This window comes from Mixophyes fleayi, chromosome 2 (assembly GCF_038048845.1).
Source record: "Mixophyes fleayi isolate aMixFle1 chromosome 2, aMixFle1.hap1, whole genome shotgun sequence".
NCBI classification, from domain to species: Eukaryota; Metazoa; Chordata; class Amphibia; order Anura; family Limnodynastidae; genus Mixophyes; species Mixophyes fleayi.
In genome coordinates, this window is record NC_134403.1 from 188,646,513 (window position 1) to 188,785,347 (window position 138,835).

At 40.7% G+C, this 138,835-nt stretch overlaps 4 protein-coding genes across 6 annotated transcripts; 2 read left to right on the top strand and 2 right to left on the bottom strand.

Annotated features, from left to right (window-relative positions):
• Positions 1 to 7,403: 7,403 nt before the first annotated feature.
• Positions 7,404 to 51,079, bottom strand: LOC142138445 (N-acyl-aromatic-L-amino acid amidohydrolase (carboxylate-forming)-like). Of its 2 annotated transcripts, XM_075195129.1 has the most exons (8): positions 50,921 to 51,079; positions 44,649 to 44,944; positions 34,510 to 34,747; positions 31,486 to 31,675; positions 30,439 to 30,538; positions 15,979 to 16,086; positions 10,991 to 11,100; positions 7,404 to 7,738 (listed from the first exon to the last, which is right to left on the bottom strand). In XM_075195129.1, exons 3-8 carry the CDS (start codon positions 34,740 to 34,742, stop codon positions 7,517 to 7,519), a joined length of 963 nt encoding a protein of 320 aa, XP_075051230.1. In that variant the 5' UTR covers positions 34,743 to 34,747; positions 44,649 to 44,944; positions 50,921 to 51,079; the 3' UTR covers positions 7,404 to 7,516. The 2 variants fall into 2 exon arrangements, with proteins under 2 accessions (XP_075051230.1, XP_075051229.1); XM_075195128.1 differs by lacking the exon at positions 44,649 to 44,944 and having other exon boundaries at positions 50,921 to 51,078.
• Positions 51,080 to 65,336: 14,257 nt separating this feature from the next.
• On the bottom strand, positions 65,337 to 76,017 carry MDH2 (malate dehydrogenase 2). Its single transcript, XM_075195130.1, has 9 exons — positions 75,879 to 76,017; positions 74,533 to 74,701; positions 73,169 to 73,252; positions 72,948 to 73,057; positions 72,559 to 72,684; positions 72,062 to 72,139; positions 67,051 to 67,150; positions 66,011 to 66,162; positions 65,337 to 65,739 (listed from the first exon to the last, which is right to left on the bottom strand). Exons 1-9 carry the CDS (start codon positions 75,942 to 75,944, stop codon positions 65,608 to 65,610), a joined length of 1,017 nt encoding a protein of 338 aa, XP_075051231.1. The 5' UTR covers positions 75,945 to 76,017; the 3' UTR covers positions 65,337 to 65,607.
• STYXL1 (serine/threonine/tyrosine interacting like 1) lies at positions 75,985 to 101,771 on the top strand. 2 transcript variants are annotated; one of them, XM_075195131.1, is made up of 9 exons: positions 75,985 to 76,106; positions 77,517 to 77,623; positions 82,586 to 82,647; positions 95,621 to 95,720; positions 95,801 to 95,934; positions 97,201 to 97,346; positions 98,323 to 98,417; positions 100,326 to 100,438; positions 101,401 to 101,771. In XM_075195131.1, exons 1-9 carry the CDS (start codon positions 76,093 to 76,095, stop codon positions 101,530 to 101,532), a joined length of 903 nt encoding a protein of 300 aa, XP_075051232.1. In that variant the 5' UTR covers positions 75,985 to 76,092; the 3' UTR covers positions 101,533 to 101,771. The 2 variants fall into 2 exon arrangements, with proteins under 2 accessions (XP_075051232.1, XP_075051233.1); XM_075195132.1 differs by lacking the exon at positions 75,985 to 76,106 and adding an exon at positions 76,137 to 76,651.
• A 4,028-nt stretch (positions 101,772 to 105,799) lies between these two features.
• TMEM120A (transmembrane protein 120A) lies at positions 105,800 to 126,059 on the top strand. Its single transcript, XM_075195133.1, has 12 exons — positions 105,800 to 105,961; positions 113,661 to 113,779; positions 114,574 to 114,687; positions 115,433 to 115,492; positions 115,970 to 116,065; positions 118,867 to 118,956; positions 119,402 to 119,467; positions 120,788 to 120,849; positions 120,947 to 121,039; positions 123,465 to 123,529; positions 124,199 to 124,267; positions 125,329 to 126,059. The coding sequence occupies exons 1-12, from the start codon at positions 105,890 to 105,892 to the stop codon at positions 125,440 to 125,442; spliced, it is 1,020 nt and encodes a 339-aa protein (XP_075051234.1). The 5' UTR covers positions 105,800 to 105,889; the 3' UTR covers positions 125,443 to 126,059.
• Positions 126,060 to 138,835: the final 12,776 nt, after the last annotated feature.

A 138,835-nucleotide genomic window follows, 5' to 3' on the forward strand; every position in this document is an offset into this window, starting at 1 on the left:
GTGTGCTGGGCCGCATGTGGCCCGTGGGCCGTGGGTTGGACAACCCTGATATAGAGCGTAGTAGCCTCAGTTTCTGGTAGTGAAAGGGAATAGAACCGTCCACGTGGAAGAATTTTCCCGGGAAGGAGATCGATGGGGCAATCTCAGGGTCAGTGGGGTGGTGGACGTTCAGAGGAGGCTTTAGAGAAAACGTCTGAAAATGAAGAATACTGGGGAGGTAAGTTAACTGAAATGGTTCCAGAGGAATTTGAGTAGAGCAGATAGGTTTAACAGGCGTCAAGCACTTGTGGGAGCATGCAGGGCCCCATGCAATTATTTGTGAAGAAGGCCAATCCAGGTGGGGTGAGTGAAGATGTAGCCAGGGTAGTCTGAGGATGATGGGGCTGATTGTCAGCGGCAGAACAAGGAAGGAATTTTTTTCCCAGTGGAGTACCCCAACTTGCATGGAGATGGGTCTGGTCCGTTTATGAATGCTGCCATTAGGGAGTCGGGAACCATCAATGCCGGTAGTAACCACAGGCTTCTTCAGTGGAACAGTAGGTAAGGCGAGCTGGGTTACTAGAGATTGGGAGATAAAATTCCCGGCTGCTCCTGAGTCCAACAATGCCATGGATGGAATGGATCCAGAAGGCAAACTTAAAGTAATGGGAAAGGAACATGTAGGGTCTGTAAAAGTTGGAGAGGATGGAAAAGTCCCTAGCCTGACCTCTCCAGAGCAGGCTAAGGTCTGTCGTTTCCCGAGCCTCCTAGGAGGCTAGGAGATGGCTAGAATCCCCACAATATAAACATAATTTATTCTTCATCCTTCTGTCCCTTTCTTCAGGAGTTAGCCAGGAGCGTCCCAGCTGCATTGGCACATCCGCAGGAGTGGGCGATGGAAATCGGGGACCTTGACGAAAGATAGGGCATCTGGGGAAATCCTTCTCGGATGATCTCTCCCGGAAGCGAAGATCCACCTGGTTACAGAAGGAAATTAGAGCGTCCAAGGTGGGTGGTAACTTGCGAGGAAAGGACGTCTTTGACTTTATCCGATAGCCCTTGCCAAAAGGCTGCAACTAGAGCCTCCTCATTCCATTGGAGTTCGGAGGATAGGGTCCGAAACTTAATAACATATTGTGCCACCGAGCGGGAACCTTGGCGTAGTCTCAGGATACTAGAAGCCGCGGAGGTCACCCGTCCCGGTTCATCGAAAATCCTCCGGAATTCTGAGGTAAAGGCTGAAATATCATTGAGGAGGCCGTCATTACGCTCCCAGAGAGGAGAGGCCCATGCCAGGGCTTGACCAGTTAGGAGGGAGACCATTATAGGCCACTTTTGACCTGGAAGTGGGGAAATTCTGTGGTAAGAGTTCAAACTAAATGGAGCACTGATTCAAGAATCCGCGGCAAGACTTTGGGTCTCCATCGAATTTGGCAGGGGAAGGTAAACGCAAAGAGGAAGCAGCAGCCTGAGGAATCTCGGCGACTTGTGGTTGAGGTTGAGCAACTGGGGGAGGCGGAGGCACCTGTAGTGCATCCAGGCGGGTTGTCAGCGTTTGTATACACTGTAGTAATTGCATCTGGACGGCATCTTGACGCTCCACCCCTCCAACCAAGTGTTGAAGCATGTCCTTGGCGGAAGGTTCTCTGTCAGGATCAGACATGGCTGGTTCTTAATGTCACGGTTCCAACGAGGGACAACTGGATCCTGGTAGTTCACTGGAATTGACGTGACTTCAGCTAGGGGCTAACAAGTGAAAGGTGTTCACCAGTGATTCCCGCAAGGGAATATGGACTTTGCGGCTTCCACTTGCTAGGAAGTTCCCAGCGAACCACGAGAGAGAGAGAGAGCGTAGACAGATGTTAGGTAGTATTCGTTGCTACTGGCAACTGGCGAGAAGATGAGCCAAGGGATGTTGCTAGGAGCGAATCTACCGGATGGCCTGTCGTGTTGCCACTGGAGGTGGTAGCGTTGATGATGCAATATAGGCACCAGGAATAGATAGCGGAATATACTGTGGCGTAGGAGCCCGGAGGTGCCGGAACTCGGAAATGCTGAGTAGGGAACTTGAGACGACACAGGAGCTGTATTCAATACGGGTGTCAGAGACTGACTGAAAGAACCAGCACAGGTTTCAGGTCAGAAGGCATTTTATAGTGTAGTTCCAATTAGGCAGCCAATAGAGGGCAGTAGAAACACAGAAAAAGGGTTAGGACGATCTGCGCATGCGCAGAACCAGCAATTGCCGAACAAGGAAGCAGAGAGGCAGCGCTGGACGACTGCAGCAGCGAGGAACAGGTAAGTGAAGAAAACCGAGAGATCAGGCGGGGGAGCAGCGGGAGACAGCGGGTACACACGCCGGCTTCCGCGAGGGGACAACGGGAGTGCGGCGTGTGACAATAACATTCTCTGGGCTCACTAGAGCTGAATGTACAAGAGTCAGGACTGCGCCAGAGTCTAACAACCCATTTGCGACTTAGTGTCCTACCATAAGCGCTTGCAGATTGTCTCTGGGGTGTTCTTGGGGTCCTCCTGCACACAGGACAGCTGGCACTGAGTTTCCTGCTGGGCACCCCACAGTAGAAGGAGTTGTTTTCTTCTTTTTGGGGCAATTGAAACTGATGTTTCCCACTTCATCACATGTAAAACACTTGCGGGCAGTTGCCAAAACAGGCTTTTCCGCGGCCCGCCCCCCCAAAAAAAGGTGCAGCAATAGCTGGATTGGTTGATGGGGAACTCATGGTGATCCTCCAGGTTGCCTCTCTTTCCATGTAGTTTGCCCTGGCGCTTCCCAACTCTTCTCCGTTACAGGAGCCCTGGTAAATGTGTACTTGTCTGCCAGGCTAGCAGATGCTTGCGCTGTCTTAGGGTCATGATCCACAAGCCATTCCCTCAACTCAGCTGGGCACAGTGTGAGAAACTGATAAGATCCTTTAGGTTATCATAGTCCAGTACCTGCAATCCCTCAATCCATTGAGGCATTGTGGATGATAATTGAGTTAACAGTCCAGCATAGATATCAGAGGGACTGCGCCTTGAGTCTCGGAATTTCCGCCGGTAATCCTCAGGAGTTATGCTGAAACGAAGTAAGAAAGCTTTCTTAATTGCGATATAACTGCCAGAGATGTATAAAATCAAGCACCTAACCATGCAGTCTCCATTTGTAAACATTTGTGATACAAAGTGGGTCGTTTGAAGAGCTCAGTGACTTCAAGCGTGTTACTGTGATAGGAGGCCACCTTTGCAATACGACAGTTCGTGAAATTTCTTCCTTGCTGGATACCCTATGGTCCACTATAAGTGATATTATTTGAAAGTGTAACTGCAGCAACTCAGCCACAAAGCAGAAAACCACGTAAAAGAACAGAGCGGGGTCAATGACTACTAAGGCGCATGGTGCATAAAAGTCGGCAACGCTCTGTAGATTCCATAGCTGAAGAGTTCCGAACTTCCACTGGCATTAATGTAAGCACAAAAACTGAGCAGCGGGAGCTTAATGGAATGGGTTTCCATGGCCGAGCAGCTGCATGCATCACCAAGACCAATGCCAAGCGTCAGATGGAGTGGTATAAAGCACACTGACGCTGGACTGTGGAGCAGTGGAAATGTGTTCTGTGGAGTGGCAAATCATGCTTCTCTGTTTGGCAGTAAGATGGGCGAGTCTGGGTTTGGCGGATGCCGGGAGAACGTTACTTACCTAATTGCATTATGCCAACTGTGAAGTTTGGTGGAGGAGGGATAATGGCATGGGACAGTTTTTCAGAGTTTGGGCTTGGCCACTTATCTCCAGTGAAGGGCAATCTTAATGTTTCAGCATACAAAGTCATTTTGGACAATGTTATGCTTTCAACTTTGTGGCAACAGTTTGGGGAAGGCCCTTTTTCTAGTCAAACATGACTGTTCCCCAGTGCACAAAGCAAAGACTACAAAGACATAGTTTGATAAGTCAGGTGTGGAAGAACTTGACTGGCCCGCATAGAGCCCTGACCTCAACTCTATCAAACACCTTTGGGATGAACTGGAATGGAGATCGCAAGCCAGGCACTCTCCAACATCAGTGCCTGACCTCATAAATGCTCTACAGAATGAATGGACACAAATTCCCACAGAAACACTCCAACATCCTGTGAAAAGCCTTACAGAAAGTATGGAAGCTGTTGTCGTTGCTAAAGGGCGACCAATATATTAAAGTATATGTAGTTGAATACAATGTCATTACAGTCCCTGTTGATGTAATGTTCAATCCTCGAAATACTTTTGTCCATATAGAGTGTGTGTGTGTGTGTCTAGGGAAAACAGTACATACAATATATATATATATATATATATATATATATATATATATATAGATCTACAAGGTAGGCAAAATCAATGCAGACATGAAAATAAAGGTTATAGAATGTAAACTCTGCTCATTAGAGAGTTTTACATTCTAAGTGGAGGTGGGCACAGCTGAAATAAGAGGAGAAAATGTGTCTCAGAGTGAAGATTGGGACAGTTGTGAGGGTGTATTGGTGTGAATAGTATTATCAGGGATACAGTCATCCCTAAAAAAAAGATGGGTTTTCAAAAAGCGTCTAAAGATTTGAAGGCTGTGGGATAGTCTGATTGAGCATGGTAGAGAATTCCATACTTGGGGAGCAGCACGAGAGAAATCTTGTAGGCAGGAGTGAGAGGTGTATCTGCTCCTGAGGAAGTCCCACGGTGTTGGGACGAAACGCGTTGAGCTATTTGATTCTACTGTTACTCTACTGGCATCATTTCTGTACCTCATGTGAGTTCATATTGCTTTTTTATTAAAGTGTTATTTTTTACTCTGACATGGCAATCTTGTTTTTGTCTGTCTGCCTATGATATCTGTCTGATCGACTATACTATGATGGACTGTTGATCTTGAGCACATATACGCTACCTATATTACAGGATTTCTGGTACGCAGATTTTTTGTTTTTATTTGGAGGTGTATATCTAACATTAAGCCATTTTGGTTATTGGGCTTCCACTATTGATAGTGGTGGAGGATTCATCACAATTGGTGTTACATAACACAACTATACTACACTATATGTGCTTTTATATCCACATTGTCATTATCCTGTGGGCGAGGGGGAGGTATTACCTCTGAAGAGGAACTCCTACCATACCACCTGATTCTGGAATCCTTACGGTACGCAGTTTATTATATCGTCCCCATTTCTATCTGATATTACACATTGGGCGCCCTACTTGTTTTCTCTATCAACAGTTACCTCAATTCTTCCGGATTAACCATCTGGACACAAGTCATCAAGTCATCTGCGGCTGCCGCTCTTCAATTGAGCTATATGTGTTTTGTATTACGGGACTGATCATTTGGTACATCTTTATACCAATTATACAAATTGGTGGTTACAGTGTGGTTGCTAGCGCCTTATTATATTGATCTTATGCTTTTATATATATATATATAGATCTACAAGGTAGGCAAAATCAATGCAGACATGAAAATAAAGGTTATAGAATGTAAACTCTGCTCATTAGAGAGTTTACATTCTAAGTGGAGGTGGGCACAGCTGAAATAAGAGGAGAAAATGTGTCTCAGAGTGAAGATTGGGACAGTTGTGAGGGTGTATTAGTGTGAATAGTATTATCAGGGATACAGTCATCCCTAAAAAAAAGATGGGTTTTCAAAGAGCGTCTAAAGATTTGAAGGCTGTGGGATAGTCTGATTGAGCATGGTAGAGAATTCCATACTTGGGGAGCAGCACGAGAGAAATCTTGTAGGCAGGAGTGAGAGGTGGTTACCAGAGACAAGATAGATAGATATATATATATATATATATATATATATATATATATATATATATATGAGAGAGAGATATATAAAAAACACTGACGACATTTGTATGTACAGAGATCCTCAACTATACCACAGAACAGATATTAACCAGATCAGAGTTACCTATCCCTATAAGGCATTACATCAGTGAGTAAAGAAAAAAAAAATTACTTACGGCTATTTGTCATGATATACAATTAAAAATTATCAATTATATGTCGTCAGAATGTATATAGAATTAATAAAAGTTCCAGTAGCGATCTATTCTGAATGTATGGCTTGGAGCAGTTGATCAATACTAAAAGTCACTATTGGGAACCTCATGACATAAATAACAAAAAAATGTGTATATACTTCTATTCCCTTAATGACTAGATGGCTCCAAACTAGCGAACCCCTGATCATGTGATAGTGGTGGCCAATCAAATATCTAGAATCTCATAATGTAGTTTTCGATAGATATAAAACCAAAAATAGATAATCAACACACGAATGGGTGAATGCAGATGAATCGCTTATAGCTTTTTCAAATTAAGCCAATCCACTACAAAACTTCACGCAATCCGATTTCAAATTAAAGCCATAAAAATGCAGAAATATCTAGACATATCTGGTATATAATAGTGATGTTTCAGTATGCGATTACATTCAATTTAGGATAATGAAATTTTAATAAACCTCCGAGGTCAAGTCCATATGCAAGTGATGTAGAGGTGTATGTATTTCATCAGTGCCAAGGTCAAGTCCATATGCAAGTGGTGTAGAGATGTATGTATTTGATCAATGCCAAGGTCAAGTCCATATGCAAGTGATGTAAAGGTGTATGTATTTGATCAGTGCCAAGGTCAAGTCCATATGCAAGTGATGTATAGATGTATGTATTTGATCAATGCCAAGGTCAAGTCTATATGCAAGTGATGTAGAGGTGTATGTATTTGATTAATGGTGGAGTAATGCTTCATGTGTGATTAATTTAATGTTTATCGTTGAAACGTATTCTCCACTTATATTGCTCCAAGACTGTTCCGCCATTGTTTACAAGCAATCAGGCAGAAAAGTTTCATTATCCCTGTTGGCCACCAGCTTCTGCATCCAGATACATCAATGTAACTTTTCAAAGAGCACAGTTGTGAGTGATAACCAGTAGAGCCCGGACTACAAACTGTGGGAAAATTCTCTGATAAATATCTCAGTCCGGTCACTGCTCCCACTGAAATCTTGCCCATCAGCCCTATAAAATGACACCAAAGTCTCTTGCTCCCATTTCATTTGACTAATTAAACTTTATCAAAGATTTATAGTTAAAATAATTGTACTAATTAAAATAATTTAACTAATTAAACTTTATCAAAGTCATTAATCATATTAAAGACACATTGGATTAATACCCAGTTCCAGAAACATTAGAAACCCTGATGCAATTATTTATCAAAAATGTAGATGCGTGCGACTCTGCATGCGGACTCTTGTGTGGCCATGGGCAGAGTGATAACACACAATTTACATTATGCAAATGTATACGTTCAACTCTGCATGAGGCCCACTCTGCTGCAAAGTGATGAGTGATAAATAGTAATAAATAACAAGAATCTTATTCTATCTGATAAAAAGTTAAAGCTTTTAATATTTCCTTTTGGGTGGAATAGAAATATGTATGTACTTGAATCTGTAATATTACATGAATATTGCAGTGAAGGCACTTCAGGAAAACATTGGCACTTATTTTGGAGTTCCAAGATGACCTGCCTGATGTTCCAATTTCAATGCAGGGACGTTACAATGGATTTTTTCTGTCAATATGAATGCTACTTTTTTTTCATAGTATGCCGCCTCATCGATGAACGTTGGATAGACAATTGTCTCTCCTTCATAGAACATATCTTCTCCGCTAAAAGTCTTGAAAATTGGATCTCCAGGCTTCAAAGGAACATAATCTTTGTTCTAATAAATAATAAAATCATATTAAAAATATTAATGTTTAGGTTTTTTATTATTCTTAATTTACTTTCCTGATATTATTATTATGTTGCTAATGTACAAATCTTCACACAAAATTCTTTAAGAACTAAATAAACCACTAAGCTACAAAAGTGAAATTTTTAGATACATTGAACAATGTTAACCTGACATTTCCCTGCAGCTCTGTTAAAAGGTAAAGTTAGAAGTCCCCACTTCAGAGCATGGCCAGTGATAGGAGTGTTGGGGAAGTGAGATATACAGGCTGGGGATAAGGAGATAAGGTAAGAACCTCATTGTTACTGCTGCTCGCAGCAGGTATGACCCTGGCTATAATGCTATATAGTGAAACCGTCATAAATTCCCTTTATATTCATGCAATTATTTTCTTGTTTAGAGCATTAATAAAGCTGTAATCACACAGTCTCAATAAAGATGCACCTGTTTAGCATGAACACATTTCTAGGATGTCCTCCTATAACTCTTCTCATTAAAAAAAATATTTGGAGTAGGCATATGGCTGCAAAGTGTCTCAACTAGAACACAACTGTGTTTCAGAAATCAAGCTTGATCCTGAGGGAAGGGCCACTTGAGTCAGAGCCCTCCCTCCATGTATAGGATAACAGAGGAAAGTGGTGGGTGGGGAGATTTCACTGTGGACGAAAGATGTACTAAAGCCTCTCTGCTTACTACATCTTATGTCATGTGGATGAAAAAGTGTGAAGGGCTTGAAGACAATTTGTGCCATCAAGTGGGTGGAGCAGGTACATCAAGCCCCACCTACCTCAATAGACAGTGAGTGCCAAGAGTGTGGCGATACAATTCACGTCATCACGCTCCTGTCACTGGTTGTTTGCTGAGATGGGCAGAGCTTGATGATGCATCATGTCCCCACCAATGTAAATGCTCTCAAGGAGAATTTCCTGCTTTCTCAAGAGGTCTACCCCTAATTCAGACATTGGGGGTTGCCACTAAAAATCATTAAGAGAAGACAGCTCAGTAGAAATCTTTTAGCTCACATTTGAGCGCAATTACTTAGTTGGCACACTCAAGGTGGATAATTCTGCAACAACAGTTTCTCATTGCACCTTCTGCCATGCACTAACGCCTGTAATGCAAAGCCGACTTTCCCATTTAGATTTCACTCCTCATTAAATTTAACTTTCCCAGATTTCTTCCAATTAAATAATTGCTTGTTTTAACGGAACAACAGAGCTGCCTTTTATATAAAGTGTTATATTTGTTTGTAATATTAAAAAAATTTAGTTGCCACTTACTGCTGACCAGAAGCATCTTGTGTCACTAGAATGTGCAAACTGCTTCCCAACTAAAAATAGTTGTTTACAACATCATTATTAGTTTTGCACAGTGCAGGTGTTATGCTACCATGAAAGTAGGGTATTTCATCAAGTTGGCCATACCATTTTAACATCAAACACTGATACAAAAGCTTCTCACAAAAGATGTGTCTCTCAGTAGTAAATGACCCCAAACATGCTTCAGTCTATCAAAACACAAACCTGTCTTGTCTGTCACATACTAAAGATTAAAATAATTGCAAATGAAATGCTTCACATTGCTTTGTTACAGTCATCACCAGCTGCATGTCAGGCGCCGTCCCCGCTGATTCCCCGTCGGTCGGGGAACGGACGCCTTTCTTCTTCCGGGCCGCAGCGGTCTGTTGCTAGGCAACAAACGCGCTGCGGCTTCCGCTCCAGGCTCCCCGTCGGGTGCATGAGCCTTCTAGGCAACGGGACGCTACCTATTCTGCGGGAAACCCGCCTCCTTGCTCCTCCAATCATTGGCTGACCTCTCCTATTTGAACTTGGCTCTGGCGCCATTAGGGTGCCAGAGTAACAGGTTATACCTAGAATCCAGGTTACCCTGCTCCATTGTTTCTTCTGTGCTACCACTGTTTCCCGTTCTTCGTTGTGACCTGGCTTGGCGACCATCCTAGTATCTGTGTGACCCCATCTGTACTGCGACCTCGGCCTGTTGACTACCCTTTTGGATTCTCCCTGGTACCGTTCATTCCCAATTGGCTCGACCCGGACAGTCTGACCCTTCTAAGCTACACCGGCAACTGACTAGTAGGACCGCGACCTGCGTGCCCTGTGCAGCGAAGTCCAAACCTCCTTGCGGGGGTCCCTGGCAAACACCAGGGGTACGTTAGACTCCGCACCTGCTAGTTCAGTGGCGCTAATACCGGTTAGTGTTTGCTCTGCTATATTCCTCAGAAGGCCTTCGGCCTGACACTGCAGCACTAAACGCATTTAGAACTTTTTTCAAGTTATAAAAAAACAGCTCTAAAAGGAGGTGAAACTTCATGACTTGGGTGGCACAGCTTCTGGACATCACTGTACCATCCTGCCCTAACTCCTTGCTCTTTCTAACCCTTTGTTTCTCCGAGTAAACAGTCAGTCCTTACTCATAAGCCTGCTCTCTGGAGTTGTTCAGTCAAATTCTCAGTCACTGGGAAAAAAGAGTTCAGTGGCACTATAAGACTGTTATGAGGAGAAAGGAAAGAACTTGGCCAATTACTGTAATTGTTTTCTTGCAAAGGTGTAATGCACAGGAAAGAGTCTTCAAGAACTAGTTTGCTCTTTTGTACACAATATGTGTTTTATATTACTGTCTTCAGATTTCACTTAAGTGGCAGTTTTAGTGGTCTTTTTTTTTAAAAAAAACTACTACAATTAATGTTGAATCAGTCTCCTCTATCTCCCCTGCATATATGTCACTGGCACTAAGTAGGGGTTCTCTGTAGAGGAAATGTGAAGAAAGCATCCCTAAATGTAAACATTTCTAGAATAAATGACCAACATATATTTTGGATCTATTTATCTTAAAATGTCTTACATTCTATTGTATAAATGTTTTAGGGGGTTGTACCATTCCGTCGTATTTCCTGGGACTCCCCCAATTTTGCAATACAGAATAAACAAATCAATTCCGTTTGCCAATTTAAAATGGCCAGAAACCTCAATCTTTAGATTATGGCTAGTTATTGGTCCTCCCGCTCACCCCGGTGTTTGGTCGGGCTGTGAGAAAAAGGAAGAGTATGTATCAGTCCCCAAATCTCTGGCTAGGGTTTGAAATATTTTAATTATGCTGCAGATTATCAGGGGAAAAGAAAGTTCACCATGAAGAAGGGGAGAACCAGTGAAAATAAATCACATTATGACTACTGGAAAGTTATAGCAGCATTTATCCGTTTATTTACACTATGGACTTTACCTGTAGGTCAGGGTGGATGACAGCTCTTATATCTCCTGTAGAATCTTGCGGATACAACACTCTAGACAATACTCTGTATACATCCATTTCAAAACTAGGAAACTCCTTCCCTATTGGAATCAAAATGACAGAAAAACAACATACAGAGATTATATTATAATTTGCAAGACGAATTGTGATAAAGACAAAATACTTTTACGCCACAGTGTCTAAACAAGTTTTTTTATGCGGTCATCCTTTATATGAAGCAATAAGTCTTAAATGACTGTTATGCACTTCACTGTTGAAGTTAGTAACGCATTCGGGCAAGGTCTTTTACTTGAGTACATGATAATTTAAGAGGGATTCACCGAGTCTCTTCTTTTGGCAAAAGACATGTAAAAATGAAAAAGAACATTATGTCAAAGATTAGCATTGACTGACCCTCCAACTTGGATAATCATGAGCTTGGGAGGTGTGTTCTGAGTCTTCTTTGCATAGCCTTCAGAGAGAAAGGAACTTTGCCAACCTGTCCTGGTTCAGGCATAATCGCAGGATAAATAAATAAAAAAATGAAATATAGAACGATGTACTGACCCAAATATAAATAGGTAAACTTTGCCAGCAATATCATCCCCCCTCTTTCAAATGGGATAGCTAGGATAAATTTACATCAAAGGCTTTGAAAAATATTTGAAGAGAACATTTATAAAATTGCGGTTTGGTAAAACCTCAATTGACTGAGTTGGGTTTTTTTTGCCAATTTTGAAACCGCATGATTTATCAAAGCACATACTGCTAGAAAACCACAGGAAAAGTTCTGTTTTCAAACTCAGAGTCCTAGTTTCTTGTATATTAAAAACACAAAGAACAAAAATCTATCAATGTATGCTTCGTCTAACCGCAGGAAATAGGACAAAAAAAGTTTGCCGGAAAAAATAGTTGCTTGTGAGAGGCAAAAGAAGATGTTAAAAAAAAACATGTTCCATGGTGACCAACAGTTAAGTGGACACTTTAGGATGTAAAGAACTGTGCTCTGAAGCAAGCCTGCCCAGGTGCTGCCCTGGACTTTACTACTCTATCAAGGGGACATGTGTCCCTTCAGCCCTACAAGCATTAACTACCTTAATACATTCAGTAAATCATTTGGAAATTCAAATTGCTGGAAACCATGTTTATTTATTCTGTACATATATTAACCCCATTTCTTAGGTGGGTGCTTCAAGTGTTAAATAGCGCAAAGGATTGTAGTAATGAATTCCATGACTCAAATCATCTACGCAGGCAGACTTGTACATTCTTTTAATATAATTATTGTCCCCACTTGGAAGAACATACTAGTGTGCAACCAGTATTCAGATGTTAAGTGCTGGATAACTGAGCATCAGCAATTTTAGTAACTATTCCAAAGTAATGTTCAAATGATAGCTACAGTTTAAATCACAAAATACATATTGCTCTCACAGGAGATGCTGGGTCAGTAGTAAGACTTAACTAACTTACAGATAATACACCCTTTTACCTGAACAACACTTATTTTCCAAAAAGATTTAGCAACAAAAGAAGGAGGTATGAAATGTACTCGTATTTTGTGCTTCTTTATTTCCTTTTCTCATCACTAAATATTACGGGACAACAGATTAAATGGAGGAAGTACTAGTGTGAACTGCAGAAGTAGGACTTCATTCCCTGTGTTTCTTGCTACCTGAGCTGCAGCTAGAACACAGGGAGGACTGTCATTACTTGCAAAGCTTGTTGTAGTACGGCTGTGGAGATGATAGAAACTTGTCCCACCATACCTGCAACAGTACCAGAGCCGGGTCATCCATTGCACAACCTAGGCTCCCACCTAGGGTCCTAGTGAGCCCTCTAATCTGTTTTTAATGTGTTTTTATTTTATTTTTAAAAGTAGTATTTTGCTTAGGGCCCTATGGAGTCTTAGTTGACTCTCAACAGTTCCAATATTCACAGCATGATCCACATTTTTGGTGTAGCCTACTTAGTGTGACTTCATCTAATCAGGAATGTTAGCTTAATGTGTCCCCATTTTCGAAACAGAAATGTTGGTAGGTATGCCGATGGATAGGCAACTTGGGCAGACACCTATGTTGCCTGAATTACATTCTTGCCCTGGTAGCTAATACCATGAAATCTGTTATTCTGGGTGCGTCATAAGTTTTATGAAATTGATATTGCCAGTAATAAAAAGATCTTCAGTTCTCAAAATTGAGACACTGGGGAACACTGTATGTGAAATTACTATTTGTGCATATACTTTTGTGAAATGACTTTATTGTTAAAGAAATGTTTGCCGTGCTTTGCTATGTTTGCCTGAGTACATTGTACTGCAGGCATAATTAGTATCAATAAGACACAGACACAGAGGAACAGCACTCATTGTCCGTGTTCTGTGTTTGTGATGTCACAGAGGGCTGTCAATCTGCTGTAGCACCTTTGCCAAACAACTAGTATTGTATCTGCTCTAAGTCCCATATTTGGTAAAATTTTTATCAATTATTTGGCAATCATTTATTTTTTAGTTCTATCCACTGTTTGGATGAAGGAATGGCAGTTGATCTCTAATTTTTGCTAGAGTGATTCCTGCACATAGAAGAGTGAACTGAATAAAAACTTTAGTGTGTCTAGTTAAACTTAAGTCCTCCAACAGGCAAGGATTAAATGGTAAATCTGTTTCCAGAATCCTTTTCAGTTTGTTCCATATATCAGGACCTATGAGTGTGTATGCACTCCCATACATTGTGGGAGATGGTGCCCTTCTTGTTTTAAACTATCTTTGGGTTGTGTAGTAAACCCCAATGTTATCCCCATCATAAATAATTATTGCCCCCATTGAAAATCAAATCAAATATAATTATATATTTCTATCGCCCCATTATATAATACAATAATATTGTTCCCTTCATATAATAGAATACAAAAAGTGCTCCCATAGGTTAATTATAAATTAATTGTGTGCCCATAATAAATAAATAATGACTGCCATAGTAATTCATAATTTAATGGTGCCTCCTCTTAAATATGAATGGCAAGATATCTCAACCAGCATGTTTGAGCTAATTAACGTATCAGAAGCATTTATTTAAAAAGCTGTCTCTTTTCTGGCAGTTTTGTTGCGGTTTTGACTTAGCCACTCATCTCAAGCAGTTTTAGATTCAAGCCTCATACCGCCCTATAGTAAATACGGTGGTTGTGCGCTTTCAACTGCCACAAATGTTGATGGGTGGGAGTGCAAATTGTCTTCAAGCTCGATGTTTAGTAAATCTAACCTTTGGTGTTCTCCCAGACTAGATGGTGGCTTGTTTTTAAACCCAGCACTGTATGAATTAGAGTAGTACAATTCAAGTGTCAAGGATTTTTTTAATAGAAGGGTTGCTTAATCTCACTAACTGTGCTTCCAAGGTCATTGGGAGTGGTTGTGAACAGCGGTAAGCATGCGAGATTTGTGCTGCTAGGAAGTAGACGTTATACAACATATTTCTACGTATTCTACATACAGGGCCTGATTCTTCTTTGAATACAATGTGAACACAACTTGTGTTAAAAAAAAAACCACACTGAACTTGTACACACGTATGCCCATATTCACATACAAGTGGATCACAAGAAACAGTTCCATTTGAATTTGGGTATAAGTACTCCCTGGGTATACGTTACCTTCTGCATGCAGACAGACAGACACAGGGCAGGACAAGCACATACATAACCCCATCAGAAGGCATGCATGCAAAAAAAATTAAAATAAATATTTTATAAAACTAATTTACAATTCTTAATACTATAATTATTAATAAAAATATGTTTTTAAACATTTTTTTTTTAAATACATAATTCAGGATGTCCTTAATGCATACTGTACATAAAATGCATTTTTATAGTTTTTATTACTTGCGAACACATGTTCTGGCATGCACATGTGTCAGTCATCACCATCAGTCAACAGTTACACATGTAGCTTGTGCAAGTGATACGGCTAAAATCACGATTCACAGAGATGCCCAGAGCCTGAAGCAGATGGATGTGCGTTCAACCTTGGCACGCTCTTACTGTACATTGTCTAAGTTAGTCCACCCCTTTCCACCCCCGTTATGCCCTTCAAGTCTTGAGTCGGAAGTGTCATTGGCATGCGGACATAAATTGCATTCACTGGTTAAGTCCCGTTCTGGTGCATGACTGTGTGGAGTTTGTATGTTCTCCCCGTGTTTGCGTGGGTTTCCTCTGGGTGCTCCGGTTTCCTCCCACACTCCAAAAACATACTAGTAGGTTAATTGGCTGCTATCAAAATTGACCTCAGTCTGTGTCTGTCTGTCTGCCTGTGTGTGTGTATATGTTAGGGAATTTAGACTGTAAGCTCCAATGGGGCAGTGACTGATGTGAGTTCTCTGTACAGCGCTGCAGAATCAGTGGCGCTATATAAATAAGTGGTGATGATGCTGATGACTAGAGATATCTCATGCAAGATACAGCACGCAAATGGACTTGCATTCGAAGATGAATCAGGTCTACCGTGAAGTGTGGACCATTAAATGTTACACGTGTCCCAACAATGCACATGTTCTAGCAGCAAATGATATAACACGTTGTATCTGGTACATTCTGTAAATATCTTTTTTGAATAAAGATCAAATGAACAGTATCATTTCTATTGGTAGATAATGTTACAGATGTTAGCCTTGTGTTTGGTGCCACCTTGTGGTGCAATGATATAGTTTATTATATTTGCTTGCACCTTTAACCTGTATGTGTTTTGGGCTTTGTTCTCTTTTAACATTTTTACTGTCAACTATCAATCTGTGTCTGTCCTTATTACATGCATCTGAAACATGCCAAAACTTTCAATAAAAAATACATTAAATTATATATCTGTTTATCTTTAGGAGTTTGATGCATAATGTTTCGAGCTACATGTAGTACAGCAAGCAGATTTCTACCAGTTTAATGCTAAACAGGTTGTAATAATACATTCATTATTCCACGGGACAATTTCTTACCCTGGTTAAAAAGGTCAATGAAGTCCAAGCCGCGGTTCACAAGCTCTCTCATCCTAGACAGCACATCTGCCCTGACCACTCCTTGAGGCTGTGGTCCAAGCTCTAAAGCTTAAACAAATCAAATTAAAATATCTGAATATTTTACATATTTAGAATTATTTGAAGCTGCAAAACAAGCATATGTAAATTAGTCGGTTAAATGCATATCCAAAATAGATTGTACATCAAAAATACATATATCAAATAGATAAACAATTTATGTGTACCTGTTAACTTTGTTTCCTTGGTGGACCCCATGGCAGCCCTGACAAATGGGTTAATTCCCTACTCAGCTGAGCAAGACAGGAAAGAAAAAACCTCTCAACCTATATAAGGTAGCTCCTTCTCTTCCTCTCTGTCTTTAAGTAACTTCCCCAGCTGCTTCCAAAATATATAATACACAAAAAGGATGGGAATATTGTCATGGTGTCCTTCAAGCTAACAAAATTAACAGGTAAACATAATTTATTTCTTCTTCATACTCCCTGGCAGCCCTGACAAATGGGATGTACCCAACCAATAATAGCATGGTGGGCCAATAATAAGTGATACTTTACTGAATGCACAATAAGAATTATTCCTTGACCTCTATTCTGAAGGGTTCTCCTTCCAAACTGCACTTCATTTACGGGAGTTTCTAACTGTGGTCACGTGAGATCAGGACTTCCTCACCTCACGTGACCACAGTAAGAAGCGCCCGCGGCCGCACTGACAGGCAGCTAGCAGCGATCGCTGCCAGACTGCCTGTCATGTATAGAGCTGGAGAGAAGACTGCTGCCCAGGAACAACAGGTAAGTCCTAATGTCTGGGGGCTGAGGGGCAAGTAAAGAGGCTAATGGTGGCAGATAATGCTAAAGGGGCAGGTGAAGAGTCTAATGGGGCAGATAATGCTAATGGGGCAGATAATTCTAAAGGGGCAGGTGAAGAAGCTAATGGGGCAAGTAACAATGATAATAGGGGCAGATAACAATGCTAATGGCTAAAGAGGCTAAAGGGGGCAGGTGAAGAGGCTAAAGGGGGCAGATAATTCTAAAGGGGCAGGTGAAGAAGCTAATGGGGCAAGTAACAATGATAATAGGGGCAGATAACAATGCTAATGGGGGCAGGTGAAGAGGCTAAAGGGGACAGGTAACAATGCTAATGGGGCAGATAATTCTAAAGGGGCAGATGAAAAAGCTAATGGGGCAAGTAACAATGATAATAGGGGCATATAACAATGCTAATGGCTAAAGTGGCTAAAGGGGGCAGGTGAAGAGGCTAAATGGGGCAGATGAAGAGGCTAAAGGGGGCAGATTACAATGCTAAAGGGGGCAGATGAAGAGGCTGAACAGGGCTGATGAAATGATTGAGGGGACAATTTAAAAAAATAGAGCAGCTTTGGGGGGACATAATCTTTGTATTGTGTGGCCGGTATGAGGATGGTCTCTGTGGTTCTAGGGTCATTAGGATGCTAAATTTTAGTCAGGTGGGGCTGAGAGAGGTTTGTATTTTATTATAGCTCTTTGACAACAATTTTCATATATTTTATTGCCTACATATACCTGTGCTATGGGGTAGTTTTATCTGGCCATAATGGACTGTTGTGTTTTGGAGCCTAATCATTCAGGATTCATTAACATTTAGCATTCTAATACAATTGCTGCATATTTTTAAAACAGGACCCCAAGTTTCCAGAAGCCAGCTAGAAGACAACAAAGCTGCAAGAAAATGGAACAGAGAAGAGCAAGAACAGGTAAGAGAGAATGCGTACTCTGTCTAAATTCGAATGCTGATGAATTCTCCTGAATATACATATTCAGGCGTATTCCTATACGCTTATATTGGGAGGGGGGGGGGCACTGGGGCGGTAATAGCCTAGAGCGGCTGGAACCCTTAATCGGGCCCTGATGCAAACCCTTCTGCTCTTCGTTCTCTGCTTGTGTGCAGAACTCTGGTAAAGTGATCTCTTGGTTTACATGGAAATCAGACACCACCTTAGGCAGGAAGTTTTGGTTTGTTTTTAATATCACTTTATCTAGAAAAATGTTCAGAACTGGCACCTTACACCATAATTTCTTCAATTCGGCTAGCAGAAGTAACAGACACCAGGGGGTAAATGTATGAACGTGCAGGTTCTTCAACACCCGCGTGTTCAGCGTGTTCGGCGATTAAATTTCAAGCAGCGCTGCATTGTAAAGGGAAGTTTCCCTTTACAATGCAGCGCCGCTTGAAATTTAATCGCCGAACACGCTGAACACGCGGGTGTTGAAGAACCCGCACATTCATACATTTACCCCCAGGAATAACACTTTAAAAGTGAGCCATCTGAGTGTAGTTTCTTGTAAAGCCTCAAAGAGACTTGACAGTAATGAGTCCAGTATAATATTAAGATCCCATGGTGCTAAATTTAGGGTTGAATTCTTTTAATTGCAAAAATGCTAAACTGTCCAACGACAAACTTGCAGAAAATACAATACTTGTGGAATACCCGCTGCTTTTGTTTTCCAAATTCTGTAATAAATTATTGAAGATTTTTGTTTCTTGTCTTGTAATATAAAATTTGCTCCTAAGCAATGTCTGCTCAGTTTCCACCCCATCAAGAAGTAGGTACTCAGGTTGAGGAGCAGAACTGGTCCCTGGTACAGGACATCTGGACATAGTGGTAGAGGCCACGGTGGCTCTAAAAGCATTTCCCAAGCAATGGCAAGCCAAGGTCAGAAAGGGAGAATTGCTGTTACTTCTACTGCTTCCTTCCTAATCTTTCTCATGGTTCGTGAGATAAGAGGGAATGGAGGAAATACATATCCCAGATGAAAATACCAGGGGATTCTCAAGTCATCTATCCCATCTCTTAGGAATCTTTGTGGCAGGCAAAAAATACATTTGGTATTCTGAACTGTTGCCATTAAATCTATTTGTGTGAAGCTAAACCTTTGTATCAGTAGCCAAAACACATTTTTTTTTAATTGAAAAGTGTAATTTTATTTTGCATAAAGATACAAAAAAACAAACAGACATAAGACATTACATTCAAGTGTACTGCATCATATCTCAGCTGAAACAATGCACCGTGAAACACAAATCAGACGTACTTTATAGTTTAATACAAGATATAGGGCACAAGTTACGGCATCCTACACTTTACATCAAGTACTGAATTATTCATGCATCACTTTAACAAGACAACGGTTTCAACAAGCAATGGATGTGAGGGGGAGGTAGGTGAAAGGGAGTAAGGGAGGGCGATAACACAACCGAAGCTATATAATTAAACAGACACATAAGAGGAGTGTGCATAAATAAAGGCAAGACATTCAGTAAACTTGAAGCAGTGTGATGGGGGCAGAGCCGTATCTAGAAATTTTAGTGCCCTGGGTGAGAAAGAGCACTGGTGCCCCCCCCCATATCTTGGTAGGTGTAGGTGGTCTCTCCCAACCATGACGAAAGCTTGGCATTGCGCCCTGGAGGGTTACACTGTCCTGGTTACAAACCCAAAGTATATAATGAATAAAAACAAACCAAGAAAGAAAAGTTTCTAACAACTAATAATGTTAGCTATCACAAAGCAAGCCTGCACAACCGGCAGCTCATCTCTGTGATGACAGTTCCACAAGTGTATTGTGTGGCTGGCTGGATACAGTGTAACCTATGGCTCTCCAGCTTTTTTAAAATGACCGGTTCCAGCTTGCCTCCTGGTAGGGCATGCTGTGCTTTGTAGTTCCACAACACTGAAGAGCCAGAATCACTGATAAGTCATTGACTGAAGGCCCACTTACATTGTAGCTGATATTCTGGCCTGTCTGCTTCTCCTGTGTAGGTTTTGCAGAGCAGAGCAGGGGAGTGTAGCCCATCCATGTAGGAAGCTTGTATCGCGCTATACAAAGTAAATATGCTATGTAATCACAAATCTGATATTTTAAGGTCTCTCACTCTATTAAAAAAGCCCCCTGTCACAAGAACAACACTTAAAACAATATTTATTGATTATTTGTGTTTTGAAATCAACATAATATTGATAAGTCTAAACTAGCATTATCAAAATGACCAGGGAGCTTGAATTTTATTTCTGTAAAAAGTAATAAAGATCCATTTTAAAAATATAAGGGTCTATTTACCACGAACAGCCCCTTCATGACGATGTGTAAAAAAAAATTTCAATGCCACTTATTACAGGGATAAAAAAAATCCCTTATTGCTAAAATGTATCAATACAGCAGCTGGTCTGCTAATCTAAAAAATTATGTTAAAAGCTGACGAATCTTACCATCGTCAGGTTTATTGTGGGCAATAAACCTTTGATGTATAGGGTAAAACGAAGAAGAAAAAAAAATATCGCCGGCGAACATTCCCATTTTCGCTGGTAATAGGGCTTTTCATTCTTTAATAAAGGTGCCCTTTAGTGCATGCAACTTCAATGAGGAATCCCTGTCTTAAAAATGCATTTGCTAATGGGGTTATGAATAGGACCCTTAGCGGCAGATTCATTTAACCTCCTGTTCGTCAGAACATAGGGGCATATTTATCATTATTCACATAAAGTGAAAAGTAGTTTTCAATCCTTATCGCAATGATAAGGATTGAACTAATTCTCACATTTATGTACAGCTCTGCACAGAAACAGCAGTTCCGAAAAACTGCTGTTTCAGTGATAAAAAAAATCATACTTACCCCCCTCTTCGGAAGCGCTGTCTTCAGGTCTTCTCTTCACTCTTCAATTGCGCATGTCCAGTTCCAAGAACTGGACATGCGCACACAGATCCCCTCTCTGTCTCTGCAACGATAGTTGCACAGAGAGAGCGCTGAGTGACAGGGAGGGATCATGTGATCCCTCCACACATGCCCTGTCCAGCAGAGCTGACAGCATTAGATTTCTTCAATTCCGATGATGTACGCCAGCTTCATTTTTTTCGGGACTTGTTAGATTGCGGCCAGGAGCAGTCACCATTCTGTTGAATGGTGACTGCTCCCAAAAACGAAGAGGAATGCAAAGCAGCAGATATCCATGATATCTGCTGCGTTGCCCCCTTAATAAATTTGCGGAGGGACCTTAATGACCCGTTAAAAGCACTATCGTGCTTTATTAAATATGCCCCATAGTGGCCACGGAATTTATACAATCTCCGCTGATTTTTCCTCGCGCCCCATTGAGGTGTAAGGAAAAGTCAGCGGAGAATTTACCATAGTAACAGTAAAAATGCGCAGCCGCAATGTTCCTCAGAATCTGCCCCATAATGCATGAAATAATGATTACAATAAGATGATTGTGCTTACCTGCCATACTCAAGTTTGTCCGCAGCTCTTCCAATCGGCAGCCAACAGGACTCCATCGACGTCAGCAGAAAAGGAGGAAGAAGGTAAGAGGGGAGAAGAAGGGGTAGCTGTGCAGGGCACAGGGGAAAGTGGGTGATGAGGGGAAATGGTAGAAGAAGGTGAGGAGAAAGATAAAACAAAAGGTAGGCAAAGAAACACAGGGGAAAACAGAGTTGCACAAAATTAAAGACAGTCACAAAGTGGGAGTAAGAGATGCACAGACACAGACAGATAAGACAGATGCAAAGACACACATACAAAATTGCAGACAGAGAGGAAAACACAACAGGGGAGAAGAGACAGGGCAGGGGATACACAGGGCTGCACAAAATTAATGACAGACAAAGTGGGGGTAAGAAAGAGACAGACACAGATGCACAGACACAGAAAGGGGGAGGCAGAGTCACACATACAAAATAGCAGACAGAGAGGAAAAGAGGGAAGAAGAGACAGGGGGTGAGAGATAGAGAAAGACAGACAGAAACACAGTGGTGAGTGAGGGGGGAATGGGTGGAAGTCTATCGACAGCAGAAAGGCAGGGGAATCTAAGCAGGAACCTGCATCATGTGACGAGAAGCAGAGAGGTCAGTGAGCGAGCCTGTGCAGCGTGCACATGAAGAGGCCCCGCCCCCTGTGTAATGAGTGGTGCCTCTATATAGGAACAGGCAGCATGCGGCCAATTGTACAGAGATGCGGGAGGGGGGGCGATCTTGCTAGCAGGGCATATTATATATTTTTTTAATAGTATAAATTGCGGGCGGCCGTGGAGCCCCCTTGGCTTTGCGCCCTGGGTGGTCGCATCGGCCTCGTTACGCCTCTGGATGGGGGATACACAGGCCCAAGGCTTTATTAAAAAACAGAGATATATTGATAAGGGGAAGAAGGAGAGCAATTTTGTACTCTTCTTCTTCCGCAGGATTGTCCATGATGGAGGTCTTGGATAAACATCTTCTCCCTTTTCAAAATGAGGCAATTCCTGGCAAGTCATAAAGCCTCCTTAAAACAGTTCATAAGGCGTCAGGCCTCCTGGATTGTCCCATAAGTGTGGGTGCCAGGAAATAATCCATAAAATAATGAATGGTATGAAAGGCAATTTCTGGGCACACTGGACCAAATTCATCTTCGAATGCAAGTCTTTGAGTGACATTGCTCTGCGCGTGTGCTAGAACGGGACTTAAGTGAGTGAACTTACATGCAATTCATATCCACACGCAACTGACTCTTCTGACTGCCTACAACTTGAAGGATGAAACGGGGGCATAGGCAATGTACAATAAGGGAATGCCCAGGTCGAGCATACACACGTGCAGTCGATTCAAGATCAGGGAATCTCTTAGATACATGCTATTTAGCCGTATCACTTGCACCAGCTACAGGGCAGGTGTAAGTGCCGACTGATAGTTATGACTACATGTATGCTTGCCAGAACATGTGTTTCCAAGCAATAGAAATGATAAAAATGCATTTTATGTACAGTACGTATTAAGAACAGTCCGATTTTTGTATTTCATGTAAAATAATTTTAAAAAAAAGATTAAGAGTTGTAAATTCATTTTATCAAATATTTCTTTTGCATGCCTTCAAATGGAACTTTATATTGCACACATGCATGTGTGTATCATGCACTTAAAGATAAAGAAGTGGAAGTTGCTCAATCAATTTATAGGCTATAATAGGTGCTTGAAAGGGTGGTGTTATCCTGAAAGGAACAAACACACAGAGAGTTCCCCCAGCACACTGCTATAGCCAGCAACAGACCTGCCATTTCTACTGTAGATAAAAATGCAAAAGTCTTAGTTGCACACATTTAGAAATGTATGTTAAAGCCACCCGCCACTCCACGGCGCTTTTACTTATAGGGTGGTCCTAACTCTAAACAATGAAAGTCCCATATATTTGAGCCATATATATGTGTTTTTAAATTGAGAGCTAACTTACCAAAGAGGTACCCCAGAAGCCTTCAAATAGCAATCCAATGTCAGCACTCCCCCTCAGCTACTGACACCAATATGCCCCTCAGACAAATAAAGAAGTGGAAGTTGCTCAATCAATTTATAGGCTATCATGCACTGTTTGTATACATACAGCAAATAACGCATAGCTAGAGTTTACTTATATCGTGATTCAAATGAAAACATTTCTTGAGGTCCGTGTGCATTTGAATACGGGCGTACATGCATGCAAGTTGCGTCCGTTTTTTTAAAAAATGCTAGTTGCGTTAACATTGCATTCGAAGATGAATCAGGCCCACTGTCTCTAACTTTATTTTCCAGAGCATCCAACAGTGCCTGTGCATATAGGGGCAGGTATGCTGAGTTGTTTCCCTGCTGACATTCCACCAGGAGCAGTGAACATATCTGCACAGATTTCGGGACAGAATGAATGTCCTGAGAGGTAAACCCCCCTGAATAACCATCCATTCCAAGGGGTAAATGTATCAAGCTCAGAGTTTTCCGGTGGGTTTGAAAAGTGGAGATATTACCTATAGCAACCAATCAGATTCTAGCTTTCATTTTGTAGAATGTAAATGATAGCTAGAATCTGATTGGTTTTTCAAACCCGCCGGAAAACTCTCAGCTTTAAACATTTACCCCCAAGTCTTTATGTCTATTAGTCAGCCTCTTAGAGGCCACATTCTTTCAAACATGTTTTGCTGTAGCTGCAGGGAGCCCTGGAACAGACTCCCTCATGTCCTCAGCTCTGATGAGCTTGTGGATAGTTTTAGACTTTCAAAAGTCTGCTTTAACTCCCTCCAGATGGTGCTCCCTCACAAACTGTCCAACATCCATGTAAAACCAGGGAGTGGTCCAGTTGTAAGGGAAAGAGCTGTCCCACTTGTCCCAGCCAAGGCTCCTCCAAAGAGGCAGCAGGAAAAATGAGACATGGACTTCCCAGCAGAGCTGTTGTATCTTTCTGTAAGCAGATACAGTTACAAACGAAGAAGGCTCGCAGCATGGTGAGTATAGCAGGTATCCCATAATCACCTTTGAGGGGCTCCTTGTACATAACCGCCCACTTTACTATCAGTAGTCGAAACAGCTCCTTGTTCAGAGACCATTCACCTGGGTGAACCTTATAGTCGCGAGATAATCTGCCACTATGCTGCTTTTGTTGACTACATAAAGAGCTGAGGGAGAATTTATGTTACTTCCTACCCAAGCCATGATTGGTGTTAGTTCTTTCATAACTGTGCTTCTGGTACTTCCCTGTTTGTTTATGAATGCTACCACTGTCTGCTTGTCTGAGAACACTTTGAGATGGGTATGATGTAAGAAAAGTTTAAAATACCTACTTGATTTGGAAACAACTTGCATCTCTAAGATATTTATATGCAGCTTTCTTTTGTCTCGACTCCAGGTATATTGTATAATTTCCACGTTCAAATGTGCCCTCAGCCTTTGGTTCTGAAATCTGTTGTCAAAATGAGTTATTCAGGTTCTGAGAGGGGCGTTCCTTGTAGTCTCCTTATGGTTTAATTCCACCAATTCAGATACTCTTTATCTGAATCTGTTAGCTTGATGTCCTGATCCAGAGACTCCTGCCCGTGTTCCCATTATTGTATGAGTAATACTAGCTGCAAGCTTCTTTTCAAGAATCACACAGGAATTTTTCTGGATTCAAACAGCCAGACCGATTTGACACTACCTCCAGTAGAGATGTGGAGTCTAACGAGGAGTGGTATTCACCAGGGAGGTGGTAACAGCTTAGCTGATATTCCCCCACAGGTTGCGGCCCTGTGAACAGATGTAGGACATGATTGACAGTTGGAAGAAATCAAGCATAAATTATGTGGAATACACAAGGTAGAAAATAGGCTGAAACTTACTGGTGTGGATGAAACATCCAGGACACACTGGCGTGGATGGAACATCCAGGACACACTGGCGTGGATGGAACATCCAGGACACACTGGGGTGGATGGAACATCAAGGACACACTGGCATGGATGGAACAACCAGGACACACTGGCATGGATGGAACAACCAGGACACACTGGCATGGATGGAACAACCAGGACACACTGGCATGGATGGAACAACCAAGACACACTGGCGTGGATGGAACATCCAGGACACACTGGCGTGGATGGAACAACCAGGACACACTGGCGTGGATGGAACAAACAGGACACACTGGCGTGGATGGAACAACCAGGACACACTGGCGTGGATGGAACAACCAGGACACACTGGCGTGGATGGAACAACCAGGACACACTGGCGTGGATGGAACAACCAGGACACAATAAGACAGCAGGATGGAATATCCAGGGATGCACATAAGAGTCAGCAGCCCAATAGACGAGTAACTAGACTTAATATTTTTGCACCATTTTGCTAAAAATGGTGCCTTAAATACTAATGCAGGCAATAGTGGCCGAGGAGGCAGCCCAATAGGAGAGGACCCAATTTTCCTCTGTATTTATGGTCCATCCCTGATTTTGCATGAAAATCATCACTTTGTTCATTCTTCTCTGAGATATTTCTTTTGCACTCCCCCCCCCCAACAAAATATCATCCAGGTAGTGCCCGACCATGATCCCCTGGTTTGGTAGAGCCGTAAATCGCACCACTAGCATTTTGGTGAATATTCTCAGGGGTGTTGAAAGGCCGTACAGTAGGCACTTAATTGAAAGTGGCGACCTATAGCACATAATCTGAGAAAACAATGAGGTTATGATGTTACAAGGATATGTAAATAGGCATCGTGCAAATTTAGGATATTAGAAAATGTGCAACCTCTATTGCATTTATAATAGAGTTCACTGTGTCCATGCAAAAGTATGGAAATAGTACTGTCCTAAAGCCTTCTGACTGCCAGAAACCTTTGTACCAGAAAAATTATTTGGAATAAATGCCTGTCCCTCTTTGATTGACTTAGACTAGTGAGTGCTAGTGAAATTACTTGTCTTCCCAGAAGTGTCTGTAAACTGTTATGCAATGTTTCCTTTTGCACTGGAGATACTGGATTTTATGTAAACATTTATCCTTGGAATTTCTCTGAATTTTATTTTGCAATATGTGGCTACAATGTCCATCATTCAACGATTCTAGGTGGTTGGGTTCCAACTCTGCATCTAATTTGATATTCTACCCCCACCACAGACTTTTGGAGCTGAGTCCACCCTGAATTATTGGGGATTAATTGGCCTACATATTCTCTCTTTACCCCTTAGACCACAAAACAGCTGTCTAGATACATTAATTCCTTACCTCCCTGAACTGTTGACAAACTGACAGAAGTCTCTGCGGGTCCTGTGGTAAATGGTGTACTTTTCCCCCAGCCACTTTTTGAACCATTAAATCCAGTTTATCTCTAAACAGTAAAGAACCTTCAAAGAGAACCGTGATCATTCTATTCTTTGAATAAGGACCAGCTGCACAAGTATACAGCCATATGCTCTTCTGGCCATTACTGTTGAGGTTATCATTCCTGCAGAGAGTGTAGCCATATCTAAGGAAGCTCCATAGAAAATCAATATCATTCTTCAAGGTTTCCATTCCTTTCAATAATAACTCTCTATTAATCTTCTCTGGTATCCTTATACATAACATCCATCCAAATACTATGGGCTCTAGAAAAAGATGCTGCCGCTACCCAGACTTAACTGCAGTTCCTGCTGAAATATGGAATCTCTAAAAACACTTTCCCATCTTTCTCTCCGTAGAGTCTTTTAAAGAGCCCCCATCTTCAAAAGGAATGGTAGTTTTTGCTGAGCGATTAGCTACCACTGCATCAACTTTTCGGTGAACAGAGTACACATTTAATAGTATTAAACAATGCACAGAAAGCTATGAATAATACATAACAAAATTGTAATTCTAATATATCTGAATTAAATTATCTGGGTTTTTCATTGATTTCACCTACTTCACTGACCAAACTTCTTCAACATATTCCCCTGATACATAAATAGAGGGCCCTGGTATCATCCATAATATCCATCTAATCCCATATGTGATGTGAATTTTTTTTTTAAACACTTTGGCAACCATACAAATCCGCTTTAGTTGCAAACAATTTTCTATTAACTCTCTGAATTGCCGTGGTGGCTGGCCTGTATCCTTCCTAATTTGAGGTGTACAATCCACACAGAGAGCCTCTGATTAATCAGAAGGTAAAGCTTTATCACAAGCTCCACAGACCCTATGATGTGTCTTGTAGACCTTCTTTTTTCACACAGGCTTGATACGAGCAATAAATTAACTCACTAGCTCAGTGGTTCTCAAACTTTTGCAGTTTGCGGCACCCTTAGAGTCTCCATAATTTTTTCAAGGCACCCCTCCAAAATAATTACAGATCAGTCCCTTAGTTGGGTCAGAAAAACGTAATACATTTTTAGGTCAGGACAGAAATACTTATTTAGTTGTATGCAAAAATAATACACATTAATCCAAGCGAAAATAATATTTGTATATATTTTTTCAATTATATTTCTGTCAAAGTATAATTCACAGCTAACTCACACTGTGCCCCCTTCATCATCCTCACACTCTGCCCCTCTTCATCCACACACTCTGCCCCTCTTCCTCCACACACTCTGCCCCTCTTCATCCACACACTCTGCCCCTCTTCATCCTCACTCTGCGCCCCTCTTCATCCTCACTCTGCGCCCTCCTTCATCCTCACTCTGCGCCCTCCTTCATCCTCACTCTGCGCCCTCCTTCATCCTCACTCTGCGCCCTCCTTCATCCTCACTCTGCGCCCTCCTTCATTCTTTTGCCCCTCCATTGCTGTTTCCTATCATCATTTCCCCTCCCCTTTCTTTACCTACCATACTTGGCATTCTTATTTCTATCTTTTCTTCTGTTTTCTTACCAATCTGGCGGCGCCTGGTACCCAGCATCCTCCTCTCCCCTATCGTTACTCACTGAATATGTCAGGCGTGATGAGGTCACACCCGACATTCAGTGAGAAGCGAAGAGGGAGGAGGATACAAATAAATGGTGATGATGATGATGATGATACTGGGTCCCGGGCGCCGCTTGATTGGTAAGTATTTTTTTTTTTAATTTCCTGGTCTCGGCGGCACTCCTGTGACAGCGCCGCGGCACCCCTGGGAGCCGCAGCGCACACTTTGGGAACTGCCGCACTAGCTAACTATTTAGATATAAGAACACAATTAAATAATGGGCTTACCTTGGTCCAGTATATTTCAATATTATTGCGGTGGGCTCCAGGTCAATTTCTCGTAAAAACCTTTATTGTGGTGTGCACAACAAATCAAATTGCCGGCCGCTTACTTCAGTGTGGAGGCCCAGAAGTATCCTCTGTGATGTTTCTTATGGCACGGTAGATGCGTCTCCTATGCTGCCTTGGCTTAAAGCCAGAAGATTTCCCCGACTCACCATGATCAAAAGGTAGTATTTGGCATTCCGGGGAGCCACCCCCGGCCTGGGTAGCAAATGACTGCGGTGTGATTCCAAGGTCCAACGATTACCCTTCCAGGTATCTAGGTAAGACTAAGTACACTTACTGTGCCTACTCAGCTGGGCAAGTGACAGGCAAAAAGACAAGGAACAGGAGGAGTTACATTAAATAAGCTCTGAGGTGTTTTCCTTCCTGTATATGCTCAGTTCAGTAGGGAATTAACCCATTGGTGCCAGGAAGTCTGAAGAGGAAAAGTGGTTTTATCTAATCAAGTAATGTGTGATCACACCAGGACAGGAAATAGATATGCAACAAATAATGGCAAGGTATCCAAAAGAATTAATGGGAACCTATGACGAGAAGGTCAAAAAAACCAACTTGATCATGGATAAGATATTTCTTTATTAAAAATTCATTGTTTAAAAAGATTTGAAAACATGATCCTGATGTCTCTGTTCATTGTGAGCCACATGTGATTTGCACAAAGTTAATCCAATGATTAGTCATCCTTAGTCAAATATATATGTTGGTCATAGAAGTCTCAAACTTCATTAACATAGCATTGAAAGCCTCTGGTTTACATACATTTATGTTAGCAGTAAAAATCATCAAGCAAATAAATCATCAGGTTGTTTGGGTTTTTTTTAAGCAATCAAAGACTGGATGAAGTAATGTATATGGAACAAATACCTGGTTAGTAGAAGACTGCCTGTCTGTTTCACAGTTACTTTGTTCAGATAAATTAATCAGAAATGTTGAAATATTAACAGCTTTTAAGCAAAAGCAAACTATGATCATTTTCCCACCCCTATACATTCCTTTGTGTTGTATCTTTGTTGCTGAATTTCATAGGGACTACAGGGTTGTGATCCTTTTGCTTATCAGTTTAAAATATAACAAAGTGTAAAAGAACTGCATTTATTAGCATTTTAATTTTTTTCCAACACTTCCTCTTTGTAAAGCGTGTGGCTTGTCAGATAAGTAAGGGGCCTGGAGTTTTGGGAGGTATGGCCAGTGCCACTCTCAAGGGGGTAGAAGGAGCACTAGTGTAAAGTGCCTGGACTCACCAAGGGGCCCACTTCCTGCCAATGATCCCAGCGGCAGTAAGCTTCTGTTCACATATGTGTTCTAAAGGAATCACTGACTTGGTGGGGAAAAGCCTCCTTGCCCACATCAATTACAGTCACTCTGTTCACACAACAATGACGGTTGCAGTCAAGTGATGGTATGACCCAACGCCTCATCTTCCCACCACCACTGTACAGATAAAGGCTGCATTGCTGCAACTGTACGTCTCAGTCTGCATTGCAGCATCAGATCTCTCATTCTCAATAGTGACAGTGTAGAGGAGTCTTAAGGAATCTCAGTCTGAGTTTAAGGGGGCATGTGGAGAAATCTGTGGAACTTGTACGTGGGGAGGCCTATTGGCATGTAAAGGACATGTAGGGAGGTCTCATGATGGCATGTTGGGAGATATAATGGGCATGTAAGGGATATGTAGGGAGGTCTGGAAGGCATTTGGGGAGGTCTCAGGGGCATTTAACAGGCAATTCGAGAGCTCTGACTGGCATGTGGTTGTTCTGGGTGCCATGGCTCCACGGTTCACCCGTACGTTCACAGTGCCCAGAGGACAGGAGGCTTTGGGGACAGGTCAAGGAGGAGGGGGTGGCCTATTTCATTTGTACTGGGCCCCACAAATTCTGAAGGCATCCTGGGTTTGGGAATAGCTATAAGTAATAGATGTAATTGAAATTTGCTTACTAAGTGAATGCTTTCCTATGTTCTGCAAGTATACATTATCCTTCTCTTGTATGTCGATTAAGAAGTTGTAGCATGGCATACATTGATCCCCAGTGCTGTTCTAAAATAGAAAAAGATGAGTTTTTTCACAATACAAGCTAGTAACTATACAAGTGCTTTTATATGAATCAGCTGCACATCACCTTAAAAAAATATGTATATAACTGCTTGTAGAACAGCACTGACGTGTTACGTAGCATTTATTTCATGGAAGAACCATCCTTTAAAAAACTGACGGGAGCACCTCAGAAAATAACATGCATTTGTCATATATAAATTCTGTCAATATTTGAGTAACTTTACATAATTTTAGAAATGCTACAAATTGTTTTAATAGTTCAGCATTTTCTTTCATGCACAATAGGAAATCTAATAGTGTAAGAGATACATCTACAATCTTATTTTTAAATAAAGGACCACTAAACCTAAATACAAGTTGTTCCATGTATATCATACTTGGATTACTTGCCGACTTTTACATAGTGAGGCCCGTCATTTTGCCGTGCGGGTGGTGCCCAAATGACGCGATTCACCGCAAATTATGTTATTTTGGCTAGCAAATTGCAGTATGCGGGAGACCAGGAGAGCTACCCGGATTTCGGGAGTCTCCCAGACATTCCGGGAGAGTTGGCAAGTATGATGTATATAGCTTGAGAGGTTTAGCATATAACGTACATTTGTTATGCAGTTTAGTGAAAAATATTCTTCTCTAAGCCATTCCATACTCAGAGATTAGATTAAGCATCTTTCAATAGACTTAAAAACAGCAAGGTTCTTGTGCAGAAAAAAATAAAAAATATATATATTATATAAAAGTTGCATCCTCCATTTTGCTGGTGGCTCTTATCACAAGAAACGTTACTCAGTTTCCAAATCCAAAGTTGTGACAACTATATATTTTTATTTTCAGAAATTGGTGATGCTGAAAATAGTTATTAATAATGTTAACATCTAGGAACTAAGACATAAATTACTAAAATAAATAACATAAACTGGCCCTTTGCTCACCTGTAAGTAGTTTGCTAAGTGCATTGACAAGAAGTCGTCCTTTGAACAGCGTAGCAGTGTGGCTCCCATGTTGGAAGTGGTATTGTGTAAGTCAAAAGTAAAATCAGATGAGGATGATCCGGATCCATATTTCTGATAGATTTCTCTTGCTCTTTTTACCTCATAGGGATCACTCTCAGACACTGGTGAACTGAAGTAGGAACAAATGTATGTATATATATATATATATATATATATAAATATATATATATATATATATATATATATATATATATATATATATATATATATATATATATATATATACATATACACACAAAGTTATGACAGAACATTTACATACATGTATAAAAGATGTGTTATAACATCACAACATCTGTTAAAACATGAGGCAATTGTTCAGCATGAGTTGTGTCTGTACTCTGAACCAAGTTCACAAAAAGAAGAACACATTGTCTAAAACTAAGTATAGCATGTTCATTATTCTTGACAAGGCACAGATCGGAGGATCTACTGGTGGCTCAATAAATAAATGTGAACTCTAGCATACTTTTCAGAAGGAGAACAAAGGAATCCTGTATTACTCCCAAAACATTGCACAATTATCACTATGTTGTTTGATATTGAATATTCACTGTATAAAATTCTTATGCTACATGTAATATGTAATCTTTAACTCTTTCTTATTATTATTATTATTATTATTATTATTAATAAATATAATCATTTACCACTCAAGGACTATAGACAAATTTTAATTACTGTTCCCACTGGTTGCTGATATGGAATATTTGGGTAGGTGAACCCTAAAATCATAGCCACCTTAGACAACTATAGCCGGGCATCATACTACAGACTGAACACCACTAAAACTGAGGGCCCCCCCTTATCAACATCCCATCTGAACTGAAATCTCACTTTAAATATGCTTGGAATGAGCATTCCCTCTCCTAGTCCCAACAAGAATTGTAGATGTCTTTGACATTAATTATCCCCCATTACTTGCTCAGCTCACTAAACTGTCTACCTCTTGGGTGGGCTTTGAGGTCTCCTGGCTGGGTAGAGTGGCTGCGTTTAAAATAATGTTGCTCCCTAAGCTTATGTATGTATTTAGAACAATTCCATATTTGCTCCCAAAGCAGTTTATGAATGTATTGCACTCCCTCATGCTTAAATATATTTGGAAAGGCAAGCCCTCTCAATTATCATTTACCCGCTTGGACCTGCCCAGACAACAAGGGGGTCTTGCCTTGCCTAACATGGTGAAATACCAGAAGGTATGATTTCTATCCCAGTTTAGGGATTGGGCGCTTCTGGCTTTCCACAAGCCCTGGGTTTACCTGGAATGGGCCCTCCTTCCCCCATAGCCAGGGGCGGGGGGCAGGGGGGCATCGGTCCCCCGGGCCACTCCTTCTGACCCCTGTTCGGCCCCCCCCCGAACAGGAGCCACATCGCCTGTCATGTGATGCAGCTGCCTGTGCGCCCCCCGGGCTGAGATTCGCCAGCCCGCGCCTGCCCATAGCAGATCTGATTTGGCTCCCTAGAACTCTGAGACCTCACTCCCCCATCCCCCACCCTCTATCCAGGATGTGCCTAAAGTTTTGGACTGGACTGTGGTAACTTTTAATGACTTTATGATCCTGTCTATGAACCTTTCCCTCTCCAGTGTTGCCAAGCTCATCCCTGACCTCGACCTATCCAATTGGCTCTCCGAGAGCTTCCACTCTCTCACATATTGTTTGACTCTGAGGGTCTTTGCTCCTTTGTGCGAGGGCAGGACAGCTTTGGTCTCCCTAAGATTTCTACAAGTACCTGCAGTTGCGCCATTGGATCACTGACTTTATCCGCCAGGCCTGCCCACTGAGTCCACCCCCACTTCTATTTTATACCAAATTGACTAGAGGCAACAACACGTCAGGCTTCACTTTCTGGTACCAGCACTTGACTACTCTCACAGACACATCTAAACACGCCTCTCAGACCAAGTGGGAAACGGATCTTGCCGTCTGTCTCTCCCCAGATCAATGGGAATTTATTTACAACAACTTATCTAAAACGTCTACATCTAGAAATGTGTTTGAAGCTTTTAAATAGGACCTATCTCACCCCATCCGTCTCCACAAGATATGGCCTTCTCACTCCCAAATATGTTAGTGCCATTGTGGGGCAGTTGGAGATATTCTACATGTGTTTTTGTTTGTGCAAGATAACTCAGACACTCTGAGTAGAGGTCTTCCATTTAGTGGCAAGGTTTACCATAGTGTCCTTGGCCCCATCATCACACATTGCCCTCGTCCATCCATACCCTGAACGATTGCTGAATCACCATAGATATGTATGGGGCCATATCCTTATTGCTACCAGGGCAGCAATCGCACATCAATGGAAAAAAACCTTTACCTCTCTCCATCTATAAAATTGCAGCTATAATCTAGTTCAGCTTCAAGATGATATGATGTCCCTTACTCTATGGTGCCCCTCCCGCCCCCTCCATAGTCAAATGGATAGCCTGGCATGAGTTCACTACAGATGGCGAAGGTTCTATACTATTAAATCCACCAAATTTACTTGCCCTAGCAGCCTTTACCCCAACCAACCAATCCGCCACCACCTAGTTCTGAACAACAACTAACAGCTTGGCTTCCATTCAATTGCCCGAGAGACACTGCACTTATTGCCTTCCATTTACTAATGTCAATTTATGCTTTGTTGAGTTTGTTTGTTTTGTCTGCTCCCCACTATGTACACCCCCACACTCCCATTCTTTTTCTGTACCCCTACCCCCTTACTCCATAAAAATCTTGATAAAAATAATTCTGATTAAAAAAAAAAATGCAATGTACTGAACAAGAGAAGTGGTGCCACCCAGCTGTATAAGCAGCGTTTATAATTAGTATCGTTTCTTACACCCAGCATGTAGGACTAAAGAAGTATTACTGTAAGTGCAGTACACTTCTCATATTATTTAGCAAAAATGTAAAGCTTAACAAATATATTCATTTCATACTAATTTAATCACCTCACCATAATAATTCCTTTGAAAAACATCGATTGAGGTCTTGGTCTATGTACCGGACACATTTCTCCACAGCATGTGGATTAGCTAAGCATGGCTCAGCCGTAAACGTTTTCCTCTGTAATTCAGACAGGTCCTTCTGCCAGTGTTTAGCCAGAGTCACCCCTGACATCTCATTTCCATGTGTACCTCCAAAGACCACTACACGGGATATAGCTGGATACGCCATGTGTGAATTCATAATATCTGAAATACAGCAAAAAGAAGAATTTTGTACTCACAGTACAATCTATCTCTCCGATTTTATTTGGGGGTGCGGGGGGCACTGTTTAGCCATTGGATATAGAGTGCACTAATTCTACTCAAAACTTGTTTGGACTTTACTCCTCCCCCTCTATGCAGCTCCACTGTAACTCCTCAGTTTTTTAACTTACAAAGTCCATAGTATAGGACTGAACTAATCAATCAAACAACAACAACACTCAATCATGCAGTGTACCCCAAATGGATTCAGAGAAATGAATTTACGGTGAAAACTAAAATCCTCTTTTCTCATTCATCCTATTTGAGGGACACTGCTTAACCGTGGGGACGTTCCAAAGCTTCTCCTGCGTGAGGGTACAATTAGACATAGGTTTTCGCCAAACTTTTTGTCCAAAGCTAACATCTTTGGCAACAAAGACCATTAACCTGTAGAATCTGGTAAAAGTATGGATGGAGGACCATGTTGCTGTTCGACACAACTGTTCAGCACAAGGCTACATGCCGTGCTACCCAGTAGGTGCTCATTGATCTGGTAGAGTGGGCTGTAATTTTAATGAAGTTCCCTCTGAAATATAAGTCTGTTGAATAGTAGCGTTAATCTATCTTTCAACTATTTGTTTTCTTGCTGGCCATCCTCTCTTGTGCACATTGTAAATAATAAAGAGTTTGTTCTGCTGAAGGATGACAGTCTGTCAACATAAATCCTCAAGGCTCTAACCACATCCTACAGGTGGAGAGTTTCCTCCCTTCTAGATGCTAGATTTTGTCCCAGTGCAGGTATAATGACATGGCTAGAAAAGAAGAACTAGTGCGCATAGCAACCATGTCTTTGTGAAAGACAAGATATGGTGACCTGCAAGACTTGGCAGCCAATTTGGATGCAATTCTCCCTGAAGCAATGTCCAATAAAAAGGAAGGACACTTTACAGGCCAGTAAATTAAAATCAACAGTTTCAAGAGACTCATTCGATGACTTTTGTAGCACCAAAGGGATCAATTTTAGATCCCGTGAAACTATGGGTGGAATATATGGCGTTTGGATTTGACAAACCCTGTGAAGGAAAGTCTGGGCATCTGGAATAGTAGCCAATTTGCAATGGAAGAAGATAAATAGGACAGACACTTGGGTTTTAAGAGAGGCTAACCTCAGTGCACTGCCTAGTCAATCCTATAAAAAGGACAAGAGTTGAGCCAAGATAAAGATGAACACCAGCATAAGAGACCAGTTTCTTGGCCTTGATCATGGTCTGATTGACCTTATCTAAAATCCCCTTAGCTCAAAGAATCTTGGTCTTAATAACCATGCTGTTAAAGCCAGCAAGCCAATTTTTGGTGGGAAAATAGACCCTGACTTTCAAGATCTTCTCTTAAAGGCAGTCTCCATGGTGGTTGTGTAGACATGCTTAGGATATCAGCGTACCATGATTTTCTCAGTTAGTATGGTGCTACCAAAATTACTGGGACACCCTCTCTCTGCCTTCTTCAGCCCAAAGTAAGCATGGAAATTAATGTGAAAGGGTACACTAGTCGGTACTCCCATGTTCCCACTAGGAATACCTTTTGATCCCTGGTTCATGTGCAGTACCAAGCTACTTTGTGGTTCAACCAAGAGTCCATCATGCTGAACTCTGTTTGACGACACCTCTCCACAATCTGATTGAAGACCTCCAGATAGAGAGATCATTCCTCAAGAAGTCAGTTTCCAAATTCCGCCCCTGGGATAAAAACTACAGAGATTGCTGAGACATAATGCTCCACCCAGTGCAATATCTTGGCGGTTTCCATAATTGCCAAAGTGGCTTATATAAGCTGCAGCCCTGGAGTTGTGCAATTGGATATGAGTTAATCTGGCCCTTAGGAGAAACTGAGTTTGAGGTAGCTTTGCCTATTCTGGGGACAAAAGTCCCTGTATTCGGAGGTTTAGCATTATGGCTCCCCAACCCTGCAAGCTGACATCTGTGGTCACACTGGTCCAGTCACAGATGGAGTAGGGACAACCCTTGCTGAGATTTTGTCTCTGCAGGCACCACTGAAAAGATTGACGAGTCCATGGTGACAGTCTAAAAAACTGTTCTGCCAAATTAAGGTTGGAATTTAACCACCTGACTACAACTTTGTTCTAGAAAGTTTGAGAGTGGAAGCATGCAAACTGTACTACTTTGAAGCAGGATACCAGTCTCCCCATTATCTGCATGCAATGGAGGATGGAGACCTGTCTGAGTAATAACAGAGCTTCACCCGGTTTCCTGCTTAAGCAGAATCAAAATATGTGCCCTACTCCATGGACACTTAAAAAATACTGAGGAGTTACAGTGGAGGGGTGTAGAGGGGGAGTTAGAATTAATGCCTTACACCCAGCCCAGCACAGGACCCTCTATACCCCATGGTTAAGCAGTATCCACCAAATAGGATAAATGAGAAAAATGCAAATTACTGAAACTTATCAAAAACAAAAGATTATCAAAGGGACGGACCAGGCAATCAACCAGGCATTGTAGCTAAGAATATAATTAACTGAATTTAATGTATGCGAGGAAAGTTCAGTGGTTGATAGTATGCCTACCAACATTTCCAGTTATAAACACATTTTTGCCATGTCAACAAACCAACTATGTCATACTCAAAACAAATTATACACAATCCCAAATCACCAGCCCACACCTTTTTTTGCAGCAGCAAAATTAACTGTTCTAAAAAAATGAACTTTTGGAGAGCAAGAGCTTGTGTATGTCTTGGTTAAAAACTAGGGCCAAAGGTAATCTAATGCTAGCTGACCCTTATGCTAGCCACACGTAGTCCAGTCGTGCCACTCAGCCAAGTGTCAAACAGCGGGATCAGTGTCTAATTTGCTCACAGACATAAGTTGCCAAACTGGACAAGATACAGCAGTTAAGGCTTTTGGGATAAGTACCTGGATTCCTTCTGGCATCGCTGAGGACTGTTAGTGCAGTAGAAAGATGATCAAATGCACACATGTCGATTTGTCATGTTCTAACTGCATTTACCAACATGCTTAACAAGTATCAGATCAGATCATTATCAGCCGTCATAATTATTTTTGCCAGCATTACATAACACTCTCTTGGTTAACCCATTCTCTGTAACTATTTTGTGAGCTAATCTCAACAACGGTTGTCACCTCAATGCACTAGGACTCTCAGAGCACTTTGTCTCCTTATAAAACTCATGGGACTATATTAAACATAGAAACATTTGATGGCAGATAAGAACCACTTGGCCCATCTAGTCTGCCCATTGTTTTATTAACCTATGGTAACCTCAAACCCTATTTGATCCTTTATTCTTTATAAGGCTATTCTTATGTCTATCCCAAACATGTTTAAACTGTTCTACTGTATTAGCCTCTACCACCTCTGATGGGAGGATATTCCACTTATCCACTACCCTTTCTGTGAAGTAATTATTCCTCAAATTTCCTCGGAACTTACCTCCCTCCAGTTTCAGTGCATGTTCTCGTGTTCTAGTAATGTTTCTCTCCTGTACCTTGCTCAAACTCTTGATATATTTTAAAGTTTCTATCATGTTCACCCTTTCCCTTCTCTGCTCCAAACTATACATATTAAGATCTTTCAGTCTTTACGGGTAAGTTTTGTGCTGTAGGCCATGCACCATTTTAGTTGCCCTTCTTTGTACAGTTTCTAATGCATTTATATCCTTCTGGAGATATGGCCTCCAGAATTGAACACAGTATTCTAGATGAGGCCTTACCAATGACCTATACAGTGGCATTATTACTTCTCTCTTTCTGCTACTGATTCCTCTCCCTATGCAACCATGCATCTGACTTGCCTTCCTCAATGCTTTGTTACATTACTTACCTGCCTTTAAGTCACCTGAAATAGTGACTCCTAGATCCCTTTCCTCCTCAGTAGTTTCCATTATAGTGCCATAAAAACTATATTTAGCCTTTGGGTTTTTGAGACCCAAGTGCATGATTTTGCATCTTTTGGCATTAAACTTTAGTTGCCACTCTCTTCACCATTCCTCTAGTCTACCTAGATCATCAATCATTTCTTTTATCCCCTCCTGGTGTGTCTACTCTGTTGCATATCTTTGTGTCATCTGCAAAAATGCATAATTTCCCTTCAATTTCATTTGCAATGTCTCCAATAAAGATATTAAAAAGCAGTGGTCCAAATACAGATCCTTGGGGTACTCCACTTGTAACCTTTCCCTCCTGTGAATGTACACCATTTACTATAACTCTCTTTTTTCTATCCTGCAACCAATCTTATCCAGGCATTTTGGAATCCAATCCCAAGCATTTAAGTTTATTTAACAGTCTGCGGTGTGGGACACTGTCAAAAGCCTTACTAAAATCCAGATAAGCTACATCTATGCCCCCCCTTGATCTATTACTTTAGTTACCTATTCAAAAAAGTCAATAAGATTTGCTTGACATGATCTTCCCCCAGTAAATCTATGCTGTTTGGGATCCTGTAAATTACTGGATTTGAGATATTCTACAACTCTTTATTTTAACAGTGTTTCCATCAATTTCCCTACTACTGATGTAAGGCTCACTGGTCTGTAGTTGCTTGCCTCTTCCTTGCTTCCACTTTTGTGCAGTGGGACTACATTTGCTCTTTTCCAGTCCTCTGGAATTACTCCTGTAGCTAGTGACTGATTGAATAATTCTGTTAATGGTGTTACCAGCAACCCTTTAAGCTCTTTTAGTATCCTTGGATGTATCCCACCTGGCTCCATTGATTTATTCACTTTCAGTTTTGTTCTGTTAGGACCTTCTCCTTTGTAAATGTACTTGTATCTAGCTCATTTTTCTGGATATACTTGCAACTTAACTATGGTCCCTGCCCCCCTCTTTCTCTAGTGAACACTGAGCAAAAACAATTATTAAGATTATATACATTTCCCATACCGTATTTTTGTATTTGCTATGAGTGTAGCCTGTTTTCTGCTCTGCTGTCTCCCAGTGTCCTGCTAAACACATCATAATGTCTTCAGTTCTGATAAGTTAGCAGAGCCATAACTAGGGAGGTGCGGGCGGTGCCGTCGCCGTCGCCCAGGGCGCAAGCCCAGGGGGGCGCAGCCGCCCGACACCTGCCTCTATGCCCAAGCTCAATCGCTCCACACTGTGCTAATAAAGAGTTGTTGCTTGTGGGGGAAGCTGGCGAGCTTCCCCCACAAGCAACAACTCATTCCAGGCATCAAAAGCAGTCACCGAAAGCAGGACATCCCTTGAGAAAGTCATGTGATTGGTTGGGACTCTAAACACACCCCCTAACAGGATACTGACAACAGGATACTGACAACAGGAAGTAGCGTGCAATCCAGAGTGGAACGCACGCACCGCTGGACTGCAGAGCTACTTCATTGCCAGCCTTCACTGCCGCTGACACATTTAGCATTGACATCTAGTCAAGAGGATTTCCACGATACCCACACAGCAAGTATATCGACGGACAGTGCGTCCAGCTGAACAAAGATTGTGACATTCTTTATTATTATTTACCAATTTTGATTAGTTTTTCTTGTTTATTTCATACCTGGCATGCGCAGGCTGTTTTTTTATGGGGGTTTTTTGTATGGATTTTCTATATGGACTCCATTGACCCTGTGGATTTCTGTTAAGGATTCCTTGGACTCTTATAACAAGCCCTATCCTTTTTATTTTACCTATTGTTTATTTTTGTCTTTAGTGGTTTATATGGTTTTATACATACCTCAATATTGTCCTCATTTAGAAATAAATTTATATTTGTATGATTATAATCCATTTGCATTCATAATTTTAATTGATCCCATTTGACATACAGATAATGTTTATTTATTATTCCATATGTGCATTTCCATGACATTTATTGCTTTACGTTTTTAGACCTGCCATTTAGGACCAGAAAACATTATTATCTGTGTTTAGCACTGGTATTTGCTCTCCTTTAATTTATCTAGGTATGTTAGGATCACTTGCCATATACCAAGCTGCTTCATAGATAGTAAAGTGCCAACCACACCCCCACATTAGGTTGGACACACCCACTCGGCAAATGTCACTCCCATTTAGATGGGGGGCGCCGGTGCCCTGTCTCGCTCAGGGCACTAAAATGCCTAGTTACGGCACTGGGTATATCATCATGATTTTGCAAATGTGTGTAACTGAGAATTCTCTCAATAAAGTGCTAGCCACACCCCCAGTAGGTTGATCGCGCCCCCTCGACAAATGTCACTCCCACTTAAATAGAGGGCGCCGCTGCTCTGTCTCGCCCAGGGCACTAAAATGTCTAGTTACGGCACTGTAAGTTAGTAAAACATTTACATATGTAGCTGTGTGTTATTAGAATATATTTAAAATTAGAGATGCTCAGCCTCGGTTTTCTGAAAACCGAGCCCACCCGGGCTTAGGAGATCCAATTAGGCTTGCGAGCCGGCTCGTTACTTTCGGGCGTCCTCGGATCTGAATCTAAGCAAAATGTCATCATTGCGTTGTCGGAACTTGCTGGTTTTGGATTCCATAAGTACCCCCCTCCCCAGGAGATCCAGCGCCATTGCTCACACAGAAACAGGGGTAGCAGTGTTTTTGTCACTCTCCAGTTTCCAGTGGCATTGCTCAGTGCCATTGCTCACACAGAAACAGGGGTGGCAGGATTCTTGTCACTCTCCAGTGCCATTGCTCAGTGCCATTGCTCATACAGAAACAGGAGGGGTAGCACTGTCCTTGTCACTTGACAAAAATTGACTGTAAATGTTTGGAAATGAATGTTATTGAGGTTAATAATAATGTAGGTATAAAAAAGAGCCAAAGTATGTGATTTTAGCAAAAAAAAAAAAGGATTTTGCCATGAACCGCCGCGGCTCCAGGCACCGCCGCAACTCACTCTCTTCTCTGGCCCAGCGTCCCGACCGGGACGTCACTTCTGGTTTGTCCCAGCCGTTGCCAAGGCAACGGTGGGTACGCTCTTTTGCAGAAACCCTGCGTCCCGGCATCCAGGGCAGCCGGGCACGTGCGCAAATAGTTAATTATCATCAGCCCCCTGTGGCTGATGATTCCTGCTGTGCCCCAATGATATGATTGGTTGCTACCTATTAGGCAGGAAGGGGCAAGCCTCCCTGCCGGTTATAGTCCCTGCTCCCAAGCATACTTCTCCTGCTGTTGTGTTCCTGCTGTTTTCCGTATTTCTGTTGCTAACCCCTGGCCTGGATTTTGACATGGTGATTTGCCTGTGACCCTGACCTCTTGCTCGGATATTGACGTTGCTGATTTGCCTGTGACCCTGAAACCTTTGCCTGGATACTTGATTCCTCCTCTTTGTAATCACCTGCCCTACGATCTCAGGTTATCAGCTCCTACTACTAGAGAATAAGACCTGGGGGCATCCGAGTACCTGTGAGCGAATCTAGCTCTACGGGAAAGGCGGCTGCTAAAGGCGAAAACCTCTGAAGCGGTTCTAAGAGTTGATACCTGGGGCGTGAGCCATAACAGATTTTAGGAAAAAATCGGAAATCCAAAACCAAAACACGCAAGGGTGGTTTTGCCAAAATCAAAACACAAAGTTAATCCAGATCCAAAACCAGAACCAAAACACGGGAGTCAGTGAACATCTCTATTTAATATACAGATTTGTATTTTGGGCTTAATTGTACTGCCCGTGAATTCATTAATTTGTGATTAATTTCACCAAAAAGGACATTTTGAACATAAATTAGTGTATTAATATCTGTACAAGTTATGTGTGCTTCAACTAAATATTGCAAGGATGGTAGGATGGTGACATTTTCACTTTAGTGACGAAATTATGTTACTATAGTCAATATATCTTTATTCAACTAGGCATGAAATGGCTAAAACAGGGTCATAAAATAGGACTCTGGGTGGACAGATATAGACAGAGCGGGCAGAGATAATGTGGAACAAATATGAAGGAGAGGTGAGCAGTCAATAGGTATGAGAGTGGCAGACAATAGACAAGGGGCAGAGCTTGAAGATATCCCAGAAAGGCAAACAGTGTAGGTGAAATATATGTGGCTGGCATTTATTAGTTTTGGTTCTGAAAGGGGGGCTCTCATATTTTGGAGGGCCCAGGGGCCTTTAGCAATGCTTGTGACAGCAGAGCTGGCACACTTTGTTATACTTTGACATGTAATAAATTGGATAGTACAAGGTTTAACATAAATGAAAAGGGGAGGGGTAGTAGTTAATCAGTACAAAGAAAAGCTGTAAACTTGATAAAAATAAGTAATGTGAATGTATATACTTTGTTTATATATGTATTTCAAAGTGACAGAGTTGAGATTATGTTCCATTATATATTAGGCATTAATTTAGAATTTAATGCAATTATACAAGTAACTATCTATTTCAATTAAGGTGCATATATATTTTTAATAAAGAAATTAATCTTTGCATTTGACGATTGGTTTTTAACTTCAATAAAGATAATCCCTAAAAATTTAGATGTGGCGGTATGGAGAATTTAGGTGAATGTAATTTGATAGTTTTTTAATTGAAGCAGTAGGAGAAGTGGCGCTATGACATACCACATTATACCAGCCCACTTCGATCACTGATCATGACCAAAATCTGCTCAGATGATGACTGACTGGGCCAGTGTATGGAGTCATGCTCCAACTTCACTTTATTATTATTTATAATAATAACCTTTATGTATATATATTATATACACACATATATATATATGTAGCGTTATATATCACTATATATATATATATATATATATCAATATATATATCACTATATATATATATACATCACTATATATATCACTATATATATATATATATATATATATATATATATATATATATCACTATATATATACATACATCACTATATATATATATATATATATAGATATATATATATATACCGTATTTCCCCATGTACAAGACGCACACATGTATAAGACGCACCTTAATTTTGGGGCCCAAAATATGAGAAAAGAAGTATTACACAAAGTTTTGAACTCAAACTATTCCCGAGAGTTGCTGTGTTTTGTAAGCTCACCTTCCCAAACTTATTAGCATCTTGTGTAGGCAGTGCAAAGCTCTCCCTCCCTGAACACACCGAGCGGGAGGCGCCTGAGGGACCTTTGTTCTTTTAGAATACCGAAATTAGAAAACAAAAGAGGAGATTGTTCGCAGAGTGAGATGATCGATTCTGCAGGTACAAGTACCGGGGTGGGAGAACGTTCATACTTGTCTTTGACGAATTGCAGGCAGCAGAGCGGACACCACCATGTAGGACCCCGGCCGTGTAAATCCCTTCGCTTTCTGTGTGGTGGCAGTGGCGGTGACTCTTTTCTCTTATCCTCACACCGCGATCAGTGCTCAGGCCCCGTGATCAACACACTGCGGAGACCCGAAAAGGTGCGGGGAGAGGAGAGGGTTGGATTGATTAGTATTTATGGGGTGTATTGGGTACTCTTCTGTACCGGATCCGCGTCACCGCAGGCGGAGAGTGGTGGGGTCATTGTCCCGTTATTCCACTGTGGGTGGGGGTAGTAAGTTGTGCCAGTCCTACAGGGGTCTTCTTCTTCTTCATTCTGGAGGGGGCTAAATAGCGCTGGCACTGTATAAGACGCACCCACTTTCTTTTGGGGGAAAAGGTGCGTCTTATACATGGGGAATACGGTAAATATAGATATATACACATACACATATATATGTTAACCAATTAGGCAAATTGGCGCTCTACTTATTGTCTGGTTTAAATAATTATAACATACAAAATAATCTCATCTGTATTAAAACCCCACATGTACAGGTGGCAGCCATACTCTTAAATACTGGTAGGTTAGTCCAGGTAACAAAAAACAGGTTCAAAACAGAATAGTGGGCGCCTCTTAATGACTGGAATCCGAAATAATCACTTATATACGCGTACCAGAAAAGGGAGGAACATGCGCTCATCAACACCTTGTAGTATTCCATCGAGCGAATCCACCTCTTGGATGTATATAGCCTCTCATGGAAATATGGAAACAGAAAAAATCACATATAGTGTATCACTTTATAATATATGGGTCCCTCCACCGCACTGCACACGTGAATATGCGCACCAAATAAAAATAGAGACAAGCTTAGCTGTATCCCTTGTAGGTACTCTTCACCAATAACCTCCTCTTAGGAATGTAAATGGGTTTATCTGTGACACTTGCTGATACTCTTGCCAGAATCTTTCTAGAATTGCAAGCAGAATAAAAAAACGCATATGGTGTAATATATTCTTAATAAATTTTAATGGTAAGCGTTCAATGACACATAGAATCCAAGTGATAAGCAACAATAATTATTTCCACCATAACTGCAGTATGTGGATAACTTAAAATAATAAAACCAATAGCTTATCTGTGAATCAGCCAGTGTAGCGACAGTCCTTCCAGCCAAATCCTCAACGCGTTTCATCTTGTTTATAAAAGACTTCATCAGGAGCCCATCAGGAGTTTCATTTTGTTTGCTGAAGTCACTGCCAATCACGAAAAATGTGCATTAGCCATGCCAGAGGCAAAATACCTGGGATATATAGTTGGATGTGGGAAGGTCAAACCCCGGATCGACAGGGTAGAGTCCATAAAGAATTGGCCCAAGCCAGAGAGGAAAACCCAGTTGAGGACATTTCTGGGCTTGGTAGGATACTACCGTAGATTCATAGAGAACTTTGCTACTCGGGCTACACCACTGACAGAGCTTCTCAAGAAAGCCTGTCCCGACAAGCTAAGCAGGTCTGAGGCTGCAGAAGCTGCCTAGGAGGACCTAAGGATGGCTTTGTGTACAGCAACGGTGCTACAAGCACCCAATTTCACTAGGAAATTTTATCTGCAAACCGATGCCTCAGGAGTGGGTCTGGACGTAGTGTTGTCAAAAAAAGTAGAAGGAGAGGAAAAACCCATCCTGTAGCTAAGTCGCAAACTCTTACCAAGAGAAAAGAAATATGCGACTGTTAAACAGTGAGTGCCTCGCCATCAAATGGGCTGTGGAAGCCCTGCAATACTACCTTTTGGGTAGGGAGTTCACTTTAGTGACAGACCATGCTCCATTAAAATGGATGCAGGTAAATAAGGAGGTCAATGCCAGAGTAACCCGGTGGTTCTTGGCATTGCAGCCCTTTAATTTCAGTATAGAGCATAGGCCAGGAGCTTTGTATAAAAATGTAGATGCTCTCTCCCATAAACATGCACTCCCTGCAGTATCTGCTTCATTGGGATTGATGAAGCCAAGGAGGTGGGTGTATGACAAAGGGGGAAGTTTTTCGCTCCCCGCGGAGTACGCTTTGAGAGCTGGATGAATCTAACGAGAGGGCTATGTGGCAGTTGGGATACTTTGCCACCTTCTACTAGAGGAAAGAGTGGTGGTTTCCCTGAGAAACCACAGCATATAGGTGCAGAGAGGGTTAAATCTGCACGAACACACACACAGCACAGGTGGAGCATCTGGATCTAAGCAATCAGCTAGAGTAGCTCTGAGGAGAAGGCATAAATAGCTATCTTGTGTTGTGGGTGGGAGACTGGTGCTAACAAGTGGCCAGTGACCAGTTAGGGACCTAACTGTTATAGCCAGAGTTGAGTGCTACTAGATTATGTTTATTGCTGTGCAAGTTTCATTTTGCTTGCTGAAGACACTGCCAAGACTGTTTATCCACCCTGACAAGTAAAAAAAAGGTCAAAGTGCTTCAGAAAAACCTGTGTGAGGAGCCATCTGATTGCACACTATTCACAATATATTTTATATATATATATATATATATATATGATCACATATCACTATATGTGCCAGGATGGACCACCTATGCCACCCTGTCTGTTGTTGCTGGGAACCGGATGGGCTTACTGTCACCGTCCCCTTTCGTTATTACGAATACGCACCTCCTGCTGCAGTAGGAGGAGCCTGCTGCCACCACTGGACTCCTTTATGGCATACAGGACCACATTCCTTCTGGGTACTATCGTTGCTAGTGTACTCCCGTGCTGGTACACTTGGGCTGGTACCCCTGACCGCTTACTATGGATCAGGGTGCTGTAGATGGATCCCCTCCGGCCTATCACACTGGTCAGAGCTGCTGGGTAGCGGGCAGAGTGGTAGTACTAGGAGCTGGGTCCAAACTTCAGAACAGCCGGAGGATGGATTAGATTTAGGGTCTAATCTGTAGGTCACAGGATTACAATATTGAAGAAGTTGTCAAGCAGGGTCTTGAAGCAGAGAGTGATGTTTATTTCACTCAAGTGTCCTGACAAGGACAGTTCCACTGATTAAAGGTATCAGTGGTCAGGTCAGATGGAACATCAGAATAATATATTTCAGTGAACAAGGTCTCTTTTTTAATACAGTTTTAGACAAAGCCTCACAGGCTATTTTTAGAATCAGGATGCAATTTGTTTACCCAAACATGGATTTACATGCAATGCAAAGCTAACTATATTTACGCTTATCTGTGATATCCTAAAACCTTGCTGTGATTTCCTGCTTCTTATTTTGGATACAGTGGACATCTGACAGCAAGTCTAATTACCCCTTCCTTTCCCTTAAGTGGTATTGGACACTCATATCAAAAGGTCAAATTAACATGTAATTAGTATGGGTGCTTTCTTCCAACAGATGCATCATCCATGCACTTATCATCTTCCACCTCGACTACTGTAACCTTCTCCTCACTGGCCTCCCCCTCTCCCACCTCGCCCCCCCTTCGTTCTGTTCTCAACGCGGCTGCCCGACTCATCTTTCTCACACGCCGCTCCTCCTCTGCCTCCCCTGTCTGCCATGCCTTACACTGGCTCCCCTTCCCCTACAGGATCTTTTTCAAACTCCTTACCACCACTTACAAAGCCCTCTCCCTGTGTACTGCCCCTATATCTCTAACCTCCTCTCCATTCACACCCCTGCCCGCTCCCTGCGCTCAGACAATGACCGTCGCCTCTCCTCCACTCTGATTACCTCTTCTCACTCCAGAATCAAAGACTTCTCCCGAGCAGCCCCCCTGCACTGGAACGACCTCCCTCGCTCCATCCGTCTCTCTCCCAGTCTGTGCTCCTTCAAACGTTCACTTAAAACTCACCTGTTCCTCAAAGCCTACCAATTATCCACTTAAACCTGCCTTCTTACTCCTTCGCTATCATTCTTCTCTCGTTATCCCCTCTCTCCCCTAGCCCCGCCTTTCTCTCCCTTACTTTAATGGCTCCCTTTTGTGCCTGTTTGTTCACCCTCCCTTAGGATGTGAGCTCTTATGAGCAGGGCCTCTCTCCCCTCCTGTCTCCATACCTGTTCTTCTGCTTCGTCTTTACCCACATGTCTGCCCGGAGTTTCTGAAGTATTGGTACTTTGTGTTTATTGTTCTGTACTATTCCACCCTGCATGGTCTACTGTTTGTACTATGTACTGCGCCACGGAAACCTTGTGGAACCTAACAAATAAAAGATAATAATAATAATAGTGGGTGTGTTCATATAATTGGGGGTGTGGCTATGCATCAGTGGAGCGTGGCTCGCAGGTGAAAAGCGCTAGGCCACCCAACAGAAAAAAAACCTGCATTGTTGTTTCCACCATTGGCACAAGAGTGCAGTGCCCACTCACCAGAGCGTGACATATGTCCTAGCACTCCTGACTTTCAGGACATCTAGCACCATAGTGTAGTTTATAAAGAATGCAGTGTGTACATAAAGAGTTCACAGTCTTAGCCTGCCCCTTACATTGGGCAGAACAATCACCAAAAATTGGAATTGTCCCGCTAGAATCACAACATTTCACAGACTGTCCTGCTCTCTCCTACCTGTTTTTGTCACTTTCAACACCTGTGGCTGCAGGTTTCTTCAGTTGCGACTTTGTCTGGATCCTGGAATGTTGGGGGCCCTATTTGGAAAAAAAATGGGTACATTCAGAAAATTCCAACCAGAAGTTAAATCAATAGCACCCATGATTAATAATTAGGCCTTCCTTCACCCAACATTAAAAAAAATAGTATTCCCATTTAATAAATAAACCTCTTTCCCTCTCTCCAAACAGCCCCAGCAATAAAATAGTATTTACTTCTATAAAAATACCTATTTCCCACAACCATCACTGTCATTAAATAATTCATAGTCATATTTAATAAGGAGACCTCATTCTCCCCAAACTCACCCCCACATTCAATAACCCCCAAACCACCCCATCTTAAATTAATAGTCCCCACGATTAAATTGCCCCATCATCCCACAAACAAATTTGCCACCACCTACCTCACACACACTACATTGCCACAAGCCCCCCTGTGTCATCACACACATTACCACAAACCCCCTGTGCCATCACACACACACTGCCACAAGCCCCCTGTACCATCATGCACACATTACGACAAGCCCCCTGTGCCATCGCACACACACATTACTGTGCCCCTTCATCACCACGCTGTGCCCCCTTATAATCTCAATGCACTCCATGCTGCTTTTCCCCATCACCTAGCCCACCTTATCACACTGTGCCATGCTGCCTCCCTCCCCTCCATCACATTGTGCCATGCTGCTCCCAGTCCCTTTATCACATTGTGCCATGTTGCTCCCCCCCCCTTCATCACTCTGTTCCATGCTACCCCCCCTTCATCACTATGTGCCATGCTGTCCCCCTCTCCAGCATCACTGTGCCATGCTGCTGCCCCCCCCCTCTCCTTCATCACTCGATGCCTTTCTGCTGCCCCCCATCTTCATCACTCGGTGCATTTGTTTTCCTCCCTTTGCCTCCATTCCTTTACTTACTTTTGTATTGGCTTCTTTCATTCATCTCTTTGGTCTTCTGTCTACTTGCTGGATTCTCTCTGCGCTGCTCCTCACTGAATATCGAGCGTGATGTTATCACGTCACGCCCTACATTCAGTGCAAACGGAGCAGGGAGGAGAGAAGAGGGAGGAGAGCGCTGCAATCATGTGAGTATTCGGTTTCTGTTTTGTTTTGTTTTGCTTTTTAGTACCCTGCTCCCTCACCAAGAAGGGGGCTGAGACCCCCCTGGAAAAAAAAAAAGATGAAAGAAAAAAAATTAAGTTTATAAAAACAAAACGAAAACAACAGCCGTCAGCGAGGGTCCGAGCCGGGCCCCCTGGCATGTCCGGCCCAGGTAATTAGTACCCGTATCCCCCCCCCCTCTCGGCGGCCCTACCCTGGAGGCAACCAAGGAAATCATCCACTCGCTTGTCATCTCTCGCTTAGAATACTGCAACCTCTTTCTCTCTGGCCTTCCTTCTGCCTGTCCTCTCCCTACTCCAATCCATCTATAATGCCAGTGCTCGTCTTACTTTTTTACCTTCAAGTCTGCATCCCCTCACTGCCAGCCACTACACTAGCTGCCTTTCCCCTACAAAGTACAATTCAAACTTCTTACCTTCACCCAATCTTCTCAACCTTTATTTCCAACCTCATCTCCTTCCGTTCTGCCATCAACTGCCGCCTCCCCTCGTCACCTACTCTTACTCCTGCCTTCACGTCACGCCTGAGCTACCCCCCACCCTGAGACTCACTTCCTCACCCAGTCAGGATATCCACTTCTCTTCATCACAACCTACCAGCTCCCCTAATAACCCACCCCACTGCCCCTTCACCCTTTCTCGCCCCCCTCCCCTCTAGACTGTAAACTCTCACTGCAGCTCCCTCTTTCTTGTGTCCTCCTCTCATGTCCTCCTTAATTTTGGAGAGAGATGGATTCATGCATGATTAACAGATTTAAGTTGATTAGGTAAGAAGCACAAAAATTACTTAGGTGTAAAATTACCCATGAAAGCAAGGGTGCGATAAACCAATTGTATTTTATTTATTTTTTTAAAATTATCCCAAAAAGTAAACTCGATGTTAAAAATCATTTCATGAAAACAAAAATTGTCTTTTTTATGGAGAATGAAAACCAATACACACACACACACACACACACACACACACACACACACACGTACATTCATGCATATTTATAAATTATACTTGCTGAAACTCTAATATTGGCAAAATGGAGATCTGTATAAAACATATACATTAAATTTAATAATTGTCCAGCAAACAGATCAAAATTGTGTGAATTTCACTTATTTACATTTGCTATCATTTGATATATTAAGGTATTATTGTATTTTATCTGCAACTGTTTCTACAATGTACAGTGTAATATAATAGAGCACTGTACATCCACGCATTGCTAATTACTTACTTGATACTTGTCATACCCTCAACAAGATCTTTCCAAACTGCATTTTCTTTGGTTGTTAGGAATAGAGGTTTCCTACTTGCACTATATATTACACGGGTGGAACAGCACAGAGAAACAGCTTCCTGCTTCACTCCTCCTTATCCCTCCCCTTTAAACCTTGAACACATTTCATATCATCTGTAAAGTGCTGAATCAGAGCTGCAGTTTATGTAACCCTCTGGCACACTGGACAAAGTGCTTCCACGTGCATGCAGCTAATGTTCACAGGGAATCAGATAAATAGTTCTGGTCATCAATGTCTTCCTCCAGACTTCCTCCTAGCCACAAGTCTCTACTAGTTGTAATGTTTATATTTGAACCCAGTTCATTCTTGTAACTTCAATAAAGAATAAGAAATGCATTTTCCAGGCTTGACTACATACTGTTGACAGACTCTCTAATAACAGAAATTGTCAAAAATGACATTGGCTCTATACTTCTATCTGATCATGCCCCGGTATTTGTATCGCTTCGCCTTCCCTTGGAGGCCCAACGAAACTTTACCTGGCGATTCCCATCCTACCTATGTACATCGGAAAATTTTAAACAACACCTTAAATATCATTGGGTGGACTATTTAGATAATGATATTGACCATTTCGATCATCCAGTGCTATTTTGGGAGACTTCCAAGGCAGTGATGCAGGGGAACATAATAACATACATAGCCAACCGGAAGAAAGAAATGAGCAAAATCTATCAATCGCTTAAGCAAATCATGCGAACCCAATACAATATTTACCTCTCCAACCCCAGTGACACAACATTAGATGTCTACAAACAGGCAAAACTTACTTTAGAAAATTTCCTATTAGCCCAAGCTAAACTGGACTACATAAAAAATAAATATTATAGATGGGGCAACAGAGCAGGCAGACTTTTGGCAAATATGTCTTAGACTTTTAAACGTAAAAGCCATATAGTATCATCATCACCATTTATTTATATAGTGCCACTAATTCCGCAGCGATGTACAGAGAACTCACTCACATCTGTCCCTGCCCCTTTGGGGCTTACAGTCTAAATTCCCTAACACACACACTCACAGACTATGGTCAATTTGTTAGAAGACAATTAACCTACCAGTATGTATTTGGAGTGTGGGAAGAAACCGGAGCACCCGAAGGAAAGCCACGCAAGCACGGGGAGTACATACAAACTCCTCACAGATAAGGCCATGTTCGGGAATTGAACTCATGACCCCAGTGCTGTTAGGCAGAAGTGCTAACCACTACGCCACCATGCTGCCCACAGCAATTAGAACAACATGCTCCCATGTTCCCTTAACCAAATCCAAAGACATAGCGGATGCCTTTTTAAAATATTACCGGACGTTATATATGGCCACCTCCCCTAACAATTCCCTCTTAAATGATCTCTTAAAATAAGTCAAACTACCTAAACTTTCCCCTAGTCAACAAGACTCATTAAATATTGGTATCATTTCACAAGAGATCTCAGATAGAATCTCAAACTTGAAACTCCACAAATCCCATGGCCCTGATGGATACTCAGGTGAATAATATAAACTCCTAAAAGTAGAACTAGTTCCAATCTTATTAGATCTATATCGAACCATCCACCGCCATTGTCCTCATTACCCATCTTTCAATCAAGCTTACACCACGCTCATCCTGAAACCAAACAAGTACCCTATGCTGATGACCTCCTATCATCCCATTACACTACTAAACTTGGACTTTTTAATTTTTTCACGCATTATGGCCAAGCGCCTTCAAACTATCTTAACCTCCCTGTTAACCCAACACCAACTGGGCTTCGTCCACAGACGACATTCGGTATGGGGCATGCGCACAGCCATTAGTTTCTATAATAGCCTCCTTCAAAACCCCACACACTGTCACGAGCCGCGGCGGTGCTCAGCCGCCGCGACCCTCTTGCCTGCGTCCCAGCCGTCGCTATGGTGACCAGGACATCACTTGCGGGGGTTGTCCCGACCGTTGCCTAGGCAACGGCCAGGTCACTGTTATGGATAGCGCCGCATCCCGGCATTAGGTCCAGCCGGGCGCGTGCGCAATGAGGCCAGTTGGTTTTTTTAAATACAGTCACCTGTGGCTGATAGCGTTGCCCTGTCCCCATTGGCTAGTAGCTGTATTTAAGGCAGGGAGGGCTTAGCCTCCCTGCCGGTTATAGTTTAGTGCTCCTGTGCCTCAGTTGGTGTATTGCCTTTGGATTTTGACTACCCGTGTATGACTCTTTGCCTGCTTCTGGATATTGAACCTTTGCCTGTGACCTTGTCCTATCGCCTGTCCCTGGATACTGAACCGTTGCCTGTGACCTTGACCTATCGCCTGTCCTTGGATACTGAACCTTTGCCTGTGGCCCCGACCCTGCTGGTGCTCTGTCCAGTCTGCAAGATCGCTGGCCTGCCTCTGTTCCGTGTACCTGTGCCTGGCTTTGTGAGTATAAACTTATACTACTTAGAGTTCAAGACCTGGGGGCATCTGAGTACCTGTGAGCATAGCCAGTCTTTACGGGAAAGGCGGCTGCTAAAGGTGAAGACCTCGTCACCTGTTCTATAAGTTTATGCCGCACTGCTTGCCGTAACACACACACCCAATGTGCTCATGAGTTTAGACGCCCACAAGGCATTTGACACCGTATCTTGGTCCTTTTTATCAGCTGTATTGGAAAAAGAGGATTTATGTACTTACGTTAAATCCGTTTCTCTGATTCCGTCTGGGGGACACTGCTTACCATGGGTTGTGGAGGGGAGCTTGGGGAGTTGGCACCTAACTAATTAACTTTTAGTGCTGCCTACAGACCCCTCCCCTCTACAATCCCCCTGCCTCTTCCTGTCAGTTAATTGAAAAGCCCAAGGAGAAAAAAGGGCAGTCAAACAAGAGCACACAGAAGAAAAGCAGAAGGGAGGGATCGCAGTGTCCCCCAGACGGAATCAGAGAAACGGATTTAACGTAAGTACATAAATCCTCTTTTCTCTTTCATCCGGTCTGGGGGACACTGCTTACCATGGGGACGTTCTAAAGCAGCCCCCTAAGGGTGGGACTACTCTGAAAATCCCGCTCGTAAAGCACTACGAGCGAAATTTGCATCTGTGGATGCAAAAACATTAAACTGATAACATTTTGTAAAGGTGTGGACAGAGGACCAGGTGGCTGCCCTGCAAAGCTGGTCTGCAGAAGCTCCATTCCTTGCTGCCCACGACGCCCCGACCGATCTGGTGGAATGGGCTGTAAGTCTCTCCGGCACAGGACGGTTAGCCTTTATATAAGCCTGCTTGATGGTTGACGTAATCCATCTTGCAATGGACTGTTTTGAGGCTGGCCAGCCTCTCTTATTAGCATCATAAATGACAAACAGAGAGTCAGTACATCTAATCTGGGAAGTTCTTTTGACATAAATGCAGAGAGCTCTAACAACATCTAACTTTTCCATAGATTGTTGATCCGAATGGGAAGTAGATGAGAAAACCGGAACTACAATTTCCTGGTTAAGATGGAAAGCCGAAACTACTTTAGGGACAAAAGAAGGGAGGGTCCTTAACACCGCTCTGTCCTCGTGGAAAACCAAATATGGTTCCCGACAAGACAGAGCTCCTAATTCAGAAACTCTTCGAGCGGATGCGATAGCCAAAAGAAAAAAAGTACCTTCAAGGTCAACCACTTTAAATCTGCCACGCTCAATGGCTCAAATGGAGGCCCCTTGAGCATATTCAGTACCATGTTGAGATCCCATGGTGCTGTAGGTGGAACATAGGGAGGCTGTATATGCAAGACTCCCTGGAGAAAAGTCCTAATATCTGTAAAATCAGCTAATTTCATATGAAAAAATACTGAAAGAGCCGATACCTGGACCTTAGAGAACCTAATCTAAGACCTGCTTCCAGGCCATCCTGAAGGAAAGCTAACAAGCGAGGGAGACGAAAGGAGGACGAGTGGCATGTCCTATTTTCGCACCATCTAATGTAGGCTCTCCAAATCCGGATAGATGCGAGCTGAAACTGGCTTCCTAGCTCGCATCATTGTGTTTACTACGCTGGAAGAAAAAACCTCTAGCCCTCCAGCGGCTGGCTTCAACAGCCATGCCGTTAAACTGAGCTGAGGTAAATTCTGGTGACGGAATGGACCTTGCAGAAGAAGGTCGTCTCGATACGGAAGGCGGAAACCCGGTCCTTCCGCCATAGATATTATGTCTGCGTACCACACTCGGTGCGGCCATGATGGAGCTATTAGAATTACTAGCAGACCGCCCTGCCTTACTTGTCTGAGGACGCGAGGAAGCAAGGAAATCGGAGGGAACAGGTATCCCATCGTGAACTCCCATGACATTGTCATGACGTACACTGCCACCGCTAAGGGATCTCTTGCCCTTGCGCAAAACCTGTGAACCTTCCTGTTGTGCCTGGAGGTCATGAGATCTATGTCCGGAAGACCCCACCTCTGAACCAGAGACTGGAAGACTTCCGGGTGGAGTGACCACTCCCCCGGCATCATCTGGTATTGACTTAGATAGTCCGCCTCCCAGTTTCTATTCCTGGGATGAAAACTGCTGATATTGCTGGAACATATTGCTCTACCCAAACCAATATTTGGGCTGCAATATCCATAGCAGCTGCACTCCTGTTTCCTCCTTGCCTGTTGACATATGCCACGGCCGTGGCATTGTCGGACTGAACTTTGACAGGGTGGTCCTGGAGAAAGGAGTGGGCTCCCCGGAGGGCCAAGAGAATGGCCTTCAATTCCAAGACATTTATCGATGGGGCTGATTTCTAAACGGACCAAAGTCCTTGGAGTCGTAGGTGCAGGATTACCGCCCCCCCAACCTTTCAGGCTGGCGTGTCGTGGCTATGATCCACGACCATGGAGCGAAGGATCTGTCCACTTTCATGTGATCCTGAAACAGCCACCACTGAAGAGATTCTCTCGCCCTCGGAGATAGATCTTCTGAAGTTCCAGGTGTAGGTGTGATCCTGACCACTTCGACAATAGATCCCACTGGAAACATCGAGAATGGGCTCGACCGAAGGGAATGGTCTCAAAGGAGGCCACCATATTTCCGAGTAGCCTCATGCACAAGTGCATTGAGGGGCTGGGAGAAGACAAAACCTGAGTAGTTACAGTCTGAATAGAGCTGATCTTCTCTTCTGGGAGAAACACCCTTTGTTTGCTGGTGTCCATAATGAGTCCCAGGAAAAACATGCGCTGACATGGAACCATCTGGGATTTATTTAAATTTATTAGCCATCCGTGGCCCTCGAGAACCGCCAGGGTGAGGGATAGGTGATGACGTAGGCAAATCTCTGTGGAAGCCTTGATGAGTAGATCGTCCAATAAGGAACGACCTGAACTCCCTGCAAGTGAAGACATGCTGCCATTATTGACATAATCTTCGTGAAGACCCTTGGCGCTGTTGAGAGGCCGAAGGGTAGGGCCCGAAACTGGTAGTGAAAAGATCCCACCGAGAATCTGAGAAGAGACTGATGGTGGATCCAAATGGGAATGTGGAGGTATGCGTCCTCTATGTCTATGGACGCCATTAACTGATCCTTCTCTAGGCCGTTTATCACCGACCTTAGAGACTGCATCCGAAATTTGTCCACCCTTAAGTGCACATTGAGGCCCTTTAAGTTTAGGATGGGACGAAAGGAGCCGTCCGGCTTCTTGACTAGAAATAGGTTGGAATAAAATCCCTGTCCTTTCTGGAAATCTGAAACCTTGCAGATGACCTTCTGAACAAGAAGAGAAGCGACACAATCCTGTATAGCTTGTCTTCTTGATGGATCTTGGGGTAGCGGAGTCTGGAAGAAACGCTGTGGAGCTGGGCCCAACAGGTCTATCCTGTACCCCTCTGAAATAATTCAAGGATCTTGTGAGGACGCTGCCCACAGCCGTCCCCCCACTGGCGCCCCCTGCGGTACAGAGTGGTCGTCAGGACGCAGGCTTCTCCTGGGTCTTGGAGGCCTGGCGCTTAGATGCAAACAAGGATCTCCCCCTGGCAGAGGAGCCTCGAGAAATTGGTTGTCTGCCTCTAAAGGACTGTCCCCTAAGAAAGGAGGTCCCCCGAAAAGGCTGACGGAAAGAGCTGACCCGAGGGTTTCGGCTCCTGTTAGAATATACTGGCAAGGAAGAGCTTTTGCCCCCCGTTGCCTGAGAAATAAGGGTATCTAATTCCGGGCCGAACAAACCTACTGCAGAAAAAGGGATAGTTTCAACGGACCTTTTTGATTCCGCATCGCCTTCCCCTTATTTCAGCCATAACGTCCTTCTTGCTGAAATAGACGCCGCCTGAATAGAAGAGGATACAGCCGTTGTGTTCTGGGCCGCCTCATAAAGATACCCCGAAGTATCCTTCAAATGCAAGGCTAGGGGAAGAATTCAGAGTCTTGTAAGGCCTCTGCCAGCTGGTCTGCCCATGCTTCCATGGCTCTAGCCACCCAAGCTGAAGCAAATGTGGGTCTAAATGAAGAACCCGCAGCCGCAAATATGGATTTCAGCTGGGATTCAACCTTGCGGTCATTGGCATCCTGAAGGGACGCTGAACCAGGAGCTGGAAGTAAGGTATGCTTTGCCAATCGGGCAATAGGGATATCCACCCTGGGAATACTCGCCCAACGAACCACCTCTTCCTCCTGTACGGATACAGGGAAGAGAACCTTTTGGGGATAGAAAACCCTTTTTTTTCAGGTTGTTTCCATGCCCCTTCAGCAATATCTCTAAGTTCTGCAGAAGGGGGAAAACGGCTGGCCTTCCTTTTGGCTTTCTTAAAGAGACTTCTGTCTCTGGGAATAAGATCCTCCGGTTCTGGGAGGTCCAACGTCTGTCTAACCGCTAAAACTAAATCATTAATAAATTGGCTTTTAGTATTTTCTTCCTGTTCCGAGGGATGAACCTGGTCAGGATCCGAATAAATTTCCCCCTCATCCTCAGAATCTTCCTCAGAGTCTGAAAGACCATAAGGGGATTTACAAATCTAGGCCTCTTTCTTTTAGCAGGCTGGATATTAGTGGAATCAAGCAACTGGTTAAGCTTATCCAAACCCTTTATAAAAGATGTAGACCATGCCGGTTCTGTAACAACAGAGGCTGGGTCAGGCTGTAATGAGGAAGGTCCCGGCAAACACGATCCAATAGAATCTGAGGAAGCCGGGAGGCCTAACTGTGGGTTAGCATTATTAGCCACCGAAGTTGCTACCGTAGATAGCAACTGATTAGAATGAAAAACCATTTGAGCTAAGGAGGAAAACGGACTGTGTCAGGGAGGCCGCCCATGCCGGCTCCCCCGTCGGTGGGGCTGTAACCTGCTCAGTTTGCACAGAGGGAACCCCTGCTTCGCATGCAGAGCGCCAAAGGGTCCTTCTGCCCACAAGGTAATTTTACATGACATTTTGAACATGTGAAATATTTTGCAATAGGGCCCTTTCCCTTATCTGTCATATATATATATATATATATATTATATATATATATATATATATATATATATATATATATATATATATATATATATATAGGCAAGTAGGGAGACTATAATGTAAACCCTTACTAGGCCAGTTTGTGCACTGCAAATACAGATTATGTGTTTAAATAAATGAGATACTTAGCCCATAGGCCACAAAGGGGAGAAGTCCAACAGCAGTGTCTGTGCTTGCTCCCTCAGCTCTGTTCACTCTTCCCGGGCTTCTCTTGGCGCCAGAAGGCTGGGATAGTCCATCTCTCTCTCTGGAAGGAGGGGGGAACTCTATGCTTTAGCTCCCCCCCCCCCTTCAGTAATGCTGTCTGAGCAGCGTTTTTTTTTTTTTTTTTTGAAGAATAAAGAAGCTTCTTAGAAGCGTGGCAGAGTAGTGGAGACCTCCAGAATGAGGTCTCCGCAGCGAAAAATACCCGATGTCCCCTCCTATGTATGAGGGGGGATCGTGGTATAGCCCCCTTCCTCCTCTCTCCATAGCGCCACTCTGACAGGAATCCAAAATGGCCACCGGCATTTTAACTGTCCGATAACCGGCACTCTATGCCTGTAATGGCAGCGCCAGTTATCGGGGAGGCTGGAGGAGTGACAGCGGTCCGTGAGACCGCTTGTCACTCCTAATCAGGCACCCATTCTCCTGCTTCCTCTCCTGTCCCTGTCAGTGAGAGCCGCTGGCTCCCATCTGACAGGGGAATGCCTGCGCTGCACAGCTGTGAGTGTGTTCTCTATAGTAGAACACACTCCAGCGCTGCCACCTGTATGAAAAAATAAGAATGAAATAAAAATTAAAGTAAATTTGTTAAATTTACACTAAGCACTAAAAAACACTGCCCAACTCCCGGGCACCTAAAAAAAACTGACAGGAAGAAGAAGAGGCAGGGGGATTGTAGAGGGGAGGGGTCTGTAGGCAGCACTAAAAGTTAACTAGTTAGGTGCCAACTCCCCAAGCTCCCCTCCACAACCCATGGTAAGCAGTGTCCCCCAGACCGGATGAAATAGAAAGAGGGAATTTGGCACAGATTTTATAGCAACGATCGATTATTTCTATAACACCCAAACGACTTTCCTGATAGTCAATACTATGGAGATCCATTGGTAATGACAAGGGGCAGCCGACCGGAGATGTCTGATGTCTCCCCTATTATTCAATTTATCACTGGACCCCATGTTAAGTGTCATACAGCAATGGCCCCAGCTACGGGGGGGGGGGGGGGGGGGGTGTATATTTTGACACTGAAAATACTAAAATAACAGCATTCAATGATGACATTCTGCTCCATATATCAAACCCAGGAGCCTAGGCTCCTTGATAAGGAAAATTGAGGCGTTTGGCTTTGAGGTGAATCTTGACAAATCCAAGGCCATCTTATTAGAACAAGGCCCGGTTAGACCTCAGTGGGCTCAACCTCTCTCCTTGCGATGGGCTGGTAACTCAATCCCATATTTGGGGGTTCATCTCCCGAAGAACATGGCTACTCTCTACAGTCTTAATATTGGCAAGGCTATATCCGATATGCAAAAAGAATTACTAGGCTGGGAAAAACTGAATGTTTCCTATTTAGGAAGGGATAACCTTCTGAAGATGATATTGTTTCCTCGCCTGTTATATCCTCTACAAGCGCTGCCACTCCTAACACAAAAATGAAAAAAAGAAGCGCCCCCGGATTAACCTTATTAAACTTCAACAACCTAAAACGAATGGAGGTATAAATTTCCCGGACATCCTGCAATATAATCATGCAGCTCACCTGCGATACCTGAAAGACTGGCTGACAGAACAAAGTACATATACCAATCTAGCGAATGAAAACCAGTTTCACACGGACATTGATATCAAGGCCTTGCTCCACTTGAATGATCAAGAAATACCCTCTCAAATTCTTGAAAATCCCCTCATCTCGGTTAGGAAAATTTGGCACATTGTAAGGCATAAACTACATCTTAATCCATATAAATCAATTAATTTACTCTTTCAAAATAGTGTGGCAGCCCACACCTTCACCACACGGAAAGGGAGGGACTGCAGACAATAGGTCAGCTTCTAGATAAGACTAACAAAAACCCATATCGGTATAGTAAAGCACTGGCAATGTATCCCTTTCTAGGTCTGTGTGGCTTATCTTTCGTACAAGCCCAACACTATACCTGTAGGCGAATATCCCTCTTCACAGAAGTGGACTGGGACAATCCTCTTGACAAGCAGCTGCTAGCCACCTCCCCAAACATGGCACTATATCCTCTAATTATGCTTTGCTGAGGAATTTATGGATCACACTAAAGTTACCTCCGGTTTAAGTAGATGGTTGACCTATTTCCCCCATTTAACTGAGGAAATGTTAAAGACATTGACCACTTCAATCAAACTCTTCCTGGCCTCCATATATGCTGCAATGTTTCTAAATATTTTCCAGAGGCTACCCATCACCACATCACATACTATTGGTCTCTCTGCAGACTCTAAATATCCTAAATGTGGCGATACTCAAGTAAATTTATACCATTGCTTAAGGGCTTACCCTGTAATTAAATTCTTCTGGACCCGCCTAAGGAGATTCACAATGTCAGACCTAGTAAATTATCTAAAAACTGGGATATAAGAACCGCACTAGGTAAAATAATGCGAGCATATAGTATAATAATCACTGATTAACCCGAAAAGAAAACTCAAACCGGGGGGTGCACCCAGACACTGATATATATTGGATATTGTAGAGAAAGAAAAGACAGTGTAAATTGAGGCACTCCGTGGATGCTCATTAAGATTTAACTTTTATTAGATTGATTAAAATGGACAAGAATTGAGCATAATAATTAAAAGGGTGGATAAAAGTTGTGAATGGTGATTAAAATGCAAAACGATTTTGCAAAGTCTCACCTTAATCTTCTTATATATGCAAAATAACAGGCTTAAATGGCACTAGATTGCAGCTATGTAACACTTAGTATTGTATGTAGAATAGACGGATTTAGCTAATCATTCTGTTATCTTAGCACTAATGATAATAGCGCTGATAAAAGCCACTGAGCGAAACGCACGTCGGTGTTTTTGTCTCACCATCCTTTATGCTATGTACCTTAAGGATCGCCTCCCAGTTTACTTTAGGTAGGGAAATTTCACAAAACCCCGCGAATCCTGTACTTCGCTTTATCATTCTCCTATGCCTTTATCTAAATCTATCAGAATTTAGCGCTACGAGTAATGTATGAGAGGGACCCTTGCTATGAGTCTATATCAGACTCTTAAGTTATAATAGTACCTCTCATAAGCTCCATAGGAGAACTCTATTTTTGATGCTATTGTAAGTCTATCTTAAGCCTAATGCCAGTTGAGACTTTTGTTAGATTAATTTTACTAACCCGCTATTATCATTAGTGCTAAGATAACAGAATGATTAGCTAAATCCGTCTATTCTACATACAATACGAAGTGTTACATAGCTGCAATCTAGTGCCATTTAAGCCTGTTATTTTGCATATATAAGAGGATTAAGGTGAGACTTTGCAAAATCGTTTTGCATTTTAATCACCATTCACAACTTTTATCCACCCTTTTAATTATTATGCTCAATTCTTGTCCATTTTAATCAATCTAATAAAAAGTTAAATCTTAATGAGCATCCACGGAGTGCCTCAATTTACACTGTCTTTTCTTTCTCTACAATATCTAGTAAATTATCTACCATTCACACCAGAATGGGCAATTTTGGGAATACTCCTGTCTAATACGAGAATTACAATTCAAGGACACCTGATATTTGTAGTTTGGCAAGAATATATCTCTAGACGGGTATAGACCTTGAGAAGTCGATAGCAGCAGCGCTACCTAAATTTACATTCTGCTGTTGCGTGGGTGTGTATATCACATATTTCATGCTGAGGTAGAGTAATGCTGCCATCTACTGTATATTTCACCACCAACAAATGCAGATTTATTTAGCTGAATTCCAACCTGTAATCAATGTTACGTTTACTCATCACTTTCTAGTATGCCCTTTGCATCTTCTGTTATTCCTTCTTAGTACGAATTCTCCATGATTATAAAGTATACCACTTAAAATACTAGCCCAATTAGGAAGAAAAATGTTCAGGTTGGAAAAAATTGTTTTTATGTCAGCTATAAATCAATGAACATAGGACATCAGGAGATGACTATTTAGGTTAATAAACATATACACAGTAGATTAAAGAGCACACGCCAGTTTGTCACAAAATTTCACTTTATTTGCCAACATCAAGCATGGTCCGTAGTCAACATTTCGGGCCCCAAAGTCCTTGTTTAAGACAAACCAACAGGAATACAGTGTAAGAAGTCTAAGATTTTATTTATATCTGGGTAGTTTAGAACCACCACTGGGCAGATGTGCACCGCAGCAGTTCATTTTTAGTTGGATAAGTGCAAACTTCGGGAATAAAAGATGAAAGTATATATATATATATATATATATATATATATATATATATATATATATATATAATTTATATATTTATTTTTTTTCATTCATGTGTGGAGTTGTCCACCTAAACTTAAAAAGCCAGAAGTAATTACATACAATAAAGTGACAACACATTATTGTGTAATACACAACTTTCCAGGTCTTGCAGACATGAGCACTACCAAGTAGCTGCTCCCTTTAACCTAAACAGTCACTTCCAACTCTCAGAATGCCTGTCTAGAATAGCAGCACACCAGGTTATATATGCAGATAATGAAAGACCTTGACGGTTAAGCAGGAAAATTGAGGATTTTTAAATTAGGTGAATGGTTTGCCAGCATTTTCACAAAGCAAAAACCTATCCTACATTTAAGACATAGCCGTTGGACATACCAGTAATTTTAGGGTTTAGACCCACACAACCTGTTCAGATTATATCTATTACCAGCAATTACTGCAACATCTCTATATTTTTTTTATTTTTTTTTAAATATAATCATGCTGCAAATACACTGATAGTACACCAAGACCGCATGTACCTTAAACATAATGTGGTCATATTACAGAGTTTTGTAATTATACTCAGATTAGGTGGGGCACGTTGACCCCATTTGTACAACACTCATTCTGCCTTTCAGCCTCCAAGGAGGTATCACTTAGTTACGTAACTGCGCAGCAGCAGATTGCTGATCTGGATCTGTAAAGTGCTGAAGATGACATATTGTATGTATTTCACTGCCTAGAAGAGTGAGATTTTATGAAACCTATACTCAAAACTTCAAAATATAAAGACACTGTAGACAAATAAAAAAAAAAAAAAAAAAAATGAATAAATAAAAAATATCCTGTTTCTATATACAGTGCACTGTTAGCAACCATGAAAATAAGTGCTGTCTCTTGGTAACAAAGCAGTGCATTCTGAGGATTGTGAAGAGAGAACTCTCATTGAAGGAGCACCCCCTGAATGAATTTTTTTTTTTTTTTATTTTTTTTTAAATGGGGTTGTAGTTATGCAAACCAATATGGGGGAAAAATTTTGAATCTTTTTAGATGATGCATTATGAAAGTGCTTTCCTTGGTAAAACAAGTTCTATATGACCTCACTTACACATCTAGCAACTACTCTATAACTAAGCCCACCATACTCAGTCCTCTACAGGTTGAGATGGTAGGAGAAATGTGCTTCTCTAACTAAATAAAGGCAATTGCCAGTTTAGCAGAAATCTACAATGTGAATTGTTTATTCATTATGTACAGGGGCATAGCAGTGAGGTCACAGCAATTTAAATGTGTACACAATATGGTCTTTGCCCTACCTCAGACCCCATTGGGACACTATCCTAGAGATGTCCAAGCAGCTTCAGCTGCCCGAGAGTGGGAAGATAATGAATCTTAAAATGTGTAAATCATTAATGCACACCTGGTTATGTGTTCATCTTGTTTGTTCTACACTATATTACAACGTTTGTTTTCAGAGTGCAGGTCTACTTTAAATTTACATTTTGTAAAGCTAACCAAACAAAAGGAAAAAAAAGTTTCAAACTGAGGTATGAGGTAGAAAGCCACATAGCTGTGTGTTTATAGGTGGATATTATTAGAAACTTCTTACTATAAAAAAGGTAATTTGTGTTTTAGATTGCGATGTTCTTTAAATCAGACCCTGTCATATCTACACCGGTGCAAGACGTAGAAAGTTCATTATACGTGGAGATAAAAATTGGAGGAAGGAATTTGATTTTTTTTTACTATTATTTATTTGTGCATAGGTTAGACCATGTGAAGTAGGAATTAATAAATAAAAGTTGCAAACATGTAAACTCTAACTTCTAATGCTGCCTTTAAAAAGGGTCAGATGACTTTAGCAAGAGTGCTGAAAGCTTTAGACAAGCCTTTAGCGGCAATTTCGTTTCCACAATACTGACAAGAGCACCACGGATCACTTTGAATATGAATGAATATTTTAGGCAGCGTTACCTAGTTTACAAATATAGGAATTATTCTGTGCAGAATAATTCCTATATTTGTAGTCCATCAGGTTGGACTCCCCTGCTTACCTATCTTACCCCGTGGTGCGCTCCTCCCTCTGTTCCAATTGACAGCGTTACCTAGTTTGTGTACTATAGGCCTGTCCACCAAGCAGGTGATCACCTGCATAGATGTTCACCGCTACTTAAATTTATAACAACCTATTCCCAAATACCAAATCAAAGCTACACAAAATGGTATTTGTTAAGGCAGCTTTCCATTGTGCAATATGATGGATAGCCATAGGACATCACTTGGGAGTATTTCACGACTCTGCACATTGTACAGGTTCGTTCCCCAGTCACATGACAAAGCATTAGCGAATAAAGACACTCATGCTTCCTTGCTGCTGGTAAACCATACAGTTATCGCCTACCTCAACAAAAAAAAAACAAAAAAAAACACCCAAACAAAACTCACAAGGTCATGTATACAATGACTCAGAGGCTAGTGTAAAGAAATTAGGAGACAATACAAAGAAAAAATATGATTTTTTTAATCCTTGAATTGAACCTAAACAGTATTTGTTGTTTTTTTTGTTACTGTTAAAAGCATTTGATGCAAGTGCTGTCTCAAGTTCCCATAATATATGCTGTGGGGGAAGTCTCTACTGCACTGGGAGAGCCCATGAGCTTGCCAGCTTTATCATACTAAAGACCTCTTAACAGCATATATTATGTAGGGTCCTCTCCTAAAGTGTCACCTTGCTTCAATAAATTAAGGAAGCAGACTTCCCATACAATATTTACTTGAAGTTCTTCACAAAGTCCTCTCCCTTTTTAATAGAACCCTTCAGCTCTCCCATAGCCTCAGCTACAAGCTTTTCTTCAAAGGCAGACAGTTTCCCCAAGCCCAGGTTCTTCTCAATGCCGTTTTTCTGTTACAGAAAAAAAAGTTAAACAATAGATTAAATTTTGCACAAAGGACAGCAAATCATTTGTTATGGAAAGCAGGATTTAAAAACCATGAGGCCACAATCTACTCTAGAGAATTACCATTTAAAGATTGATCTATAATAGACTACTGAACATACACTAAGGAGTTCTTTTAAGGAATGTGCCAACATAACCAATTAGTATTATGAAAGTGGGTGAAAAATTAACATTTTTCTGTAGTGATGTTTAGTATACAGGTTTATGTTTACATACCCCAAGCAGCAGAGGAGTAGAGAAGTACGTGCACTCAGTTTCTTCAGACCTCACAAATGCGCATTCAACAACACCCTCTTTTCCATTCATAGCATCCAGCAGGGAAAAGACAAAGCGTGCTCCAGCGTAGGCCATGGACAGTGTTGCAGATCCTAGAAAGAAAGATAAAATGCAAGCGTTATACTTGCCACACTGAATCTTTAAAAGAAAGAGAAAAGTTATTAAAATAGCATATTAAGAAGTCAGACAATGTTAACTAAACTAAAATGTTTGTAGATTGATAGAGAAGACATCTGCAGCATAAAATGTACCTTACGGAGCTGCAGTCGGTGCTTCATTGTGGCAAAATGCAAAATGAATAGGTAGGGGCAGCGAGTCCTACCGCCTATAGTAATTTCCCCTTTGGTTGTTTTAGTCATTAGAAAGTTAATCCTTAATTTGATGGTGAGGTCACATGACTAGTCATAAGATGACTGTTCTGATTGCATGAAACTTTATGGCACTGCTCTCATCTCATTGAGGTGAGAAGGTGCGTCTATTTTGTGGGACAAAGGTTCACTTCATCATTAAAGATAATGTTTGTATAGTATAGAAAAAAATAGCCATTCACAGATGTAGAGCCAGTATGCTCACTTGTAATACTCATGCTACAATTCAGATTACTACAACAATGCTATACAAAACAGAGTCCATAATATAAAATATACTGCTGGTTTCAATTTCAAGACTAGTAATTTCCTTCACTTTCCTTATGCTTAGAAACTACCTCCTATAGGACATATCACTTAAAACCCAGTTAGCTGATTAAGGAAAACTGTATGGTGCCTGCTGGAATTTATTTTGACCTGCTGAACAAGCTACATCCAAGAAGAGGATTTTTTTAAACAAGCAGGTATTTCAATAAAGCTAGACATAGTATGAAGTAATTGGATTAGCTATAGATTAATGACAAGGGCCATTCATAGCACAAGTTACGTCACCTGTCACCCCATATAACACAGCTATTTGAAGCATTAGCAAGTTCTCAAACACCAACAGACCTGCTCCTGCTTTGGCTTTGACAACTTCTGTTCCGGCATCCTGGATTCGGACAGTGAGAGCTTCCAGAGCCTCTTGGGAAAACTCTACCTTGGGGGTGCTCTGTAAAGATATATTTAAAGAAGAAAAAAAATATTGATACAATATACTTTGTATAGTAGATGGTTACAACAAGGAAAGGAAACTGGTTTAGAGACTATAACAAAACAATTGTACTGCCAGTTGTAAAAGGTGGTGGCATAAGGAACATTGCATCACCAGCATCTCGCCTCAAGAATAACACTCTTGGCCTATTCCTCTCTGCAATTAGCTCTGTGACCAAGGATAAGGACCCATTTCCTCATGTTTGACCTCTCAATGAAAATAGTCACCTTCTCCTCAGACATTCAATCCCATTTCTATAAAACTCATCTCCATATTTGTTAGATATTAAATCATACAATTTTACTCTTACACTATCATGTGCTATGTTTTAGAAAATATGCTAGAACCTTATAAAAAAAAAAAAAAAAAAAAAAAAGAAATTAGCATATATTGTACTCAGAATGAGAAGAGAAAGATTTCAGCCTTTAAAAATTATACAAGATGTTTTGAAAGAACATGAACAACCTAAGAACGCACAGCCAAACGTTCTATGTAAAGTAAAAAGACTGGTGGCAGAATGCCTGAGAAGATAAAAGCATAAATAAGAAAGATTTGTTTAAATTTACAAGTTGCAGAGTACGCATAATGTATAATTAGCTTGTTTTCATACTCTATTGACTTCTAATTGGTTAAGCTTCTATACCTAATATTCTACTGTATAAATAAAGATCCTGAAGTAAGCTCTGGTTGGAACAGAATCAGAGCTGCTCAGCATTATATCATACAGGTGTTCCCTGTAAAGTCTTCAAATCAGGGGAGTCTTGTGCTGATAAATAGAAATGTACTGTCTTATGGTATTGATATGTCTTGCCAGAAAAGTTGTGACTGTAATAGGATCAATGCCTCCCTAAGCCAGTGTGAAAGACAGATAGGCGGCAAATTTTCTATGCCACTGTGAGAAACAGAACGGGAAGGAGTGCTCAACAATTTGCACTCATAGGAGAGTAAACTCTGAAAATGCCTTTGTGTGGATGCATAACCTCATTGGCAAAGTTGTCAGTAATGATTCATTTTGGATATTGGGAATATTGGCATTAGTAGCAAAGGGTTTGGCAATCGTGTTGATTGTACATGTGGTAGTGAAAATTGTTACATGGCCGATTAAGAAATTACTGACACTTGATTGTTGTTCCTGCAGGAAAAATTACGAGCTTCCTGGAACAGTGGTGATCAGAGATTTCTACGGGTTTGGTGCCTGAGACAAACAGTGAACGTTGTGAACAGTGGTCAGCAATCAAACAAAAAAAAAAAAACCTGCAGTCTGCAACAAGAAATTGACAGTGACCATGGAGAAACCAGAATGAAAATTATATCCTTTTTGGGATAAGATTGACGAGAATCCTAGGTCAGGCGTGGACCATGGGTCAGATACTAAGTCAGTTAAAAAAAAAACAAAAAAAAAAAAAACTATGAACAGAATGAGCATACAATTGTGGGATGGAATTGAAAAATGGATTGTCACATCATTAGTGCGACATATTTGTTAATGGATCTTATTACATGAAGAAAACAATCAATATCTTGATTCATCCATTGTTCCTAATCCTTCATGTATTAACTATAATGATTATATGGAACTGTTACCCAACATGTAATACAAGGAAAATGCTAAATGGATATCAGCAAAATATTCCCCTCTATACATCTAGATAAGACATTAAATAGGGAAAGAAGAGTTATGGTGATAAAGATACCAGGGCATACGTGCTGAATGAATTATTCTACCTATATGGGGTCCTTAAGATACCATATAGTGTAAAGGTAAGTGCTAACTGTCTTCTGCTGAATATCATCATGACTGATAGGCATGGCCGTATTAAGGGAATCCCCCCACCCCCGGCACTTACTTCCTTCTCCGGCAGGCTGTACCCTCTTTACTGAGGAGATCTCGTGAGAGAGACTCACGAGATCTCCTCAGTAAGGAGACTACAGCGCGCCGGAGAAGGACCGCAGTGAAAGTGCTCAGCAGCACTGATCGCGCCGGGGGCGCCCCCGCCCGATCAATACTGCTGCTGAGCACTTTCAAGGGCCCCCTTGATGCCATAGGCCCCTAGGCTGTAGCCCAGTTAGCCCTATGGTTAATCTGGCCCTGCTGATAGGTAGAAGTTAGAAGTAGATATTTAATCAGAAGAGGGGAGTGTAAGGGTAAAATTTGATTATTGATTTAATATCCATCATGTGCCCAGCTTTAGAAAATATGCTATAACCTTAAAAAAAATAAAATGGCATATATTGTACTCAGAATGAGAAGAGAAACAGATTGAAGCCTTGAAAAATGATACAAGATGTTTTGAGAGAACATTAATAACCCAAGGACACACAGCTGAATGTTCTATGTAAATTAACAAGACTGGTGGCAGAATGCCTGAAAGCATAAAGAAAGATTTGTTTAAAACTTAAAGTTTTTTGCCTTGGAAAAAGCAGACCTAAGCGAAACACGCATCGGCATCCACGCTATCTGATCTTCATCTGGCAGCTAATTATAATTATAATGCTCCGGTAAATCCACATTTAGTCTGGAGCGATTATTGAGGCAGATAGCAAGACACTCCCCATATGGTGTGCAAACAATTGCTTTACTATAATAAGATATCTGAATGAAATAGAGTGTCTGATCTAAAAGGGTCCCTTTCTACACACTGCAACAAACCCAACTATGCTTATTATTGAGAAAGTGTAGTTAAAACAAGAGGTTATTTATTTGTTTTAGTGAAGCAGTATTGATTCTTATGCTGCCGATATACTTTATATTTAGACATATATGTGTTAAGGAGACTATACGGAATTAGATCTACATCTCTGCCTATAACAAGTCCACCTATTAATAGATTTTAAGATTTTCTTGTGCAGACAGCACTTTATTTTAATTTGTTTTATATTTTGCTTATTTTAATTTTCTAAATAAAAGTTATATTTTACTATCATTCCAATACTAAAAATTGAAGCTGGCAGTGCACCTTTAAATTAACTTCTAATATGCATAAGTCAAGTTCTAGGTTGCACCCCACATTCATAAATCTTTAGAAATTCTTACATATGTAAATTAATAAAAATCTTAATAGAGTGGGTATCAGCTTTATGCAATTTAGTGCGACAGTCCCTTTCTTCTCTGACCTGTATAAATAAAGATCCTGAAGTAAGCTCTGGTTGGAACAGAATCAGAGCTGCTCAGCATATCATACAGGTGTTGTGTTTTTCTGTTCACCAGTCAACTGAAAATCAAGGAAGATCTGACTAACGAATGTGATTGATGGGGTATCGGGGTTCACCGATACTTCTAACAATGCAAAACAGGTGACCATACACTTATCTGATCTGCAAAGTTACAGTTCCTTTGAAGACACCACCTTTTCTTCTGCCACCTCTCAGCTGGGATACTTCCTTTTCTCTATATTTTACTACATCCCATGGACACCTTTTGGTTGCTTGTGTTCAGTACCATTTCTAAGTTCAAAACTACCAATGCTTTCCCTTTAATGATTAACATCTTAGCTGGCTTTTCCTATGCTGAAAGTGTAACTCATGATTCAACACACATTTGCTCAAAAAATACCAGGGGTATATTTACTAAACTGCAGGTTCAAAGAAGTGGAGATGTTGCCTATAGCAACCAATCAGATTCTAGCTGTCATTTTGTAGAATGTACTTAATAACTAGAAGCTGACTGGTTGTTATAGGCAACATCTCCACTTTTTCAAACCCGCAGTTTAATAAATATACCCCCAAGACTTATTTCAGAAGCCCCTTGTTTAGGAGGCATATTTGATTCTGTCTTGTGTTACTCACAGCCAAGCCCTTCAAGAAATCCCTCCCAATAGCTCTTCTGTCCGTAATCACCAACATACATTTATGCATATACTCATTACACGTTTTACTGTAAACATTTTTGTTTACCAAACAAAACATTTTAAATGCAGTTACCAGAGTGATCTTCCTTTCTGTTTAATTGCACTAGCTGCCCATTTATTCTATTATACAATATAAAGTTCTGGTTTTTGTTGAAGACTGCTGTTTAGGCCACATAACCAAGACCTCCATTGCTAACTGCACAACAAGTTCCAGTCGAACCCCACCAAACATATGCAGCCACAACACCTAGCAGAAGATTTAAACTCCCAACTCTGGAGGTATGCACTGTATGCAGCAGATGTTGACAAATCAGTAATCCATCACATACAGTGCATCCTCCCATACCAGCAGCTTATATAGCTATGATGGATTCAGTGCACCGCATAAAAAAAAAACAAAAAAAACTGTGCTCTCCTCTGCACAAACTGAACATACTCCTACACAATAGTGCTCTTCTTTCTAACATCTTACCTTTTCCAATTAAACCCTAACTCTTTAGGTGCCATATGAAGTCACAACTCTTCAGAGGACTTTAACTTTGTGTGTAATTATATGCATTTAGTCCAGCAATCACAAAGGTTTGCAGGGCTACAATTCCGCTACAAGGAACTCAAGCGATAGTGGGGCCTGATCTGAAATTAATGCCATCTTCTCTACCCAACAGTCCATTTGTACAAAATCTGAGTGAATAAGTTGTCAAAACACTCAAGTCACTTAAATGAATGAGAAAATGGAACCACCAATCTAGTAAACAGCAGCATAATTTGAAGTAATGGAGAGTTTGAAGCCTGGTAGTTTTATTTAGCTTTCCTCTAGTGCTGCTAATCCACAAAATCAAACCATGATGTGCTCATCTAACCTTTCTATGTAATAGCAGGAATACATTATACCTTTGTTCTAAATATCACCACATGAAGTGTCAATTTAATCAATATCAGTGCTTGACACTTATGAATCAGGGGATTTACTGTACAAATTAGCTTGTTAATTTTAAAGTGCCAAAACCAAAATAGCCCGTACCTGAGAAATTAATGGTATGATTGTTTTTCCAGCATGTCCACCAATCACTGGAATATTCACACGAGCTGGATCAAGTTGCTGAAAAGAAATAGGAGAGACAGCCTTATGATCAATTGCATAAAGCCAAGTATTTGCATTACCCAACCTATTCATGATAACAGGGTCAAACCCAACATCAGCAATAGGATACAGCAGTGAAAGCCCACATATGGATTACATACACCCAGAAAACTTAGACAGCAGATACTTCTATAGCCGGTACACAGACTATTGTATTTCAAGATTATATCACCACAAGTAGATATCAGCTAGAACATCCTCAAAACTGCTTAAACATCTAATTCACACAAACGCAAAAACATTAGTGACCCTACAGAAGTACCTGTGGCATACATCATTCAAAAAAAGGTGTACAGCAATGACTTTCACCACACCATGTGGGCAATTCTCTTAGCTGCCAATGGAGTTAATACAGATAGAAAACCCTCTTTACATACCTTCAGTTCTGCTACAAAAGTGTTGGCTCTTACAATGTCAAGTGTAGTAACACCAAAAATGCGGTTAGGATTGTAAACAGAATGTTTCTTAAATATTTCAGCAGTGATTGGAATAGTAGAATTTACCTGTTTAAAGAAGATACAGTTTAAAATTTGTGTGTGTTAGAAGACCCCAAATTGCAATAAAAGTCATTCATTACTGATTCAGTCACAGTTCTACAGAACTAGGGGAGATATGATAAGTAAAATTAAATGAAAGTTTACTTTTTTCCCCATCCCTCTTTCTTTAATCTGGAAACTGATTTCACCAATGTGACAAATCGCTCACTTACAAATTTCAGTTATCCCTCCACATCATACCATTCTACAAACAGGAACAGTGAACTCACTGGATTTGCAATGATGCAGATCATGGCTCCTGGACAACTTTTTGCACAAGCGTCAGTCAGGGTAGCAACAATAGATGCATTTGTGTTAAATAGATCATCACGGGTCATTCCTAAATGGGTACAAAAACAAAAAGGAGATTTATTTTTATTTTTTTTTAGATCTAAAAAAAATAATTCTACATGCAAATTAGTAAGACAGAGTAAAGATCCATACCACATACCAGGTTTTCTAGGAACACCAGCTGGGATGACTACTACATCAGCACCTTTCAAGCTTTCTGGTAGCTGCTCTGCTCCAATATATCCTATTAAAGGGGTAAAACATTAAGAAAACACTTAGATAGTTGATATATTTAAAAACCTACTTTACAATGCGATTTGCTTGCCTAGCAGTGGTCTGTACTAAACAAACCACCAATTTTTTATATATATTTAAAAAAAACAAAAACTGTTTATTAATAACATCACTTACAAATGTACAGAGAGACTCAACAGGAATCCAGCAACAATGACACATCGGTATGAGGCACAGATCAGTTTGAAATGCGACACCGGAAACAGTCAATGACTATGTCCCAATGGCGCCCTTACATAGTGAAGTTCACTGTGCTGGATACAAACTGCAGTGATGTTCTGCAACAACATTTAGAATAATAAGGGGAGAGGGCTGTAGGAGGGGAGAGAGGGAGGGTGAGGGACACCAAAATTATATTTTGCAGATGGACCCCCACCTGCTAAACCAGCAGTACCAGGAATAGGACTCACCTGGAATGGTTACTTTTCCAGGGACAAAACTATTGAGAACACTGTTTTTTTGGGGGTTTTTTAAAAAACAAAAACCGACAAAGGCATAATTATATAGTCCTCGCCAAATCCTAACATTTGATAACAAATACCATAAATAAATATTCATAAATAAGAGCATGAAGAAAACATGTGAAGGAGCACACGTTTATTGCTTCCATGTCAATAACAATCTGTAATTTGAACCAGGTGCTGCTTACCAATTGCACTTTATGGATTGTGAAATGCCAACAGCTATAAAAGCAGAACCTTTTGACGTTTTAAGAGGAGAGAGATTTACAGATAGAGAACTTTGAAGACAGTTGCCAATATACACAGAAGGGGGCATCCCTACAAATTCACCCAAAGATCAAATCGTATAATGGTCAGACAGATCACAAAGAAACTACATTCAGGGATCTTCAGCCTCCATCAACACAATGGGTCTATGTTCTATTAAGAGAGGTGACAAACCATATTAACATAAGATAACATAAACTCAAGCATTACTTTATGAAGAATAACGAAGACATTTTACTTACGACAACAATCCAACACAAACTATAGAGACTTTTTGGAGGACTTTTAATCTCTGTATGAGCATACATCTCCTACACAGTTGAGGAAGACATTTTGTGGATTCATCCTATTTTAGGAGACTACAGTCTGTCAAACTAGGAACCAATGCTATTATTATAATAGCTATACTACATGAAGGTCAGTAACAGGTGCTTCAGCATGTGTTTTCAAATTCTAGTGAGCTAAAAGCTGCTTTAACATACATCAAGATGAATTATTTTACCTGTCACTTTGGCTCTGGTCTCAATGTGGCTCAAATCTGCAGCTACACCTGGTGTGTGGGCAATATCATAGAGAGCAAGATTGCTGATTAAGGGACTATTCTTCAATAGGAGTGAGAGAGGCTGTCCGATTCCCCCAGAGGCTCCAAGCACTGCCACCCTGGCATTGTTCTGAGGAAACAAGCATACATTTAATGAAAATTACTGAGATTGTAGGCATAAAATTGAAGTTTAATAGAGGCCCTTGAATACTCCAACAGAGAAAACAGATATATTCACTTAAATATCCAAACAGATCAATTAATATATTTGCATCCTTCATTTTGGCAAACCTGACAAGTGGATTATGTTTTCACATTAGTACAACACACAAACTTTACAGATAATATGCTCATACATATATACAAGAATTACACAAGTTAGCAGCATAGACTGCTGTGGCACTATGAACTAAATCACCACTAAACTACACTGGACAAGATGGGCTATGAGATTTGAAACCCATTGTAGAAATAATAAAGCTGCAATATATACTGTATATGACCTTTTGCATGTCCTTGAAAGGCATTTCAATCACCTTGGCTCTCACTATGCACTTCAATCAGTCTATCTACAGAACAGTTTAATGATATGACCCATTGTATAATCAATAAACCAAATGGAAGATTAGTCATGCATATTACTACAAGCGCATACCTGAAGTATAGGTATAAAATGATATAACCTCCAACTTACTGGACATTAATACAGGGCAGGCATTGTTACAAAATCGGCACCCCAGCCCCCCGCAACAATCGGCACCCTCCTCCCCCCATCTTTCCTTACCTCACCACCGCCGCTCTGCTCCGTCTCCTCCCCTCACTAGTATGGTCAGCGGTCACCGCACAGTTTTAAAGTAATTTTCATTCTGGAGGGCGCCCTCCAGAGCCCAGCGCCCTAGGCAAGTCCCTAACCTTGCCTAATGGGAGCGCCGGGCCTGCATTAATACTACAGATGAGTACAAGCCTTTTTGGAAAATAACATTTTTGACACATTGCACCACCATTTAGACAGATGGGGGGGGGGGGGGCAGGAAGTGGATTTGTTATGTTATTCTTGTCACCATATAATACAAAGAATCATAGCAAGTACTCTGAACACCTAATGCCACCCTACCCTGGTAGGAAGTGTAGGCACCATGCACATTACAGGGGCAGGAATACCTGGGTCCTAGTGTTACAACAGCAACCGTCGCACAACCCGCACTGAGCAAAGCTTAAGGTGCTAACACAGTCATAAATCAATACAGTTTATTTGCACCCATCGCAGTCCCCTCCACTGCTCTTATATAACGCGGTGTAAGACGTACCTGCGCGCTGGAGGAGAATCCCCGGATGAGGCCGCAGGCGGTGGGTCTGGCGAGTCGGGAGAACATGACGGTAATACACACTAATTACAGCGACAACGTCCAGTGACTCCAACGACCTCCAACAGCAAAGACAGCTACAGAACGAGTGGGCGGCTCCCGCTTACAACGCCTGACGTCACGTGTAACCTTTCACTCTACGTGCCGCGGAGGATAAATGCTGGCATGGCGGTATGCGCATGCGTATTGGGGAGGAAACTATTCAATGACAAGTCTCTGCCCTCGATCAATTAACGTTAACTATAGTCACTGCTACGCGTCTAGGCATTAAACTTATAATACTTTAATGAACGAGTAACTGTGTTTCTGATATATTAATAAATATAATTCCAATGTCATAAGAAGCCCGAATAAAAGCTGTCCGCCTAGTCAGAGACGTCTTTAGTCACGTAATGGAAGTTGTTGCTGTTAATTGAGGATGTAATTTATTTATAGGATCACACTGTACATGTCAAGAACAAGAATAGATACAAACGTGTGCTATGCCCTATATTTGTAAGTGTAAATAAGGTATAGCTCCGCTAAATACAGTAGATGTGACCGGACAATGCGCCTTTGTTACGTCTCCCATAGTTACCATCAGGGCGTTCATAGCAACGGGACCTAAACCTAGTAAGCGGGATAAGTCGCACCGAAAGTATAGTGGGACTCATTAGAACAAACTGTATGCGAAACATCTGATCAAGCCTGTAACAATTTTACCATAGCTCATACTTGTAAGTAACCACTCAGTAGAGATCTTATGCATCTTTAAAATCTGCTTTGAATTAGCCTGTCTTTAGACAAATATCTTTTAATCAAGATTAACAATATGTTTTTAATAATACTTGTTATCCCATAAGCAAATATTAACTTAACAGGATCTGCATAATGTAGAAATAAAAATAAACAGAAATCACAGCGTAATATAACTATATATACACCTCACAACTGTTCCTCATTTGGCAAGACATTTCCACTTTTAGGGCTAGATTTACTAAACTGCGGGTTTGAAAAAGTGGAGATGTTGCCTATAGCAACCAATCAGATTCTAGTTATCATTTATTTAGCACATTCTACAAGATGACAGCTAGAATCTGATTGGTTGCTATAGGCAACATCTCCACTTCTACAATCTAATGGCAAATTGAGTACTCTGTGCATATGCTGAAAATAGATTTACACACATGTGTAAGGTTTCTTAAAAAGTCAATCACAAATAACAGTGTACTTGCCCCTTTAAGTTGCACTTAATAGCTCTCAAACGGTGTACTCAAGAATAATGTAGTGTTCTCATCTGTGATGGTATCGCCTTTTATCTCTACGGTATTGTCATATTGTTGAAGTACTTTTGAGCGTTCGGGATTTATGGTATGCGCCTGTGATACATATTTCTTTGTTTTAGTATATCTGTTGATCTAGTGGTACCTTTTTGTATAATACGGCAGCAATCCATAGAGAGCGCTAATAAGAAATCATACCTAAAATTATAAATGTCTACATGTATTTTATCAAAGTTTGAGATGCGCAAATTCAAATGTTGATATATACTTATATGTATTTATTCCACTACAACATTGTCATAATTCTTTTTTGTTTTAGCAACATGGGTGAGTTGGTACTATGTACAGCAACAGAATTATACAATATCTTGAACCAATCAACAAAGTTCTCTAGGCTTGCTGAACCTAATTATTTATGTCTTTTGGGTAAGTACTAGATATGTTCATCATACTTGGTGAAGTGTGGATATTTTCAGGAATATTTCAAAGTGTTAAGGTTTTTTTACATTCACATAAGTGCCTGCTCCACTGGAGCTCACAGTCTAAATTCTTTACCACACACACACTAGCAGGGGTGAACGCAGGATTTAGATGCGCAGCAGCTCCATTTTGGTGAGTCTGAATTCTACAGCAGCTGCTGCGCTGTCAAGCAGCATACGCGGCAGTGCTGTATTATACTACAATACAGCACTGCCGCGGACGCTTCTTTGACAGCGCCGCGGCCGCTGTACAGTACCGTTGGTTCGCAGAGAGGAGGGGTTTCTGGAGAACCAGAAACCCCCCTGCGTGCGCCACTGACTAGGGTTAATTTTGTCAGAAGTCGATTAACTTACCAGTATGTTTTTGGACCGTGTTGAAGTACTCATAGGAAACCCATAGGGAAAACATGCAAACTCCACACAGATAGGGTCACGGAAGCAATCAAACCCATGATCCCAGTGGTGTGAGATAGCAATGCTGACCACTGTGCCACCATGCTGCTCCACACTGTCTTAAAAGAGAAATGTCATTCTAAGAATGTAGAAGCTGGTGTCACCATCCATGCTTTGGGAGACACCTCTAGGGGATGACACCTCTAGGGGATGACACCTCTAGGGGATGACACCTCTAGGGGATGGCCTGTCAACTCAGCATCAGTTTAGACAAATGCTGAAAAGGCCATTTAAAATAGGGTTTTATATATAATTATTTGAAAGGGACTCAGTATCTTCCATATTAGAAATTCATCCCTGCTATCTTCTAGAAGGGAGGTCTATTCTTACAGGCTTGTGCCACAATCTTTTTAAGCTAACAGCCATTTGCGTCATAAAACCATGTCAGTATTGTAGAGACAGTTTAAATCCATAAGAGGCCAATCTAAATCTATCATTACAAAGGTCGCTTTTCTGTGATAAGCACAACATATTATTGTTTATCATGCCACTCAGTTTGCAGAATAGGTGGCGGATTAAGACATTGTTACCTACAAGAGTTTTTTTCAAGTTTGTTTTATTTTAATCAAGGGTGAGCATTCAAAAATACAGATACAAAACAGTTAAACAGACATGAATCGGAGCAAATAGTAGATACAAGAGAAGTATACAACATGCGCCAGCTCCAGCAGGGCTGTTACAAAAGTGTCAACCATAAGTTTTTTGTTTTTATGGGGAGGAAAAGTCAGGGAAAAGAGAGAATGGGGAGGAAAGGATGTGTCACACTTCTGGTATCACAAACGGAGCCCAATAGCCAGGTAGTTCTGTAGTAAACGGAATTTATTTATTTATATATATATATATATATATATATATATATATATATATATATACATATATATATATATATATATATATATATATATAATCTCAAGTATCCAACAAGTGAAATCCACAGTCTCGAGACAGATAAAGGTCTGGTAGAAATATCAAGCAATTGTATTCCAAATCACAACAGGGAGCAAGGTTCTGTGGAAGCATCTAGTTCAGATACAAACACAATACTCAAGCAAAGGCTACAAAACAGGAAGTGCCTTTTCTAGGCCTCAACAGGAAATGAGATCCAAGATGGAATCTTCATAAGACAGTCCCGGCCATCTTGGATAAGGGCAAGTTCATAACAGGCAAGTATATAACAGGATTGTGTGAAACCTAGGGGGTGGAAAAAAAGAAAGAAAAATGAAATGGAAGAATAACTAAGTTTAGGAAGGAATATTATGGGGGAAAAGGTACATGTATATCATTATGTCATGTATTCCATACGGATACGGTAGACATGCCATATCCTAGTCATCACTGCGGTAAAAGAAGGAGGAGTGAGTGATTTCCATTCCGCCGTGCCTATTGCAGTTTTTTTTTTATCATTGCCATGATGTACGGTGACTAAATGATTCATGTTTAAAAAAAATTAGTTCTCTTTTCACAAATAGCTGGAAGCGGAAAATGAAACCTGACTGCATATAAATTCTAGATGTTTTGCAGTACCAAATGACAAGAAAGGTCTATATTAGGGGTGTCTGAATTCCATTCACAATCAAACAAAAATACTCGGTATTGTCTTGAAAATATTAGCTAGATCAAACACAAAATATCATCAGTCAAATGATTTAGATTAGAATATACACTTTAGAAAAGGTTTCTAAAGTGTATATATTTTCTAAACCTTTAGAAAAAAGGTTTCTTCTTCCTTTGCTCTCTACCAGTGGATTTCTTCTCCCACCAACTGTAATGGTCACTCCCTTGAGCTAATCGTCTCTGTTTTGTCTCCTGTTTTTCCAACTCGTTTTCTCACTCTCCGGCACAGTGGTTCAGTGGATAGCACTTCTGCCTCATAGCACTGGGGTCATGAGTTCTGATTCCTGACCACCGCCTTATCTGTGAGGAATTTGTATGTTCTCCCTGTGTTTGCGTAGGATTTGCTCCAGGTGCTCTGGTTTTCTCCCACACTAAAACATAGTAGTAGGTTAATTGGCTGCTATTAAATTGACCTTAGTCTCTCCCGGGCTGTGTGTGTATATTTGGGAATTTAGACTGTAAACTCCAATGGGGCAGGGACTGGTGTGAGTGAGTTCTCTGTACAGAGCTGTGGAATTAGTGGCGCTATATAAATAGCTGATGATGATGATAATATCTGTCACCCAAATTCATGTGCACTCATCTTGATGCCTTTGAACGTGCTTTCTTTTCTTCCACACTTGAACAACTCCTATGATCACTCTGTCATCCCCAAATCTGGCTGTCTCACTCTATAACCACATCCTCACCTCAGCCTTAGGTTAGGTACACACTGAAGAATTTTCTGACCGACGTGTTTGTACCTGAAGGTCCGATCAGTCTGGCAATTCCTCCATACACACTGACACGATTTACCTTCAGATCTGTGCTCTTCATCTGGTCCTTTAGTCTTCAGAGAATGACAGCACAATATTCATTCATTCATTCTTGTGACACTAATTAAAACCACCTTGTTATAGCTATCCACATGTCCAAATGAACTTCATTAGCTTCTGTGACTCCAAAACTAAACATTCTGTCTCAGAATGAACAAATCAATTATTCCTTCTACAGCACTCTCTAAATTTATTCACCGGACATTCATTGCTAGCATCGGCTGAAATAGCCAGACTCTGTAAACTCTATGAAGATCGTGAGCATGAGTGCATACACACTACATGATCGTTAGGTGATTGGTCGGAAAATATTAAACAGTACGGCCAACCAAATAAGCCAACAAATTGGCACTTTGGAACGACTTTCAACCATCGTGTCACTATACACACTAACCCGACTTCCACCCAAACAGTCGTATATCGGCCCGATTATTGGACTAAAATGCTCCAGTGTGTACCCAGCCTTAGATAGAGCTGCCCATACCACCACTCACAGCCTCCAATATTTTAAACTCCAGCTGTGGCACTCCAAGCCAGCCCGTTATTCGGTAAAATTGCTCCAGAACTGTTAAGCACTGCTGGAGGAAATCTTCCCAGTTCTAGCACTGACTTCCTCCAATTGATATGTATTCTTTTATCTTAGAGCTCATCTTTCTCTCTTGCTAAAAAAAACTTACTTTAAGTCTCTTTACACCCAATCATCAATCAAATCCTCATCCCCTCTTTACCATCCTCAACTCCCTCCTCTGCTCACCCTCTCCTCCTCTTCCCTCCTCCATTATAGCTTTCAAGATTGCCACTTACTTTCAAATAAAAACTGACATCATCCATCTAGAAATTTCCTCCTAACAGGTCCTCCCTCTCTACCCAACCCAGAGCCAGATATAGAACTCATCACTGCAAACAAGGTCTACAAAGCTCTGTCATTTTCTCCCCACCTCTACATGCCCCATGGCCCTATTCCTGCTCACCTTCTCTGCTCTCTCTTCCCCAATGCCATCCTGCACTTACCCCTCCTTAAATCATTCCTCTTCAACAGCAACTTCCCCTTATTTAAGCACGCTCTCATCTCACCTATCCTCAAAAATGTTTTCTTTGATCCTGGCTCTCTTTCCAATTACTGCCTATATCTCCCCTCCTATTTGCCTCAAAAACCACTCGGGTGGCTTGTCTATAAACGCCTTCCAAGGTTTCTCTCCTCTCATTCCCTTTTTGAGAACTGCTATCTCTTCAAATTTGTCCTAATGCTACCTAAAACTCAACACCAAAACTCTCATCCACTCTCATATTATCCCATTTGACTACTGCATCTTCCTCTTCTCTGTCCTCCATCTCAACCATCTCTCCCCACTTATACCCATCCTCAACGCCACAGCAAGAATGATTTTCCTCTCTCGTTGCGCTACTTCTGCTTCCCTGTTCTCTACCTTATTTAATTCAAACTCCACACCCTCACCTACAATGCGTTCAGTCTCTCCCCCCTAATTTATCTCCAAAGTCATCTAACTCCCACCCTCTCCCACCCCTCCCCTGCTCTGCCATTAACAGATGCTTCAACTCCCCACTAATAACCACATCCCAAATCCACCTCCAAGATATCCCCATGCTGCTCTCCACCTATCGCATACACTTACACACCCAATCAGACACTCCACCAGCCTCTATTATTTAAACACTCTAAAATAACACCCGTTTATCAAAACCTACCATTCTCCCATCTAATTCTACTGTTGTTGGCCTAGCATGCATCTGTCCACATTATCCCTCAATTTTACCCCCTGTCTGCTCCCAGCCTTGCCCCTCCCCATTAGCTTTTCAGCTCTCAGGAGCTGGGCTCTTTCTGCTCCTTTTATTTTGTCCACTCCCACCTAGAACACCTGTGCGTCCCTGTATGTATTACTTCTCGTATGTTCAGTAAGACACTTGTTTTCTATAAGCCCACATAAGTATTTTGAGTTATCTTTTCTTATCTTCACGCCGCCTTTCAACCTACTGTTCACTTATTATTTAATATTACTTTCTCGTAGATGCACGTTCCAAGCGAGAGTATAATGAGAGTCACATTATAACTGCAAGAAGAGCAAAGCAGGTAATAATAGATTACAAATAAACATAGTCAAATGCCGTTTGCTCATTTCTTTATACTAACAGTCTGTGTCGATCATTGAATTCTGGATTATTGCAGTTTGGTGGTCTACTGCAAGGGATCCATTCTGCCATGGGTTAACATATTGCACTCCAGCATTAAACACGGTTTACACAGTAAAGAAACAGTTACGTTCTTTAAAAAAACAAACAAAAAAAAATGTCTTGTGGATTTGTTAAGAACATCTAAAGACATAAGGCATTAATGTTTTTAGCTTTAATATGATATATACCATGCTTATACCTCTGACAGATAATACAAATGATATATTTGTAAGCTTGTAAACAGTTACAAAGTTGCAAATTAAAAAAGTGAAATAACAGGAGTCCTATATAACTATAATGATTATGCAGGAGAAGAAAGTCAATTGTACTTCTGGTCACAAATCAGGCCCCAAAGTATGCCTCTCAAATCCTCAATTTGATGTCTCTCTCTTTTTAAGTCAGGTTTCTAAAGACTTGCCCTTCTCATTGGATAGTTCTGAGCTTTTAATGCAGCAATAAAATCTGTTCACTGGGCAGATAATAAACATGATCGATCGTAATAGGAAAAAGACATGGCTATGTTCTGTTGCTGCACTTTTGGGCATAGTGTACTATAGACGCCATTATTTGTGACACTATAGCTTCGTATAGCTTGATCATTTAATGAGGAGTGGAATAATTAATCAATATCTATTTCATTTAAAAAATAAAAAAAAATTATATGGATATAACATTACTGTCTTATACACTCCAATCAACCCTCCTACTACTACCACCTACTTTACAATCAACACTGTTATTGTGACTACATATTACCCTTCCTGCTGCTATTGGGTCTCTTCACTATGCATGTACTATAACCCTCATGTGCTCATTTTGTCACTACCTGGACCCCTTCATATCAGCCTACTTCCTCAGCTCCTTGTACTTGCTTCACCATCACGCGTCTTACGTTTGGGCTGTAAGTAAATTGCCTTATTAATTACTATCACCCATGCTTAACTGCAGCTCTTTCTATCCTGTATCGCACATCATTCTATCCTTGACTGCTACCCTATCTAGTCTTATCTACCTAGTCTCAGTTTCCTGAACAGCAACCCTCCCTTTCCTATCACTTTTTTTCTAGACCCAGACTCTCTCCAACTACTGCTCTATCTCTCTACTCCTTCGCCTCCAAGCTCTTTGAGCGGATTGTCTCACCACCTTCTTCTACTCCCATTCCCTCCTTGCTACACTGCAATCTGGCTTTTGTCTCCGTAACTCCACGGAAACTGCCCTCACCAATACTAATGACATTCTTGCTGCCTCAGGGGTCATTTCTCTTTTCCAATTTCCACTACCTATCGGCATTTTCCCACAGCAATCTCATCAGCTTTTTCAGCTTCCAATACCATCTCTATGCTGATGACACCCTCCCAAGTCCCCTCACCTCATCTCTATAGCCTTTGACAACATTAACCTATCCTCTGTCCTGTAAGTCCACTGCCTAGGAATTTTCCTTGAATCTTCCCTCTTTTACTGCCCACATTCAATACCTCTCCCAATCATGCCACTTCAACCTTCGAAATATCACAAGGATCAGCACAGGGCCAGCACTGTGGCTTTCTGGTTAGCACTTCTGCCTCACAGCACTGGGGTTATGAGTTCAATTCCCAACCATGGCCGAATCTGTGTGGGGTATGTTTGTTCTCCGTGTGTATGCGTGGTTCTCCTGTGGGTGCTCTGGTTTCCTCCCACACTAAAAAACAGACCAGTAGGCTAATTGGCTGCTATTAAATTGACCATAGTCTCTCTCAGTCTGTGTGTATGTGTATGTTAGGGAATTTAGACTGTAAGTTCTAATGGGGCAGGGACTGATGTGAAGAAGTTTTCTGTACAGTGCTGCGAAATTAGTGGAGCTATATAAAATAACTCATAATGATGATGATTAGACCCTCTCATCCTGGAGGCAACCAATAGTCTCATCCACTTTATTTTGTCTCACCTAGACTACTGCATCCTCCTTCTCTCTGGCCTCTATTCCTCCCACTTCTTCCACTCCAATAAAACATTAATGCTGCTGCTCCCCTCTGAAACTCACTTCCTCTCCCAATCAGGTTCTCCACTTCTCTCCAAGGCTTCAACCAGGCTCTCTAAACCAGTGTTAGGATATCATTACAAGGTGATGTTATAGTAAAAACAGTATGGAGTTTATTGCAGTACACCATATATAATGATGGACAGAGCTCAAGCTCAATGGATTTGTCAGTAAGCAAAGAGTAGACCGGTGATAACGCGGGTTCTGAGGTAATGCAGAAAAGAATCACAGTCAGAAGACAATTTAGGAAAATAACACAGTCTTTATGGCAACGCAGGAATATAACAGTCTCTGAGGCAGGGCAGGAATATAACACAGAGTCTCTGAGGCAATGCCAGTGTAGATTTTCAGAGTCTTTAAGGCAATGCAGGAATATAACACAGAGTCCAGAGATCACTGTAAAGCCCTGTAGAGTGAGCAAATGATAATTACCATTGTGTAGAGCAGGGGTGTCCAACCTGTCCATCTTCCCTGGGCCACATTGGAAGACGAGTTGGTTTGGGCTGCACATAAAATACACTAACGATAGCTGATCATCCAAAAAACCATAGAAAACATAGTTAACATATTAAACTTACTTGGAAATGAAGTTGGTGTTACTTGGAAATGAAGTCTGCATGCAGCCCGTGGGCCGCGGGTTGGACAAGCCTGGTGTAGAGCTATATGAATAGTGTACATATGCAAAACCAGATATCAGGAGTCAGAAGACAAGTAAAAGCAGAGCCAGGAACCAGTATACTATAATATGCAAAGCTTGGTATCAGGAACCCCGAGGCAAACAAATGCAAAGCTAGGAACTACTGATGAAAGATCAGAAGTACACACAGAACACAGATTCAGGAACCAGGAGGCTAGTGTGTATCTCTATCACTGGCCTTGAGTGCAGCACTCAGAGGGATACAACACACCTACATATCAGGTCTGAGTAAGAAGCAGAATGCACAGCAGATGAAAGCCTAACACTCTGTACCTGTTTGCTGAGCCCATGCTCATTGGCACAGGATCAGCTTGTAGTAATTTGCTTCCCATTTCGTCCTTCTCTCCTCATGACCTTCTCCCCATGTAATAATGAAAGGCTATACCCCACCCTGTATCTCATTGATGCTAGTTTGCTGTTTGACGCTGTGTGTTGTATAGTATGTTTTGTCTATATTGTATGTATTGTACTGTAATGTTATGTTCTACTGTTTTACTGTATGCTCTCTGTATGGTGCAGCAGACATTGTGTGGCATGTTATAAATAAAATATAATATAATGCTCTATATCAGATAATAACACAATATCAGATATGCTATACCAAATGTAATTTTCTCTGTTCTGGTATAGGAATTATTATTAGCCATTCATTGATCAGTTTAATTTTTTGGCAAATAAATGCTTAGCAAACAAGTGATAACCTAAGGGTGAATTCAGAAACATCAAAATTAAGTTACAAATGTTACAATACTCTGCTTCTGGAAATATTGTTTCAGTCCCAACGATTGTTTCACCTCTTAGGTTATATCAGTAATTTAGAAAAAGTTAAGAATTAATTTAGTGTCATAATATTCTATTTCTACTAACGTTGCTTTTCCTGAGATACAGTGAACTTTTTAATGTATAATGCTGCATTATCAGTAAACACCTTCATTCTGAAAGCTACTATTGGGTATATTATTGATCTCATTGAGTTATACTCCAAAAAATATTTTACTCACGTTCTCTTTATTTCATCACATCATCAGCAGCAGCAGCTATTTATAGAAAACCACTAATTCCACAGTGCTGTACAGAGAACTCACTCACATCAGTCCCTGCCCTACTCAGACTTACAGTCTAAATTATTTAATATACACACACTCACAGACTATGGTCAATTTGATAGCAGCCAATTAATCTACTATGTTTTTTTGGAGTGTGGGAGAAAACCTGAGCACCCAGAGGAGACCCACGTAAATACAGGGAGAATATACAAACTTCACACAGATAAGGCCATGGTCAGGACTCAAACTATGACCCCAGTGCTGTGAGGCAGAATTGCTAACCACTAAGCCACTGCTTCAATGTGGCAAGAGCACATTTCTGGTGAAACACATGCGAACAGCTTCTTGCTTTTTACTTTGTTTTAATGTCAGGACGATAAAGTACTTGACAACATAAAGATTCCATCTTGTGACCCTAAACACTAAATAAACAGAGACTAGCTCTCTAGACACAGGCCAGCTTTTCTAGCACTGGTTACATTGAACAATGAAACAAACAGGTTTTTATACCTACACTCTTCCCACAGCCCTAGCTTGATGGGCAAGTGACACTCCCACCTTCCCTTTAAAAAGGAGTTCTCATCAGCTGCTTTTGGTTCATTACTCTTACTGCTGTCAGGACCTGTAGCGGTGAGAAAAGGCACTTTCAACCCATGTAAGTTAAATCAGACTCTATACCATTATTTTGTCACACATATGTCCTCCACCTGTTTATCCTTATACTAGGTGCACTGCTGCCCAAATGTGTTACTCTGCTTGCATTCTTTCTTTGCAGATTGTCAGCTAAATGTTTTCCTTTGTTACCTATCCCATTCCCCCCTAGCATCACCAAATAGGGGAGCGCGGACTTCGTGAGGAGCGCAAATTTTCGTGACAATACAGCTACATTTTTATGCATTTTATGCATTTTTATGCAGAATCCTGGGTCTATGTTCTTCTGAGAACTTGAAAGGTTGCAGTGCCAAGAACTAGCTGGTTACCTTGACATGTACCTCCCAGATGGTCCACCGCAATGGTGCATGATCTGTTTTTAACGTGAATTCTCTGCCTAGGAGATTACAGTGCAGAGCTTCTGTAGCCCATTTTATGGCGTATTTTTGCTCTCTAGGAAGTAACTTCTGACTTAGGTACAGGACAAGGTTTTCTATTTCATCCATCTCCTGCGATAGGACTGCACCTAAGCTGACACCAGAGGTATCAATTTGGAGGAAGAACCTCCGGGAAAACTCAGATACTTGTAGGACTGGAGAGGAACAGAGGGCTAAGCGAACATCTAAGCAAGCCGCTTCTGCATTCAGACCAGGCTAATCTATTTTTTAACATGTCCGCAAGTGGAGCAGCTCTAGTTGTGAAATGGATTCAGAATTGTCTGTAGTTATCTACTAAGCCTAGAAAGGTTCTTAACTGCGATTTATTTTATGGTCTTGCCCAACTTTTGACTGCCTCCACCTTGCCTAGTTTGGGTTTTACTTGCCCTTGCCCAACAATGCACCCCAAGTATTTGGCTTCTCTCATGGCTATGACACATTTTTCTGCATTAGCTGTTAATCCTGCAGACCTCAATGAAGCTAAGACGGCCTCGACCTTGGCCAGATCTGACTTCCAGTCTGGGATATAAATTATTATATCATCTAAATAATCATCATCATCATCATCATTATCATTTATTTATATAGCGCCACTAATTCCGCAGCGCTGTACAGAGAACTCATTCACATCAGTCCCTACCCCATTGGAGCTTACAGTCTAAATTCCCTACTATAGACACACACTCACACACAGACAGACAGGGAAAGACTAGGGTAAATTTTTTTTATTTTTTTTTATTGCAGCCAATTAACCTACCAGTATGTTTTTGGAGTGTGGGAGGAAACCGGAGCACCCGGAGGAAACCCACGCAAACACAGGGAGAACATACAAACTCCACACAGAATAAATAATAATAAATAAATAAGTGGCTGTATAAGCTGTGTGTGGTCAGCAATTTATTCATGGCCCTTTGGAAGGTGGCAGAGCCCCATGCAACCCAAAGGATAGAACTTTATATTCGAAGAGACCATCAGGGGTGGAAAATGTGGCCTTTGGCTTGGCTGTGGAAGTGAGGAGAACTTGCCAATACCCTTTTGTAAGATCAAGAGCAGTCAGATAGTTACTACCAGCTAGATTTTCTACCAATTCATCCACACGTGGCATCAGATAGGCCATTCTGTTTAAGCACCTTAAGTCATTGCAGAAGCTAATAGTCCCACCGGGTTTCGGAACAATCACAATGGGGCTATTCCACTCACTAGTGGACTCCTCAATCACGTCTAGCTGGAGCATTTTCTCAATCTCTTTTCTTAAGTCAGCCTTTCTGGCCTTGGAAATGCAGTACGGTTTCTGCATTTCTGACGGAGTGACAATGTCGTGTTCAATTAAAGTAGTGCATCCAGGAATGAAAGAGAAGACATCTCTGTTCCAGCGTATCATTTCCTCAGTCTGTTGTTTCTGCTTAATTGACAAAGCTGACTCAATGGGCAATTCAGATTTTTCATTGACAGTTCTCACTACCCGAGGAGAGGTGTCCTCATCATACCAAGATTTAAGGAGATTGACGGGGTGTATTTGTTCCTTCCTTCTCCTTCTTCTTCTCCCCAACTGACTGACTCTGTAATTAACAGAACTGACAGCCTCTATGGCTTTATATGGACCTTGCCAGTGGCCAAAAAGTTTGCTTTCCTGGGTTGAAAACTGGACTAGGACCTTGGAAGATTGAACTATAGCATTTTTATCATAACTTCTCTTCTGTTCCTGAGCCTCTTTTACATGTTGTTATACAATGGGCCTCTCATACATTTGGGACACAAATTGTACCAGATTTGGCTCCTTTGGGCCTTGCTGCTAAAACCCTTCCTTTAACATATCCAATATACTCCTGGGCTGTCTCCTGAATTCAAATGGACTAAACCCTGATGAGGCCTGAGGTACCTCACTGATGACATACAGCAAATAGGGAATAAGAGTGTCCTAATCTTTTTTTTTTTCTGCGCCACGGCTTTCCTGAGCGTGTGCTTTAATGTGTGGTTAAAACGCTCCACCAAGCTATCTGTTGTGAATGGTATATGGAGGTGTGAAGAGCAGTCACCCCTGACAACTGTCACATGTGTTTCATCAGTTTGGAAATGAACAGGGTGCCCTGGTTTGTGAGAATTTCTTTGGGTATTCCCAAGCATGTGAACATCATTACAAGTTGTTTAGCTATGGTGCTGGACTCTATGTTTCGTAGGGGAACTGCCTCTGGATATATGGTTGCATAGTCAAGCACCACTAGTGTATATTGGTGTCCACGAGCAGATTTCTTCAGTGGCCCCACAAAAACTATGGCTATCCGTTCAATGGAAACTTGTACTATTGGGATGAGAGGTGCCCTGTACATGCGTTTAAGACAGGTTCTCTGACAAATGGGACTGGACTGGGAATACCTTTTCACTGTCATGTTTACACCGGGCCAGTACAACCTAAGCATAACTCGTTCCCTTGTTTTATCCTCCCCCAGATGTCCTCCACAGACATGTGTATTTGCTGCTTTTAATACAAGGGGTATGTGGACCTGAGGAACCATTAAATGTTCTACTTTTACCCCCTGTACAATAGCAACGCTATACAGAAAGTTATTTTTGATAGCAAAATATGGTATACCTTCTGCAGTCTGGGCGTCTTTCACTATATCATTCACCTCAGTCACACTTTTAAAAGCATGTTATAAAGTTGCATCATTAAGTTGGTTACGAGCAAAGTCCAGAAGAGGAAAACAAAATTGGTAATGCGGACCAGTCTGTATCCTCACTGACAGGCTTGGGTGGGCTCATCCGAGATGTTAGCAAGCAAATGCTAGTTTGGACTCTCCATGCTTCCCTGCAGATGGATGCTTTTGTGGAACTCCTGCCATAACCCCCAGGATAGCATTCCAATTTGGAGTTTCCCAAAGATCGATATCCAGACGTTGTGGATTCTTCAGCAGATCCTTTAAGACCAGACTTGCAACCAATTGCATCAGTTGCCGGACCCGCTCACTGAGGACCTATTTAAACAGTGGGAAGTCTCTCCCCAGAATGAGTGGATATGGGAGTTTAGGCGCTATGGCAGCCACCACCATAACTGTTTAGTTTTTAAGTGTGACTGGGAACTGTTCTCTCATACTCCTCAGTCGTCCCATGAACGCAATAACACATATCCTTCACCTTGGGCAACCGTCTAGTTATGGTTTCCAACACAGCAGAGCTAGAAACCAACATAAGTTCACTCCCAGAGTCAACCAATGCCAAGACAAGATTTTGGTTTATAAACACAGTCACCCGGAACAAACAAGGACTTCCTGATGTGGGACTCATGGTACAACAGCTTAGGAAAGAAGGTTCAACATGTGCAACAGAACAGTCCATGGGTTCCAGTAGTTTAGAACACTTGGTCCTAATGTGGCCTGGATCACCACATTTACAGAACTTCAGATTAGACACCTTTGTAACTGGCCATCTGTCCATAGCAGTTTTGCCATTGTGCCCTGTAGCATGGATTGTCAATCCTGGCTTTTGCAGACCGCGTTCCAGACCACGGATGCAGTGATCTATCGCAAGAACTTCAGTAATTCGGGTAGGCGAATTCTCCTCAGGCTGCAGCCATTTTTTTTTACACTCTGGACAACTCAGCCAATTGTGCTCTGACTAGTTTGTCTTTATCATAATGCCATTCATGTAGTGCTGGCCCGGCTTGGCCCCAAAACCCCAGTGCGAGCCAATATCTCCATCTTTAGACACAGATAATCAGATGCCCAGTCCTCATCCAGACCCATATAAGCTCGCTGAGCTTCGCCAGTCAGATATGGTGCCAGCCTCTCAGCCCAAACTTCAGGAGTCCATTTTATCCTTTTTGCAGCTCTCTCAAAGGACACTAGGGGGTAAATGTATTAACATGCGGGTTCTTCAACACCCGCGAGTTCAGTGTCTTCGGCGATTAAATTTAAAGCGGCGCTGCCTTGTAAAGGGAAACTTCCCTTTACAATGCAGCGCCGCTTTAAATTTAATCGCCGAAGACGCTGAACTCACGGGTGTTGAAGAACCCGCATGTTAATACATTTACCCCCAGATATGCTTCTATGTCTTCTGCTGGCGACATTTTCTGCAGAGCCAGACCAGGTGGTACATTTCTGTCATACTTCACTAACTCTTCCCTTTAGAGCCTGGTGTTTTCTTTCTCTGCCTTTGCAACTCGTAGCACCTGAGCTTGCTGCTCTTACTGCGCAGCGGCTTCATTACGAGGGCTGTCACATTTCTGTTCTAATAACTGTAATCTAACTGGGATCTTGTAATTACAGCTATGAAGCCAGGAGTATGGTGAAAACATAAACTGTTTTATTAAAGTAATAACTCAATCCAGATATGCAGGGAAGGCACAGACCAGGTAAAGCTAAACATAAATAACACATATCCAGGTGTGGCTGGAAACAGGCAAATAGCAGTGAATACAAACAGCAGTTACAGATGAACTAAGCTGAACAAAGGTTAAGAGCCAAAACCTGGGATACATGGAAACAGATTGTAGCTTGCAGGAAGTCCAAGGAAACAACAATGACCAGCAAGGAGTATTGTGAGGAATGGGCATATATAATCAGTGACACAGGTGCAGTAGTTAAAAAAAAGGAGTAGGTTAACTCCTGCTAGTGAGAGAAAAGGCAATAGTACAGTAGCAGCACCTCCGGTAAGCCAGAGGTACTGCAGGCCTGATGCAATAAAAACAGTCAAACATTAGTCCAGCAGACAGGAGCTGCAGAGGCAAAGCAGCATCTCCATGGGCGATGCTGCAGTGCAGCCGGAGGCAGATCCCGACAAGGGATCTCTAAACATCCTCCATGTTAACTTCTACGTGGGTTGGGTAGCGGAAACTTGCTTCCCAGAGCCTTCGCACTTCTCACACCAGTTGTGGCAAGAGCACACTTCTGGTAAAACACATACAAACAACGTCTTGCTTTTTTTACACTCCCAGCTTCTGTTTGATTACTCTTACTGCAGACATGCCCTGTAGCTGTGAGAAAAGGCACTTTCATAAATTGTAAGTCAAATCAGACTCTATACCATTATTTTGTCACAAATATGTCCTCCATCTGTTTATCCTTAAACTAGGTGCACTGCTGTCCAAATATGTTACTCTGTTTGCATCCTTTCTCTGCAGATTGCCAGTTAAATGTCTCCCCTTGTTACATCATATTTAGCTTATTTTTAATAAATCTATTTTGCAGAAATTATTTTATTTATTTTATATTTCACTATGTTGAAGACTGCACTATTTGAAGATAGCAGGCTCTTCTCTTTTTCGTCTTATGTTTGATGCATTTATAGGCTATCAGTAGAAGCTCCTCCTAAGCAATGAGATAAGGCTGTATTAGTTATAATCATCATCATCATTTATTTATCTAGCGCCACTGATTCCGTAGCGCTGTACAGAGAACTCATTCACATCGGTCCCTGCCCCATTGGAGCTTACAGTCTAAATTCCCTAACATACACACAGACAGACAGACAGACTAGGGTCAATTTTGATAGCAGCCAATTAACCTACTAGTATGTGTTTGGAGTGAGGGAGGAAACCGGAGCACCCGGAAGAAACCCATGCAAACACGGGGAGAACATACAAACTCCACACAGATAAGACCATGGTTGGGAATTGAACTCATGACCCCAGTGCTGTGAGGCAGAGGTGCTATTAGTAATCTATTAGTATTATATTTATATATACTGGTGTGGATGGTTTGCCTGACACTGAAGAAATAATAAATATGATATAGCTTCAACCTCATAAATTGTAATATGACAATAGTTTACTCATTGTTCATAAAACATGAAGATCAAATACACATCAAACATGATTGGTCATTGATATTTCCATCTTATGAAAGTAACATCTTCTTAACCATACACACAATGCTCACATGTCTAAATTGGTCTGCCAGGTGTGCTAATATGGAACATGTGATTGTGATATTTGTGCTAAAAAGTAAACAGCTTTTATGAAAATTAAAGATATTTAATCCTATCATCATGTAACCTTTCTGTTTCCCTTCTATATGGAATGTTTTTGTTGTTTCTATATATTGCTGCTGCCTACATTGGAGTGGACGCCATATTATTATTATTATTATTATTATTATTATCATAGATTATATTTTTAAAATTACTGTGGAAAGGGTGTGTTGGTTTTTAATTTTTGTAAGATTTTCTCGGTTTGTGTGAGGAGTGATGACGGTTATACTAAATCTGTGAATGGCAGTACAAAAAGCATAGTCAATGAACTAGATCAGCTACAACTATTTGTAAATATTCATGATTGTGGTTAAAATAAATAATTGAAAACAGTTTGTGAAGAGTTTTTAATGGTTAAGCCAGGCATGGTAAAGGCAGCTATAGAAACAAAACTAGATGTCTATGCAGGGTCGGACTAGCCCACAGGGGAGCCGGGCTATCCCCCGGTAGGCCCCGACACTGATCGCTCTACTCTTCGTTGGTGGGGGAGAGCAGACACTTTAATAAAAAAAAAGCATACGTGATCGCGGCGCCGGCGCCCTTCCTCCTTCCTCTCTGCTCTGTCCGCACTGAATGTCGGTCGTGACATCGCGCCCGATGTTCAGTGAAGAGCAGCGCAGAGAGGATTCGCAAGAAGAAATAAGACGGAAGAAGAGAAGAAAAGAGAAGAAAGAAGCCGATAGAAAAGGTAAGTGAAGAAACAGAAGCAAGGGGGTAGCAAAGACAGCATAGCAGAGTGTGAAGGGGGGGGAGCAAATATAGCATGGCAGAGTGTGAAGAGGGGCAAAGGCAGCATGGCAGAGAGTGAAGGGGGAGCAAAAGCAGCATGGCAAAGAGTGAAGGGGGAGCAAAGATAGCATGGCACAGTGTGAATGGGGGCAAAGACAGCATGGTAGAGTATGAAGGGGGGCCAAAGCAGCATGGCAGAGTGTGAAGGGGGGCCAAAGCAGCATATCAGAGTGTGAATGGGGCCAAAGCAGCATGGCAGAGTGTGAAGCGGGGCCAAAGCAGCATGGCACAGGGTGATGAAGGGGGGCCAAGAGAAGGGGGGGGGGCAAAAGCAGCATGGTACAGTGTGATAAAGAGGGACCAGAAGAAGGGGGGCAAAAGCAGCATGGAGGGTGCATGGAGGGCGCAGTGTGATGATAAGGAGGCACAGCATGGTGATGAAGGGACACAGTAATGTGTGTGTGATGGCACAGCAGGCTTGTGGCAATGTAATATGTGTGTGTGGTAGGTGGTGGCTAATTAATGGGTGCTATTTTGTTTGTAGGGTGATGGTGGGGCAATTTAATTTTATAGTGGGGTCTATTAATTTAAGATGGGGTGGTTTGGGGACTATTAATTGAATGTGGGGCTGAGTTTGAGGAGCATGAGGTTTATTTATTAAATGTGAATATGAATTATTTAATGGCAGTGACGGTTGCTGGAATAGGTATATTTATTATATGTATATGCTATTAATCTATTGCAGGGGCTTATTTGAGGGAGGGAAATAGGTTTATTTATTAAATGGAAATACTATTACTTTAATGTTGGAGCTGGAGGAAGACCTAATTATTAATTGTGGGTCCTATTGAGTTAACGCCGGGGCTGGTTGGAATTTTCTAAATGTGCTAATTTTTTTTGCCAAATATGGCCCCCAACATTCCAGGATCCAGACAAGCCACAACTAAAAAAACTAGCAGCCACAGGTGGTGAGAATGACAAGAACAGGTAGGACAGTCTGTCAAATGTTCTGATTCTAGCGGGACAATCCTGATTTTTGGTGACTGTTCTACTCAATCTAAGGGGCAGGTCAAGACTGTGTACTCTTTATATACACACTGCATTCTTTATATACTACACTATGGTGCTAGCTGTCCTCCGTGGGCTGACCACTCCCCCTCTAGTGTCTGGTCTCGCCTCTATGATGTCTGGCCACACCCTCTCTGGTGGGCTCCTAGCGTTGCAGTCCCCCTGTGGTTTAATGGTTTAATAGCAAATAATCATGTTGTGAAATATCATATCTGACAGTGTATGCTCTGCTGTGTACTATTGCTCTGATTTCATTCCCATAGGATGAAGCCATGTGTTTCCAGTTACCAGAATCTGTAGATTTGGACTGCATGACATACTGCGTGGTGTATGACAGTCGAACTAATTCTTTGGATGGTGAAGGCAAGAGAATATTATTCACTACTTATCTTTTTAAAGCCACAGTGAAACAACATAGGTTTAACTTCCAAACTACTTCACAGGCCAAGCAATAGACTGTGCCACAGTCATGTCACAACTCTGTCGTCACCCAGTGATGGTGCTCAAAGGAGGCTATGAGGAATTCTCTGGCTACTACCACTTCTTCAGGTCTCAGAAGGTTTTTTGGATGCCTCAGGTAAACAGTAAGGGCATTCTAATCTTCTAAAAAATCTTGAGATGAATTTTATAGTTTGAGCAAACTTCAGGTCACAGGGTTGTCCTGATTTTCATTTTAAAATTATTAGAAGCTTTCTCTTGCCACTAGACGATGCAACCCAGGATGTTGTATTGTGATGAGCCTTGTCTACTGTTTGTAACAGTTATTGAAGTTATACAAGTTATGTAAAAGAGGGTTTAATAAAATTCTAATCATCCATGAATATTTTAACATTTAAATAATATACAAGTGATGCTAATATATGTAGAAACTCCTGTAAATAATATCTATATAATCACTAAGTGCTGATGTCATCGTTTCTAATCTGTGAGGTTTAATGCCATCACTTCAGTGTTCTTTAGGAAAATTGGGTATTATAAAGAATATTGCACCCTCCTACTCTACATTATTACAGATATTAGAAGTCACTTGGAAATGTGTTATCTGTATAAAATGATTCAGGCTGTAGTGACTCACAATTTGAGAACTACAATTTACAGAAGGTAAATTAAAATTTCGTTTCTAGAGTTATTTACTTATGAAGGGTATGAATTAATTAAAAAATGTGTTATTTAATTATTAGAAGAGATGAAAAAGAGAGTGTGCCTTGATTTCAGGTTACATTCAAAATTTATAAGAATGACTTTCTCACAGACTGTGTAAACCAAGCCGGGATTGTCAACACTTTTTGACTGAGATCAGTGACAAGTGATTTCTAAAGCTAAATGTATTTGAAAGTAATCTATAAAATGTGTATAATACACTAATGGCCTGATTCATTAAGTGTAAGTCCATTTACATGGCTATTTTGTGTTTTTTCACCCTGTGCATGCGAGAAACCGAAACATATGCCAAAGAACGCAATTCATGTTCCAACATAAATGACACTTACGACTGCATACAGAGGACAATAATTGTAGGGAGAAGGGGCATATCCACACACACAATCTAGCCACAATTTAATAAGTAATTATATTATTTATCTGAAAATAATTTTGAATGTTTTTGTCTGTGTGTGTGTTGTCTGTGTGTGTGTTAGGGAATTTAGACTGTAAGCCCCAATGGGGCAGGGACTGATGTGGATGAGTTCTCTGTACAGTGCTGTGGAATCAGCGCTATATAAATAGATGATGATGATGATGAATGTTGAATTTCTTCAGGCTCTCTAAACATTGTAAGATATTATGCTTCGTCCATTGAAGTTTGATAACACCATTGTTAAACTGATTTCTTCCTTTCCTATAGGAAATAGATGAATTTCAGCCATATCCTATTGAAATCATACCTGGTTTGCTGTACATGGGTAACCAACGGCAAGCCAATGACCACCACATTCAAAAAAATATGAAGATTAAATCTCAAGTTAACATTTCACTAGAATCTACAAATCTGTAAGTAAACATTCTGTAGATGATATGAGTAAATATAGTACTGTAAAATTGGTATACCATTTGTCAGTCGTCGGTTTTATACTCAAAATTGCTTAAAATAAAATACAATTCCTGTTCAAGCAACCCGTTAATTAAGGGACACTACCATGCAACAGTGTTTGTGTTCTATGCTTTTAAATATAAATTTGGGCACTGTAATGTTACATATGTAAAACATCAATGTATGGTGTGTGTAGGCAGGCTGTATCCTAACAATAGCCTTGAAAATATCAGATGGTTTATCCCAAGTAGAATTAAATAAATGGGTGCGGATTACAGCCATTGCTGATAAAAGCAGTAAATTACATATTGAAAGTGGCAACGTTTGTGAAGCACTTGAATCCAATGTGTAAAAAAGGATGCTGGTACATTGAAAACATTGCTGCACTCCAATAAATAAACTAACAGGATGTGCTGCTGAGATTATTGCACAGCAGTCTGGTTTCACCTGTAGATATCGATTTCTTTGTTCAGTCAATGGATCTGGTGCAGACTCTGTTAGTACGCAGTAGGTATAATTGTTTTTTAGCACAGTGAAAAGGGACAAACTTTGAAAATGAGAAAGAAGAGCATTCATTCCAACAATAAAACCGGAAAAACTATGCCCCCTTAAATGTATGTTCAAATATACTTTATATGCAAACTTGATGATATCCAATTGATTTATTACTTATTCAACAAGATAGAACAGGGCAGGGTAAGACACAAAATAAATCAATAAGTTTGTTTTGTTTTTACAGGTTTTTGGGGTTTTTTTTGGGGGGGGGAAGGGGGGGGGGGTAGGATAGATTCAGCATGCATCCAAGTGGCTTAAAAGTAAATCTGGCCACTTTAACTGCGTTTTTACTGACGAATGGACTGCTAATGACCAATGCTTTATATTTACAATATTTAAAGTTTAAAATACACAGCTGTTTGACATTGCCTTATTTCCTAGATCTCTGATAAATGGACATGTGTTACACATAGCAGTACCAGAATCATGTGATGCAAATCTTCTACAGTTTTTCCTAAGCGCGTGCGGGTTTATTGGTAAGTCTTATGTGATTGTCCTAGTTTACGTATATGTGTTTAGAAGGCATTGAAGTAGAAGAGGTTCATCTTGTTGCTCACTGCAATATGATATAATAAAAAAGCCAAAATCCTTCTCTGACAGCTCTACAAATAAAATATTTATCCTACAATAGTTCTAAGACATTGACTTGCCTGTATTGCTCCCCTGTCATAGGATCGATCTAGGAACTTTTAAGAAACGCTTAACATAATCACACTATGGCAGTTGTATCATAATACATAGGCATACAAGTACAGTACAATACCGATCTCCTGGTAGTCAACCGTGTGGTTTTGGATTCAGGCTTAATCCATGGTAGCAAAACTTCTTTCCCATTACTGCCAGCAAGGCAGAGGTCACATTTCACACACTTTTAATGGGCACACTGTTATAAATATAATGGAATTTGGATAAATGAGACCCGCAGGGACTCAGAACAAAGGAAGGAGATTGCTGGTTCTCGCAGGTCCTTCAATGTAGCCTATGATTCTGTGGTCAGTCCAGCGGAAGCCGTAACCCCTGACCAGTCCTGACATCAACCTTCACAATTACCAAGTTTTCCTGCATTGTCCAGGCACAGCTTTTTATCTGGCCAATGGTTCCCTGCTTCAGGATGGTTCTCTTCTTCTGGCTCCCTGATGGGAAGTCCTTATTTCCCAGAATTGGATCATGCCTTCCGCGGTTACCAATTTGATGGCTCTTATCTCCCGAGGGCTGGAGTGTATGTCAGGCAATGCCCAACACTTTTCAGACCCCCTGCCAACAGCGGCTCTATGCTATCTGAAGATACCAGGTTACACAATGGTCTTATCAAGTGTGGCTATAGCTCTTTTACAGGCTTAGTACTGTTGCAAGCCTGAAATATTGTTTACACACACAGGGCATGATTCATTAAGGAAAGTACTTTTTTTTATTTTTTTATTTAAGTTTTCTCCTGGACAAAACCATGTTACAATGCAAGGGGTGCATATTAGTTTATTATTTCAAACATAAGGTAAATACTGGCTTTTGTTCCCTATATCAACTTTAAATTTTAGTGTACAAGCTATACAAGCTATCAAGTATTTGTGTGCAACATGAAAAAATAGACAGTATATATCTTATGTACAAAATAATAAACTAATTTGCAACCCTTGCATTGCAAAATGGTATTGTCCAGAAAACTCAAATTTTTTACCTAACTTTCTTTAGTGAATCAGTCCCACAATATGCAATACAAAAGCATACAATGAAACCTGGAAGGGGTATCTGAAGGAAAGTAGGTTGTGGTGGGCTTAACTACTGACCATGCTGGTACCTGCCTCCACCTGGAGAAATCTGTGAGACAAAAAGAGTGAAAAGAACACCTGACCAAAGTCCCGACTTGAGTAAAATCAAAATGAGGTGCGGCCATGGTGAGCTAAAACTAACCCTTTGTTTTGACACACCTAAAATAAACATGTTCATTTCCTTGTGACATGTTACATTATTATTGTAGATGTTTTGATTGAGTGACTTCAGATATGTAAAAGCAAACTAATAATATTTAAAATGCATAAGTAATAAAAATGTCTTAATATAAGTATTACTCTAATCTCTCTGTTTTCTTACTCAAGATTTCTGGAAAACACCATGTTACAATGCAAGGTGTGCAAATTAGTTATTATTTTGCACATAAGGAAAATACTGGCTGTCTTTTCATGTAGCACACAAATACTTAGCTTATTTGTACACTGAAATTTAAAGTTGATCTAGGACATGCCCTACCTCAAATAGAAATATGCCATCACATTTTAAATTTACCTCCTCCTCCAATGCAACATGGTTTTGTCTAACTTACTTTTGCTTATCTTTCCTTAATGAATCAGGCGCTCTGTCATGTTTTCTGATATCTTTGTTTTTTCTAGATTCTCATATGGCGCCAAACTGTGCTGTACTTGTCTCTTCTGATTTGGGAATCAGCCGCAGCAGTACTATGGTGATAGCATTTATCATCCATTACAGAAAGTGCACCCTCCAGGTAATCTGCAGATGACCGTTATAGCCTGTCCACCTACATCTTAATGTCAGTTTGTTATAGTTTCATAGAGACTGTAAACATTTTTAGATGTCCCCTCAACTTCCATTAAATGGTTTTCCACTTGTGAGGCAAGCAAAACGTTAACAGTAAGCTTTATACGATCAGATCACTTTTATGTATTGGTTTGTACACACTGTACTGTAACATTTAGTAAATAAACAGCCTTATATTTCTAGCTTCCTTCTGTGCTGTTTCAGCCACATAGTCAAGTACACTATGTTTGTTTGTTTTTCCTTCTATTGGTTCCGACTTGTCCCTAAGAGCTCACAATCCTCCCAAATCGTGCCCTGATCAGCCCATCCCCGCTCTCATGAAGCCCCTTTCTGATCCCAAAAGCCAGGAGTGTTGGGAGGTACGCAAGTGCCTACTTTGATGAAGTCATAATTTCTTAGTACAAAATGTTCCTTATTGAAGCGATTCGCGAAGCCCCCCCCCCCCCTACACCCCTCTTCAGTGATCTCCCAGAGGGAGACAGCCAAATGTAGGCAAGTATGGAATGAAGTCTTATAAGTCATGCAATGGTGTTGTGGTGTTTTGTTTTTAATGCACTTATTTCTATACAAAAATGATGTTTGTTCTAAAAACCCCACACATACAGTCTCAAGCCTCTAGTACAGGCAAGCCCCAGCATGCTTTGCCAGTAGATTGCCGGCAGATAGCTGCACAGAGGTTGGCTGAAGTCCTGATGCTACATTCTGGAGGCACCCAGCACGGCACCGGATTTCCTTCTCAATTATTAGTATTTTCTTGGCAAATCCAATAATGATTAAAAACCACAAATGTGTGCATTCAAATGTTTATGGTACTTTGTATAAGTGATAGAAAGAGCATCAGGCAATAGAATGGCTAGGAGAACTCCTGTATATGACCCGCTGATCTGATGTTGTTTCTTACTTTTTCAGGAAGCTTGGAATCATGTTCTTCAGTGCAAAACCAACATGAGACCAAACAGAGGGTTTGTGCAGCAACTGTCAGAATGGGAAAAAACAATTGTAGGGCAGCAGATCACTGACATATCGGATCCTAAGTTTTGATATGTATTTTTGACAGTATTGTGATGGATGCATCAGTGTTCACGGGATAGACAGAGCTCTGGCATGATATACTAAAGCATCAGTGTTCATACATCATTAGTTAACTGGTATACCCTTATTTACATTCTTTAACAGGAAAGGAAACAGATGTTTTTATGTATAGCTGTGTCAGTTATGAAACATTCATTAATCTCTGCTGCAGCATTTTCAGAATTGCTTTTATGACGCAATATACAGATTGCCACATTACAATATTTTGTTGAGTTATTTATGTTTTTTTTAACCTTTTGGTTAAGAAAGCAATTTCACTTGGACACAATCTAATCACAATATCCTTAAATTTCTGTTTTTAAAACTCAGCGTTCAGTGGTTGCAATTACTTTTCCAAAATTAGTCGGGGGAAAAAAAAACTATAAAAGGTACTGAACAAAACCTTTAGTAAATATTTGTAAAAAAGTGGATTTTCTTTTCATTTTCACTAATGGGAAAAACATGTATTAAACGGAAACAACAACGCAACTAGTAAATTAGAAGTTGTGATTTATAGTAATACTATTATATTTTAATATTTACATTTATGGCATTTACCCTTTCAAGACAGAATTTAACAACGTTCTAGACTTTGTCACTGCACAGGAAAACACAAACTAGCTGCCAAGGACAACTTTTTGATGTTTTTTAAATGCTCAGCTAAAACCTTTCTTTTAACACATCTCTTGGGCTATCCCACCAGCTGTTCTTTCCTTCAGGCCTGGACCCAGATGTGGAGATCTCAGAGGCATGACATGCAAACATGTGGCCAGAGACAGCTATTTTAAGTACTAAACGTAGTAGCCTTATTTCCCCAAATGCATGAAGGATGGTGGGGGAGAGGGGCACATGTGCGAGTCTTAATATGAATTTTATGAAACCCCTGTAAAAGACCAACTCATGCATATTGTAAACATATCCACTAGCCAGGAGATGGCAGTATTTTCCCCATGTTTTCCTCTGGTAATTTTATTCAAAAAGTACTTTAAATATAACACAGTTTAAAGTGTTGTTTGCATTACTTCGGCCTCAGTATTATCAGGTGCTGTTTATATAATGTCCCTCATTGTTTTATTTTAACATCACTCTTTAGTTATTTGTCATAAAACTAAACATAAAACATCATGGCTTGTGGTCAGAGAGGACAGGACACCTAATTCATACTCCGGGAGTACAGATCATGTGACAGAGGGTAGGAGGGGGGCGTGATAACGTCATTACGTCACTATAGCCCCGCCTTTACCATAAAATACAAAAATTCACAGTATTGACTAGCGGGGGCGGGGCTTAAATATGTGATTAAGCCCCGCCCCCTGCTATTCGATGCCCTGAATTTCGGCATTTTACAGGGTTCGGGAGTTTTGCCTACTCTTCCGGGAGATCGTGAGGACTTCCCGAAATTCGGGAGCCTCCCGAAAATTCCAGGAAAGTAGGCAAGTATGACCGAATTGAGAAACTAATATACATCAACGCTTTCTTCTAACAATATAGAGAAAGCCAAATACATGAGGATGGTATAAATCAGGCCTGTCCAACCTGCGGCCCTCCAGGTGTTGTGAAACTACAAGCCCCAGCATGCTTTGCCAGTAGACAACCTGTTGATAGCTGGAAGGGCATGCTGGGACTTGTAGTTTCACAACATCTGGAGGGCCGCAGGTTGGACAGGCCTGGTATAAATTGTACTAAAATCAACATCTATAACCTTTATTCTGCTGATACAATAATACTATGTTAAGAGGTAAGGTAAGGAGAGTTCAGTACATTCTTATTAATGACAAATTACATTGATAATTTGTTTTTCTTCTGGCAGCTCTTTCATTAATACATGCATTAACACATTTCTACTACATATATCTGCAGCAAGTACTTGTTGTAAGAAGAATAGACAGAACTAAGCTGCATACTGCATGAATGGTATTTGCTTACACATATAGTAAAAATGGCCATTGTTGAGCCTCAAGTTCAGAACAAAAATGTATTAAATTGAAGTTTCCATAGATAGATAGATAGATAGATAGATACAATACTGTGCAAAAGTTTTAGGCACTTGTGGAAAAAATGCTGCAAAGTAAGAATGCTCTAAAAAATAGAAGTGTTAGTTTATTTTTATCAATTAATAAAATGCAAAGCGAATGAACAGAAGAAGAATCTAAATCAAATCAATATATGATGTAACCACCCTTTGCCTTCAAAAGAGCATCAATTTTTCTAGGTACACTTGTACACAGTAGTGTACAAGTGTACCTCAGCAGGGAGGTTGTTCCACACATCTTAGAGAACTAACCACTTCTATGGATGTAGGCTTGCTCAAATCCTTCTGTCTCTTCAGACAGATTTGTTGAGATCAGGGCTCTGTGGGGGCCATATAATCACTTCCAGGACTCCTTGTTCTTCTTTACGCTATAGATTGTTCTTAATGACATTGGCTGTATATTTGGGGTCGTTGTCCTGCTGCAGAATAAAGTTGAAGCCAAAGGTGAAATTCACCTTCTGGAAAAAAGAGAAACGAGTGAACACTCTAGGCCTCCCTCACCCAAACCAGCCCTGACATTTAATTAATAACACTCATATATAATAAATAGGCCTCCTTTCCTTCTACTAGCCCTGTAATTAAAGCCTCCACATTTAAAACCGACTCCACACTGTATTATCTCATAAAATATATTAAAAGCACTCATCAACCGCACATTACATTAATAGACCCAACATTTAATCACAAAGATGCCATATTACATGAATAGCCCCCACATTACATAAATGGCCCAAACCAGTAACCACATTACATTAATACCCATACTTCATTACATTACATATACCCCACATTACATTATTAGCCCTTACATTTACTGAGACACTTATTAAACTGCTAGTTCGTATTTGATGCTACATTTCATGAATACAACACACATTACTTTATTAATTTAATACCCCTATGTCTGCTACCTGTGGTGTCTGCACATGTGGAAAGCCATCACCTGTTCAACATGCGATGAAGGATGGAATGGGGGCTGCTGTAGGCTGACAGAAAGGGAGCTGAGCCAGTCAGGGGACTGATGCGCGTTGTAACAGAACATTTAATAGGTCCTTGGGACTACCTTGCCAAGAAGAACCATTGCCAGGGGCAACCAGACCCGGGCCACAGACAACCCCGATTCATGGACCTGTGTGCTCTGCCCCGTATCCTTTGTCCAAATTACAGGCTCTGCTTATCTTTGGACAATATAAAATTGAAAAGCCTCTGTCCTCAATATATGTGTTTGGTTTCCTAGACAGAAATTCAAAGTTGAAGACCAATGATTAAGCTTTTAAGAGACAAAAAAAAGGGGGAATAGATTAAGAACAGTTATTGGTCCCATAAACTGAGAAAAACAGCTACATAGCTGTAACTAAATGAAAAACATGACATGGCTTAATATTGAATGTTTGTGAGAAGAGGGTAGCCATATGTGTCAAAAGCAGCAAATAAAGATCAAACAAGATTAGAATAACATGGATTTTGTAAGGTATTACATACATCAATAACTGCACAGGACAATTTAAGTTATAGGAGGTGCACAAAACCTGACACAACAGTTGACTTTACAGCTTTAATTTTGATCTAGCCTTACCAACCATTTTCATTCAATACAAAATGAAATAAAAGTAACTGCATATACCCAGCTTCAAAATCTTTTTTCATATAGAAGCACTTGAAAAAAGAATACATTGTAATGACACCAGCAGGCCTGGATTTCTGACCATCTTTTTTTAAAAAAAATTGTGTATATAAAAACGAACTTTAAATGGTCTGTTGAGAAGTTTTGCAAACCAGTGTCGGACTATTAAGCCTGCAGACCTCCCATGAAAACTTACACCTGGACGAATGTAACATTTAGCTGAATATGTCGACATCACTTGATGTAATCATCACATATACAAAACACTTATGTTCAGTTTTGCACTTGTTATATAGTTACTTGTGTATTTAACCATCCCCCATGTATTTCGTTTGCATCTTGTGTTCCTTACACTTCTGAAAGTCGTCAAGAATGATATCTACTACTAATGAATGCATGTATGTATACAGTACAGTAGTTAGCACATGAGCAATGCTTGCATACAACACAGACAGGGGCCTGCGCCTGGCAATTGCATTGGCCAAATCAAAGCGTAGGTGACCCTTGAACTTCATGAAACCACGTGATTCCACGAGCCTCCTCAGCTGGCCTCTATGATTGGCTATGACCGAGCGGGCGTGTCAGACGCTCGCCATTGGCTTGGAATAGTAATCAGGAAGTGTAGCTGGGGCTGCGCTGCACACAAGTGAGCGGACACGGGTTACGGCAACATGACCTCCGAGGCGAAGCGTGACTATTTGCGGGAGTGGGAAGAACTGCAGCAGCATTACAACGACATCCAGGTGAGTGAACGTGTATGGATCTGGTTCGTGTGACATTGGCCCCGCCCCCACTCTGTGGCGATTGGCGGAGTAGGCAAGTCCGAGACTTGCAAATTGCATAGAAAATATTGTGTCAGGGGATGCGGTTGCCATGGCAACAGTGGCAGTGGGGTGACATATATGCATATAAATAGTGTATGTGTATAAGAGCTATATATATATATATATATATATATATATATATATTATATATCTGTGCTTTTTTTTGTCATAGAACTCACCGGCACCTTTTTTTTTTAATGGATTTTTCAAGTTTTAAAATATTTGATGTTTGGTCCACGTGAACTTGAATCGCCATGTCAAGCATAGCAGGGCGGCGATAAAATCATTAAAACGGTGCATGTGGGCTGCTTGTGTGTCAAGTCTGATGCATGCGTATTTTGTCCACGCTGGTTGTGATGACACTGCTTGGCTTGTGGCACTACTCAGCTTGGTTGTGCACTGAGTGCTTACTGCGGGCAGTGATCGTTATGTTTCGTTACACAACTGAAGTGTGTGGGTGTGTGTACAGTGATTGACTACGTGATGCACCAACATGTTGCACATTATTTTATAGAGAGAATGTTTGTTGTTCACAGGCCTGGTTCTAGACTAGACCAAGTGGAGTCCTAAGCATAATGTGCCATAAGCCCCACCAGGGGCTGGCTGGGCAGGAGGGGAATTTGCCCCTTGGTTGGTTCCATAGTGGGCTACCTTGGGCTGAGTAATCTTCATTTTTATCCTTGAAAGTGTTCCTGATAGGCTGCCAGTCCTCCCCTGACCCCACACACATACCACTACCCCCCCTCCCCCTTCATCTCCCGCCCCCCTTCATCCCATACTTGCCAACTCTAACTCTGGGACCTATTTATGTAGCACTGCATATGAAAGATACTTTTCAGTCCTCATTGCATAGATGAGGATTGAAAGATATCTCATATGTTTTAAAAAATCAACACAGGAACAGCCGTTCCACAAAATGGCTGTTCCTGTGAAGTCTTACACTTCCTTTTCACGGGCTCTTCACTTGCGGTCCTCTGCTATGTGGTTTCCGGCTTGATTTGAATCCCCCTGTGCATGCGATGACCGAAAAGCTCGGGCATGCGCAAGAGATCTAGACTGCAAGATGGTGGGTCATGTGACAGGGAGGGATCACATGATCCCTCCACACATGCGCTGGGCAGCTCTGCTCTTCCAAGCAGAGCTGTCGACCGTAAAACTTTTCAATTATGTTATTTAAGCCAGCTTGAGTTGGCGTACATTAACATGATTGAAAAGTTAATTTCGTTCATTGTTGAATAGCGTTACTGAGCACTCCCCATACACTGTTATAGGGGAGTGCTCAGAAAAATTATAAGAGATGCAAAGCAGCAGATATCTGAGATATCAACTGTGGTGTAATAAATTCAGTATTATACATTGAACCAATCTGTCATTTAAATAGTCAATATTTGTTTTACAATTTATTTTATGCATTATTAAAGTGTATTTTATTACATTTTCTGGAGTGACTGTTGTCTGTATTCTGCCCTGGTTTTGGACAGAGATATCCTTATAATTATATATGTTTTTTCCACTTTGAACCCCTTATTTATCACGCTCTTGCGTTGTTTTTGTCTTTTATGTATATGTCTTTATAGGGGGGATTAGTAACTTACCCCTGTGTATAACAGCTGCACTGTGTGTATTTGAGGTAGGTGTAGCCCAGTGCGGGATTCTTTCTTTTTATTCTTGATTATTACATATGAATCATGACTATTTTCTTGGGCCAGTAATTTCCTATCCGTAGAGGGAAATCATCAAAATCTAATTTGATGATGAGGGAAGATGAGAAAGGCTTAAGGTTAATGTCACACAGGAGTTCCATAACAACTCAATTTTACGATACCCTTGACCTGTCGTTATGCTGCTTTAGTATGCCAATTCAAAAACATTTCAGAATCCCAGGACCTATAGTAACCACACTGGAACTTTCAAATCTATTTCCACTGGCAGCTAAAATGAAATTACTGGTTAGTACATGCACTTCTGCATTGTTTTCTATATGCATACTTTTATCTTATTTTCTTTCTTTCTGTGTTTCTCAGCAAAGCATGTATATAACATAGAAGATTTGTAGCTATATATAGATATAGAACTGTTCTGTGGATACAGTCATGTGCAGTTCAGAGTTGAGCAGTGTTACATCCAATCGTAATGAAGATAGACCTCTCAGATGATATAAAGGCTTTGCGAAAAACTCAGAACAAGAAAGCTAATTCAATTTATATTGTGAAAGTTGCAGTGCAAAACATAAAGAACAATAAGTTTAAAGATGTCTGAAGGCAGAATACTCCTTTAGTCCTCTAATAATGGGTAGGGTATTTGTACATGTGGATCTAGGTAATAAAAACACAAATCTGGAACTTTGTGCTTTTTATGTAATAATGGACTGTTTTACGTGTATAACAGTGTGTATAGGAGCAGACATTTGTCCAATGGTTTAAAAAAAAAAAAAAATTCTTTGACTTTATTTGAAATTATGATTTACGTTGTTTTATTTGACATAAACCATACATTTAGTAATAATCAGTTTCAGCAAAATAAAGATAAGATAAAATGTCAATTATGGTTGTCATTGGCTCTGTAGCTGTTAATATATGAATGTTGACAGATATCACTTTGTACTTTGGTATAGCTCATGGTCTGGAGGTCAGCAGAAATGGGTGAAGGAAAGTGTAAGATGCATGAACACTTGCTGTAAGCAACACTTAGACCTAAGCTGTTGTTGAACAGCAACTCTGCATTCTCGGCTAGCCAGTGCAGTAGTTCTAACCACTAATCTAGTCTGTTGAAATATCTCTACAACCCACATCATAGTGAATTCACCCATTTCATCATCATGATTGGCATAGTTACTATGTACATTTATATAAATAGTGGTATTTTTTGTTGGCACATCTTTTTATGCATCGTTGCATTAGAAGAATTTAAGCTGCTAATTTCACAGTAAAGGTAAATTGTTATTACCTGTATGATTCTATGTAAATGTCAGTGATTTGTCTCTTTGGACCACATTTGGAGCTTATTAAACTTACTGGTTGATGTACTTTTGCTTCAGGGTTTACAAGATCTCCCAATGAGAAGGGCAGTAAATCCTCCTATTTAGTTTTACCACTGAATGATGTTGGGAATATAAAGTGCTCCATGTTGGGTATTGCTATCAATAAGCTATATAAATCACACAATTTATTAGTGCTGGGGGGACTCTTCTCATATTATACATTTTTGGGGGGTATTGTTTACAATAACTGAATACAGGAACCATCGGCTGTTCACTACAGCCACTTTCTGTCTCTGAAATGGCAGAGACTTGGCTGCATGCAAAATGTATATGCATGTGGTTTCTGAATAATTTGTAAATATAAATTCCTGTGGTTTTGAGGGGCTAGAACCTAAGGGCCATACAGTCCCCCCTAGATCTTGGGAGACGTGAAGCCCATAAGGCCCTACCCACACCCCTAAAATCTGTAAAAAAACATTGTGAAAGTGACAAAACTTGGAGAAAAATAAATAGTGCTGCCTCAGCCCAATGGCTGTTCTATTATACACATTTTCTCGCCAAAAGGATAGGGCAAAGAATAGAGAGGCGGTGCGCAAAAGTAAACTGTTTAATGTGCAGGATACCAGCATAATCACATGTTTAAGGTGCACACAAGTTCCGAGCTTTCAACGCTGCTTCCCAGCCCCCTGACCAGAGGACCAAGTACAGCTCTGCTACAACAGCACTTTATCTTAGCCAAAAGGCCCCTTCTCCCCTTTGCCTCTAAACTACTCGAGAGGGTTGTCTCCAACCGCCTCACTAGCCACCTCCCCTACAATTCTCTCCTTGACCCTCTGCAGTCCGGCTTCCGCACCCTCCACTCCACTGAAACCGCCCTGGCTGAAGTTACTAATGATATTCTCTCAGCTAAATCTAAGGGTCATTTATCCTTGCTCGTCTTCCTGGACCCCTCTGTGGCCTTCAATACCGTTGACCACCCCTCCTGTTACAAACCCTTCTCTCTCTCGATCTCTCTGGCTCTGTCCTTGCATGGTTCTCCTCATACCTCGTTGACTGCTCCTTCTCTTTTTGTTTCGTTCTGGAGCGCTTGAAGTCCTGGTATTTTTTGTTTATTGTTCTGTACTGTTTTACCCTGTGTGGTCCAATGGCTGTTTTCTGTACGGTGCTGTGTAAATTTTGTGGTGCCCTATAAATAAAGGCTAATAATAATAATATACACAAGAATACATACTCATATGCTCTTTCACATATACCCATGTAATATACAAACCTTAAGGGCTTGTACACATTTATAAAGTAGGAAAATGCATAAAAACACATGCTTTAGTGATTCATGCATTCATTAATTTTCTGATCAATAGATCACTATGAGGACTATAGTTAAAGTAATCTCAGTAGTTCAAATGAATATATAGCTGTTAGTGCAGTGTTTCGATAACACTAATTGAATAGCTGCCATTGAGCCAAGGTAGCCATCCAATCTGCGTTATGAAGGCAATCCAGTAAGTCATGTATTTATTTAAACTTCTTCAGGATGTCAAGCCTTTGAGAATGGACAATTGTCAATGGTGGCAGGGTCAGCTACTCAGGAACTACAGTGGCCCTGAACAAGTGACATGGTTGTTTCTCTTTGTGATGAACTGATCACTATTTTGATTTTCAGTGCACAATACTGGTGAAAACAGTTCTGTGTAAGGCATCAATGGCAGATGATCAACCATGAGTAATAGTTCTTTTTTTCAGAAGAGGGAAATCTAAGCATAATTATCTTCCCCCGCCTATTTAATTATTGTGTTATCTTACATGAACAAAAAAAATGCTGACATTGTTGACTGATGAGTGCTGGGTTTGAGTCACTTTTCAACCTACTTTAATCTTTGCTCTCATTGTAAAAGCATGATCTCTTGGTTTTCTAATCATTATCATACTAAACGGAAGGTGGATTAACTGCTTCACTGTCGGCTAGACTATAAACTATGTGTAAGCTTCAGAAAATAAAAAAAGCATAGTCCTTGGGACAAACATAGAGGTCACTTGTTGACAGGTCCTGGCACATGAAGATGTCCTTGCTACAAGTGCACTTTGTCCCCGATATTAAACTATGCCGTCCTTATACAGTAAGGCTTCGCACAATGTACTTTTCAAAGGGCAGTGGAGCTGAGATATCCAGCTGGCAGGGTGCCCCTGATATTTCCATTGGCTGTTAGGAAGAACAGGCTCATCTTACACCTCAACTTTATACAGCACAGTGGCAGTATTTAGATTTTCATTTCAGTATAATCTCTTAATATGTAACTTTGCAAGACAGTGTGCAGAAATTTAATAATTCCAGTGCCAAAAAGTAACCTGTTTGTTTTGAGTTTAATGTGTGTCCAACAGTTTCACATAAAGTGTCAATAATTTCTTTAAAACATCAATTAAGGAATTGTTTCATTTGTCCTGTGTTATAAAAGGATAGTGTACAGACCATTGGTCTCTATAACAATACATGCTATCTACACTGTTGAATTTTAAAAATAGACTATGGAACAAAATGTTTTTGCTTTATGCAGCATTTCGGTCCATGGATTATTTTCTAGTACTCCTGGGCCATGGTGCGGAGTCTAAACCACAGCTCCCTAACATCTCCCCATCCTTAGGAGCAACGTGTGGTTGTTACTATCTCATTTATAGATTTTTTTTCCCAGCTCTGCCTGTCTTTCTGAGCTCTCTCTCTGAAATCTGTCTCTTCTGGACCCCATTGTGCCCACCACATACGCTTCCTATTGCTTCTGTCATGTCTGGGCCCATTTGTCACTGGTGTTCACCTGTCTCTGATTTGCATATGATTCGCAGATGCTCATTGAGACTTTAGCTGCTTGCCCATTGTACGCATGTCGTGAAGTTGTTCCTGGTGTATTAGCTCGGTTTTCACTTTTAAATGATACTTCGTAGAAATTGCATTTGTGACAAATAAAATAAAAGGTTTTTGTACATGTTTACAAGTTGGACATAAGTGTCTGAGGGGTGTGTTTGTTGTGAAGCGGACATATCTGCTACTCATTCAGACCTGGGTGCATCTTCAACTCGGAATACAGCGTACATACACATGTACGTGCAACTTTTTCAATCGCAAGTTATGCTTATGCTTGTGTCCCACCTTGAATGTGTTCATGGGGGCTTTAACATTGTAGTGTGTACTGTGCTACGTTTACCGCAGCCTATGTTCTTGACAAAATAATAGATTTATTTCTGTACTTGTGGCAGGTTTAACAGATATTGGACTGTCCAGCAATATTTGTAACGTCCATGAGCATGGATTCAGCATTTGTCATGATCACTTTTTGTTTTCCAAAATTTCAAATACAAACTTGAGATGAGGGAATAATACAAAGTACAAGGAAACAAAAACATTCTAAAGAGTTGTACACCTCAAGTTTTATCTTTATATTATTATAAACATTTTTAGCTTTCGGATTGGGATGCGAAGTGTTGGGAGGATGATGATCACATTTTTTGATCTATGTATTTCTCATCCCCTTGTAAATGTAGGAGAGCATGTTTTACACTGCAGTTACAACTTTACATTTAAAACTACTACGCATCAAATATGGGGGCAAGATGATGGCAGTATTACCAGGATTACACTAAAGACTCAGAAGTGATACTATGCAGCTGTCCATACATAAAGAATAAGAGGGTATAGACCATTACTTCCAGTATACAGAACAAAAGTAGTGACGCATATAGAACAAGAACAGATACTGAGAATTGTCTGTAGTTTACAGAGCACTTATAATGGTACTGAGCTATTTAGTCGAGTGTATGTACCAGTTGCATTGCCATATCTCTATCTCTTTTCTCTCTTTCCACTACATTGCTTCACGTAGCTGCTCTCTTGTGATTGCAAAACTGTAGTCTATCTAATCAACAACCAGAGAGCCATCAGATAGATTAAACACACTCTTGTCTAGCAGAAAGTAAATCCTTTTCATGCCAATGTTACCTCCATGCTGAGCAATCTGTAAAGGAAAGAGTTAAACAGTCAGTCTAATGAAGACTCCACAATGAAGGCTCCATTAACAATCTGCAGGATTTTTCTTATGTTACATTATTACCAGATCGCTCAGTTTAGAGGTAAGAGTGTGTTCTCCACACCTGTAATCAAGTTATATGAATACCTACTTTGACACTGCCAGTAGCCTATTAAGCAAAATGATGTATAGAGGGTGAAAGCATTATTTTGAGCCAATACATGATAATCCAACCTCACTGATGTGGCCCAAAAAGGTTTTTTACTTGAACTTTTGTGACTTAGATGATAGTGAAACCTGGTTGGGATAAAACAAACCCAAAATGCACATTACCACCTCATCTGTTGCCTCTGATAGTGATTGAATATGATTTTAAACCAATCAGAAGGAAGAGGCTAAACTTAAGCCAACACAGATTGCAGCACTACAGTGGATACATCACTTCTAGTTGTGTATCAAATATGCTGATCCTCTCCTCACACTTTAGCTTTTTGTGTGTAATTTTTCATATAATTGATGCTGTTTGTCCTTCCTGTCCATTGTCTTTCCTTTTTTGCATGTCACCCTGGACTTTAGTATAAAATTTAAAATTATTTGAGCAACTTGTTTTTGATGTGTTTATCAGGAAGCCCATCGCTCATACAGGCTGAAGTTGGAGGAATTAACAAAAATTCAGACACAGTGTTCCAGTTCCATTTCTCGGCAAAAGAAAAAGCTAAGAGACCTGTCGGTAGGGCTGAAGAAGTATGTACTCTTGTGTGCTTATGTATATTTACTGTCAATGTACTCACCCATACAAGCATACAATATTACTAAAATTGTCTTTTTTTTTTGTTCTGAAGCACTAAATAACTGTTAACCAATACATGAAATAATCCCAGGCAGTCTACTCCAGGATGCAATGAAATATGTGTGTGATAGATTAGACTACATATAAAGACAACAACTGACATTTTAATGGTATACTGTGCTGAGGTGTACGGTCAGTATAATGCACAAATATCCATATGGAAAGCAAATATTAAACTGTGCTATAGTAAAATTAGTAGTCCTATCTGTATTTTTTTCTCTCCACACCAAGAATCAATTGATAGCAACCTTTTATTGGTATATCAAAAACACAGTTTAAATGAAATGACTACTAATAATAAATATACTTGGTGTAAATAATGCAATCTGTTTTGAAAGGGCAGCCAGCAGCTGTTGTACTGATAATTTCTTTCACGATTCTCCTCTGTTAGGCATTGAGTTTAGTCATGGTAGTTATGTTTCCTGGATGTTTTGATATAAGAAGACAGCCACTTGAGCCCAAAATATTGTTTTGCATTTGATAAGTTCATGTGTTACAAGCTCTGTAGTTCATCCCGGCTGCTTGCTAGGCTTGGGCTCTATTGAGGCATGTGATTGAAATTAGCCTATTGCCTGCAGGGGGCACACCTCCTAGGTAGCTTTCTTATTGGGCCTCATGAGTTTAAATTGCGGGGTGGGAGGGCTTATTTGCTAAATTTGGATCTTAAATTGTATTTGTGTTTACACAGGATTAAGGGCACACAGGAAAATGAGGAACACCAAATTAAAGACATACAAGAAAATATTAAACTACGAGAGAAGACATTTTTTGAAATGGAGTCTTTTCTACCCAAGGAAAATGGGTAAGGAACATGTGTCAATATTCTTGATCTTCACAGCATAGTAATAAGTTGATGACAAGCTGAAAATTCAACATACCTAGGTCATACTTACCAACTTTTGGCAAGTCTTTTCCAGGAGATGGGCGGGCGGGGGCGCGGCAAATGCTGCATTTTGGCCCCGCCCCCATGATGGAAATGCTGTTTTGTTGCGGGGGCGGGGCCAAAATGACGCGATTCACCCCGAATCTCATAATTTCGGGAAGGTAGTTCCCGGAAGCGGGAGACTTGCCAGCTCTCCTGGGAGTCCGTGAGACCGACCCGAATTTCGGGAGTCTTCCGGACATTCCGGTAGAGTTGGCAAGTATGACCTAGGTTAACTATTCTACATTGACTAATCCTTTCATTTAAATAAAATTCTAGGTCATATCAGTCACCATCTTAGAATATTGTCCAAAATAAGAATTGAGTATCTAAAAAAAATGTAATGGCAGCGTTGTGTTTGAGAGCTCTAAATTCTCGAGATCCAATCGTATGTTTGATGCTGTGTTACTTATTTTCTGTTTTATATTATATGTTCTGTAGTAATGTTGACTACAAAGAAATTTGGCACTGCATACAATATGTTGTTGAGCTAATGTTTTCTAGTTTACTCTTTAAGTTTTATGCAGCAGGGACAAGAACTGGATAATGGATAAAGCAGTAACCAGTTTATGTCCATCAATAGTAGAGGAAAGTTATCATATTCAAAGCTTATTTTCAATTTCAGATTGTACCTAAGCCTGGTATTGGGGAATGTGAATGTGACGCTCCTGAGCAAGCAGTCTAAGTGAGTAAATCAGGCACTTTTTGTCTAGTGTCAGAGCACCTTTTGCACTAATTTTTTCGGAAACAGGACACACAGATTAAGAGGTGATGAAGTGACAATTAGTACAACATGTAGCCATTAAGATTATTAGAATGCTAAGCGCAGCGCAAAGTACTTTAGGTCTGCCAACTCCTGCATGCCCATGTATAGTGATGCTTGAAGTGGGAAGGACTATGCTATCGGGTAGCCAGTCCAATTATGTAATCAATAACAACATCACATAGTAGTGAGACTTCTGTCAAGCTGGTGCTGGAAAATTGTGGTGTAAAATTCTATATGAAACAAAATTCATACATCCAAATTGTTAATTCTATGTCCACATCTGTGTCCATGTCTGAACCTATTTTCTCGTAACGCCTTTCAATATACTTGGCAGTATAACAATCATGCACATAGTAAATGTGCTCACATGTAGTATGTATCTCTTTATTTTTTCAGGTTTGCTTACAAAGATGAGTATGAGAAATTCAAGCTGTACCTCACCATGATCCTCATGGTCTTATCATTTATATGTCGATTTATTCTGAACTCCAGGTGAGTACAGCAGACACATGTAAAGTGGTTATAATGGTTAAGTCATCACCCCTTGGGCATTTATTCACATTCTCTTACATCATGGAATCAAAATGGATTCTTAATGGAATTCCTACCATCGATCAACACAAAACACTCTAATGTAAAACAAAACAACTCTAAAGTTTTCTTCTTAACTAATTACAAATAAAAAAACAGACAATAATTGATGTCATAAGTGTTCACCCTTTTGCAGTTACACTTAAACCCTAGTACAAATTAGTTGTCTTCATAGGTCACAAAATTAATTGATTTCAAAGGAAATACACCTTTTGTGAGAGGGACCACATTTGATTAGTGCATTTCCAAATCGGCTTCTTGAAGATCAAAGAACATTCAAAGTAAATCTGAGAAAGTTTATGAATCCGTGAAAGAATGTCAGATTTCAATTACTTTTAATATTCCTTGGAACACTGTCAAGTTCATCATGAAGAAATGGAGATTATATGGAACAACTGGGAATTTGTCTAGAACAGGCCACCCTCCAAAACTGAGCATCCATGCAAGAAGGGCAAAAGGGTACACCATATTCTCAATAAAACATAGCTCAAGGACATATCTCAAGGAACTTTGAGGACATTGGAGTTGACAGTACCAACTAGGGATTGCGGTTCCTGTTTGACTGGTCCGAAGTGGAAGAGTTATCAGAGCATCTTGGAACTTTGTCAGTATTTTTCTCTATTTATTGTAGTGGTGTGTGCCTGCCAAAAGCAGGGTGGCATCAAGCTTAACCACTGGTGTGCCAGCAAAAGGAGACTAGCAGTGGATTGTTTCAGGCTACCAGCAGATTGATCCAGTGTAGGACAACCCCAGGGTTTGCTTGTTAAGTAAAGCGTATCATCATCACCATTTATTTATATAGCGCCACTGATTCCGCAGCGCGTATGTTGTTTTGTTGTGACCTGTTGAGGTCATTACAGCCTGTACTGTAACCAAACCAATGTTATTGATAAAGAGCTACATTTCTGTGCTTTCGTAACAATAAAAACTCTTTGTAAGATATTTCCCTATGTGAAGCCAAGATTAGCAGTACCTGGAATGTTAAACAGTTTTATAAGCCGAGCGGGGCAGATTCAGTGTTGAAATTGCTCTCTGTTAACCTTGAGTGTTTCCCTTGCGGTTTGGCACGGCAAATGGGCACTGGTAGCCCCGGCATTGACAGGAACTTGTTAGGGTGGCCAAGAGGCTCATGCCATCTCTGACAGTTAGTCTTTCATAGCAGAAATAAGTTCCATAGGTTGACAATGGCCTGGGCCCTTCATAAATCTTTAGTTTATGAGTGAGAGGGTGGCAAAAACCATTGTTGAAAAAAAGCTCACATGAAATCTTGCATGGAGTTTGCAGAAAACATGTGGGAGACTTGGATGCCAAGTGGAGAAAGGCTGTACGGTCTGATGAGACCAAGATTAAACCTTTTGGCCTCAAAACTAGGCACTGTGTTTGACATAAGCCTAACAATGTGCATCATTCCAAGAACAATGTCTACTGTAAAGCATGTGACAAGGATGGCTCTCTACTTGAGCGATCAGAAACCTTGGGAAAATGGATGGGGCAAGATCTTGGAGGGAAACCTGTTGCAGTCTGCAAGAGACCTAGGACTTTGGAGAACATTTATATTTCATCAAGACACTTACCCAAAGCATAGAGCAGAGGCCACATTGGAGTGGCTTTAATAAAAATTCTGTGGGATGGTTTGAAGATTGCTGTTTACCACTGACTCCATCCACCAGTGTTACAAAGAAGAATGGGCAAAAATTGCAGTGTAAAGAGTCTACCTAAATATACTGTGAGTTGTAATAGAAGGTGAATTTCCTACCAAGTAGTAAAACATGGGGTTCAAATATTCATTTAACAAATAGTTTTATTATGTATAATTCATTAAGGCATAACCGAAGCGGTTATTTTGTTGATATTACAGAGTATTTCGTGTTGGACGGTAGCGAGTATGTCATAATAAATATATTTTGCCAGATTTCTGTATGCTCTTCTTGGTCTATAAGCGTTGTTGTTTTTTTAACTTCAATAGTATTTTTATTATTAATTTTTCAAAAATTATGGGGTACAGAAAAAAGAAAGGGAAGGGGGTAAGGAAAGGACACAAAATTAAAAGGGGAATGGTTGAGGGGATACATAGTGGGGGGAACACATTAAACAATTCTGCTGTTAAACCATATTGAACACATGAGGGAGGGAACCTAATAGGTTCCCTTCCAATTCGTGAAAGTTACACTGGTCGAATGGTCACCAGGGAACTACTAATAGGGACATTGGGGAACTTCGCTAAGTGTAGGAGATGCAGGTAGTAAATCAGAGTCTATTCGGTCTGGACGCGCTCCCTCTCCGTCCGTAACATACACATGCCAGCTGAACCACTTCATTATCGGGGACGAGGTGACAGTGGAGTAGGGCATCCCCTCTGTCTCCATTTCAAAGCTGAATTGCACCTTGGCCACTACTTTTGATATCAAGGGTATCTGTGGTGACTTCCAACCTTGAGCTAAGGAGGCTCTTGCGGAAATCAGAATATGACTAAAGACATATTTAGCATGTGATGGAGTCTATAAGCGTTTTTAAAGAGGATGGATATCCATTATACAATAATAAAATTATTATTATTAGTCTATGCCTATGGAAGGGCTACTGCAATGATCTCTCTTGAATATATATGTCCATCCCACATCCCTAGTCACTGGCAGAGCAAGGAATGTAGGATGTTGGCGGAGAACAACAGCTAAATGTATATATATTACTTTATCTTTCAGGGTGGCAGATGCTGTGTTTAACTTCTTACTGGTTTGGTATTACTGCACTCTAACAATCCGTGAAAGCATTTTAATTAACAATGGCTCCAGGTATGAGAACATTTTCATTATTTTCTCCTTGTGATGAACATAAGGGTTTATGCACTCTATTGCGTTTCCAGCAAAAACTTACAACAAAAAGCAGATGAGTTTTTAATGAGTTGAACAGGATTCCATCAAATTGTGTGAATGGAAAAATGTGCGTTAACAGGTTAAAGCTTCGGCATGCATTTCATTTTTTTTTAGCGCATCATAAACCTTGTGCTTTGTGCTCCAACACAAAAGGTGTGAATAATAATGTATTTTAAATGTAATACAGTTGTAAGTCATTAAATAGTGCATACAAACTAAATTACAAACACATCGGATTGCTGTGAATGATCCCTAAATGTATCTGTCAAAATGCAGTGGTCCAGGTCATATGACCCTCACCACTCTGGTAGCTTGAGGGTGGAGACCTTAGAGTCCATTTAACTGTTCCTCTACTATTTTACAGAATTAAAGGCTGGTGGGTTCTGAACCATTATATTTCCACCTTCCTCTCGGGTGTCATGTTGACTTGGTGAGTTCACACAGAAAATTGTTACTATTTTTTGTATTAAATTGTCTTATGACATTGTTAGGATGCCAAACATCATTGACAAGACTCATCTTTCCCAGTATAAGTGTTCACCAGTTTAACACTCCATAACAGTGACAGACATGTCCAGATCAGGGGGTAAATGTATGAAAGTCTGTTTTTTTTCATCTTCCGGGAAATCGGCGACTTTGCAGCTAAAATTTAAAGCGGTGATGGCTTGTAAAGGCAAGTTTGCCCTTACAAGCTATCGCCGCTTTAAATACCCCCAGATGTCAACTTTCATTTTCAGGTGTCTTCAAACTATGGATAGACTGAAGTAGCTAAAATACGGTAAGTTATAGCTGGACAGGTGTATCTTATTATCAGACCCCCACTAGTCCGATATCTGCAGAACCACCCTTCTCACAAACCCACCCACTTTTCTCTCTCAAGTTTCTCATACAATTTAATGCAGAATTGGATAAATTCCAGGACTCCTACAGCCATTTCACCTAAAATGCACCGATTACACCTAAGCGGTGTACTTGCTGTAGATCTCTATGGGCGACTAACTTCCCTGGCTCCTTATAAGGTCAAGCAGGCTGTCGGACAATTTTGTCCCCAAATAACATCAAGTGACTTGCATACAACTCCGTAATTTCATTAACTTGTCTGATATCAAAGGAGTGAACTGAAAACTAAGGCATTTGTATATGTTTACATTAAAAAACTTGAATACTGAAACTGTCACAGTGTCAGCTTTATTCTTCAAGAGAAAGTAACCAGTGAGTTAAAGAACTATGTATGTCAAATATTCATATATATTATGTTCTCTCTAACTTCACTAGCTGTGATTCCAGGTTATTGTGCAGCATAAATTGGATTCTTGAGTAATGACTTTTTGTAGAGATGGTAAAGAATGACTCCTAGTACATAGAGCACTTCTGATCTATCTACAGGACCTAGTCCCAAGTTAATAGTCCTAACCTTTAAGTTAGAATATTTGTTTTTTGCAACTTCATATTTGTATTGTGATTTTCACGCAGACCTCTTAGGAGTCATGGTATGCAGTAGGTCTGTATTTAAATTTGCATGCCGATCTGTATAGCTACAAAAGACATTTTGTACATGTGTAGTAAGAAGACTGCTGTTTTGCAAGATCTATGGAGAGACATAGCTCTTGCAATAAAATAGTCCCTACAATGTAAACGCAACATATAGTCATTTCCCTGTAAGTAGTAGCGGTCTGTGTGATCACCTATATTTTATACGTTTTGCTAGCGTAAAGGCTATAGCAGCTCTAATATGTTATGTGTGTTTCAGGCCAGATGGATTAATGTACCAGATGTTTAGAAACCAATTCCTTTCTTTCTCCATGTACCAAAGTACGTATAGCATATTCATTTTCATATTTGCGTATCGGCTAGAATATCAATCTACTTTCTAAGCTAATGTCTTTGTTTGTTATTTTTGTATATACAGGTTTTGTACAGTTTCTGCAGTACTATTATCAAAGTGGCTGTTTGTACCGATTGCGAGCTCTTGGGGAGAGACATAACATGGATTTGACTGTGGGTGCGTAGAAAAGAGCTTTGTATTACATTAACATTTTAGATGGGATATTATTAAAATTATATATGAGAGAGAGATATTGTTTTTGTAACATTGTGTTCTCATCTTTCTCACTCTTTATGTCAGCTTATTGCTTCTAAAATAGTGTCTGTCCATTCTTTTTCGCTCAAAATCAAATATTTGGTTATGGCTATGTAATGTCATATACAGTAAAACATTTATATTTTTTTTTGCCCAGGTATGAATAAACATGGGCTGTGTGTATAATACTTTTCAATAACATGTTAAATTATTTAGGTTAAGTGGGACCTATTCTGTTCATAAGTCATTGAGACTGTTAATGGGCATCCCCTGACTTCCCCGCACCTTTTCCAGTGCCCATGTAATGAGCACTGAGATGGCAAGAGGATTAATTACACCCCAAGACTAGTCTTCAATCATCCTATTTACTTGCATACACACACTACTTGCCTGCACATATCAGGAAGTTTAAAAGCCAAATTCCTGAAACACAATTATACCTCCTAAAAAATGTAAAAAGTCAAATTGAAATAAAACAAGAACATCCAATAATATAACAAATCCATCAACCCCACCCCTGTTATTACAACTGTTCAAATACAGGAGTTAGTACCATTACTGACCCTGTGAGAGGAGTAGGCTCAGGAAAAGAAGAACGCTTAATCTCTCTCTCCTGTCCCTGCTCTCCTCACTTGTCAGTCACTGATCTACAGTGATTGCAGGAAAAAGAACAGAACATTCATGTCACCCTGTGCTCCTTCAACAGTCCTTTATTTACCTTCGTTTAGGTTTTAAATTAGCTACATGTGTCACTTTTGTGGTTTTTTTTGTTTTTTTTTATTACATTGGCTGAAACCTAGATTTGCACAGCCCTTCAAATGTGCATCTGAAAGGTGCAAAATGCATTCCATTAAAAGTTATAGGGGCACGATTGTGTCTCCGACACCTCTGACTAACCAGAGAATTCAAGTTTTTGGGGAGGGAAAGGCCTTTGTACTTGCCTGTAAAGCAGGGAACATCTGAAGTGCAACAGTAACCAGCACTTATCTAAGAACAAAGAGTGAGAGAGAGAATGATCATAAGGGGCACTCAAATGGATAATCATATATAATAATTATATTTTATTGAATTCTGTTAAATATATCTTTATTAAATAATTCATTGTAAAAACTTTCTAGTAGTGAAATATTAAAAATATGCAATGTTGAAAACCCAAAATGAAATGGGAAATGACTGATTAAAATAGACAAAATTTATTGTCTAGCCGCGTTGCTGCTCAAAATAATGCTCAGCACTATCTAATTATCCTTGGACAAATGCCATAAATATCTGGTGCTATCACATGTATAATAAACCCCCTTCAGAATAATATTATATTCAACTCTAATTACACTACTAATTTCAATGTACCGGTATTTCTTCCTTATAAGTGCAATAGTGAGTGGAATAGGCTCCCCTCTCATTGATTGAAAAAAGTGCTAGCAATTAGCTATAGACTCTACAGGAGCAGCATTGAATAGTAATACTGTGGTAGACCTTAAATCAATGGGGACTATAATAAGTGTGGATTGCTAATCTATATCGGATATTCGCCCTCCAAATAGATATATAATAAGCCCACCTAATTACTCTAAATCAGGCCTGTCCAACCTGCGGCCCTCCAGATGTTGTGAAACTACAAGTCCCAGCATGCCCTTCCAGCTATCAACAGGTTGTCTACTGGCAAAGCATGCTGGGGCTTGTAGTTTCACAACACCTGGAGGACCGCAGGTTGGACAGGCCTGCTCTAAATGATGTTATACGTGGGGAACTGCTGGGACTTCCTGCTACAAAGCAGTGTTTAGTCAGAACATTCCAATTATCTGAGAGGAGCAGCATAAATAACTCGGCTTTCTAGTACTAAAGCCCTATCTAATCAAAAGAGTATATAATCTCTAATTCTGAGGATAAATATCGGGAAACACGAGCAGTGAACGCGGCGTCCGCCGACGCGCGTTTCGCTGTTAGCTTTAACTAGGCAAAAACTTTGGATGGTGCAGACGCCACTATACCGGCATACAAATCCATGCACTGACCGATAAAAATAGGTGTACTTGCACAAAAGGAGGTGTGTGTTGCATCACAAAACAGCATTTCCACTGCACTTTTGTAAAGGACCCTTACTGTATATAGGACCTGTTACGAGCTTTATGGATATTTGTTATAGCTATCTGGCAATGGGGTCTCAGAACATATCTTTCTACAACGCTATAGTTAGATATGCCGTTTACTGTGTATATGGTGAAAGGTCGTCTTCTCAACAAAACAGGTTTAACACATTTTGTACCAATGACCAATGCGCTTTCTGATGGCTTAATTATTTCCTTAATTAAGTCTTGTAATGCTGATATGACTTGTGTTGTTGCAGAGGGATTTCAATCCTGGATGTGGAGGGGATTGACATTTCTTTTACCATTCCTCTTCTTTGGCCAGGTAAGTCTACCAAATCACTATTTATTAATAGGGTGAACATCTTGTAATCCATTGTGGTATTTTGGATGCAAATTGCAAATACATCCATTATTTCTCAACATCGACCATAAAAACTGGTATTTACTTCCCACTGAGGGCTATTATTTCTATATGACAGCCAGATATAGGTATTATTACCAGATCAACAAATCTCACTCTTCTGGTTTCATTGTTTCATTTGGTACCAAATACAAAGCTTTAAATCGCATACAAGCACAGGAGATGAAAGAAGAGACTTGGGGATAAATGTATCAAGCTACGAGTTTCCGGCAGCTTTGAAAAGTGGAGCTGTTGCCTATAGCAACCAATCAGATTCTAGTTATCATTTATTTAGTGCATTCTACAAAATGACAGCTAGAATCTGATTGGTTGCTATAGGCAATATCTCCACTTTTTCAAACCCGTAGCTTGATAAATTTACCCCTTAGTCTAACACAACAAAGCTTTTCCCTGTAATAGATGTTTCATTCAGTCATCTTTAGAAAAAGGTCTAGTGATCCAAAGTGTTAATGGGGTATAAACAAAATAAAAGGGCTTTGTCTGTGTAGTCAAAAAGCTATGAGCATTAATAGAGCTAAATACTGTACAAGATTATGTTGGTCTTAAAAGAAAAAATGTTTTGTGTTTCAGTTCTGGCAACTCTATAATGCAATCACACTCTTCCAGCTAACCAGGCTTCCAGAGTGCAAGGAATGGCAGGTAACATATTTAAAATCTATTTGTATATAATAAATAAATAGGTGTACCTAAACTACCAGTACTGGGGGGTAAATTTGTCAAGCTGCAGGTTTTTTAAAAAGGTGGATATATTGCCTATAGCAACCAATTCAATTCTAGTTATCATTTATTTAGTATATTATACTAAATGAAAGTTAGAATCTAATTGGTTGCTATAGGCAACATCTCTACCTTTTTCAAACTTGCAGCTTGATAAATGTACCCCCTGGACTTAACATGCTTCTCTTGCTGCTTTGTTTACATATCTTTCTGAACCATAAATAATTAAGATATTAGAAAATATATCTGCTACATACCCACTTTTCAGGTTATGGATTCTATACCTTATTTGAGATCTAAAAGGAAGCATGGGGTGGATTTTATGGATTTAGCAAACTTCAAGTCACATGAGTGCCATGTTTTCCATCTCTCAATTATGGTTACTTGGTGTAATAAGAGAAACACAAAACTGATGTGTTTATCATTAACACAATGATACCTCTTACATATCTTGTCTTTTCTATAGAGAAAGCAGATTTTGTTTATGAAGCTGCCGCTTCTCTTTTTTTGCATCACTGTAATCCAGTGATGTTACCAAAGCAGACAGTATGGCAGTTGGTCATTTTGATTATTATGCAATGTGTTAACTACTCTTCTTCCTTTAGTAGTAGTAGTAGTAAGAAAGCATATATTTAAGTGTTTAACCTATCCATTTGTGAGTTGGAAATTTCAGCTATGTATTGTTCCATTTTAAATAAAAAATCTAGCATATCCCTTGCCTTTCACTACAAAGTTGTTGTATGTTAACCCTTAGTACTGCAAAGAAATTCATACATTTTAAAAGTTGTTGTCCAACCATACTGCAGCAAATAAATGTAAAAGTAATGTTTCCAGATAATTTAACGGTGGACGGTTATGGTAAGTCATCTGAGCAATGTATTTTACCTTTTAAATGTGAACATATAATTTTTTGAAGTTTAGTCATCTCAGAAGACCTCTTTGCTCTTTGTGTCTTATGATCATGATGTCACTGTTGATTGCAGGTAATAATGTGTGGCCTTCCATTCCTTGTTCACTTCATGGGAAACTTCTTTACTACCCTCCGAGTCGTCCACCAGAAATTTCAGAAACAGAATGAGGAACAGAAGGACAAGTAAAGCAGCAGATTGTCAGGACAGGCACCACAATAACCTATTGTATAGACATCCTTGCCACACACTTACTACACATTGGAAATTACTTATTGTACCTATAAAATAGGAAACCTCTTTGTGACAGCACAACAGTCTGTTCAGTTTTCGATTGCAGAGAAACAATATACAAAGCCTGGAATGTGCCTCTGGTTTAGCTTTCTTGAGACAATTTCACATGTGTAACAGTGTTCTATTAACTTTCAAATCTATCACGTTTAATGGCTCCATTAGATTCCAATATTTTTCTTTAAGCTCTGATTCTGTTTTGTATACACATGGTCATATGACACCCTGCACGGAGAAAGGGATTATGGTTACCAACTGTGATCTATGTGTGACCGGTAGGAAAATAAACAAGACTGTGTTCACAGGGAACTGAATAATGTTGTTTCTCTATGTAGACAAAAAAGTTGTCCGTTTTTTAAACTGTGCCACTCATTGATCATGGTTTATGATCATTAGGTGCCCTCCACACCCGACCATTAACGTTTACATGTGCCATCCTTGTGGAAGGTGTCATGCCATGACTATACACTCCTTTTGTACAAACCTGACCAACAATAAAACATTTTCAAAAATGATTTACCTGCTGTTTGTCTTAAGTCTCATTAACTATAGCTATGTGCTCTTAAAAAGAATGGTTATACATATTAAATCGTAAACTGCATAAACTAATATAAGTGGTAAATTGTTTTGTTACTTTAACAGGGTTGTCCACTTCGAGACAACGCCTCCCGCTCTTCCCACTATACGACTTTCATGGCACTAAGGCAGTGATTCCCAAACTTTCTCAGTTCGAAGCACCCTTAGGGTCGCCATAATTTTTTCAAGGTACCTCTAAGCCAAAATAATTGCCAAGTAGCCTTGCTTACACCCAGCCCTGACTGAGGCACCCCTGGAAGATCGCTGTGGCACCCCAGGGAGTTGCAACCCACAGTTTGGGAACCACTGCTGTAAGTATTTAAGTTGTTCAGTTCTTTTCAATAGAACCGACTTAGAAGCTCTAAAATGCAGTTCTATTACAGAGGGCTGGATGGATAGAGTACCACTGTGCTGCAATTATGGCTCCCACCTTGAGGTGACAGAAGGACTCAGACATATAGAAGGTCTGAAAGAGGAATTTTAAATGTAACATCCCTTTTAGACACAGCATACAATGCTTATAATAAAATAAATACATGGCTAAGTTTGGGCATTAAAGGAAATTCCAAATATACAGGGAGTGAACAAATGAAAATTGAGCCAATTAATGAACAACAAGCACATTGAAAGGTCAAGTTGACAGCGAACCTCAACCTGAGGCACAACAGACAATTTTATTAAATACGGTTGCAGTGCATAAACCATTGCACCTGGCAATGCACGTTTGTGAGCTTTACAGGTTTTCACAATCTGTAAGGATGAGGAAGGAAAAAATTTGCTATTTTGTAGCAGTTCCTTAAAGACACAGCTATTAATCAATAACTTGATAACTTTACCCCATGGAGTTCTCAAATTATATAAAAAAACATAAACACTGGGAGAAAGACATATAGACAAGGGAGAGTGGGGTCGGGAGGGGGTGCATGTAGAAAGGTTGGAGAGGTGTTTAAGAAAATGTTGGAAAATAGATCAGGTTGCCGAAGGAGATGATGAGAAAGACCGTATGGAAGCATCTCAATAGAAACACTGTCAGGATGGAGGGAGTGGAGGTGATAGTCTTGTACGATAGAGAGCCGACTCTTTAAATTTCAGCCAGTTGAACCAGGTGGCTGTAAACTCAGAGGTCCAGTGACTGTCCGAGAAGGATAGATGCGCCATTGACATGTAAAAATCAATGCCGGTAAACCACTCAGACATAGTTGGAGGTGAGGGAGATTTCCAACAAACTGGGATCAAGGATTTAGCTGCATTGTTCATGTGTTTAAGGAGCGATTTAAAAACAAAACAAAAAAAAGTAGTTTCATGCGATTGGCGTTAAGTGTAGCGAATAACTTTACATCTATATTCAGGAGATAAGGCGGTAACTTGAGCACTTGGACGGGTCCTTTCCCTCTTTAGGGATTATGGTGACGTGTGCCTCCAACGCTTGTCCTGAGAAGTAGGTTTTGTCAGATACCGCATTGAAGGCAGACAAAAGGAGAGGTGACAAATCTGTCTTTAAAGGTTTTATAATAGGTGACCGAAAACCTGCCCAGGCATTGTTTTATGTGGACAAGTTCTTTTGCAGCCTAACTGTCATTGAAAGCCACACACTTCGTTCACTTGCAACATGCACAAATCCAGGGGTGGGCTGGGCAGGGGGGCATCGGTCCGCTCAGTCTGACCCCTGTTTGGGCCGTATTCGGGATACTTACCTGCTCGTCCGGGAGACCTACCCGAATTTCGGGAGTCTCCCGAACATTCCGGGAGAGTTGGCAAGTATGATTTTGTTTTTGTAAAATTTTTACTGCAACTGACATACAACAGGATGTTTGTGCTGGAAAATTTGCATATTTTTAATATAATTGTCACAGCCTTGTTTCCTGAGACAGAAAGGGGAAGAAAAATGTGCATCAATGCACAGATAGATTTACCTGTCTGTTTTTCTGGTTGTTGGTTAAACTGCTGGTGGTTTAGGTGGTTTAAATCCACCACAAATCTCCGGTGGTTTAACATGTCAGTTTCAAACAACCCTATACTAAATGAGGCGGTTTGAAGCACTAAACCACTGGCTATATGTGCCATTAAACATGTATTTTTATAATTTTTTTCTTATTAGTAAATCTAGCCTTTAGTGTTAGTGAGATATTACAAACATTAACCACCTTTTAAGGTTAAATCTAAGTTTAATAAAGAAGTTTAGTGTATCTGGGCCATTGCCAACTCAGAACTGTAACAACTGAAAACCATGAGGTGGCGCTGTTTCATATAAATAAAGTGTGGTATCTGATGTATGCAACAAGGATATTAGAAAACGTATGAAACTAGTAATGATATTTCATTGTTTAGCCACTTGCAAATGACATTTTAAATGGTAACTGTGTGTGCGGTTTATATAGCACAGTGTTTCCCAACCCTAGTTCTCCAGTATCCCTAACATAATATAATTATAGCACCTGTGGATCTTTAAAAATGTGTCAGTAATGATTACACCTGTGCTCCAGCAAAGAGATATGGAAAACATGCACTGTTAGGGGTACTTGAGAACTAGGGTTGGGAAACACGGATAGCAGATACAATTTTAAAAACTGTCTGTCCTTTGAATGTTTACATGGTTTGCATGGTCTACTGTTTGTACTCTGTACGGCGCTGTGGAAATCTTGTGGCACCTTATAAATAAAGGACAATAATAATAATGTTTTTAGTGTGTCAGAATAAGCTTAAAAGTATAAAACCATGGTCTTCAAAAAGAGATGACCCCCTCCTTCATCAGTAGTAGTACTAGCTCCTGTGATATAGAGTACTTGGATTTTAATTGTATATTAGTATGACATACAGTTTAAACATCATATTAACTTATATTTAACAATAAAATATGGTGATCCTTTGCCTCTGATAATAGGTACTGGCTACACAGGGCCGCAGTGCAGAAAGCACAGCAAAAGCTCTTTTGTGACATCACAAAACTACTTTTGTACAAGTGCAGGAAGCACATGGATCTGCAGGCTATGATAGTGGAATTTGAGAGGGCGCAAACATTTGCAGCTGTCAATGACAAAATGCATACAAAAAAGTATATGGATGAGCGCTCAAATAAAGATCACAAATTACTTGACATGAGCAGCATATAGAGAGACTTCTCCAAGTCTTCAAAAATTACACCTGATTGTCAATTGCTACAGCGCTCAAATGTCAAATATTAACATAACATGACATAAACCATACATTGAAATTGAATTCCTTTGATTGTGTAGGCAGCTTTGCCAATGCCACTACCGATATCAAAAACGGATTCACACTATCTCCGTATTCTAGGATAATATAGATACCGTCACTGGTTCAGTTGTGTGAGTAGCGTGATTTGTCCCAAAAATGTCTACTTCTTCCAATATTAAACAGCCTGGGTTGGTTGAAATAATATTTCCATATACAGACCTTCCCTTCTGTGATCTTAATGCCGCTCCCGATGAAGGTACCACTCACGAACGAGGAACTATAGGGTTAAATTGATCAATGTGTTACCAATTGATATAGACCAATAGAGACCATATTATAGGTATATAGGGACATCAATAATTGCAATTATCTACTCTTGATAAAGTTCCATCTTGGGAACGAAACGCGTTGAGGGGGCAGTTGTGAACATCTACATATGTACTGAATTGTAAGTACCTATGCTCGTTTTGTATAGTGAAATAAAGTTGTTTTATTTATCCATTACTCTGGTCTTCTCTTGCTGTTAACACGTGGATTGGATCCCACTGCTGCAAAACGGAGTAAAAGAACATCTCCTGACGAGACGGATGCCTGCAACATCGAGGGTGACATGATTTACAAACACCCAAGCATTGTATGAACATCAGCCGTAAGTCTCGTTGAATACCATCATCGGGAGCGGCCTTCTTTGTTTGTAACTGCATCCGCAGGACCCTCAAGGAAAAGAACATTTGCTCTGCTGGGAAGTCTCGCTTCTTCCTCCTGCCTCTTTGGAGGACCCTTGGTTGAGACAAGTGGGACAGCTCCTTTCCTTACAACTGGACTACACCTTGGTTTTACGTGGATGTTGGACAATTTGTGAGGGAACGCCACCTGGAGGGACTTGAGCCAGACTTATGGAAGCCAAAAACTCCACAGGCTCATCAGAGTGAAAGACAGTATGGAGTCTGTTCCAGGGCTCCCTGTTGCTACAGCCAAACACTTGTGGGAGAATGTGGCCTCTAAGAGGCTGACTAATAGACATAAGGACATTGCATGGATGGCTATCCAGGGGGTCTGCCTCTCAGGACATTCATCCACTCCCGGAACCTGTGCAGATAAGTTCACTGGCCCTTTTGTATCACCAGCTCAGCATATCTTTTGGGACTGCCCAACTGCACAGGCACTGTTTGATGCCTTGGAACATGACCTTAAGGACAGTGTGCCCAGGACTTGCCTTTCATACCATTCAGTATTTTATGGTTTATTTCCTGGGACCCACACCACTGGGGCAATCCAGGAGGCCTGGAGCCTTATGAACTGTTTTAAGGACGCTGTGGGGCTTGCCAGGAAAAGCCTCACCTTGAAGCAGGAGAAGATGACCATCCAGGACTGTCGCAGGCTGATCCACAGCCTACTAATACTATAACACCCTTGACGGTCCTGAGGAAGAAGATGACGATTGATTGTTGTCCCACTTTTCTCCTTATTGTGTGTTTTTATAGTTAATATCTTTGGTTTGTGCCTCCCCTCCAACCCACTCCCCTATTACAGTTTGAATTGTTATTGTATGTCATGCCTTATTTATGCACCCTTCCTTTTTTGCCTTATTTATGCACCCTCAATAAAACTTTGGGATTGTGATTTCCCCACCCTACCCCTCTCACCTACCTCCCCCTCACATCCACTGTGTTTTCTTGAAATGTTATATTGTTTGTTTGAATGGTTAGTGCAGTACTTGATGTATAGTGTAGGATATTATATCTTGTACTTTATGCCTTGTATTGTACTAAAATGTATGCATGATTGTTTTATGGTATACTGTGTACACTTGAATGTAACGTATCGTGTTTTTTTTGTACTTTATGCAAAATAAAGCTACTTTTTCAATCAAAAACAGGTAAAAAAAAAATATGATATACAGTAGTGCCCCTTACTTTGTGGGAGGGCATACAGCCTTTTCCTTGAATTCCCTGCTACCTCTCTACCAGAAATCAGGTCTTGTCCTTCTAATGAGGTGCACTTTGCACCTTCCTGTTGCGCTTCTTCTGGAAACTGCATTTCTTGGTGCATTTCAATCAATGTAATCTAAAAATATTCAAACTCACAAAGTGGAGAACTGTAATAAAACCTGCTCTATGTCCCCTCTGTCTTATGATTAGTTTAAGACACAAGTAAAGCTAAACTAAGCAGTATTTTAGGATAAAATGTGAATGTTTAAATAAAGGGTAGTCCTAACTGAATTGTGATGTGATTTTACGGTTTTATCCATGCACATGTTCTAGAGCAAATGCCAGCCTGTAAAACTATCATCAAACAGTGTTTACTAAGACCATGAAACGTGCTTGGCAATTTGATAAGTTCTCAAATTACATTGAGCACTGTGTTGAAGTGATAAGAAGGGCAGGAACCAATACTATGCAGGGCCGTCTTTCCCATTGGGCACAATGGGCAGGTGCCCGGGGGCCCTGCTGCCCAGGGGGGCCCGTCGGAGGCAGCAAAAAAAAAGAAAAAAAAAAAGACAATACTTACCTTGCGGTCAACCGGCTCCCTCCATGGTCTCCTCCTCCGTGCGGCGCTCGCAGTGCATGTCGGGCTTGATGTCATCACGCCCGCCCGACATCCATTGCGGAGTGCGACGGAGGAGGCCGGATTGCCAGCTGACCACAAGGTAAGTATTGTCTTTTTTCCAGGTTTTTTTTTTTTTTTTTTTTTGCTGCCTCCAACGGGCCCCCCTGGGCTGCAGGGCCCAATATATATATATATATATATATATATATATATATATATATATATATATATATATATATATATATATATATATATATATATATATATATATATATATATATATATATATAATATTTTTTTTCTTTTTTTGTATATATAGGGGCCCCGGAGCACTGCTGTGCCCGGGGGCCCAAGATGTTCTTAAGAGGGCCCTGATCCTATGGGTTTGGTTGCTGTCTAATACCTAGCCCCTGAACATTGTTAGATGATGCAATTTTTATTTTTTTTCAAGATAGAATTTTGTGACAGAGTTCCTGGGAAATTAAAGTTTTCCCAGAGGAATATTATTGTTAAAGACAAAGAGGGATCAAAACAACAAAATAATGGAACAGCACAGTGTTCTTGCACCCAGATCTGTATATGAAATATTGAAACTAGGGAAGAACTGTAACAAACAAGCTTGTTGTGGGTTAATTGTAGCGAACTGAAGATATTGCACTTTAGTGTAGTCAGTTTGAATGGCTATAGGAAAGTCTGCACCTTCAAGCAGCTAACGCCATTCTTCTAAGGCTAGTTTTATGGTTTATTGCTAATTTTATAAAAAATTTCCCCAAGCCAAATAGTTTTGAACAATGATGATGTCATAACAGGAATCGTAATTTTTAAAGAAAGCTGGGCCATTTCAGCTTTGTTAATAAGGCATCACTATGTACTAAGAATTCACTTCTTGGCCTTTTGGTTAAGATCAAGTGAAATTGTGGCAGAGGTGCACTTGTTCCTCTGGCCAGGGGGCTGGGTAGGCTGCTTTTAAAGCCTGGGACAATTATGCCTCCGGAGTGGCGACCCAGTGGTGCCATAAATCACGGGTCACGAGACCATAATACAGATATCACATGATTATGTTGGCACCCATGAACTTTTCACCACCGCCCTCATTCTTTGCCCTGACGAGAACATTTTTATAACCAGGAGGGGAGGGTGTGGCCCTGAGGTTCCAGCCCCCCTGAGCCCATTGTTGGTCCTCCCTTCCAGGGATTGGATTAGTTGTCAAGCCCTGGGTGAAGCTTCAGTGGATCCCAAGGGCAAAAGGGGTCCCCCTAGCCTTGCAGCAAAGGGGGTCTGAAGACCCTTGCCCCCTAAGGGAGCTTTTGGTTCCTGGGGGTCGGGGACTAGGGTTGTTTTGGTGTTTTTTTTTTTTTTTTTAAGTAAGGGTCATGTTCTGCATGCCTTAGTGCACTTTTTTTGGCCACTTTTGGATTCATGAAAGCACATTCCCAGGCTTTCAATAATTAAAAAAAAAAAAAACACCTCATCATGGACTAAGAACAGTGTCTGACACTATTTGAATGCGTCTCCTTCCTCTATCCAGATGAGATTATTAGCTAATAATGAGGATTTCTTCATCCTATCAACCAAATTTTGAATGGATGGCAAGGGGTTCCAATTTTTCACTCTTTATATTATTGAGCCCTAAATCGTCTATACAGGGCCAATCCTACAATAGAAATAAGAGTCATAAATCTCTTCCAAGATTATCCTTACTCTACTTTGTGAAGGGGGAATACAAGGTCTGAGGAGAGCTGTGCAATTGTGGGAACAGTAAATAGGTAGGTCTCATCTTATGTTTTAACAAACAGATCTGAAAGTTCTGGGTATTGGCAAACAATCGGAAGAAGCAATTTGCAGTAATCTAATGGGTCTCACAAAAAAGTCAATTATATTTCAAATTAATGATGTAATGGGGGTACTAATAATGTAATGTTAGCAGTCATTAGGCCCATTGATTTAATTTGGAAGTGAATAGTATTTATCCTTTTCCAAACAAGGCTCAAAATTCCAGGATCGAGCCCATCAGGAACTAATCTTAAGACACCAGCAGGTACTGTAAGCTGCATGAAAGGCAGAAGAGACTGTCTACCAACTATCCAGATTGCAGTGGGACTATCTGAAGCCCTTAGAACTTTGTCTTGACTGTAGGAAAAGTTGGGAGTGATGTCCCTCTTCTCGCTACTCTGAAGTGGAGGTGGCACATGTACCTAGCAGTGACGCATGCCGAGTTGCCACTGTGTTTAAAAGAGGAAGTGGTTGGATATTTGTCTAAAGTGATCGCTACACCCCTTGCATGCTGATTACACCCACATCCGGCTGCATGGCAGCACTCGCACAGACAAAACACCTCCTGTTAGGTGTGGACAAATCTTTAGTAGGCATGGTCAAACTACCACTTGAGCCCACTTTCACACTATTTTGCAGGGCCACTATAAATTCCCAACCTGGATTAAAAAGGAGTATATTTACTAAACTGGGGGTCTGAAAAAGTGGAAATGTTGCTTATAGCAGCCAATCAGCTGTCATTTTGTAGCATGCACCAAATAAATGATAATTAGAATCTGATTGGTTGCTATTGGCAACATCTCCACTTTTTCAAACCCATACTTTAGTAAATATGCTCCTCAGTCCTCTACCGCTCAAACACACATGGGTCCATTTTGTTGGATCAAAGGCCTTAGTCAGCCTGGAGCTGTAAATGATGGCAGGCCTATCACTTGATACATCAACAGGTGTGACTTTCTGGAAGTAGACATGGATTTTTTCCCCTACACAAAATAAAGGTAATGCCAAATTGCTGTTTCAAACAGTTACAATTAAATACAACATCAGGCTATAAGAACAGTATAAAATGTAACACAATCATCTATTGACCACTTTACTAGGTAAAACCCTATTTTGTGACCAGGATACCATGTAGAAAGCCACCATTGCATCGCCAGTATACTAGTCAGAGTTCCATCATCGGGTGACCAATTTACCATGTAGAATCACAGTCAATGTTCCCTCTACTGCAAAAGACTCATTTTTCTATACAGCAAACATTCATCTTCATCATAACTAACAAGTCCTACCCTCTGCACACATTCCTCATATTTCTAGACCAGGCAATAGCTATACACAGGGCTAATTTCTGTATACCTAGGTTTGTCATATAGATTATTGTGAAGGCTAACAATGTGAGGATTCATCAAAATTAAAAGTGCAGAGGGCAAATCCCATTGTCAGCCATATTATTTAACTTTCCTACAATTGTCAGTCACACTTTACATAGTGCTCTCAACTGATATTGCACAAATACCCTATTGTTAGCCATATTTCGGCATTGTAGGTATCTGTATAGCGTAGCTAGCAATTGTGGTATAATATTATATATCCCATTACCAGTCATATGTTGCACAAAGATATACTTATTTCTAGTCATATTGCATAGAAATTCTTCCACTTTGTGCTTTATATGACTAGCAATGAGGGATTCTTTGCAATATATCACTAAAAGATGTCAAATTGCCAGACATTGACTAATTACTTTTTTTTTTTATTGTGCAGACAGCACTCCTCAAGGGTTGGGGAAAGTAAAATAATGCTGCCAATAGTCCTTCTAAAGGGGGTTGCCCAAGACCCCCTTCCCCATTGCACCTGTCCTTCTACTGCTGTTGTATGTATTGCACAATGATACCCCTGTTGCTTGTCATATATAGTACACAAAGACCCACCTGTCAGTCACATATATTGCACTGACATTTCCTTGTCAGTCACTGCCATCATGTGGCCACGCCCCCTGTCCAGATGTAGGATACCCAAATGTTGGGAGGTATAGACATGAGCGGTCTAGAAGGGAAACAAATATCTTAGCCTGTTCTTTAGCAAGTCGTTCATAGCTGAGCCATTTTGCTTCCTGTTATCAGTCAACATTTACCTCCACTAACTGCTATCCTCCTACAATGTGACCTGCCACTGTCACTCACCACACTTTGAAGCTGAGCAGGTCATTTAATCTTCATGCTCTGTACCTTCATCAGTGTAACCTATCCTCTCCTTGGGTTGGGTGTAGGAGCGAGGCTGATCCAGCCAACAGAAAGCAGAAAAATGTCTGGGCAGGCACCCATAGACAAGTGCTGTCCACAATTTGCTAGAGGGGAAAAAAAATGGCATTAAGCGGATTTGCAATGCTTTAGTCATGGGCCTATTTCCAAAGGGGGACAGGAGGTGCAGCTCCATCAGCCTTTTATGTTAATCCAGCCCTGTAGAAGCTCACACGAACACGAGTTGAACATATAAATTCAACACATATAGCCCTGGTCAGAATTGAACCCATGTCCCCTGAGTGGAGACAGCATTGCCAACCACTCTGGCACCCAATGCCAACAAATTACACATTCTGCAGTGAGTGTAATGTGACAGGGGGACATTTATATAAACTGGTGCAAAGGAAAAATAAACCAGATTCTAACATCTAGGGCAGTTTTGAAAGCAAAAGCAACATCCGATATTATCCGATCCCATTTTCTATGGATAGCAGAATGGGTCAGCTTTCGGATAAGTCTTATTTTAATATTTAAAACCTGGACTTCACTAAACCTCCTGAATGCAACATTGATAAATATAGGAGGTTATCCATAGAAGTTGTACTTGTGTAAACCAGGCAAAGAAAATATTACTATAATATATAAGATATAACTGTACTGCTGTATGCAAGCATATGGGCATGCCTGGTTAAATTGCAAAGTGAAGACGTTCACTTCTGCAGGGTACAAAAATAAACATGACCGATTTCTGAACATTTCAAAACTAAATTTCTGGTTAAACATTACATATTAACAGACAGACATACTCAATCCCCATAGTGGAGACACTGCAATGGAGAGTGGGCAAAAAATTACTAGAAAGATGCTAGAAGAAAGGCTTGGAAGCTAATTTCAGCTTATAAAAATTGATGAATTTAGTGGTGCAAACAAGAAAAAAAAACCCCCAAACAAACAGATAATTGCCGATAATTTATTTTGTTCAAGAGACTTCATTTCAGTCATTACAAAGGGTAGAATCTCTTTCCAGGTTAGATAGAGAATGGTAACAAAATACACATCGTATGGAATATAAGGCAGCCCGAAATATATAAAATTTATGCACACAGGAAATTTGGTTCCAATTTTTTTTTTTTCCCCCTTTCTCAAAATAATTGTCTATTTTTCACCTTAATTATTGGTTGCATGGTCACATTAATGTTGTATAATTAAATGGTGGTGGTGGTGGTGATGATGCTGATGGAAAAGAGTCTGTCATGAGTTATCTTGATTTCACAGGCTTTACACTATAAACATCTGTAATTTCAGTAAGGGTGTGTAGACTTGTTATAACCACTGTGTAGAAACCGAGGCACAATACAGAAATGCCTCCACATGTTCATTCACTTTCATAAATCTGTAATGTGCTCAGTCAGACTTGACTGAGATGGGCAAGGATAGGCCATTATATATAACTCAGTCTGTGGGATGACCTTGCCAGCATGTAGTGAGCACCATGTGATTTATTTCTGATTAATCAGTGCTGATCTTACATTCAAGGAAAGCTCAAAACATGCACAAATATTTTCTTTCAACTTTATTTCCACAAGTTTCCAAGGCCTCTTATCTTTAGATCTCTTGCTTTGTTTGTTTTCTGATATCATGCCAAAAATAAAGCTGGCCGGAGATGCAATTTTTCAAGTTTTAGAATGAACAATTTGCTATAAGAGATACATTTTCAAATTATTACATATATTGGATCCTTTTGTCACACTAAAAGTAAAAAACATAACATTGTTGCTGTGTCAATATAAAACTACAAACAAACAATCCAAATAACGGATTCATTCACTCCAGATTAAGTTTTTCCACCAAACCGAATAGTTTTATTGACTGACTGATTCAGGCACCTATATCTATTCATACTTAATTTGATTTTAAAATGTGAAAAAATCCCACAAGATCATATTGTATTTTAAAAACATATGAGACATATGTCTAAAGGTAAAGATGTACAGTATTAATAGTCTTAAAATCTATACCTTCAATTCAGGTGATTATCTATATCCGTTGATCAGAAAAGCAAGCATTAAACAAGATCCATAGCTTCAAACAGGGCAAATCCCAAGATGGTGTATGAGAACAGCTCGTGTTTCAAGGAAGGATTTCTGCCATAACCAATGAGGAGGTTGCTGGAAACTTCACATACTGGCCCCTGAGCCAGCTACACTAACTGTGGCAGCATCAATGAATATAGTAGAAGTGTCAGTGTGCCTGCAGACAGCACTGGTCTGAGTCTTTCAGTACCAACTGAATGTACCCCATAATGTATATGATAAAGTATTAGAAGTCACCAAAGAGTTATGTGACCCTATAAAGGCTCAGGGCCACATATTTATTTATATAGCGCCACTAATTCTGCAGCGCTGTACAGAGAATTCACTCACATCAGTCACTGCCCCAGTGCGGCTCCAAGTTTACATTTCCTAACACGCAGGCAGCAAGACGCAGACAGCAAGACGCAGACAGCAAGACGCAGACAGCAAGACCTGTTATACACTCCACAGAAATCAGAGAACCTTGGCCAGTGGCGGATCGCGCCCCCCCCCCCCCCCTAGCAGACACTTGCTGCCGACGGCTGTAGGTCCATCCAGCCGTGACAGGCAGGGACAGTGTGCTGCCCAGCTGCTCTGATTGACACAATCAGAGCAGCCGGGCAGCACACTGTCCCTGCCTGTCACGGCTGGACGGACCTGCACATAGTGTGCAGCCGTAGGCAGCCTAAGATTTTAGAAAGGGGCGGGGCCTAAATCCCCCCCCCCCCCCTAAATCGCCCCGGGTAGAGTACTTTTCTAGATCCGCCCCTGACCATGGCTATCTTTAATAATTTACAGTAGTGGTATGTTATGCCTTACAATACACACTTCTTAATGACCCACTGAAATATCACAACTCTGTTAAATTCTTTGTTTTTGGAC

Coding starts and splice junctions, on each gene's coding strand:
- LOC142138445 (XM_075195129.1), bottom strand. CDS start 34,742: ATGAATTCACACATGGCGTATCCAGCTATATCCCGTGTAGTGGTCTTT. Junction 31,676..34,509: donor TTTTCAAAGGAATTATTATG/GTGAGGTGATTA, acceptor TTCCTACTTCAG/TTCACCAGTGTCTGAGAGTG. Junction 16,087..30,438: donor CATAGGAAAGCATTCACTTA/GTAAGCAAATTT, acceptor GATTTGTTTAAG/CTTTAGAGCTTGGACCACAG.
- MDH2 (XM_075195130.1), bottom strand. CDS start 75,944: ATGTTCTCCCGACTCGCCAGACCCACCGCCTGCGGCCTCATCCGGGGA. Junction 67,151..72,061: donor TCATACCATTAATTTCTCAG/GTACGGGCTATT, acceptor ATATCTTTACAG/AGCACCCCCAAGGTAGAGTT. Junction 65,740..66,010: donor CTACTCCTCTGCTGCTTGGG/GTATGTAAACAT, acceptor TTTCTGTAACAG/AAAAACGGCATTGAGAAGAA.
- STYXL1 (XM_075195131.1), top strand. Junction 77,624..82,585: donor TAATTATTTATGTCTTTTGG/GTAAGTACTAGA, acceptor ACTTTCTCGTAG/ATGCACGTTCCAAGCGAGAG. Junction 97,347..98,322: donor TCACTAGAATCTACAAATCT/GTAAGTAAACAT, acceptor CTTATTTCCTAG/ATCTCTGATAAATGGACATG.
- TMEM120A (XM_075195133.1), top strand. CDS start 105,890: ATGACCTCCGAGGCGAAGCGTGACTATTTGCGGGAGTGGGAAGAACTG. Junction 119,468..120,787: donor TCGGGTGTCATGTTGACTTG/GTGAGTTCACAC, acceptor TGTGTGTTTCAG/GCCAGATGGATTAATGTACC. Junction 120,850..120,946: donor TTCTTTCTCCATGTACCAAA/GTACGTATAGCA, acceptor TTGTATATACAG/GTTTTGTACAGTTTCTGCAG.